Source organism: Phalacrocorax carbo, chromosome 9 (assembly GCF_963921805.1).
Source record: "Phalacrocorax carbo chromosome 9, bPhaCar2.1, whole genome shotgun sequence".
Taxonomy (NCBI): Eukaryota; Metazoa; Chordata; class Aves; order Suliformes; family Phalacrocoracidae; genus Phalacrocorax; species Phalacrocorax carbo.
The window spans coordinates 29,674,798-29,809,431 of record NC_087521.1 but is presented as its reverse complement, the minus strand read 5'-3'; the positions used below and the strand labels follow the sequence as shown (position 1 = coordinate 29,809,431).

Below are 134,634 nucleotides of genomic sequence, written 5' to 3'. Positions count from 1 at the left end.
GTTGCACCCAGCCCTGGAGCAGGAGGGAGGGGGATGAGGAGCTTTTCTTCATCTGCTGTTTGATCTGCAGTGCCTGGACAGCACCACCACCAACAGCCTTTCATTGCTGCTTTTTCTGCAACTGCTGGAAGTAGCCCAGCTGTGGTGTTGGGCAAGAAACCAGCTGAGCTGCCCTGGAGAGGCTGAGGGCTTGTGGACTTCTGATGTTTACAGCTTGACCGAGCAAAGGAGTCAGGTCTGCTCTTGTACGAGGTGTAGTTAAGGGAAAGGATGTTGACACAAACCTAATTACAGGCATTGGGAAGTTTTAGGTCTTTCTGTATTGGAAACACTAGAGCTTTTACAGCTCAGCTCTTTTGTAGTTGCAGACTGGGGCTTCTGGGTCACTTAGTGTGTCCTCTCACTCATAAGGACAATTTCAGTTGCACAATAGCTGTTGCAACAGCAGTTTTTTGTTTCATGTATCCCCTTGGATTTTACTTCCTAGATCCTAGCAGATTTTTAATTCCTCATATAGCTGTTCTCCCCTATGCATATGTACATATATATACGTGTGTATATCTATGTGCACAAAGGGTAGCTATAAAAGGGAAGAAAGGCAAGGAGTCCACAAGATCTAAGAAGTTCTATAAAAGGGCTGCCATAACGCCAGTCATGGGTACAGGCTGGGACGTGTCTGCCAGGCCAGCAGCCTTGCCAAAAATGACAGAGGATGCTACATCAGACTTGAGCCAACCATATGCTCTCATCTCTGATAAGTAACCGCAGACCACGCTAAGTTAGCTGGAATGTGGCCACCAGGTCAGAAGTTTCCTTCCTCCTGTACTTGGCATGAGTATGGCCACACCTGGAATATTATGCCGTTTTTTGTCTCCCTGTTCTAAAGGGGTGGAGGGAAGCTGGAGAGAGTGCTGCAGAGATGGTAATGGGCCTTGAGTCCACATGAGGAGACACTGAGGCAGCTGAGTTTGCTTTTTCTGGCCAAGAGGAGGCTATGGACTACGCTGATAGCAGCCTACTGCAAAGACAGTAAGAGTGATGAAGGAAACAAGCTGCTCTCAAGCACAGGGCAATGGCCTTGACTGTGGGTTGGGGTGTTCAGGATGGACAGATGGAGAAAATGTTTCACCAGAAGGGTGCTGCAGCACTGGATTAGCCTGCTCCAACATCCATCCTTGGAGTTTTTCACAGCTTAGCTAGATGAAACTGTGGCTGGTTTCGCCCAGTGGTGGCCACAGTCCTCCTCCAGGTGGGACTAGACACCTCCAGACGTCCCTTCTAGCCAACACGACTGTGAATACACACAGAGTACCACCACAGCCATATTACACTGATTGTGCTTTCCCTGGCTTGCCACCAGCAGCTGGGAGGAAATATTTTCCTCCATTTCCCCTTGTCCAGCTATAATCCTGTCCATGTGGGAGAGGAGAACTCTGGGACATGGGTCATCTTTAGATCTGTTTCTACCGTGAGCCATAGCACAGTGGGGAGCCACGTGCAACTGAAAACAGATAAATCCTGCAAAGGAGCATGTCTGTAGTTACTTTCCAGTGCATGAGTAATGCAACAGAAAACAGAAGTGTGACCTTACCTCCGGCAAGATCTGCTATAACCACTCATCAGCTGTGTTTTCAGGTGTGGTTTCCCTGCGGCGGGGCACCTGCAGCTATTTCCCCATCAGTGAAAGTCTTTTCCAGCCAATCAATCTTCTATTTATCCACCAAATAATGGATCCATGTTGACTCTTTAGCAGAGCCTGAGCCTTAAATACGTTTGAAATTATAGGCTAACTAACGTGGGCAGGTGGGTATGTGTGTGCATCTTTGTCTTGATGTGTGCGTGGTAGAAGGGATAGGTCTGACCAGAAGCAAACAAAAATAGAATCCTAATCTCTTCTCTTTGTAGAGCAAATTGAAGCAGATAGTTTCCAAATGAAATCTGAGATGATGCCAGCTGCTTGCAAACTGTACCTACTTTAAAAATAAAATCTCACTGCCTGCAAGTCATCCTTGTCTATGCTGTCTCAAGTACAATCTTCTTTCACCCAGAACTGGAAACAGAAACAAGCAAGCATCCCTTCACTGTTCCTTTAGATGTGGGTATTAAAAATCACCATTTTGAACTGAACACAACTAATGCTAACCACTGACAGGGACAGGGCTGTAGACCCTTTGGGTCGCATTGCCTTCCAGAAAAATACCCTCCCTCTTTCCCAGGAAGACTGCTCTCTTGCAAAGAGAAATTAAACAAGTATCAAATAAGGACCAACTTTTATGCATCTTAGAAAAGCCCATATGTGCCACCAAAAGATCCCAAGCAGCAGAACAACTTGGGTGAGTCATGAACAATAGAAATGTTAAAGCAACTTTATAGGAACAGTAGAAGAAATGAACAGCTCATGAAGCACAATCATATTGAACAAATACTTTGCACACTGTTGTAATGGGATTCAGCTGACCGAGACATTTATATGGGGAAGGAATCATGGCCTCATTGTAGTCAATAGACATGTTGCCACCAACTCTAATGGAGCTCTGGTTTTGTGATGTTTATATTGCAACATAAGCCAAGATGCCTGTGAGCTGTCAAAACCCTTTAGAGCTATTTGTCCCAACAACCCCACAGTATCATCCCCTAATACTCCATTATGCAAAGAGACCCCTTTTATTTTTATTACAGCTAATTCACCAGATGGCTTCTCCCCCTTCCTCTCTGCTTTGATGTAGAAAATGCAAGCAAGTGATTTTGCTGACTACAGATCAAGGCACAGATCAGTGCTATTTGCCATGCACAAAACATGAAAAGCAGAGCTGGGACCTTCAGGCAAATCTAACATGTTTGTAAACAGTGACAAAACCTTTACAGACATATGGGAGACAAAACAGCCTGTTCCCCTGATGTGCAGGTGGGGTGCAGGTACCACTCCTACCAGCTCTGCAGGGAGTCAAGTAGGGAAGGGGGTGAATTTCTACACATTGATGAGAGATTAGACCTGCTGGTGACAGTGAAAGCAAATTAGTATGACAGCAGAGAGGCACTTCAAAAAAGAAGTAGAAACAATGCGAATGGGGGATTCTGTTCTAGGAAAATGCTGATGGTCATGGACAGAGGGACATGGTCTACAGTGACCCAGGCCTCAAGTTATCGTGCCAGCTTCATGGCTTTCTTTTCACATAGTGAGGCTGTTAATTGCAAATTTCAACAGAAACAACAACAAAAAGCAAGTAATAGAGCCAGGAAGCTCCACAGCCAGAAAGCATGTCATTAAGAAATTAGAATTCAAACTCCCTGCCACCTGTGAACACAGCCTTACTTCTCGTGAACAGCAATTTTCACAGAAACCATGTCCTTCACTGCAAAACCATGTTAAAGTCAGAAAAGCAAAAATAACAGTCCTGCAACCCCATGCAGGTTGTAAACACACACAAAAAAACCAACCCACAACCCCAAAGCAAGCAGATGAAATGCAAACATAAAACACAACTTTCTCCAAGCTTGTCATCCAGTGCACAGAGGCAAGAACCAGCCCTGGGAATGGGGTGCTCTCCGTTATTTATGGTGCAGCCCTGTTTGTAGGAAACTTCTCAGCCCCATATGAAGGGCTGCATTGGCTGGAGGTGAAACCCAGATGCCTATGAAAAGTGTGCAAACAGCCATCAAGGAGTGGCACCTCCCCAGAGTTATTTTCCCTGCCTGCAGCAAAGGGTGGTTCAAGGACTTCTTGAGTCAACCATGGGACCTGCGTGTTAACACCGTCTAGTGTCTGCAGTAATGAATGGTGCACAATGCCAGTGGGATCATAGCACCTATACCCAAGGTGTACATCACCTTGTGTCACACACATGACATAATAAATGCCCTCACTAATGGATGGGCATATTTTTTTATGGCATGTTACAATGATTGACGTGATTTTAAAAATATACATATTTTTAATACATGAGCTTAATTTTATGCAATGCTGAAAGCAGCTGGGCTGGACTGTACAACAAGCGGTTGCAGGAGCAGAACGCAACAGCATCCTGCTTACTTATGCAAGTCTGCCTCCTGTGTGGACTCTCTGTTGTCTAATAAGCTGCAAGCCATGAGTGAAGGTTTTCCAAATGTTGGGATGTGTTCGTTGCTACAGATTCCCCCATGTCTAATTAAGCTCATGGCTCAGCCTCCCCTATGGCGATAGTGCTAACAGGTCCTCCTGTCCTGCAGTGGCTGCTTGTTTTCATGAGAAATGGAGTATAAAATCACTGGGACCTCTGCTGCTCTAGGAAATCTGATTAAAATGAGTCAATGCATTTCAGGACTTATTGGGAAGAGGGAACTGGCTGGCAGACATGTCAGTAAGCCATTGACTTTGCTCAAAGTCATGTTGCTCTTGTTGGAAACCAGGCTGAAGGGACCCTGGTGGAGTCCAGGCTTGGGAGAGGAGCCAGAGATGATAAGCACAGGTACAACACAACCTGCTTCCCAAAAATATCAACTGCATTCACTCCATTAAGATATATGCAACCACCTCAGTGAACAGAAGAAAGTCCTTGGCTTTAAACGGGGTCAGATCATCCCCAAACTTATCTGCCTTGTTTACTGCCTTGCTCTGGGACTGCCTGCAACACATTTAACTCTTTTTTTTTTTTTTTTCAGTAAATTCCCCACAATTTGGTTTACTTATCTAATAGTTTCTAGTTTCCTTGTAAACTGAAGCAGGTGAATAACATTTTCCAGCTTCCCATGAGATGGGATTCTTCCTGGCAAGGGGGACGTGGAAGAGCCTAGGGCAAAGAGGCCTGGTAGATGGAGTGTGGAGATCAGATGTTGCTCAGAGCATTTGGCTTGATTTTTTGGGACAGCCTTTGCATTGGTAAAGAGGGTAAGGGGATTTTTGTGCCTGGGAACCTGCGTAAGGTCTGTGGGAAGACAAAAGCCTTGCTCTTCATAGGCAATTTTGCATTGCTCTGTAAAGCAGCAGAGGAGTAGGGAGATTAGTAGGGAGATGTGGGGGCAGTAGGGCCTCCCCACATCTGCTCACATCTGGGCAGCTCATGGAGGAGCCTACTGAAGCCCATAAGCACTTTCCTGGAGAAGCAGAGACCTCCACACAGAAAGACTAGGGAACCTCATTTAATCAGTAAAAATTTCACCCCTTATAGAGGAGATGGTGTAAAACCCTTCTACATTTCTCTGGGACTTGTCCCATCAAAACACCCCGAGTTCTTTCTCCCAGTAACACTGACATATTTGAAAGGGAGTTGTTAGTTTTTCTCTCACAGACAGATTTTTTTTCTGGCAACACCTCTCCAGAGCAGCACGTTTGCACAAACAAAGTTAAACTGCTTGGTTTCCATTAGTAACATGAGCAGTAAAAATAGAGGACAGGTGTTTCTTAGGAGGTGTGAAAGATTAACAGGATTTTCTTGGATTGCGGATGATACTGTCACTGTAGGGTATCTACTTCTTTGGTTTTTTCCTCCACAAAGAATATAGGAAAATTTTCAATAACATTCACTGGTGCTTAGTGAAATTCAGGCAGGTTTGTGCCTGCTGTGCCTGCAGTCCCTGCAGGCAAAGAGGAATTGCAGCAAATAACCCCTTCCTTTGCCCCTGTGGATCCAGGTTCTCCTTTCAGAGACATCCTTGCAAACTCTCAGGAGCAATTATCCCAGGCCCTCTGCGGAGGTAATTGCATGGGGGATGGAGGACCCCAACAGGAGCATTTGAGTGCTGATGAGACAAATAAACAGAAAAGACCCAAACCGTGTGTGAGGTCAGTTCAGCCCTTCAGCTGGGATCCTGAAAAGGGATTTTAGTCATGCTTAAGAAAAAGCGATGTTCTGTGTGACAAAACACGTCAGTAAGAGCAAACAAGTCCAGGATCCATTTCCTCACATCCCAGCCTCCAGCCTTCCTGCACTGGGAGCCTGGAAGGCTCTTCCATGTGCCTTTGTGCATCTTCTCACAGTATCTTGCAGTAAGAGTTTGCCACAGTGGCTAACAAGTGGAAAGGGCAAGAAGACAGGGTGGCTTCACCCCTTGTAAGTTTGCCTTTCTTTCTCCCTTGCCAGTCACCCCTGTGCCAGGAGGGCTGTGTCTGTGCTCACAGCAGGCTTTGCAACGGGCTTTGCAGAAGTGTATTTTCCATAACGTGAGCCAGCATCAGCAAGTGCCATTAAATACACTCCTAGTAGCAAATGTACAAACAATCTGAATGAAGCTACTGGGCCCCATAGTTGTGTACAAATCTTAAATATCTTGCTAAAGTAGCTGAAAGCATGCAAAAGCCAGCCAGGCTTCGCATCCCGTCCCATCCCCCCCTTTCTTTACCTCCTGCTTATGTCTAATGGTGCATTAGGGCTGTAGTGTAATATACGGCATTTGAACTTTTCTTTAGTAGTGAACAATCTCAACAGACTGCTTTTCCTGATGAAAAGATCCTGAGCCCATAAATATCACCCTGGCATGCTGTACATAGCTCCCATTGTATAAATCTCCCCACAGCGCTCACCTCTGCTCCTGTATCATAGCGAGATAAATGCGGTGCTTAAGGCCTGATTTATTTCAGTCAAAGGACAAATAGTTTGATATCAAAAGGAGCTTCGTAACAATTAACATGACAGGCAAGGAGGATTAGCTGTTGTGATTTTCGGTGTGGCATAAGCAGGCAGGTGCTGTTATCTGGGCTGCATCCCTCCCCGCACCCCTTCCCATTAAAGAGATAGTTATTGTACCACTGTGAAAAGAGCAGCTGCTGTGCCTGAATTTCCCTGTCAGACACTGTTTCTAGTGTTGGTATGAATTGGGGACACATTGTTGGGCTTTAATTAGCTCTGAGTCCCACCACCATAGGACTGCCCTGCTCTGACATGCACCCCAGGATGCCTGAGTTGAATGTACATTAATCTCCTTGCACCTGATGGCTGGGAGACAACCTCTCAAAAAAAAAAAAAAAAAAAAGAAAAGAAGAAGATACCTTTACAGTATTTGCAAAATGCTTGACCTTATGCTAAGCAGTCAAATTAAATATAACCTTCATTCTTGACTCTAATGGCCAAGCTGTTCTCCCAGTCCCATTACAATTTTTTTAGACCTTTGCTGTTGTTGCTGACTCTTAAGGTTTAAACAGATGAAAACCTACTTTCAAACAGATGAAAACCAGTTGCCAAACCTGAGCCTAAACTTTGAGGGGAGCAACATTTTACAGGTATTATTTGGCACATAGGACTGACTTCTCCTTCCAGGGATTTGTGTGAAGTTGTCTTGTGAGGCAGAGCGGGCACAAAAGGTAAGGCAGGTTGCCAGCAAAACTAAGCATGACTGATCCCACATAATTACTGTGGTCTCACTGCTATCACCAAAGGTTAGTTTAAAACAAAGAAAATCCCAGAAACTGTGGACTAGCCAGGGGATCAAAACAGTAGGCACTTCTTTTGGCAAGATGGGAAAATTTCTCAGCACCTTCCTTGAATCACACTCCTCTTTCCCTCTTTGTACCTCTCTGCTTTGAGAAGAGCAGACTCCCTTTCACCATCTGGGATGTAGCTAGCTGCCTTTTGCTGTGATCCTGGTACCTCTCCTAAACTGTGCAAATTTGGGCCAGGACAGGATAGGGATAGGGCATTTCTGTAACACAGCAGAGTGTGTGAAGCCTTCTTGGTGGCCTGCTTCTTAGCATGGCCAAAAATCAGATCCTCCATAAGGCTGTAAGGGCTGAAATCAGTTGCTCCAGTAAAGCCATACTGAAATGTGTTAGCAAAGCAATTATGCTGGCTGCCTATGTTCAGGTCAAGATTTTATGGTGTTTTCTGTAGCCTAACTGTATAAACACTCTTGAACCTCTGAAATACATTGAACCTACTTAAAACACCCAAATGATGCAATTTTTTCAGCCTTTACTTCAGACTGCCCCTGAAAGCACAAAACACCTGAGGAAAAACCCTGAAGGGTTAATCTCTACACAACTTGTCTGCCAGCTGATAGGAAGGTCTTTGTAGCACAGCGATGCCTTCACCTGCTGTTTGTGTAGCCTGTAGCAAAGATGTGAACTGGAGTATTTTTGTGGGAGTTCTGCCACCCTGGACCCTCCCATAGAGAATGCTCTCTAGCTGACAGAGGGTGTGCATGTGTATGTGGGGAGACCACAAGAAAAAACTTTGCTAGAAACATTGCAGGATTTCTCAGTTTAAGAAGTGCAGAGACACTCCAAGTGGCCTTGACCTTCAACCGAAATCCTGATGCTTGTGCTTCTGTTTCTTTTGATCGCATTTGTTTTCATTCCACGTTGATGCTAATGGGGAAGTTCAAATTCATTATCCCCAGAGCTAGGTGTATTCAGATCTAAAACGGTGCTGATATGGATTCAATAACACCTGGTACATGGGAGATTTATTTGGCCCAGAGCTGGTAAAAAGTCACTTACTGATATTCTGTTAGTCTTCATCTTGAAGATGCATGGGTGTCTTTTTACTGCTTTAGAGGACTTCAATTCTAACTCTGGGTTTTCCTTTCTACCCAGACCATACCTGTAAAAATAATAACAGCAGAACTAGTGTCTTCCCAGTGACTTGAACACAGCCTCTACAACCCCATAACAGTAGCTGGCACCAAAACACAACACTTGATTTAAACTCCACTCCTTGCTCAATAGACCAAAAATAAAAATAATGCTGAGATATGAATCAAACCTGTTTTTTTTTTCCTTTCTCTGAACATAAAGAGCAAAATGTGCTTTTTAGTCTAGATGACTTGTCTTCCAAAGAGACGAAAACAAAAAGAAACTAGTACCAGGTCTCCCAGGAACAGATGAGAACAGTGACTCACTTTGAAACATTTGTCATGTACACTGAAACATCCACTGAGGGGTCTTGCTGAGCAGGAGATAATTTCCACACCCTGTAAATATTTTTTTTATATTAAAAAAAGTCTAGACCTAAAGAGGGTAAAACATCAAAAGAAAAACACATTTGAGAAATGAAAATCTGAAAAAGTCAGTACAAGTCTCAAATATTTCCCTTTGATTCAAATCATCCCTAGTTTTGAAATAATTTTACTCTCACTAGAGTAATTAATTTTCTAGGAAACTAGCATTTTTTGTTTTGAATATGCTGCAGCTAATGCACTGTTTCAAAACCCCTTTCTGTAAAGAGAAAAAAGGGAGGGGAGAATAAAGAAGTTGAAAAATGCATCAAAACTGACCATTTCCCACCAAGCCAGTTTTCATTTCTGCATATCAGCATTTTCAAACAAAACAAGGCACTACACAACTTTCCTGAGCAGCTCTATTCAAGCAGGATCGGAGGCCAGCAGGGACACTGCTTTAATGTAACGATGTAGTGGCAGAGAACAAAATGATTCTCTTTCCCCCAGCCTGCGTATGTATAGCAGAGAAATCATGAAAGGGGGAAATTACTATGGCAATGACCACATAGCTGCTGCATGTTTGTGCAGATTGATGACCAGTCAGCCAAATCCCAGGGTCTTTGCTTCAGTGAAGTTTTGTCCACCCATGAACCTCTTGAAAATTGCAATATAAAGAATCAGCCCAAGAAATTGGGGGAGAGGTAGTTTTTAAGTGGATTTGAAAATATAAACCCCATTCTTCTTACACAAGTCAAAATTGCTTTCCCTAACTATGGGGCGAGCAAGGGGAAATTACCCCACATCCCCTGGAAGTGGCCATAGCTTAGCCTCGGATTAAATACCCATTCAAGCATTACAGTGCATGAGGATTTGCAGGGTTAAACTGACAGGGAAGAAAATGGGATCCTTCTTGCATGTTCCTGTTCCCAGTAGCGTCTAGCCAAGCTGACAGGAAAGATAAAGTTCACTCTTCCCTCCACTTAACTGGTGCTGGGAAAGAGATTTGCACCCTGGAGAAAAGGAGACATGGCATCAGTCATGACTTCTTGGCATAAATGAAAGGAAATTTTGACAGGCATAAGAATGTTATTTTCTCATGAAAAGCTGCTGCTTCGCTATGTGAATGGGGATGCTTCTTAGGAAAGAAAAGGAAAGGGGAAAAAAAAAGAGCAGTCTCAGTCTGGTGCCAGTTTATAATAATTCACAGTATTGCCCATTTCTCACTGCATAATGATCTCCAGCAAAGGAAATTATGAACTCTTATTTCTGGAACCACATTTTAAGTATCAAAATAATTGGGCCAAGGAAAGGTCATCTCTCACGACTGCTGTTAGCCACCCTGCTTCCCAGGCAGCCCTGGGTTCTTGTGAAAGCTTTTAGCACCTCATAAGGACTCACAACGCTGGTAAAACAAGAGTAATCTCGGGAAGGGGGCTGGGAGTCTGCTGGCATCTGCTGGAAGCTTTGGAAAATGTGGTCTGCCATGTGCTGCTGCAGGTTTGATCTCGGAGCTGTGAACTGGATTAATCCACTTTTTAGCCATGCCCCCACCTGCAGTTGTCTGCTACCACTCTGCCTGCTCCAGCTGCCCCGAACCACACATTTTGTGCAAGACCACCCTTGCAGCCGGCTCAGGAGCCATGGCTGAGTGATGGGAGTAATGCATGCAGCCACTTCTTGGGACGCTGCACTCCAGTGGATTAAAATAACGGTGTTTCCTGGTCCCCAGGCAACTGGCAACAACCGGGACAGTAGGATCTCAGCTGAATCTGTTCTTGAATTGCCACTAAATTCAGGATTATGATCTGCCATTGATGGGAAGGCAGATGCTTAGGGCAACTACCTCCTTCATGCACCCAACTGTGAGCCACCAGTCATGTAGGTGGTGCTGGGCTACGAGGTAACCAGCAAGGCCCAATTATTTGCATCAAAAACTAGTCCAGGGCTCTCACTCAGCCACACTTCAACCTTAGCTCAGGCAAACATGTAATCTTCATCTTTGTCCTTCTCTGGAGACCATACAAGCCAAAATAATATTCACGGCCTGAAGAGCAATATGCATGCAGCTGCCCCGATGCCATCCTGGGTAGCTCTGCAGTCCTTATCAGTAGCTCCAAGCACAGAGGCTGCGGGGCTTTTGACACCCTCACTCTGCTTAATTCCCCTCTGCATGTCCCAACACTGACCCAGTTCCACTCTGCAGAACTCCACATACCCCAGCATGGTTTCTTACCCCATCAAGTCCTTCCTTCTAGCTCTGTCCTGAGATAAACCTATTGGCCTCAATCCTAAACCTTGTTAGTGAGGCTCTAAGTGTGACCCAAGCATGTAACATGTTAAGTCCTACTCTAACACTAGTCTAGGGGTCACTAAAGACTCACCCCAACCTTAAATAATTCAGATGCTTTCCCATATCCCTCCCTGCCTTCAAAGGAACTCACTTTTAGTGGTTTTCTCCAAGCCCTGTACTTTTCCTCCAAGCCCTACAAGCATAGGTCCTAACTTGGGGCTTAGCAGACCATCTATAAATCAGCTATAGGAAGAATCGACACTGCAATGCCTGAACTTCTTTGTGCATTTGCAGGGCATGTGTGTGCATATTTGTTTAGTATGCACACACAGAGAGCATGCACAGGCGTCCTTATCATTCTCTGGAAGTCTGTGCTCTGGGTAGTAGATAGCAAATCTGCATTGCCCAGGAGGGTTGGGGTGAGATTAACTATAGGACCTGTAATTTGTTGCTACCTGAATGGTGTGCATGTTGTCAGTTTGGTGTGTCTTTATTTCTAAGTGAGTGAGTCATATTATACAAATCAATTGCTAATTCAATTAATCATGAAAAACATGCAAAAGGACATCTCCAGGAGCTGATTTAGAGCATGTTATGTATGGGTGATTGAGCAAAGAAAGTTAATCTGGGTCAGAAGACTTTGATTTTTAATTCTTAATGTCACAGATTTCCATTCTTTTGAACTCAAATCTGACTGACTTACAATTTATTTTTCTGAGGGTGCAGCTTTATAGCTCCATTGACATTGGCATGTGTGGTCATGCATACTGAGTCTGTCCTCTTATGCCTGACGAATAAGAGCTTTTATGGATGCACAGATCAATACAAGCTTAAGATCTATAAAGGGCTGCCTGGCAGTATTCATATGCAGGAGACATCTCATTGCATTTATCTACAAAGTTGTTTACAGGAGGTGAAATTATGATTTTATTGCATTCTTTTTTCTGTTTCTCCATTCCGTGAGAAACAACAGATTTTGATCTTCTGTGTTCCTCTGCAGTTTATGGACTAAATCTTATAAAAAAAAAACCCTTAGGATGAAGAATGTAGGAGTTTGTGGTGCAAAACAATGTCCCCATCATGATTTGTTTGGAAGGCAACCCAGGAACTCAATAGAAAAGAATTGTCTACACCTCTTGCAAAGGAGATGTAATAGGGGTATGAAGTGAACCCAGACCACTGTGCGGGCAAACTCACAGGGTAGATACCTCCTGGAGACCAGATTAGACCTTTTCAGGATGTAGGAAACTCAGCCATGAAAAATTGGGTGCCAAAGATTTCAGTCTTAGATGACAATATACGCGTAAGTCCAAAATAGAATGCTGAGTTCCCTCTTGACAGCATGAAAATCTGACATTTCTGTTTTGTGGATAGCCCTAGGAAAGAAACAGTGCTATAAATAGCATGTGTGTGAATGCACAGTTAGGAAAAAAAGGTGCAAGAGGCTTCCATTTGTCACTGAAACTATGGGTAATTCTAGCCCCTGCTTGTCCTTGAACATGAACTGCCTGGCCCATGGGAGAGCCCTGGGGGAAGTGGAACCATGACTGTGCCCCTCCTGCATCAGTCACCAATTCTTGATTCCCTGCTGTAGTCTTGGGCAAGTCACTTTGACCAGTCATTAGGTGTTGCGCCTCTAGTCATCACCCACATGCATGGAATGCATCTGTGCCTTGACACATTGCTCCATCTTAGAGAGATTCCTTGGATTTGTTGGGAGGGAGGTGGTACACAGCTTGCGTTGTGCAATACCATAGGGCAGATCAGGAAAGTGACATGGCACTGGGGTCTAGCTGGATTTATTAATTCTGCTTCCCCAGCAGGCTTCTTCACTTGGCAGCCCAGGTCAGGCTGATTTCCAGGCTGGAGCTGATAGCCATCCCAGCAAATATGAGCTAACTCACAGCTGAGTGCTTGTAAGGACCTAAGGGATCTGCAGAGAGTACCATAACATGGCATATGGGACGCAGCTGCAAAACTCTCTCCCATATACAACCATACACTATCTAGCTTTTCCCAAATAAAGCACAGGATCACGGAATTCGAGAAAAATTCAGGTTGGAAGGGACCTCAGGAAGTCCCTGGTCCAATCTCCTGCTCAAAGCAGGGTCAGCTGTGAGATAAAAAATCTTTCACCTTTGTCTAGATAACTAGACAGAGGGTGCTCTAAACCTAGGACAGGGCTCTAAACCTGGATAGACTGGAGTTTTTAGGAAATACCTGATGAGTTGCACAGAGATGTGACTACCCTGGGAAGAAAGTTATTAATTCCGGAAGAGGAGAAATCCCTAAAGGGCACAGGCTGTCTTTGTGACTTTGAAGGAAGTCAGCAGTAGAGGAGCTGCGCACAGGGAGTTTCCGGTTTCAGAATGATATATTCTTCCAACATAACTGAATATGAACTTAATGCAGGGAGTGAGAAATAAATGTGTTAGGGAGGTGAGTACAGCATTATCAACACTTCATAGAGCAGAAATACTCAGGGAACATAAGCAGGTGATGCAGGTAATGGTGATGGATTCCCTTGTTACTCATCCAGGAAGAAATGGCTTGGCTGGTACTCTGCTGAAAGGCATGGAAGCACTTAGATAATCAGCACACAAAGATGGCCCCACAGGAAGAGCATGAGCTGCTAACAAGCCTTGCCACTCTTTGCAGCCATGCACCTCACTGCTGCTTCCTCAGAAGAAAGGTTGTAAGCAAATCCCTTTCCCAGTACTTGACATCTTGCAACCCAAGTAAGGAGAGGTGATTTGGATCAAAATACCTTTTCAGCTGGTTAAACAGCATTGCTCTGTTTACACCTTGGATCAGGCCGTGCTTCCTCTGTAGTGCATCTTCCAAAAGCAGCAAGTACCCTATGCTCTGATCCTCGGAACCCATGGGTATTGTTGAAAATTTGAGGCAAAGACCATATGGCGGACTCATTGGTCAGAGTTCATTCGCCTTTGAAGACAGAGCTAGAAGTGCCTTTAAGAAGTCACTGTGTCCATCTCCCTGTTCCAATTTCATTGGTAAAACATGATTTAAAGCAAAATCAAGCTTCTTGAGTCCATCAAAACAGATTTGTAAAAAAATTCACCTAGCTGCGCCTGGTGGGCCTATAAGCCAAGATGGTGCAGAGGAGCCAAGCCTTAAGGAAGGCAAGCCTAAAGCTCTACAAGCATTTTAATCTTTTGCCTTTACACTGCTGAAATGTGTGCTGAATGGGTCACCATGGTCAAGGTTTTTCCCATCTCAGTGGAAAAGTTTTAGTGACTGCTTCTCTGAAGTATGCTATCCGAAGAAGGTTTGAAGACGGGTGCGTGCTTCCCTATCAATCACCCTCTGCATACATGAGCAGAGTTAGTGCCTTCCTCCCCCCAAGAAGCAGTTCATTTAAGGAGATTTATTCCCCAGGTATCTTTCCTATTCATTGGCCAGCTAGTCAACATGAAAAAGATAGTATTGCTTATTCATTTCTAGATGCCCTAAGAAGATGAAACAACTTCATAACCTGAAGAATTGTCTATAATAACTCATTGGTGAGAGTTGGTGATCTCACCCAATGGCTTGTTATATCAATAGCAAATTTGGCCTTTGGGTATAATTTACTGCTGCCTCCCCAGCTGGCAACTCTGATGATTCCCTGCAGCATCCTTTCCCAACGCTGATAGAAGATGTGGTGCACTTACACACTTTCCACTTACAAAGCTTCAGTTCTTTCATTTAGAAAGGCCCTGTGATCAGACTGGGGCCTCCCAGGTCCCACCTGCCTTGCTTTAGTGAATGGGATTAGGAGAGGAGACCTTTTTTACAAACTAACATCTAGCTTTATATACCTGGAGCTTGTAGTACTGCAGCAGGGTCACGAAGTCCTCAGCTCTGGACTTCTTTTCTCCCATCCTTCCCCAACTGCTCTGCCACAAGCACAGCTCTCCACCTTCAGGGCACATCTCCCACTGACCTGACAGCTCTGGCTCTGGCCTGCCAAGGGAGGCTATCAAATGAGTGATTGCTATTTGGGTTTCATTGCATTTTATTAGCTTTATGTTAATATGCACTGTGCATTTAATTAAAGACAGCTGAATGCTGAAATCGGAATCTGAAATAGGTTTGGTCTTGGAGGCAGATTCCTCTTGGGCTGCAGTGTGACCATGTTTTGCTCTTGTGGTTCTGCTGAGCAATAATCACGCCTGTTTCTTTTTCCCAGCCTCTTTCCCACATCTCAGCACTCCCCACAGTGGCAAATGTCTCCTCAATTTCCTGGGGAGGGGGTTAATTCTCTGACAATAGGCATTGATCTCTCATTAGACTCCATCCTGTTAGTTAAAAGCTGTTTTTACTCACACAATCCAGAATTCATTTCCAACCTTAAAAGGTTACACTGTTGGATACTCATTGAGGGTATAATTTTTAACCACTCTGTTTACTGAACCTACAAAAGCAGTTATTGGAAGTGTTTGTATACAGTAATTTCTCCCTAGGCTCCTGAGAGCAAGAGAAGATGACCCAGCATTGCTAACTGTGGTCAAGGTTTTCCCTATTCAAAGGAGACAGTATTATCCCATTTCACAGAAAGTCTGTTCAGGCCATGGTGGCCTGAGGTGACTTGCTTTAAGTTGCACAGGGCAGACCAGGGCCAGTGTTCCAACCAGAGGCTGTCCCACACTTCCCTGGACCTCCTCTGTGTCAGCCAGATGCAATGCCACTGGCTGAGCCCTTGTGCTATACCCATTGGATGAGCTGCTGCTCTCAGGGAAATAAAGCAGTAATTCCTAGAGATACGGTAAAAAAATTCCACATCATGAGGACATCTAAATACAAAGAATAATCAATGACGTACAGATCAGTTTAACTCAAGTCAGCATGTGTTTTTTACAGCTGTACTCTAGTATAATCATAGATTATTGAGTCTTTAGAATGAGTTACTGGTGACACTGCTAGGGACCATGCAGGTGCAAGAAATTGAGCTAGACCCTCCTGTCTGGGAGTAGGATGGCTTAAACTAGCACAGTCTGTCCTGGCTCTTCACCCTCCTGGCCTGTGCCAGCTTCACTCTGTGCCACTACATCTGGGCCCGGGGCCAGGAGATGCTGTGGCTTCAAATTAATTCAGCAAAAGGCAGAAAAGTTGTCTTTCGTAGACTTGGTCAGGGCTCTGTGTGTGTGTGAGTGTGAGCACTGGGGCCCTGTACTGTAGCCTCACCAAAGATTCACTTGTTAAACTGGGCCCTGAACCTGGGGCAGGATAGACTTTTATGGCTGGAAATTTTATGCATAGGCCCAGTGTCAATATCCAAGTTTGACTCATCAATCTGAGTTAATGTTGTAGTTTAGCCCGCAACTCAGCCCCACACAGCTGCTTGCTCCCTTCCCCACCAGTGGGACGGGGGAGAGAATCAGAAGGGTAAAGCTTGTGGGTTGAGATAATAGCAGTTTAATAATTAAAATAAAACAACAACAACAAAAATGCAATGGAAAGGAAAACAATGAGAGGTGCAAAACGTGGGGCAGGCAGGTGGGGAAGGGGAATGAACCACCAAAACAAACAGCACACGATGCAGCCGCTCATCGCCCGCTGACCCGATGCCGCCAGTCCCCGAGCCGCAACTGCTCCCCCGCGTGCCAACCGCTCCCTTTAATATACTGGGCATGGTGTAAATGGTACGGAAGGAACATCCCCGTGGACAGTCGGGGTCAGCTGCCCTGGCTGTGGCCCCGCCCCTCCCGTGGCCCCGCCCCTCCCGGCCTCCTGCCCACGCGTCAGAGCGTGGGAAGCTGGAAAGGTCCCCGACCACCACAGGCACCACAGTGAAGAGAATTAACCCCTTCTCAGCCAAAACCAGCACAGTAAAGAAGCTGGCTTTTTATTTTTTTCTCTTAATGAAGTGACTAATAACTTTTTGATGACAATTCTTTTCTTAACACTTTTTAACCCACGCTGCTATTTCATTGTGTTTTTAACAATGCCATCTGCTTTACTTCAAGAATCGGTCTTCTGAAAGTGAAATGCTTCTTATCCTGAAGCATCTCTGGATGCTGTCCATTATTGATTTGGAGCTGATGGTCGTTGCAGTAGCTGTCTCTGACTCCCTGCATCACTTACAGCATTTCTCCCTCAAGATAATAATAAGCAGCAAAAGCCAAGCAAGAACTCAAGGACTAGCTCTATAGTATGACTGCCCATGCCAGGCATACTTAATATAATGCATATCAGGGCAGCTTCATTCCCTTCCATTTTCCTGGGGTACTCTGGGGTATTATTTGATACACATTTTATCCCTTAGGAAGTCTCAGGACACATTCACCAGATACAGAGTGTGAATTTTCAAAAGGGGCAATTTTGACTGATGTAACACTGGCTCACCAGGAAAGGAACACTCTGAGCAGAGAGATGACCTGCACACAGAGTTCCCAAAATATAGATGGTACTGGGACCTCCAGGACCTTCCCTTTCCTTTTTATATCCTCAAGCACCAGGGACAGCCCTGGCCAGTTGGCCAAGTGTCTCCAGGCTAAAAATATTCCTCTTAACCAGAGGTGTCACTGTAGATGCTGCGAGAAAGTGACAGCTGAAATTGTTGATTCTCCACGGGAGATCTCCTTGGCAGGGTTTTGCTAATGGCCAAGGATGCCATACAATGTTCATCTCCTGGGATGACATGGAGGGACAGAATGTGGGCAGAGAGAGCTGTCTACAGCTGGGTTACAAATTCTTCCAGTTTGACCTCTCATTCCAGCAGCTGAGGCATGGAGGTGGAAAATGAAGAAGAGGACATGCTCCTTGGCCTATTTAAAACTGCAAATGCAGAATTAATAAATATCCATGAGATCATCTGCAATTCTGCCATCTCTACAAATTGTTTTGTTGCTGACTGGCCAAGGAGAGCTTTGAGCTAGAGACAATGCTCCTGGGCAGGCAGACAAGAGCTTCAAGGAGAATCAAAGTATTACCTGAATAGCAGGGAGCTTCCTTCTCCCAGGCTTGACAAAGACTCAGTGCCATTTTACTGACATTCACCAAGAGATAGGAATCCCTGTAACTGCTTGTCCACCTCCTGCCCTGGTGAAGAGGAGAAAACTGTGAGAGATCTTTGATGCATTTGTTGTTGGAAGGTAACATGGTGCTGGTGCTTGGAGAAACAGAAAGTAGAGTTTGGAGGACATTGGCAATATAGGTCAGTGAGCATCAAGCAGTGAGCAGTGGCACTACTGGTTTCTGAATCACAATCCCCACTTACTCATGCAAGCACAGAGTTATATTGGAAATCCCTGTGTCAATGTTATTTTCTTCTAAGAAAATTGACACAAATGGGGGTCATTATCTTCATTTTTTAAAAATTATCTCTAGAAATTAGTATTTTTTTTTTTAATTTCACGTCAGAGTTTCAAAAAAAGACATTATATTTTACTAGGTTTAAAAAGACTTTTTAGCTTAAGACTTGGGTTCAGAGCTTGGGTAGAAACGAATCCAGATCTCTGGGGCTCCCATTCCATTGCAATGACTGCAATTTTCCATCTTTTTAAGCTGATCTAAATCTACATTGGTAGAGAAAGGGTGGGTCCATGTTGCCACCTTGCACAGCTTATCTTGCTTTATGCCAGTACTACCACGAAATGGGGCAGACAAGTAGACCAAGGAGCTGCTTTGGCAGAAAATGAATAATTTGCAACTAATCAGACCAAAACATATCTTTCAAAACTAATCCATCCAAATGCAGCACTCTCAAAATGTACGAAGGATGGACCACCTGAGTGCTAAAGGTGAGAATGTTGAGCTACTGTGACTTGGACACCTAAAGTTAGTCATAACTGTCTAAAGACTCTGCACTTAGAGGAGTGGTTACAGTGCATGCAAACCCCTCTGTACAAGTTTTTGGTCAGGAACCTAGCAACAAAGAAAGAACAGCCTGGACTGCCATGTGAAGTAGCTGCTGAAGTCCCTGTGGTCCTGGAGGTACTCAGGAGGTTATTAATGAACTGCATTCCTTCTTTGGCATAACTAGAGAAAGGCCAGTGGGAGTATTTCTACCCCTGCTCTAATCACTGCTCCTGACTGCAGTGCAGTGCAGATACATCCTGAGTCATGTGCCTTGCTTTCTCTCTTATTTATCTGCTTAGATCTCGTTAGTGTGCATTTAGAATCAGCAGCAGGAAATCTTTGTCCTTATTTCTGTTCGGGTTTTTTTTTTTTAGCTCATGCCCTTTCTGTGACAAGTCCTAATGGAGATTTTAATAAAACCAAAGAATCTTATGGTAAACAAGAAATCTGTCTAATTAAGTCCGAGGTTGTCTGTACGTGCCTGGGTTGTGCTTCAGGAGGGGTGTGATGAGAATGCCACAGGGCTGTGCAGCACAGGCAAGGCCAGGTCCACAGCAGGGGCAATCTCACAAGGCATCATGGACTTGCAGAGGGCTTGTGCTAGTTTCTGTTTGTTGGGCATTCGGCTCAAAGCTGGTAGCAGATTTCCCCAAAGGAACCAGCGTGCTCTCTATTAAAAAGAAAAAAACTGATATTAAATGTCACAGTAATTGATGTTGCCTCTTTCTAATTAACTTACTAATTTTTCCAACTCTTTCTCCTATTTCCTCTTCCCTGACACCTTCTCCTGCTGTTTACTGAGACTACCTGCATGGGAGAGAAAAATAAACCTGCCAAAGCCACAAGAGTCCCCTTGGGAGTTCCCACTTTGTCAAAAGCTGCCAAGTTGCAGGTGGGAGAGGCATGCTGGCAATGACATCACGGCCACCATGCTCATCTCCACTGATGGATTTGAAAGCAGTGTTTCCACATGAAAAAAAAGACAAATGCAAACCACATGACTGGGGAAGCAGAGGATGTCAGATGGGGAAACAGAGCTGCCTCCAAAAGCAGTCTGCAGGACTCTGCTTCTCTCCTCTCCTGCTTCTCCCCCAGACACACCGTGGCCAGGGTCCGGATGTGGCTGGTGTCTGGATGCCACCTGCTGCATTCCCTCTACCCATGTGTTTGTGGAGGGCACTTCCTCCAGCTGTCACCCCATCCTCACCAAAGACTTCTCCCAGCAGAAAGGGGAAATGTGAAGGGTTTGTCTAACTCTGAACATATGCTGCAGCAGGGTAGCTTGCTCTGCTTGTTCTGAGCAGGTATGTGTCCCCACCACCATGCGAAGATCTCTGGGTGTCAGCACCAGGGGGTCTGGTTGACCTGAGTGAACAGGTTGAAGATGCCGCTTGGAGAGACCCTGGACAGGGACCCCAGAGCAAACAAACTTAGAGAACAGCTGCAGAGTAAAAGGACATCATACTGACTTCTTGTTTTCAAGACACCAGTGAAACTAGAAGGAAGAGGGGACAGAAGTCCAGACAGCCTCTTGGGGTCTGTGTGTGTCACTGAAGTCACTGCAGAGTCCTGATTACCAGCAATGAGCTTCCTTTAGAAAGCATCCTGGATCAAAACCTCTGGTTAAGAACAGCTGAGACATTCAGTGTCTGCTTATCCAGGATCCTGCTCTTGGGTTTAGCCAGGTTTTAGCATCTTTCATATCTCCTTGTTTGGTCAACAGTGCCTTTGCTGGAAAAGCTGGGCAGGGGCTAGAAGATCTCGTATCAAACAACATTTCTTCTTGGTAGTACAGTAAAAGTTAAATTGGTACTTCAGCAATGGGCTCAAAGCTCACTGCCAAGAGCCCTAACTACGATGTGAAGAGAATTTATTTGGTCACTGAATTATTCTTATTGCTGCTGGATAGCTGAAGAGCCACAATCATAAAACCCAGCAGCAAGTGCTGCAGACAGATTTAAGATAAATCCATTCCTGACCACAGCATTGTTTCTACAAAAGGGGCCATGCTTTCTTTTTCTTTTCTAAAGGAATATAGTGGACTGAGGTGATGGATGTTCCCTCTCCTGATACAGCTGATTTGGTGTCCCCAAACCACAGGTCATTGTGGTTTCATTTAGATTTGCAATCTCTTTTCTCCAGGGCTTTGTCCTAGGAGTTGTTACTTCAGTACAAACAGTTTGCATGAAGTGTCTGGGCAGAACAGAGACTCCAGGCTGTCACTGGCATCCATGGCCATAATAACCTTGCATGAGTAACATAGTAAAGTCAATAGCTAAGCTATGTTAACCTTAAATAGCTGCAGGGTTCCAATAACCCTCATTATACCACATTCCCCTTCCAGAGAGTAGAGGGAAAAAAAAAAAGTCATTTATATTATGTCCAGACTGGCACAGGAACACAGATACTGTACAGTACACTATTAATTGTGGTTTGCTTTTTTTTTTCACCATACAATATTGATTTTCCTCCAGATAACCAGATATCATTAATTTGATTAATGCTACCACAGCTACCTACAAACATTGCTTGGAATAACTGGCTGGAAAGTTCAAACTGGGGCATTTGTCAGCAGAAAAAGATAAAGCACAGCTCAGAGTTCTCTATTCATACCTGGGAATATGCTGACCATAGGATTTCAGTGGTGTTAAGCTAGACAACTAAGAAAAGGCATAGGAGAGGAGAGCTGGAACTGCACTACGCAGCCTGCCTGATAATGTCAGGCCAGTTCGGCTATGCTCAGGTCTGAGTTTATTTCGGTACCAAAACCCTAGTTTTTCTTCCTAACAAAGGCTGTGACATTTGCAGGGAGAGCTGAGTCACACAGGCTGCCTCAGCCAGAGCTGTGCTCCTGTGCTGCTGGATGCAGAGGAGGTGGGGTTGTGGACATTCATCCATTTTGATTATTTCAGAGGGAAGACAGAAGCTCCCAGTGGCTGGTTTATGAGTAAGCTGGTGCTCAGGGAACAAGTGTGTTGCTTAAAGGCTGAGCATGTACTCTGCCATGCCAAGGGAATCAGCTTTACCCTGCTTGGGGACATCAGCTTTCTCAGAAGTAGAAAACTATGAGCTGCATCAAGAACCCCACTAAGAGCCTACTGACTCCATAACAAAGAGGCATCTTGGGATGAATTGAGGTGAAAAGGTGACTCTCACCTGCAAAGAGGGCCAGGGACAGCTCACTCTTACTGGTCCTCTGAGTGAGGAGTCTCTACGACCTCTTCAAGTTTCATACAAACTAGATAAATAACTGTTTCCCCATCACTGCAATTGAAAGCTTGTAAACTTTCTTTCTTATGGGACTTACAAGTCCTGTATTCTCCTTGTTCTGAAGAAACCTCCTTGTTAATGCAGGCATTAGCCATATAGGACAAGTGGTCCCTAAATACCTGCAGAATATTGTGTCATTGACTTTTTTCAGTTCTCCAGCGGATGAGCCAGGACTGAGGTGATAAACTGAGCTAAGTAACTAGTTTGCAGTAACTGACAAATTGAAGAAAGGCTTATTTGTTGTTCTTGCCTCAAAAATGTCTTTGAATGTTTTATCTGTGAACGAAGAGCAAGCATTCAGCATTTGTTAAGGTGTGATGGGTCAGCGAGTCATGAGGGTATTTTCCAGTTCCTGTCTGTAGCAAGGGACAAGCATTTCTGTAAAAGCACAAGAGCACTCCTGATGCGCATGTCAGTACTGCAACATATATGTGAACTCTGAATTCACCACCTGTTTTATTTTCCTTTGCAATTTAGACAGCCACTGTTGCAAGCCTTTTAGCTACCTAACCGTTCAAATATCCTCCAAAACCAAGAACAAAACACTTGTGACTCTTGTTGAAACAAAGTCGTTTCACAAATCCAAATGTACCCAACATTTGCTTTATATTATTCCCACTCTCCTCACACTTTCCTCTTTAAAGGTCCAATTCTAGCAGCTCTGACCTGGGGAACTTTTTCTCAGCCACAGGTGTCAGTGAGCAACCTCTAGTCTGTCTTTAAAAAGCAATAAGATCTAGCCTGTGTTTCTCGGCAAGCATCATAAAGTGCATTGATGCTTTGTGTTATTCTGTCTACTAGGCAACCGCACATCGTCTGCTCTTATTGGTATGAAGAGGGAGGGGTGACATGACGAACACTTTCTGCAGGCTGGATGGGAAGTGCAGCTGAGGATTTTGCACACGCACCAGAAATGCAGAACCGTCTGTCTCTCTTTTGGAGTCAAAAGTGAAGATCAAAATTTTTGTTGTTGTTGTTTTCCTTGGCAAGAAAAGTAAATCTTCTTAACTCTCTGCCAGTCCTCCAAACCAGGAAATTTTGAGAGACTCCAAAATGAAGTAAAGGCAAGTTTAGAGCTATTTAACAGTTACTGTTAGGAATTGTAAGCTGCCAAATATTGATATTCCTTCTACCAGACAGGTTGGATATAATGAAAACACAGGGTAATAAGATAGGAAACTGTTATCTAGTCAGTACAAACTGTTAGCTACATCAATAAATTACAGGCTTGAGAACTTCTGTAGGCTGAATTATTGCTGAATTTCTTCTCTGGAGAACCACCTCCAATTTTAAAGTTCATTTACTTTTACAAGATATTGGGAAGGAGTCTGCAAGGAGAATGGAGCTACTTCATATATAACAGAATGAAGTTAAAAGACAGAAAAGAAAAATCAGTGGTGGCGGAAGTGCTGAGCAGCATCTACCTTTCTTATGCTGTGCAGTTCCCAGTGTGACTGCAAAAGTCATGACTTATGGAAGTGATTTGTGATTTTGGGGAGCTCATTAGAATTACCCTACAGAATCTCATTTTCAGAAAGTACAGAATCAAACTTCTGAAAAATTAAGTTCCCATAACAAGTGTCACAATGAACATCCAGTGTCACTAGTCATGTCTGTGACCTCAGCCTTATTGTTGCCAGTAAGTACAAGATCACTTCAAATTCGCCACCCACTTTCCAGCTGGAGGACTATACAGTGAAAAGAGCTGAAGTGAATAGATAGTTCTTTGCTGCCAACTTCATTTTAATTATACAACATGTCCTAACCTTTAGCAAATATATTTAGATTTAAAAATAATAGTGTGGGGTGAGCGTAGCAGGGGAAAATGTATGCTTGAGCTTACTAAGGGACAAAATACATTTTCTCCAAGTGATGAACAGATACAAAAATGGCAGTGAAACACACAGGCTTTTGGAACAAAGGGATCATCCAGATGAAGAATGTTCTGTTGCTAAAGTAGCTTAATCCTGTAATCCTTGTGTGAAGCTTTGATTACAGATTAATATGATACCAATGAGGCCTTCTTCACTTGTGGTACTGATGTAAGATTAAGTGACCTGCTCAGTGTCAGGGTAAATCTCTGGCAAGACTGGAGCTGACCCTGTATTTCCTGACTCTGTTGTTTCACAAACTTCCAGGAAACACCTTGTGCTGGTTTTGGCTAGGATAGAGTTAATTCGCTTCACTGTAGCTGGTAAAGTGACGGTGGCACATTGGTGCTTTCGCTGCTAAGTGGCAGCTCAGTGCCCCAAGCAGCGCTCGCAGTAGTGGGGTCCTTCCCGGCTTCCCGTGCTCTGCCACTGGGCAAGAGGCCGGGAGGGGCGGGGCCACAGCCGAGACTGCTGACCCCAACTGGCCAATGGGATACTCCCTACCATGTGAAGCCATGACCAGTATATTAACCGGGGGAGTTGGCGCGTGGGGCGGTTGTGGGGCGGGGACTGGCCGCGAGGGGCTGCGTCATGTGGTTTTTGTTTCGGTTGTCCACTCCCCCCCGCCCTGGGTTTCACCTGTCGTTATTTTCCTTTTCATTGCGTTGCTATTATTATTGTTTTATTTTAATTATCAAACTGTTCTCAACTCACGAGCTTTACCCTTCTGATTCTCTCCCACATCCCGCCGGTGGGGGAGTGAGTGAGCGGCTGCGTGGTGTTTAGTTGCCGGCTGGGGCTAAACCGCAACACAGCTTTTGGCTTTGTCTCAGCCAAAGGGCTGTGAAAGGAAGGTGAGAGTGGAAGGACCCCCAGGAGAAGGAAATGCACCCAGCTGGAGCAGGGTGGGGGGATGCAGACAGGAAATGTGCATCCTCTTGCTCTCTAGGTGTCAAAATCAAATCTCGTGTGGAGTGGAGGTCTGATCTGGGACTGGGGCAGTAGCTGTTGATTTAAGACAAAAGTTTTCTGAATGGTGCTTGGAAATGCATACAGTATCTGAACTTTGTTTTACCTTTGGATGAGCAACTTTCTGTGTTTTCCCTTCCACTGCAAGAAATGAGTGTATATCTGACTGAATTATTTAGCCTCAAATACTAGATGCTGAGGAATTACGGCAACCTGCTTGCAACATCCATATCCTCTTCCCTTCTTTTCTGTCTGCTCTAGGCCAGGCTGGAGGGGGCATACAGAGACTTGTGGGTGTCTGATCTGACCTGGCAAAGCCATTCCTCAGTCCTGTGCTGAGGCAGCTCTTGTAAACCTTACAAACTTGTCATTCTGGTTGTGTGAAAACAGATGTGTGAACTGGGGTTGGAGGACAAGTCCAACAAACATGAACACTGTTTGAAGCTGGATCTGACCTCTTCAGCCAGCTGCCTCCAGATGTTGGGAGTGACTGGCTTTGTTTTATGTGGCAGATATAAGGCAACTACAAGCTGGTGCAATTATGAATTTCCATATGGCAAAGCTCCTGGTTTGAAAAGGGCATCAAGCGGAAAAGAAAAAAAAATCAGAAGGATCAGAAGGAAGGAAAAGGAAATAGCTATTTGGAGCAGATCTGGCTTCAGGGGAGCAGCTGGGCTGAGCCCCAGTCTTGCAGTGGTTGAGGATTTTCTCCCAAATCCCTTCACCTTGCAGCCAGCTGCTTACCACCCCAGTGCTCTACAAGGGGCAATACTTGTTTGCTATCATCCCCATACCTTTTTGCAAGTGTTGTTGCAGTTGTTTTGCTCTTTTTCAGCATTGCATGGTAGTTTTCTGCTCTGGGCTGAGGAGCATCTTGATGCAAATGTGAAGCCAGAAGTTTTGACACATCATGGATGCTGACTGAAAGAAAGCTGAATCAATAAGAAGAAAGAAATGTGAGACAGAAGAGCTTCACCATATTAGAAAATTCACTTTCCATCACCCTCTAATAGCTGAGATTTTCCTCTGGCCTCTTCCAGAAGTCTGTGGCATTAAGCACATCAGAACAGACACTAAAGGTCCAGCTAACCCAGCAATATTTTTCTCAAAAAGTGGCTGAGGGCGGGTGCTAGAGAAGCAATAAGAGGGAGGTGGATATGCAGTGATAAACTCCCAACCTCCAGAGATCTAAAGCTCTATGAGGTACAGTCCCCTGCCTACCTATGACCAGCCACATGCCTTCAAGAGATGCCCAGTCCCTTCTTTTGGGAAGAAGCAGAGAAAAAGTCCCCACAGAGCCCAAGGCTGGTATCCTTATCCTCATTACTACTAGTTCTCTGTCAAGGGAGTTCCATTGGTTGGCTGAATATTATTGTAGAATCATTTAGGTTGGAAAAGACCTTTAAGGTCATTGAGTCCAACCGTAAACCTAAGATTGCCAAGTCCACCACTAAGCCATGTCCCTAAGTGCCACATCTAAACATCTTTTAAATACCTCCAGAGATGGTGGCTCAACCATTTCCCCGAGCAGCCTGTCCCATAGTCCTCATAACCACTATTAGGGGTCTTACTATTGCTGCAAGCTCTCTGGGGGCAGTATTCATCTGCTGACTTCCATCACTGAAGTGGAAACTCTACTGGGTAGGGGCAACTTTTTCAGGGTGTTTTTAAAGGGCATAGCACATGATAACACACAAATGCAAGGAATTGTGCCTTCTGGTTTCAAGCCCTGGACCTGAAGGAGCCTAAACCACCCCTATTGGGTTACACTACTGATTTCCCTGGGATAGGCTTTGGATAGCTGGGCATTTGCTTCATATGACCTGACTATAGTAGGACTTCAGGATGCTTTTTGGAGGTGTCTTCTTATTCTAGACAGACCTTCATCTGCATCCACAAAAAGCCTCACCAGTGGAAGGGATCCAAGGCCGTAACACAGGCTGGTGCCCCAGGGAGTGCTGTGCAAACCTCCCAGGGAGCACTGAAGTGCAGTGGTGGCACTGGCAGGCTTTGGGGAAACAAGTGCACAGTTGTATCCACCAGAGAGGAAGGTCACTCTGACAGTGGACCTCTACCTCCTCCTGTTTTGGGAACCCTGCCCACTGGCAGGTAGCTCTGCCTTGGCTCCTTTGCAGAGCTACAACACCTCAGCCAGGGGAAATCTGTAGAGAGTCTGAAGGGAGGTGGGGAGCTCTGTAAATCCTCCAGCCCAGACTGTTTCTGTTGATTGGTGGCAGCATGCATTTTAAGTCCTCGTATCAACGTGATGAATGTTGTGCTGACTTCTGCATTGCGTGTGCTTGTGTACTGAATATTGTCTGCTGCAAAGTAAATAACAGCAGATGAGGAAATGGGGCTGTGGTGACATTTCAGTGTCCATAATGTTTCCATCCACAAAATGCAGTAGTTATGCATCATTTTAATGGTGGGAACAGATAAGCAGTCAGCTATCCATATCTGGAAAATCAAAAACGAAAGCAACATTAGAGGAAATAGGCAGTGGGTGTTCAAGGGCAGTGAGTCATCCTTGCTACAAACAAGGCTCAGAATAAGGAATACCAATAATTAGGCAACATATTTCAAAAGTTCAGCTCTTCCCTCCTATCCCAAATCATCTTTTATGCCCAGGGATATTTCGGAATCACAGTGCCTGCACTGGGAGGTAGGCATGAAGAAAATCCACTGTGGGAAGAAATGACCAGCTAGTAGAGAACAATAAATTTGATCTGTAAAGCTTCATTTTCCTGAAACTCAGGTGGCTCCTGCAGAGGAGACTGACATGATGCTGGTCAACCAACAGAATAAACACACCTGAGGGAAGGCCAAAGCCTGCGGCCACTGACCTTGGCACTTGCAAGAAACATCAGTATCACCCACTTTCTCCCTTTCCCCATGATACTTATTCCCCTGAGCTTGCTCTGTTCTGGTGCCATTCAGTGAATGAAATGAGTCCCTCTCTCCCCCTGGGCAGTGGGTGAACCCAGGAGAAAGGCATGTGCCTCCCATTTTGGTATGCTCTTTCCCAGAAGTGGGACCACTCAAAGCTCATGCCTTCTGCTTTGCTGGAACTGCCTTGGGTTGGAAGCAATGAGGGTTTTGACCCTGAATCAGGCTAGGCCCTACTCTAGCCAAAATTCTGGACTGTCTGGAGCTGAAATTTCCAAGAAGCAGATCTGGATAAGGGATACAGATTCCACTTCGAATCCCGGTGCTCTGGCTTCCCAGAGGTTGAAAGCAGACATAAACGACAGGCTCTGTCTTCACTTCTGAGGTTTTCTAGGAAGGAAGACTTTGGACCTTCAACATCTCTGAGCATGACATAGTTAACACACTGTCCTAAAAGCTCTGAATCACAGAGATGTTTGGGCCTGTGCTGGATAGAGACTAATCCCTTTCTGAACTAGAATAAGCCTTAAACCAGCAAACATGAGTTCTTGTGAAACTGCAGGACTGCAGTGTCACCCCCATTCGTTTCCCTCCTTCCCTTGGCTGCAGAGCTCTGATTGGAGCAGCCTAACTTCAAACACTGACAAATGTCATCACTGACACTGCTATGGTGGGTGCACACCATCATTACGGTCTGTATGCATTTAGCCATCCCAGCATGATAAGAGAATGATTAGAAGAAGAGAGAGTAAATTAAAAACTCCCAGCAGTTTCCTGTGTGAAGCTACTAACTTACAGGCATATTTTTTTCACAGCATTACTGAAAAATGCCATTAGTTATACCTGTGAATACATGTTAGATTTAAACCCCTGGTGAGAATTTGTATTAACATATAAACATGTTAGGGCTCTTATGCTGCTTAAAATGTAATTAACCATCTTCTGAAGATTAAGGGTGCATAATCATAAAAGAACTGTACTCTTGTGCATTTAATTTTTCTAATCAGCTTTATGTTGATGTTAGGGTGGAAGAGTAATTGCTAGCTTGCCTTAATAGTTTGGGTTTGTGCTGTAGGAAGAAATTGTTATTGGATGTATTTCTAAACTTCAGACTTGGTGGGTTTGCATTGATGGAGGATGATGCAGTGCACTGAGAGATTAGAAAAAACTTGCTTCTTTCATTCTTCTGCTGCTGTTGCAAATGCCCTGCTGTGGTAAAGCTGTGTTTCGGAAAGCTTTGTTCAGCAGACAAATAGGAGGAAGGCATTTGCTGATAGTCACGACTGCATGACTTCGCATTGACGTTGTGCAATAAGTCTGCAGCCTGTTCCCAGGGGAGTCAGTGGGGCAAGAAGTCCTATGGAAAACATGGGCTGAAGAGCCCATGCCACTCTTGCCTTTGCGTGGGGACAGAGGATATGGAGACTGGCTGGTGTTCCATGAAGACCACCAAAGCACGTAGTTTTGTCCTCACTTGAAGCGAGCAGGGGCTCTGCAAGGTCCTGGAAGAAAAGCAGTTTCCAACAGCAATTTTAGCAACTGGAAAACAATTGTAAAATAATTCCCTATCTGTTTTTTTAAGAGTCATCTATTTCAGTGGGGCCCCTTAGCACTTATTTCTCTGTGGGGCCAATGATGCTTTGCAGCTGATTGTTATGGTCAAATGGAGCCTGTTCTAGGAGAGGCTGGTGACGGTGTGACCATAGGGAGCAGTGACACACAGCCTGAGAAGGGCTCCTTGGCTGCTTTGTGCTTGTTTTCATTATTTCCAAATGAACACCAGGCTTTATTGGAAGCAATTTGTTTTCATTACAGCTTCCTTTTGGCAGGTGTGACAGAGAGCACGGCAGGTTACTCTGGGCCCTTCGCCACGCTGAGCTCTTGAGGCAAAGCTGCTTTCTGAAATTTCCTGTAAAGGAGGCAGCCACCGTGCTCCTCGTGGCCACCTGTGCTCAGGGACCAGCATGCACAATGTCAGGGAATCCCTTTCCATGGAGAGCACACATAGCTTCTCTTCCTCAGCACAGACAGGGAGCCACAGCAGCTACTTGGGGGAGCGATGGCCACTCCTGCTTCCCAAGTCAAAACTCAGGAAGGCAGTGCAGAAGTTTCCCTGGGTTTTCCATCAGGCCCTCAGAACGGGATGTTCCACAAAGAACAGATTGTATTTCTGGTCTTTGGCTCACTGTCCTTTACAAACATGAAGGGAAATAACAAAGGTTATTAAAGCATGAATAGTGTTTCAGCTGATGTTTTGCCCCAAGCTGATATTCCCCACTGCCCGCTTTTCAGTAGCACTGGGTGGGGACTGCTAGGTGCAAGCAGCACAGGCACAGGGCTGAAGGGCGCTGTCAGACCAGAGGTAGCTTCAGCCAGTTGCTCATGATGGTTTGAATCTAGCCTTTTCAGAGAGGCATTAAATAGGCTAAATCTTAAAATCCTACTGAAATTGCACAAGCGTTGAGTGTTCAGTTCCCTTAGGATTTTTGAGCAGGTGGAATATATATATCCAAGCCAATTGAAAGGACATCAGACTCCCCTCTCCAGCTCTATTTAAGGACTGCTGCTGTCAATAACCTTGGATAAAGTGAAGTTGAGAACCTGATAAATTCTGCTTGCCATTCAAGCATGCACTAAATAAGACATGAAACTCCAGATAGAAAGCCAGCCATTTTTCTGTTGTAACAGTTTGCTGTCAATGCAGGACAATAAAATATGAATATTTTAGATTCATAATGCAGACAAATATGAAATAGGAGCTGTATTGTTCATCACATGCATGCCTAGCTCAGTAATACTAATGTGATTATCTCATTGGACTTTGGTGACATCACTTAAGGGTAGCTTTGTCTTGCTTAGCTGGGATATGCATACTTGTTTCTTCTACTCAGAGGTCTGTAGTCCTTTTTAAGCTTGTAGAAATAAGGAAGCCTGATTTCTCTTATCTGTCATGAGGTACCATCCTTCCATAGCATTGCTTGGCAGTAGCACAGCTTGAACGACATTTCTACAGGTTTCCACCAAAATATTTAAACATCTACAGGCTGCTTTCCAGCTAAAACAATGAGAAAATCACACGATCATTTAAAGTATTGTGTCTGTAATGGAGAGATGAGTAAGATAATAAAAATAATAAATGCTCAAATAAAGTCCCCTCCTCGAGTAAAAATTGTTATGGAGGTAGGACTACTTTGGTCAGGGTTTAGTTTTGATGGGCAGTCATTCAGATATTTGCCCATGGAATCCATTCACCTCTGCCACCTAGCAGAACAGGGCATTTATGCTGCAACACAGTAATAGCATGCTGTCGTGGTTCAGCCTCAGTCGGCAACTAAACACCACGCAGCCACTCACTCATTCCCCCACCCCTGTGGGATGGGGAAGAGAATCGGAAGACCAAAAAAACTTGTGGGTTGAGATAAGCACAGTTTAATAATTACAATAAAATAATAATTATAATAATTATTATAATAATGACAATAATGATAATATAATAAAATGGAAAAGGAAAAAAAAAACCAAACCAGAAACACAAATGATACAACCGCTCACCACCGACCGACTGACGCTGCCCGTCCCCGAGCTGCGATTGCTGCCTCCCTCCCCCGGCCAGCCCTCCCAGTTAACATACTGGGCATGATGTTACATGGTATGGAATATCCCTTTGGCCAGTTTGAATCCACTCTCTCAGCTGTGCCCCCTCCCCTCCCGGCTTCTTGTGCACCTGGCAGAGCATGGGAAGCTAGAAAAGTCCTTGACTAGTACAAGCACTGCCCAGCAACAACAAAAACATCATTTTGGTTCCATTATTTTCATGCTAATTTCAAAGCACAGCACTATGCCAGCTAGAGTGAAGAAAATTAACTCTATCCCAGCTAAAACCATGGCACATGCACCTGATGCAGGGTTGCAAAAAGCAAACTGGGCAGAGCTGGACAGCGAGGGGGGCTTTACAAGCCTGAACAAGGAAATCTGGGATGCATCGGGAATAGCGGCTGAGAAGCAAGAGGAATCTGCTCTGAAAGACTTCCAAGGAGAAGCTGGGACAGGATTAGTGGTTTAATAGTGACACTGTCTCCTCTGCAGTCCCCTCAGGGAGGGCATGATGTGAATAATTAATTTCTTACTGCATGTAAGTCCTGGAGGTGATGGCCTCCAGCTCACATGGGGAAATTGTGCTGGGCACCTAATCCTGGCTCTACTCTCCTGGTTTATGGCATTTGATCTTCTGGAACGTGATCACGTCACACCATCTGTTTCATTATCTGTTTTGTCAAGCTCCCCTAAAAAAGAATTAGGTTCTTACTCCGTCTCCCTCCGCTCGTTTCCCCAGCAGCGACACCTGCTGATCTTCACTTGTACTTGCTTGATGAGAAATCCCACTGTCGGAAATACACGGTGGTCTCTTCCTGGATGCCAGCAACGGCGGTGACGGCGGGATCCGCAGCGCAGCGGAGGATCGCGGTGTACAAAGGCGTTGCCTGAACAGTAGGAACCTGAAGGGAGCGGAGGGACCCGCCAGGAGCCCGCAGCCCGCGCAGCAGCGGCTGAGGAGACCGGGGCGGGGCCAGGAACAACGGCGGGAGATTTAACGGTGGTGTAACCGACACAAGCCCTCAGTCGCTGAGGCGAGCAGCTGCCGTGCCGGTGGGATCCGCAGCGCAGCGGAGGATCGCGGTGTACAAGGAGGTTTCTTGAACCGGGGTAACCTGAAGGAAGCGGAGGGACCCCCCCCAGGAGCCCGCAGCCCGCGCAACAGCGGCTGAGGAGGCCGGGGCGCGGCCAGGAGCAGCCGCGGCCAACCCCCTCACCAACAAACCGCTAGGGAGCACCCCTGTACAACAGGTACGAAGCGAGCTAAGTGGGCCCCTGTGACATTGGCAAGTACGACATTAAGGTGCCACAGAAAAGCAGGGTGAAAGTCATGTTTCAGGCACTCCAGCCATCACAGCCTGCAATGCTGAGCAGACTGTCCTGAGGATGACATTGTCACTGTTGATTTTTCCCTTTACATTATGACTCCAAAAGCAGGCTCGAGGCTCGTTGGTCACATCGCGCTCAGTCTTTCACGGTCTCTCCCTCTCTATCAGCCACCTCGCATTGGTCCTAACTCTGACCTCTGCCTACTCCATGCTCACAAATGTGTCCGAGTTGCCTTGCTGCACCGCCAGGATCAGCTCCACAAAGAGGGGTCTCATGAAGATGTCACTAAGCCTGAGCCTGCAAAAGCATGTGGAAGGAAATAGCTTTTAGCTTGCACATGGACGCATAAGGTGCAGCAATGCAGCAGCTTTCATCAGCCCCTGCAGCCAGACGGCGGTTTTCTGCACGTTGAGGTACGAGCCGGTGCAGAGGGTCTGCAGGAGGCTGGCTTCCTGACTGCTCATCAGCTCATCCTCAGGGTGATGGAGGAAGCAGAGCATGTCCCCCAGCTGCCGCTCCCTGGTGCACATGCACTCCAGTTCCACATGCAGGCAGGAGTTCCTGAGCGGCATGTCCCCTTCGGTGCCCAGCTCGAGGTGGAAGGAGCGCCCAGCGGGTGGCTTCAGGGGCACAAGCAGGTGACAGAGAAGGTCTTCACGACCATTCCAGCCTTTCAGGAAGCCACCCACCCCGACAGCCGGCTGCAGCTGTGGCGTGAAGCCATTGCCGGACAGGATTCGGCAGACCCGGAGAAGGTTGTTCACCAGCTCTTCCACCATCATGAGCACTCGTTGCCTCTTCCGCAGTGGCCACGATGTGCACTCATGCAGAAACCTGTGCATGTGCAATGGGTCGTCCCCCTCTTCTTCCTCCTCCTCCTCCTCCTCCTCAAGGCTTGTGGAGCTGCCATGCTTGCTGCTGCTTCCTGGCTCACGGCTCCTCTTCCAGGGCCGCCAGCAGAGCCAAAAGAGCAGGAGCAGGCCTCCAGCAAAGGCCCAGAACTGCCACTGCTGCAAGGAAGCAAGGAGCAGGGCTCCCCTGGTCACCCAGCTCGACTCCTGGGGTTTCAGCTGCATCTCTTCAAGCAGCCGAGCCATGTCCTGGAGCAGCAGCTCCAGATGCTCTTACTTGCGCTGGCACCTGGCCACGTCCGGACCATGCCCGACCTGCAGTGGCACGTGCATGATGCCCATCACAATCAAGGTGAACCATGTCACCAGAGCCATGGCCTGCAGGAGAGGGGAGAGAAGGGAGCTGAGTGGGGCTGGGCAGGGGGAGCAGGAGCCACAGGGTCATGGGGGCAGGCAGGAGAGGGAGCGAGGCAGCTGGGAGGCAGCAAGGCATGCGCCCTGCCCCGAAGCTGGCAGCACCGTGCCGTACCCACAGCTCTCCCGCGAGTGCCAGAGCCTCGCCACAGGGTCAGAGCCCCCTCCCCGGGGGACCGCGGTCTGGTTCCGGCCCTCGTCCAGCCCAGCCCAACCTCCCCGCCGCGTTACAAGCCTCCTTGCAGCGAGCGGATATTTGGCCACCTCGCACTCTCTCTTTGGCACTCTCTCTCTCTCTCCTCGGCCACCTCGCACTACTGCTAGCGCTGACCTCTGCCTACTCCATGCTCACAAATGTGTCCGAGTTGCCTTGCTGCACCGCCAGGATCAGCTCCACAAAGAGGGATCTCTTGAAGACATCTCTCAGCTGCAGCTTGCAGAAGCGCGTGGAGGGCAGCACTTTTAGCTTGCACTTGGTGGCTGGAGGCGCAAGAATGGAGGCTGCTTTCGCCAGCCCCTGCAGCCAGAAGGCGGTTTTCTGCACGTCGAGGTACGAGCCGGTGCAGAGGGTCTGCAGGAGGCTGGCTTCCTGACTGCTCATCAGCTCATCCTCAGGGTGATGGAGGAAGCAGAGCATGTCCCCCAGCTGCCGCTCCCTGGTGCACATGCACTCCAGTTCCACACGCAGGCAGGAGTTCCTGAGCGGCATGTCCCCTTCGGTGCCCAGCTCGAGGTGGAAGGAGTGCCCAGCGGGTGGCTTCAGGGGCACAAGCAGGCGATAGACAAGGTCTTCTTCACGACCATTCCAGCCTTTCAGGAAGCCACCCACCCCGACAGCTGGCTGCAGTCGTGGCGTGAAGCCATTGCCGGACAGGATTCGGCAGACCCGGAGAAGGTTGTTCACTAGCTCTTCCACCATCATGAGCGCTCGTTGCCTCTTCCGCAGTGGCCACGATGTACACTCATGCAGAAACCTGTCCATGTGCAATGGGTCGTCCCCCTCTTCTTCCTCCTCCTCCTCCTCCTCAAGGCTTGTGGAGCTGCCATGCTTGCTGCTGCTTCCTGGCTCACGGCTCCTCTTCCAGGGCCGCCAGCAGAGCCAAAAGAGCAGGAGCAGGCCTCCAGCAAAGGCCCAGAACTGCCACTGCTGCAAGGAAGCAAGGAGCAGGGCTCCCCTGGTCACCCAGCTCGACTCCTGGGGTTTCAGCTGCATCTCTTCAAGCAGCCGAGCCATGTCCTGGAGCAGCAGCTCCAGACGCTCTTGCTCGCGCTGGCACCTGGCCACGTCCGGACCATGCCCGACCTGCAGTGGCACGTGCATGATGCCCATCACAATCAAGGTGAACCATGTCACCAGAGCCATGGCCTGCAGGAGAGGGGAGAGAAGGGAGCTGAGTGGGGCTGGGCAGGGGGAGCAGGAGCCACAGGGACATGGGGGCAGGCAGGAGAGGGAGCGAGGCAGCTGGGAGGCAGCAAGGCATGCGCCCTGCCCCGAAGCTGGCAGCACCGTGCCGTACCCACAGCTCTCCCGCGAGTGCCAGAGCCTCGCCACAGGGTCAGAGCCCCCTCCCCGGGGGACCGCGGTCTGGCTCCGGCCCTCGTCCAGCCCAGCCCAACCTCCCCGCCGCGTTACAAGCCTCCTTGCAGCGAGCGGATATTTGGCCACCTCGCACTCTCTCTTTGGCACTCTCTCTCTCTCTCCTCGGCCACCTCGCACTACTGCTAGCGCTGACCTCTGCCTACTCCATGCTCACAAATGTGTCCGAGTTGCCTTGCTGCACCGCCAGGATCAGCTCCACAAAGAGGGGCCTCTTGAAGACATCTCTCAGCTGCAGCTTGCAGAAGCGCGTGGAGGGCAGCACTTTTAGCTTGCACTTGGTGGCTGGAGGCGCAAGAATGGAGGCTGCTTTCGCCAGCCCCTGCAGCCAGACGGCGGTTTTCTGCACGTCGAGGTACGAGCCGGTGCAGAGGGTCTGCAGGAGGCTGGCTTCCTGACTGCTCATCAGGTCATCCTCAGGGTGATGGAGGAAGCAGAGCATGTCCCCCAGCTGCTGCTCCCTGGTGCACATGCACTCCAGTTCCACACGCAGGCAGGAGTTCCTGAGCAGCATGTCCCCTTCGGTGCCCAGCTCGAGGTGGAAGGAGTGCCCAGCAGGTGGCTTCAGGGGCACAAGAAGGTGACAGAGAATCTTCACGAGCATTCCAGCCTTTCAGGAAGCCACCCACCCCGACAGCTGGCTGCAGTCGTGGCGTGAAGCCATTGCCGGACAGGATTCGGCAGACCCGGAGAAGGTCGGTCACGCGCTCTTCCACCATCGTGAGCACTCGTTGCCTCTTCCGCAGTGGCCACGATGTGCACTCATGCAGAAACCTGTGCATGTGCAATGGGTCGTCCCCCTCTTCTTCCTCCTCCTCCTCCTCCTCCTCAAGGCTTGTGGAGCTGCCATGCTTGCTGCTGCTTCCTGGCTCACGGCTCCTCTTCCAGGGCCGCCAGCAGAGCCAAAAGAGCAGGAGCAGGCCTCCAGCAAAGGCCCAGAACTGCCACTGCTGCAAGGAAGCAAGGAGCAGGGCTCCCCTGGTCACCCAGCTCGACTCCTGCATCTCTTCAAGCAGCCGAGCCATATCCTGGAGCAGCAGCTCCAGACGCTCTTGCTCGCGCTGGCACCTGGCCACGTCCGGACCATGCCCGACCTGCAGTGGCACGTGCATGATGCCCATCACAATCAAGGTGAACCATGTCACCAGAGCCATGGCCTGCAGGAGAGGGGAGAGAAGGGAGCTGAGTGGGGCTGGGCAGGGGTGCAGTAGCCACAGGGACATGGGGGCAGGCAGGAGAGGGGGCGAGGCAGCTGGGAGGCAGCAAGGCATGCGCCCTGCCCCGAAGCTGGCAGCACCGTGCCGTACCCACAGCTCTCCCGCGAGTGCCAGAGCCTCGCCACAGGGTCAGAGCCCCCTCCCCGGGGGACTGCGGTCTGGCTCCGGCCCTCGTCCAGCCCAGCCCAACCTCCCCGCCGCGTTACAAGCCTCCTTGCAGCGAGAGGCCTCTTTGGCCACCTCGCACTCTCTCTTTGGCACTCTCTCTCTCTCTCCTCGGCCACCTCGCACTGCTGCTAGCGCTGACCTCTGCCTACTCCATGCTCACAAATGTGTCCGAGTTGCCTTGCTGCACTGACAGGATCAGCTCCACAAAGAGGGATCTCTTGAAGACATCTCTCAGCTGCAGCTTGCAGAAGCGTGTGGAGGGCAGCACTTTTAGCTTGCACTTGGTGGCTAGAGGCGCAAGAATGGAGGCTGCTTTCGCCAGCCCCTGCAGCCAGACGGCGGTTTTCTGCACGTTGAGGTACGAGCCGGTGCAGAGGGTCTGCAGGAGGCTGGCTTCCTGACTGCTCATCAGCTCATCCTCAGGGTGATGGAGGAAGCAGAGCATGTCCCCCAGCTGCCGCTCCCTGGTGCACATGCACTCCAGTTCCACACGCAGGCAGGAGTTCCTGAGCGGCATGTCCCCTTCGGTGCCCAGCTCGAGGTGGAAGGAGTGCCCAGCGGGTGGCTTCAGGGGCACAAGCAGGCGATAGACAAGGTCTTCTTCACGACCATTCCAGCCTTTCAGGAAGCCACCCACCCCGACAGCCGGCTGCAGTCGTGGCGTGAAGCCATTGCCGGACAGGATTCGGCAGACCCGGAGAAGGTTGTTCACCAGCTCTTCCACCATCGTGCACTCTCATTGCCTCTTCCGCAGTGGCCACGATGTGCACTCATGCAGAAACCTGTCCATGTGCAATGGGTCGTCCCCCTCTTCTTCCTCCTCCTCTGACGGAAAACCAGCGGGAGACAGGCACCATCCAATGATGATCATCAAGTCTCGTTTATTGGCAATCAGCAAACATCTTTTATACCATTCGTTAATTAGCACATACATATTGTAAAAGCACAGCTCATCATTGGCTGGGAGGTAAATGCCAACTCCTCCCATGCTTATCTCTTGTGTTCAGCCTTGCAATTAGCAGTTACTTGTTTCTCACATTCTTTTACGGATCAGCAACAGCTGGGCTCACACTCCTTTGTAAAACACCAGCTGGCCTCACATTCTTCTGTTGACCAACAGCTGGGCCCAAGGTCGCTTCCGACCTGGAGCCTGTTTTCCTACTTCAATGCCCTCTTTCTGCTAGCCATTCCTGGGCTAGAGTCTCCCACATTTCCCCCTTTTTCTTTTGTTCCTTGAGAAAGGAACACGGCACTCATACTTCTTTCCATCATTTGTTGCATACATTGCGATATACAAGGGACACACATTAATATAATAATAAACAGTATAAATATTATTAATCCCATCTGCAAAATACTCCTGATCCCATTGCCAATGCCCCATCCATTAAACAAGCTGTTAAACCAATGCCATGGATCATCCTGTCTTACAGAGTCTACATCTAGTAATAAGTCAGATAATGCCTTTGATGTGGCATTTGTTTGCTTAGCTAGCCAACACCCTAGCTTGTTTAATGTCGTGAGGCTTTGAGCAACACCAACTCCAGGAGCCAAGAAGGAAACAGCTATGATCTTTGTAGGATTCCAAAATTCAGCTGTAGAGTCACAGTTATCCTCAAACTTATGAGTGCTCCTTTTGCTTCTCATCTTTCTATGATGTTGATAAATCATTGAAGTGTTAGGGGTAAGAAACGTTAGGCGACCTATAGAGCAAGGCCCTCCCTTTATATGTGACGGGATGCCAGGCCAAGCCCGATCTCCACAAATTAAAAACAAACCTGCAGGTAGCGCAATAGGCATATTGTTAGAGCGTGATATATTTACAGAGGTATAGTTACACCGAGCAGTAGCATTAAGAGAGCCCGCAAGGGCAAGCTCTTGTGGTTCTGGGCCTACGGGGAGTACATCATCCCAGATATCATACTCAACAAACACCGAAGGGGCGTCACGCCACTTAAAGGGAAGCTTCCGAGTTATATTATGCTGCTGTTGCAGCTCCGCTACGGACTGAGTAAAAGTCATAAAGGTTGCATTACTTAAAGGCACCCCAATAAGACATGTGATAAATGGGGAGTCGGGCGTTGCTAGGCTGGCACAAAAGCTAGTTGTATTCAATGATCTAGCTAGCGTGACCCAGATATTTTCTCGTGGGTCAAAAACGTTAGGTACAAAGGCAGTGCTACATACACTTAAAAGGGCTAATACCCATAATTTCTGTTCAGCAGAGTTCATTATCAGTCCGCCTTGAATTCTCAGTAGGAAACAGACCAGACCTCGGGCGCTATGCACCCTCTGGGACCTTTGTTCCTCCTGGACCGTGGTTATTCACTGGTGAGTGCTGCACAGCGCTCCTCTGGGGTTCCTTCCGCTGATCCCAACCGTTCAGGTGCCGCTTCGCCTGGTGCCCCGGTGGGCAACTGTTCTGCGTTGCGCTGTGTGGGGGAGGTGGCGGGTCTGGCACATCTAGCTGGAATCCATTGCGGCCCTGTAGGGGTAGAAACACAGAGATACCCCCTCCCCCAATATAAAACCTCCACAGGCCCTGACCATACACCCGTACGCGGGTCTTTGTATTTGACCCAAACTCGGGGTAGCTCCCGTTCGTCTTTTTTCTGTCTATAGTGAACGATGACAGCAGGCACTCCCTCAGAGCCAAATACACACAAATAGTTTAGCACAAACAGTGCTTTTACCAGCCGCTCTTGCGGGTCTTTTATATCTGCATACTTTTGAACATAGGTTTTCAGCAACCCATTAGCTCGTTCCACTATTGCTTGACCCGTTGGGTTGTGAGGGATACCTGCAATGTGTTGTACTGACGCACCCACGCAGGAGGGTTATCGTGTTCTGCAAATATACATAAGTGATTTAATACAAACAAAACTTTTGCACAAACAAAACTTTTGCCATTCCAACACCCTTATCTTCCCCCCCTTTTTCTTTTTGCACTGAGTAAGTGCACCCAAAATGTGAGTAGAACCATGGAGTATGGTGAGATCGATGGGGAGATCGGGGTCCAGGCGGTCTACTGCTCTCTGGACGATCTCAGAGCTAAGACGTTGTATCATAGTGTGTTGTTCAGCAGTCGGTCGGACCAGCGCGGCAGGGTCAGTGCCCTTTAACATTGGGCGAAGAATTGAGAGTCACTGATGCACCACCCAAGGTATTTCCATACCGGTGAACGTTGAACCTTCTCTGCTGCTATTACTAGGTCGTGTAGCTGGAGCTGTTGCTGTAAATATAATTCTTGCTGTGCTGAGAAAGGTTGTACTTGCGCAAACAAGATGTCATCCATGTAATGGTAAATTATAGTGTCCGGCCATTGCTGCCTCACTTCTTTCAATGCAGCATCTACGAAGAGTTGACACAGAGTAGGGCTATTCTTCATGCCTTGTGGCAATACTGTCCATTCGAAGCGTAAGTCAGGACACTCTCTGTTGATTGCCGGTAATGTAAATGCAAACCGCTGGGTATCCTGAGGATGCAGCTTTGTAGTAAAAAAGCAGTCCTTTAAGTCGATAATTAGTAAATGCCAGCCAGTTGGTAGCATGGCTGGATTTGGAAGGCCAGGCTGTAAAGCCCCCATCGCTTGCATTTGCTGATTTACTGCCCGTAGATCATGTAACAGCTTGAGATGTCCTTGATCTAATTGTTGTTTTATTAATATACAGGCTTGTTGTAGACTTTCCCGTTTGAGCGGTCACTGCCCGACCCATACTGGCTCTTCTGTGAGCCATGTCAGTGGGATTGGGAAAGTCCATGTGGCAGTGACCCTCTTTGGTTACTGTTGAGAGTTTTTGGCTGGACCCAATGGGGTGAGAGCGGCACAAACTTGTTGCTGAACGTGTACCATTCCCTGCCCAACTTCCCTCAATGCTTCAACTAACATAGCTCGGGGGCCGGGAGGTACCCGACTCATGCGTTCAAGCATCACCTCAATGCCTGCGTCTAGGGGAAGTGTAATTAAAATGCTTTTAGCAGCATGGTTGGAGTTTTCCATAACACATTGACGCAGCAATGGGCCCTTCATAAAAATTTTCCAATCAAGAGGATTATGGTGTGCTAATAAATTTTGATTGTTAGCAGGGTCCGGTTGATAGATGACAGGGAAAGCCTGAGCTAACAAATCGGCGGTCTCTAGGTCCCCGTTCTGTAATGCCTCTAACCTGATTTTTCGCCAGTCAACCTGGCTACACACAGCAGGCACAGAACGGTGACTAGACGTGCTCGGCTTATTTTCCTTCACCGGAGAGACTACATCACATAAATTTTCAATATCTTCACCTCCCTTTCCCAAGCTTATTCCTCCTCCGCTAGTTTCTACAGATGTAGATTTATCAGGGGCGGGGGGGGGGGGAATAAGGGGTTTTCGAGGTACGACAACTGGGATCCCCGAGAAGGGAGGAGAGAGATTGTCTAAGCCAATTCCAATCTTTCCAGCATTGGGGTCACAGTTGTCTAGCCGATCAGAGGCGGCTGTTGCTAATCTTTTTTCAGTTTTATATTTTTTCATACAGTTAATCACTTCCCACCAAGGTTTCATTAACTTTTCCACTGTCTTATCGTCATCTATCACCCAATCCCACAAACAATCATCATAGGCTCTCCCTTGTTTTATTCCCATATAAAAGGGGATCCCTCCTGTATCCTTAACCTTAGTCATAGCTGCTCGAGCAACTCTCATCGCTTCTCTACACTTCTCTGGTCCCAATAAAACCTGTGCCTCCGTTCTAAAGAACGCTCCCAGTCCTAACAGTTCATCCATGGTAACACCTTGAAGGGGATCTCCCGGTGCCCTCTGGGTTGCAGCTGACACCTGTGCCTCAGCTTGCCAGTGAGCCTCCCACAGCAATCTTTGGTGTGGCGAAAAAATCAACTCAGCGAGCCCTTTAATATCGGCAGGCAACAAGACATGTGCAGTGAACAGATAGTCCAGCATTTGTCTTACAGGCTCACTCGATACTCCGAACTGACTAACAGTGAACCATAATTGGGACAATAATTTCCAGTCTAACGCAGTAATCTCCGCCTGCAGTCCTCCCCCGGGATTCGGTCTATAAATTACCAGAAAAGCGAGAGTACCACCGGCGTCAACTAATTCAGGATCACCCTTTTCTGCCCCCTCCCGCGCTAATGCTGCCCATGCCTCTCGCCGCTCCCGTACAACAGCTTCCGCGAAGTCAGATTCCGCTCCAAGAATCGGCTCCTGGTCTAGGCCGGGAGCCGGTACCGTTGCGGGCTGGTTATTCGCAGTAGCGGGAGTTGCGGGTGATGAGGGCAAGTTTGAGGGGTCTGCCGGCCCAGGGGGCAGGTAGACAGTTGAAACCGCAGGCGGGCCCGGGGTGCTAAGTCCCCAGTCTAAGCCGTAGCTCCGATTTCGCTCTTGAGCTGAGACAGCTTGCTGCACAGCTCGCTTTTCTGCTTGTATCTGCAATAACTCGTTATGTACTACCTTCCATAGCTTACTCATTTTCTTTGCAGTTTTATCATCCTCTAACACCGCCTCCCACAAACTGTCCCTCACCTTTCTCCACTCTGCCAGTTCATGCACCGTATGTGGGTTTACAAAGTGTCCATTCTCGCATCCCCAGCTTATCAACAACGGTAGTTCTTTACGTAAATCTATACCCTTAATGTTACGCCTCTCTAAAAGAGATGTAAAGAAATCATATGCTGCTTGCCTCTCCATTGTGCTCATCGGCGCCGTTGCAGCTCCCAAGGTCTCGGCAGCACGTATCGGCTGAGCCCACCTATGTGGTCGCCCAGGGCACGCAGACTGAGCCCACCTATGTGGTCGCCCAGGGTACGCAGACCAGCTGCGCTGTCTGTTTTGCCGTCCCTCTGCTTGCAGGACCCAAACCCTACGCTGGACCGTCCGTGGTATCACGTCGGGGTCACCATTTGACGGAAAACCAGCGGGAGACAGGCACCATCCAATGATGATCATCAAGTCTCGTTTATTGGCAATCAGCAAACATCTTTTATACCATTCGTTAATTAGCACATACATATTGTAAAAGCACAGCTCATCATTGGCTGGGAGGTAAATGCCAACTCCTCCCATGCTTATCTCTTGTGTTCAGCCTTGCAATTAGCAGTTACTTGTTTCTCACATTCTTTAACGGATCAGCAACAGCTGGGCTCACACTCCTTTGTAAAACACCAGCTGGCCTCACATTCTTCTGTTGACCAACAGCTGGGCCCAAGGTCGCTTCCGACCTGGAGCCTGTTTTCCTACTTCAATGCCCTCTTTCTGCAAGCCATTCCCGGGCTAGAGTCTCCCACACTCCTCCTCCTCCTCCTCAAGGCTTGTGGAGCTGCCATGCTTGCTGCTGCTTCCTGGCTCACGGCTCCTCTTCCAGGGCCGCCAGCAGAGCCAAAAGAGCAGGAGCAGGCCTCCAGCAAAGGCCCAGAACTGCCACTGCTGCAAGGAAGCAAGGAGCAGGGCTCCCCTGGTCACCCAGCTCGACTCCTGCATCTCTTCAAGCAGCCGAGCCATATCCTGGAGCAGCAGCTCCAGACGCTCTTGCTCGCGCTGGCACCTGGCCACGTCCGGACCATGCCCGACCTGCAGTGGCACGTGCATGATGCCCATCACAATCAAGGTGAACCATGTCACCAGAGCCATGGCCTGCAGGAGAGGGGAGAGAAGGGAGCTGAGTGGGGCTGGGCAGGGGGAGCAGGAGCCACAGGGACATGGGGGCAGGCAGGAGAGGGGGCGAGGCAGCTGGGAGGCAGCAAGGCCTGTGCCCAGCCCCGGCGCTGGCAGCACCGTGCCCTGCCCACAGCTCTCCCGCGAGTGCCAGAGCCTCGCCACAGGGTCAGACCCCCCTCCCCGGGGACCTGCGTTACCGCTCCGGCCCTCGTCCAGCCCACACCAACCTCCCCGCCGCGTGTGCACTCACCGCTGCCCCAAGCCGTACTGGGGCAGCGCTGCCTGCCGGTGCCCCTTATAACCACTGCCACTGTGACGCGTCCCCTGTGCTGTCACAGGCGCCAGAGCGCATCACCGGCACACCCCGACCACGCCCCGCCCCACCACGCCTCTCCCCCCCTTTCTGCTCCATTTACTTTCCTTCTCCCATCTCTGGTTCCTTTTTGCCTCACCTCCTTTCTTCTCCCTTTTCTCCTGCCTCTTCTTTATCCTCTTCCAGTCCATCTCCCTTTGGCCTTCCTTTGCTTCCCTTTTTCCTCTCTACTCTGCCCCACTCCCGCCTTTCTTCTTTCTCTCCTGATCTTCTCCTCTGAAGAGCCCACAGCGGACCAGGGTCCTGACATGAGCCAAGGCAGGAGCAGGGGCAGGTCTTCTTGTGGCAAGAGCTGTGGCCCACGGGGGAGCCGCGCTGGAGCAGCTCTAGACGAACTGCGGCTCTTGGGAAGGGCCCATGGGAAGGACGACGGTTAGGAACTGGCTGCAACCCCTATTCCTCATGCCCTGTGCCCCTCGCAGGTGAGGAGGTAAAGGAGGTGGGAGTGAAGGAGTGAGGTTGTGCCTGGGAAGAAGGCGTGGCGGGTTGGGGGCAGGTGCTTTTCCTTGTGACTTTGCTGCTCACCATCCTACTCCATTTCAGAATGGCAATAAACGAAATTCCTTTTCCCCAGGTCGAGTCTGTTTTGCCTCTGGTGCTAATAGGTATGGCAATCTCCCTGCCCTTATGTCGACCCGCGAGCTTTTTCGTCTCCTTTTCTCCCCCTCTCCTGCTGAGGAGGGGGAATGGGAGAGCGGCTTGCTGGGCACCTGGCAGCCAGCCGAGGTTAACCCACCACATCAGCAGAGGTTGGGCACCTGCCGCCTCCCGGCTCTCTGCAGCCTGGTGTAAGCCAGGCACCTTCTTGCCACCCTGCTATGCTCACGTCCCCAGGCAGTTAATGGCTGCCGCATCCAGCCCCCGTTCTTCCTTCTCTCAGCGTATTTACAGGCAGCTTTTCAAAACCAGAAAGATTTATTGGCATCTTTGCCCGGGGTAAGTGTCCCGGAGGGAACGGTCTCTGGTGAAGAGGGTGGGCGGCCGTTGCCCAGGTGGTAACGCAGCCTCTGTCACAAGCCTCCTTGCAGCGAGAGGCCTCTTTGGCCACCTCGCGCTCTCTCTTTGGCGCGCTCTCTCTCTCTCTCCTCGGCCACCTCGCACTGCTGCTAGCGCTGACCTCTGCCTACTCCATGCTCACAAATGTGTCCGAGTTGCCTTGCTGCACCGCCAGGATCAGCTCCACAAAGAGGGGCCTCTTGAAGACATCTCTCAGCTGCAGCTTGCAGAAGCGCGTGGAGGGCAGCACTTTTAGCTTGCACTTGGTGGCTGGAGGCGCAAGAATGGAGGCTGCTTTCATCAGCCCCTGCAGCCAGAAGGCGGTTTTCTGCACGTCGAGGTACGAGCCGCTGCAGAGGGTCTGCAGGAGGCTGGCTTCCTGACTGCTCATCAGCTCATCCTCAGGGTGATGGAGGAAGCAGAGCATGTCCCCCAGCTGCCGCTCCCTGGTGCACATGCACTCCAGTTCCACACGCAGGCAGGAGTTCCTGAGCAGCATGTCCCCTTCGGTGCCCAGCTCGAGGTGGAAGGAGTGCCCAGCGGGTGGCTTCAGGGGCACAAGCAGGCGATAGACAAGGTCTTCTTCACGACCATTCCAGCCTTTCAGGAAGCCACCCACCCCGACAGCTGGCTGCAGTCGTGGCGTGAAGCCATTGCCGCACAGGATTCGGCAGACCCGGAGAAGGTTGTTCACCAGCTCTTCCACCATCGTGCACTCTCGTTGCCTCTTCCGCAGTGGCCACGATGTGCACTCATGCAGAAACCTGTCCATGTGCAATGGGTCGTCCCCCTCTTCTTCCTCCTCCTCCTCCTCCTCCTCAAGGCTTGTGGAGCTGCCATGCTTGCTGCTGCTTCCTGGCTCACGGCTCCTCTTCCAGGGCCGCCAGCAGAGCCAAAAGAGCAGGAGCAGGCCTCCAGCAAAGGCCCAGAACTGCCACTGCTGCAAGGAAGCAAGGAGCAGGGCTCCCCTGGTCACCCAGCTCGACTCCTGCATCTCTTCAAGCAGCCGAGCCATATCCTGGAGCAGCAGCTCCAGACGCTCTTGCTCGCGCTGGCACCTGGCCACGTCCGGACCATGCCCGACCTGCAGTGGCACGTGCATGATGCCCATCACAATCAAGGTGAACCATGTCACCAGAGCCATGGCCTGCAGGAGAGGGGAGAGAAGGGAGCTGAGTGGGGCTGGGCAGGGGGAGCAGGAGCCACAGGGACATGGGGGCAGGCAGGAGAGGGGGCGAGGCAGCTGGGAGGCAGCAAGGCCTGTGCCCAGCCCCGGCGCTGGCAGCACCGTGCCCTGCCCACAGCTCTCCCGCGAGTGCCAGAGCCTCGCCACAGGGTCAGAGCCCCCTCCCCGGGGGCCCGCGTTACCGCTCCGGCCCTCGTCCAGCCCACACCAACCTCCCCGCCGCGTGTGCACTCACCGCTGCCCCAAGCCGTACTGGGGCAGCGCTGCCTGCCGGTGCCCCTTATAACCACTGCCACTGTGACGCGTCCCCTGTGCTGTCACAGGCGCCAGAGCGCATCACCGGCACACCCCGACCACGCCCCGCCCCACCACGCCTCTCCCCCCCTTTCTGCTCCATTTACTTTCCTTCTCCCGTCTCTGGTTCCTTTTTGCCTCACCTCCTTTCTTCTCCCTTTTCTCCTGCCTCTTCTTTATCCTCTTCCAGTCCATCTCCCTTTGGCCTTCCTTTGCTTCCTTTTTTCCTCTCTACTCTGCCCCACTCCTGCCTTTCTTCTTTCTCTCCTGATCTTCTCCTCTGAAGAGCCCACAGCGGACCAAGGTCCTGACATGAGCCAAGGCAGGAGCAGGGGCAGGTCTTCTTGTGGCAAGAGCTGTGGCCCACGGGGGAGCCGCGCTGGAGCAGCTCTAGACGAACTGCGGCTCTTGGGAAGGGCCCATGGGAAGGACGACGGTTAGGAACTGGCCGCAACCCCTATTCCCCATGCCCTGTGCCCCTCGCGGGTGAGGAGGTAAAGGAGGTGGGAGTGAAGGAGTGAGGTTGTGCCTGGGAAGAAGGCGTGGCGGGTTGGGGGCAGGTGCTTTTCCTTGTGACTTTGCTGCTCACCATCCTACTCCATTTCAGAATGGCAATAAATGAAATTCCTTTTCCCCAGGTCGAGTCTGTTTTGCCTCTGGTGCTAATAGGTATGGCAATCTCCCTGCCCTTATGTCGACCCGCGAGCTTTTTCGTCTCCTTTTCTCCCCCTCTCCTGCTGAGGAGGGGGAATGGGAGAGCGGCTTGCTGGGCACCTGGCAGCCAGCCGAGGTTAACCCACCACATCAGCAGAGGTTGGGCACCTGCCGCCTCCCGGCTCTCTGCAGCCTGGTGTAAGCCAGGCACCTTCTTGCCACCCTGCTATGCTCACGTCCCCAGGCAGTTAATGGCTGCCGCATCCAGCCCCCGTTCTTCCTTCTCTCAGCGTATTTACAGGCAGCTTTTCAAAACCAGAAAGATTTATTGGCATCTTTGCCCGGGGTAAGTGTCCCGGAGGGAACGGTCTCTGGTGAAGAGGGTGGGCGGCCGTTGCCCAGGTGGTAACGCAGCCTCTGTCACAAGCCTCCTTGCAGCGAGAGGCCTCTTTGGCCACCTCGCGCTCTCTCTTTGGCGCGCTCTCTCTCTCTCTCCTCGGCCACCTCGCACTGCTGCTAGCGCTGACCTCTGCCTACTCCATGCTCACAAATGTGTCCGAGTTGCCTTGCTGCACCGCCAGGATCAGCTCCACAAAGAGGGGCCTCTTGAAGACATCTCTCAGCTGCAGCTTGCAGAAGCGCGTGGAGGGCAGCACTTTTAGCTTGCACTTGGTGGCTGGAGGCGCAAGAATGGAGGCTGCTTTCATCAGCCCCTGCAGCCAGAAGGCGGTTTTCTGCACGTCGAGGTACGAGCCGCTGCAGAGGGTCTGCAGGAGGCTGGCTTCCTGACTGCTCATCAGCTCATCCTCAGGGTGATGGAGGAAGCAGAGCATGTCCCCCAGCTGCCGCTCCCTGGTGCACATGCACTCCAGTTCCACACGCAGGCAGGAGTTCCTGAGCAGCATGTCCCCTTCGGTGCCCAGCTCGAGGTGGAAGGAGTGCCCAGCGGGTGGCTTCAGGGGCACAAGCAGGCGATAGACAAGGTCTTCTTCACGACCATTCCAGCCTTTCAGGAAGCCACCCACCCCGACAGCTGGCTGCAGTCGTGGCGTGAAGCCATTGCCGGACAGGATTCGGCAGACCCGGAGAAGGTTGTTCACCAGCTCTTCCACCATCGTGCACTCTCGTTGCCTCTTCCGCAGTGGCCACGATGTGCACTCATGCAGAAACCTGTCCATGTGCAATGGGTCGTCCCCCTCTTCTTCCTCCTCCTCCTCCTCCTCCTCAAGGCTTGTGGAGCTGCCATGCTTGCTGCTGCTTCCTGGCTCACGGCTCCTCTTCCAGGGCCGCCAGCAGAGCCAAAAGAGCAGGAGCAGGCCTCCAGCAAAGGCCCAGAACTGCCACTGCTGCAAGGAAGCAAGGAGCAGGGCTCCCCTGGTCACCCAGCTCGACTCCTGCATCTCTTCAAGCAGCCGAGCCATATCCTGGAGCAGCAGCTCCAGACGCTCTTGCTCGCGCTGGCACCTGGCCACGTCCGGACCATGCCCGACCTGCAGTGGCACGTGCATGATGCCCATCACAATCAAGGTGAACCATGTCACCAGAGCCATGGCCTGCAGGAGAGGGGAGAGAAGGGAGCTGAGTGGGGCTGGGCAGGGGGAGCAGGAGCCACAGGGACATGGGGGCAGGCAGGAGAGGGGGCGAGGCAGCTGGGAGGCAGCAAGGCCTGTGCCCAGCCCCGGCGCTGGCAGCACCGTGCCCTGCCCACAGCTCTCCCGCGAGTGCCAGAGCCTCGCCACAGGGTCAGAGCCCCCTCCCCGGGGGCCCGCGTTACCGCTCCGGCCCTCGTCCAGCCCACACCAACCTCCCCGCCGCGTGTGCACTCACCGCTGCCCCAAGCCGTACTGGGGCAGCGCTGCCTGCCGGTGCCCCTTATAACCACTGCCACTGTGACGCGTCCCCTGTGCTGTCACAGGCGCCAGAGCGCATCACCGGCACACCCCGACCACGCCCCGCCCCACCACGCCTCTCCCCCCCTTTCTGCTCCATTTACTTTCCTTCTCCCGTCTCTGGTTCCTTTTTGCCTCACCTCCTTTCTTCTCCCTTTTCTCCTGCCTCTTCTTTATCCTCTTCCAGTCCATCTCCCTTTGGCCTTCCTTTGCTTCCTTTTTTCCTCTCTACTCTGCCCCACTCCTGCCTTTCTTCTTTCTCTCCTGATCTTCTCCTCTGAAGAGCCCACAGCGGACCAAGGTCCTGACATGAGCCAAGGCAGGAGCAGGGGCAGGTCTTCTTGTGGCAAGAGCTGTGGCCCACGGGGGAGCCGCGCTGGAGCAGCTCTAGACGAACTGCGGCTCTTGGGAAGGGCCCATGGGAAGGACGACGGTTAGGAACTGGCCGCAACCCCTATTCCCCATGCCCTGTGCCCCTCGCGGGTGAGGAGGTAAAGGAGGTGGGAGTGAAGGAGTGAGGTTGTGCCTGGGAAGAAGGCGTGGCGGGTTGGGGGCAGGTGCTTTTCCTTGTGACTTTGCTGCTCACCATCCTACTCCATTTCAGAATGGCAATAAATGAAATTCCTTTTCCCCAGGTCGAGTCTGTTTTGCCTCTGGTGCTAATAGGTATGGCAATCTCCCTGCCCTTATGTCGACCCGCGAGCTTTTTCGTCTCCTTTTCTCCCCCTCTCCTGCTGAGGAGGGGGAATGGGAGAGCGGCTTGCTGGGCACCTGGCAGCCAGCCGAGGTTAACCCACCACATCAGCAGAGGTTGGGCACCTGCCGCCTCCCGGCTCTCTGCAGCCTGGTGTAAGCCAGGCACCTTCTTGCCACCCTGCTATGCTCACGTCCCCAGGCAGTTAATGGCTGCCGCATCCAGCCCCCGTTCTTCCTTCTCTCAGCGTATTTACAGGCAGCTTTTCAAAACCAGAAAGATTTATTGGCATCTTTGCCCGGGGTAAGTGTCCCGGAGGGAACGGTCTCTGGTGAAGAGGGTGGGCGGCCGTTGCCCAGGTGGTAACGCAGCCTCTGTCACAAGCCTCCTTGCAGCGAGAGGCCTCTTTGGCCACCTCGCGCTCTCTCTTTGGCGCGCTCTCTCTCTCTCTCCTCGGCCACCTCGCACTGCTGCTAGCGCTGACCTCTGCCTACTCCATGCTCACAAATGTGTCCGAGTTGCCTTGCTGCACCGCCAGGATCAGCTCCACAAAGAGGGGCCTCTTGAAGACATCTCTCAGCTGCAGCTTGCAGAAGCGCGTGGAGGGCAGCACTTTTAGCTTGCACTTGGTGGCTGGAGGCGCAAGAATGGAGGCTGCTTTCATCAGCCCCTGCAGCCAGAAGGCGGTTTTCTGCACGTCGAGGTACGAGCCGCTGCAGAGGGTCTGCAGGAGGCTGGCTTCCTGACTGCTCATCAGCTCATCCTCAGGGTGATGGAGGAAGCAGAGCATGTCCCCCAGCTGCCGCTCCCTGGTGCACATGCACTCCAGTTCCACACGCAGGCAGGAGTTCCTGAGCAGCATGTCCCCTTCGGTGCCCAGCTCGAGGTGGAAGGAGTGCCCAGCGGGTGGCTTCAGGGGCACAAGCAGGCGATAGACAAGGTCTTCTTCACGACCATTCCAGCCTTTCAGGAAGCCACCCACCCCGACAGCTGGCTGCAGTCGTGGCGTGAAGCCATTGCCGGACAGGATTCGGCAGACCCGGAGAAGGTTGTTCACCAGCTCTTCCACCATCGTGCACTCTCGTTGCCTCTTCCGCAGTGGCCACGATGTGCACTCATGCAGAAACCTGTCCATGTGCAATGGGTCGTCCCCCTCTTCTTCCTCCTCCTCCTCCTCCTCCTCAAGGCTTGTGGAGCTGCCATGCTTGCTGCTGCTTCCTGGCTCACGGCTCCTCTTCCAGGGCCGCCAGCAGAGCCAAAAGAGCAGGAGCAGGCCTCCAGCAAAGGCCCAGAACTGCCACTGCTGCAAGGAAGCAAGGAGCAGGGCTCCCCTGGTCACCCAGCTCGACTCCTGCATCTCTTCAAGCAGCCGAGCCATATCCTGGAGCAGCAGCTCCAGACGCTCTTGCTCGCGCTGGCACCTGGCCACGTCCGGACCATGCCCGACCTGCAGTGGCACGTGCATGATGCCCATCACAATCAAGGTGAACCATGTCACCAGAGCCATGGCCTGCAGGAGAGGGGAGAGAAGGGAGCTGAGTGGGGCTGGGCAGGGGGAGCAGGAGCCACAGGGACATGGGGGCAGGCAGGAGAGGGGGCGAGGCAGCTGGGAGGCAGCAAGGCCTGTGCCCAGCCCCGGCGCTGGCAGCACCGTGCCCTGCCCACAGCTCTCCCGCGAGTGCCAGAGCCTCGCCACAGGGTCAGAGCCCCCTCCCCGGGGGCCCGCGTTACCGCTCCGGCCCTCGTCCAGCCCACACCAACCTCCCCGCCGCGTGTGCACTCACCGCTGCCCCAAGCCGTACTGGGGCAGCGCTGCCTGCCGGTGCCCCTTATAACCACTGCCACTGTGACGCGTCCCCTGTGCTGTCACAGGCGCCAGAGCGCATCACCGGCACACCCCGACCGCGCCCTGCCCCACCACGCCTCTCCCCCCCTTTCTGCTCCATTTACTTTCCTTCTCCCGTCTCTGGTTCCTTTTTGCCTCACCTCCTTTCTTCTCCCTTTTCTCCTGCCTCTTCTTTATCCTCTTCCAGTCCATCTCCCTTTGGCCTTCCTTTGCTTCCTTTTTTCCTCTCTACTCTGCCCCACTCCTGCCTTTCTTCTTTCTCTCCTGATCTTCTCCTCTGAAGAGCCCACAGCGGACCAAGGTCCTGACATGAGCCAAGGCAGGAGCAGGGGCAGGTCTTCTTGTGGCAAGAGCTGTGGCCCACGGGGGAGCCGCGCTGGAGCAGCTCTAGACGAACTGCGGCTCTTGGGAAGGGCCCATGGGAAGGACGACGGTTAGGAACTGGCCGCAACCCCTATTCCCCATGCCCTGTGCCCCTCGCGGGTGAGGAGGTAAAGGAGGTGGGAGTGAAGGAGTGAGGTTGTGCCTGGGAAGAAGGCGTGGCGGGTTGGGGGCAGGTGCTTTTCCTTGTGACTTTGCTGCTCACCATCCTACTCCATTTCAGAATGGCAATAAACGAAATTCCTTTTCCCCAGGTCGAGTCTGTTTTGCCTCTGGTGCTAATAGGTATGGCAATCTCCCTGCCCTTATGTCGACCCGCGAGCTTTTTCGTCTCCTTTTCTCCCCCTCTCCTGCTGAGGAGGGGGAATGGGAGAGCGGCTTGCTGGGCACCTGGCAGCCAGCCGAGGTTAACCCACCACATCAGCAGAGGTTGGGCACCTGCCGCCTCCCGGCTCTCTGCAGCCTGGTGTAAGCCAGGCACCTTCTTGCCACCCTGCTATGCTCACGTCCCCAGGCAGTTAATGGCTGCCGCATCCAGCCCCCGTTCTTCCTTCTCTCAGCGTATTTACAGGCAGCTTTTCAAAACCAGAAAGATTTATTGGCATCTTTGCCCGGGGTAAGTGTCCCGGAGGGAACGGTCTCTGGTGAAGAGGGTGGGCGGCCGTTGCCCAGGTGGTAACGCAGCCTCTGTCACAAGCCTCCTTGCAGCGAGAGGCCTCTTTGGCCACCTCGCGCTCTCTCTTTGGCGCGCTCTCTCTCTCTCTCCTCGGCCACCTCGCACTGCTGCTAGCGCTGACCTCTGCCTACTCCATGCTCACAAATGTGTCCGAGTTGCCTTGCTGCACCGCCAGGATCAGCTCCACAAAGAGGGGCCTCTTGAAGACATCTCTCAGCTGCAGCTTGCAGAAGCGCGTGGAGGGCAGCACTTTTAGCTTGCACTTGGTGGCTGGAGGCGCAAGAATGGAGGCTGCTTTCATCAGCCCCTGCAGCCAGAAGGCGGTTTTCTGCACGTCGAGGTACGAGCCGCTGCAGAGGGTCTGCAGGAGGCTGGCTTCCTGACTGCTCATCAGCTCATCCTCAGGGTGATGGAGGAAGCAGAGCATGTCCCCCAGCTGCCGCTCCCTGGTGCACATGCACTCCAGTTCCACACGCAGGCAGGAGTTCCTGAGCAGCATGTCCCCTTCGGTGCCCAGCTCGAGGTGGAAGGAGTGCCCAGCGGGTGGCTTCAGGGGCACAAGCAGGCGATAGACAAGGTCTTCTTCACGACCATTCCAGCCTTTCAGGAAGCCACCCACCCCGACAGCTGGCTGCAGTCGTGGCGTGAAGCCATTGCCGGACAGGATTCGGCAGACCCGGAGAAGGTTGTTCACCAGCTCTTCCACCATCGTGCACTCTCGTTGCCTCTTCCGCAGTGGCCATGATGTGCACTCATGCAGAAACCTGTCCATGTGCAATGGGTCGTCCCCCTCTTCTTCCTCCTCCTCCTCCTCCTCCTCAAGGCTTGTGGAGCTGCCATGCTTGCTGCTGCTTCCTGGCTCACGGCTCCTCTTCCAGGGCCGCCAGCAGAGCCAAAAGAGCAGGAGCAGGCCTCCAGCAAAGGCCCAGAACTGCCACTGCTGCAAGGAAGCAAGGAGCAGGGCTCCCCTGGTCACCCAGCTCGACTCCTGCATCTCTTCAAGCAGCCGAGCCATATCCTGGAGCAGCAGCTCCAGACGCTCTTGCTCGCGCTGGCACCTGGCCACGTCCGGACCATGCCCGACCTGCAGTGGCACGTGCATGATGCCCATCACAATCAAGGTGAACCATGTCACCAGAGCCATGGCCTGCAGGAGAGGGGAGAGAAGGGAGCTGAGTGGGGCTGGGCAGGGGGAGCAGGAGCCACAGGGACATGGGGGCAGGCAGGAGAGGGGGCGAGGCAGCTGGGAGGCAGCAAGGCCTGTGCCCAGCCCCGGCGCTGGCAGCACCGTGCCCTGCCCACAGCTCTCCCGCGAGTGCCAGAGCCTCGCCACAGGGTCAGAGCCCCCTCCCCGGGGGCCCGCGTTACCGCTCCGGCCCTCGTCCAGCCCACACCAACCTCCCCGCCGCGTGTGCACTCACCGCTGCCCCAAGCCGTACTGGGGCAGCGCTGCCTGCCGGTGCCCCTTATAACCACTGCCACTGTGACGCGTCCCCTGTGCTGTCACAGGCGCCAGAGCGCATCACCGGCACACCCCGACCGCGCCCCGCCCCACCACGCCTCTCCCCCCCTTTCTGCTCCATTTACTTTCCTTCTCCCGTCTCTGGTTCCTTTTTGCCTCACCTCCTTTCTTCTCCCTTTTCTCCTGCCTCTTCTTTATCCTCTTCCAGTCCATCTCCCTTTGGCCTTCCTTTGCTTCCTTTTTTCCTCTCTACTCTGCCCCACTCCTGCCTTTCTTCTTTCTCTCCTGATCTTCTCCTCTGAAGAGCCCACAGCGGACCAAGGTCCTGACATGAGCCAAGGCAGGAGCAGGGGCAGGTCTTCTTGTGGCAAGAGCTGTGGCCCACGGGGGAGCCGCGCTGGAGCAGCTCTAGACGAACTGCGGCTCTTGGGAAGGGCCCATGGGAAGGACGACGGTTAGGAACTGGCCGCAACCCCTATTCCCCATGCCCTGTGCCCCTCGCGGGTGAGGAGGTAAAGGAGGTGGGAGTGAAGGAGTGAGGTTGTGCCTGGGAAGAAGGCGTGGCGGGTTGGGGGCAGGTGCTTTTCCTTGTGACTTTGCTGCTCACCATCCTACTCCATTTCAGAATGGCAATAAACGAAATTCCTTTTCCCCAGGTCGAGTCTGTTTTGCCTCTGGTGGCAATAGGTATGGCAATCTCCCTGCCCTTATGTCGACCCGCGAGCTTTTTCGTCTCCTTTTCTCCCCCTCTCCTGCTGAGGAGGGGGAATGGGAGAGCGGCTTGCTGGGCACCTGGCAGCCAGCCGAGGTTAACCCACCACATCAGCAGAGGTTGGGCACCTGCCGCCTCCCGGCTCTCTGCAGCCTGGTGTAAGCCAGGCACCTTCTTGCCACCCTGCTATGCTCACGTCCCCAGGCAGTTAATGGCTGCCGCATCCAGCCCCCGTTCTTCCTTCTCTCAGCGTATTTACAGGCAGCTTTTCAAAACCAGAAAGATTTATTGGCATCTTTGCCCGGGGTAAGTGTCCCGGAGGGAACGGTCTCTGGTGAAGAGGGTGGGCGGCCGTTGCCCAGGTGGTAACGCAGCCTCTGTCACAAGCCTCCTTGCAGCGAGAGGCCTCTTTGGCCACCTCGCGCTCTCTCTTTGGCGCGCTCTCTCTCTCTCTCCTCGGCCACCTCGCACTGCTGCTAGCGCTGACCTCTGCCTACTCCATGCTCACAAATGTGTCCGAGTTGCCTTGCTGCACCGCCAGGATCAGCTCCACAAAGAGGGGCCTCTTGAAGACATCTCTCAGCTGCAGCTTGCAGAAGCGCGTGGAGGGCAGCACTTTTAGCTTGCACTTGGTGGCTGGAGGCGCAAGAATGGAGGCTGCTTTCATCAGCCCCTGCAGCCAGAAGGCGGTTTTCTGCACGTCGAGGTACGAGCCGCTGCAGAGGGTCTGCAGGAGGCTGGCTTCCTGACTGCTCATCAGCTCATCCTCAGGGTGATGGAGGAAGCAGAGCATGTCCCCCAGCTGCCGCTCCCTGGTGCACATGCACTCCAGTTCCACACGCAGGCAGGAGTTCCTGAGCAGCATGTCCCCTTCGGTGCCCAGCTCGAGGTGGAAGGAGTGCCCAGCGGGTGGCTTCAGGGGCACAAGCAGGCGATAGACAAGGTCTTCTTCACGACCATTCCAGCCTTTCAGGAAGCCACCCACCCCGACAGCTGGCTGCAGTCGTGGCGTGAAGCCATTGCCGGACAGGATTCGGCAGACCCGGAGAAGGTTGTTCACCAGCTCTTCCACCATCGTGCACTCTCGTTGCCTCTTCCGCAGTGGCCACGATGTGCACTCATGCAGAAACCTGTCCATGTGCAATGGGTCGTCCCCCTCTTCTTCCTCCTCCTCCTCCTCCTCCTCAAGGCTTGTGGAGCTGCCATGCTTGCTGCTGCTTCCTGGCTCACGGCTCCTCTTCCAGGGCCGCCAGCAGAGCCAAAAGAGCAGGAGCAGGCCTCCAGCAAAGGCCCAGAACTGCCACTGCTGCAAGGAAGCAAGGAGCAGGGCTCCCCTGGTCACCCAGCTCGACTCCTGCATCTCTTCAAGCAGCCGAGCCATATCCTGGAGCAGCAGCTCCAGACGCTCTTGCTCGCGCTGGCACCTGGCCACGTCCGGACCATGCCCGACCTGCAGTGGCACGTGCATGATGCCCATCACAATCAAGGTGAACCATGTCACCAGAGCCATGGCCTGCAGGAGAGGGGAGAGAAGGGAGCTGAGTGGGGCTGGGCAGGGGGAGCAGGAGCCACAGGGACATGGGGGCAGGCAGGAGAGGGGGCGAGGCAGCTGGGAGGCAGCAAGGCCTGTGCCCAGCCCCGGCGCTGGCAGCACCGTGCCCTGCCCACAGCTCTCCCGCGAGTGCCAGAGCCTCGCCACAGGGTCAGAGCCCCCTCCCCGGGGGCCCGCGTTACCGCTCCGGCCCTCGTCCAGCCCACACCAACCTCCCCGCCGCGTGTGCACTCACCGCTGCCCCAAGCCGTACTGGGGCAGCGCTGCCTGCCGGTGCCCCTTATAACCACTGCCACTGTGACGCGTCCCCTGTGCTGTCACAGGCGCCAGAGCGCATCACCGGCACACCCCGACCGCGCCCCGCCCCACCACGCCTCTCCCCCCCTTTCTGCTCCATTTACTTTCCTTCTCCCGTCTCTGGTTCCTTTTTGCCTCACCTCCTTTCTTCTCCCTTTTCTCCTGCCTCTTCTTTATCCTCTTCCAGTCCATCTCCCTTTGGCCTTCCTTTGCTTCCTTTTTTCCTCTCTACTCTGCCCCACTCCTGCCTTTCTTCTTTCTCTCCTGATCTTCTCCTCTGAAGAGCCCACAGCGGACCAAGGTCCTGACATGAGCCAAGGCAGGAGCAGGGGCAGGTCTTCTTGTGGCAAGAGCTGTGGCCCACGGGGGAGCCGCGCTGGAGCAGCTCTAGACGAACTGCGGCTCTTGGGAAGGGCCCATGGGAAGGACGACGGTTAGGAACTGGCCGCAACCCCTATTCCCCATGCCCTGTGCCCCTCGCGGGTGAGGAGGTAAAGGAGGTGGGAGTGAAGGAGTGAGGTTGTGCCTGGGAAGAAGGCGTGGCGGGTTGGGGGCAGGTGCTTTTCCTTGTGACTTTGCTGCTCACCATCCTACTCCATTTCAGAATGGCAATAAACGAAATTCCTTTTCCCCAGGTCGAGTCTGTTTTGCCTCTGGTGGCAATAGGTATGGCAATCTCCCTGCCCTTATGTCGACCCGCGAGCTTTTTCGTCTCCTTTTCTCCCCCTCTCCTGCTGAGGAGGGGGAATGGGAGAGCGGCTTGCTGGGCACCTGGCAGCCAGCCGAGGTTAACCCACCACATCAGCAGAGGTTGGGCACCTGCCGCCTCCCGGCTCTCTGCAGCCTGGTGTAAGCCAGGCACCTTCTTGCCACCCTGCTATGCTCACGTCCCCAGGCAGTTAATGGCTGCCGCATCCAGCCCCCGTTCTTCCTTCTCTCAGCGTATTTACAGGCAGCTTTTCAAAACCAGAAAGATTTATTGGCATCTTTGCCCGGGGTAAGTGTCCCGGAGGGAACGGTCTCTGGTGAAGAGGGTGGGCGGCCGTTGCCCAGGTGGTAACGCAGCCTCTGTCACAAGCCTCCTTGCAGCGAGAGGCCTCTTTGGCCACCTCGCGCTCTCTCTTTGGCGCGCTCTCTCTCTCTCTCCTCGGCCACCTCGCACTGCTGCTAGCGCTGACCTCTGCCTACTCCATGCTCACAAATGTGTCCGAGTTGCCTTGCTGCACCGCCAGGATCAGCTCCACAAAGAGGGGCCTCTTGAAGACATCTCTCAGCTGCAGCTTGCAGAAGCGCGTGGAGGGCAGCACTTTTAGCTTGCACTTGGTGGCTGGAGGCGCAAGAATGGAGGCTGCTTTCATCAGCCCCTGCAGCCAGAAGGCGGTTTTCTGCACGTCGAGGTACGAGCCGCTGCAGAGGGTCTGCAGGAGGCTGGCTTCCTGACTGCTCATCAGCTCATCCTCAGGGTGATGGAGGAAGCAGAGCATGTCCCCCAGCTGCCGCTCCCTGGTGCACATGCACTCCAGTTCCACACGCAGGCAGGAGTTCCTGAGCAGCATGTCCCCTTCGGTGCCCAGCTCGAGGTGGAAGGAGTGCCCAGCGGGTGGCTTCAGGGGCACAAGCAGGCGATAGACAAGGTCTTCTTCACGACCATTCCAGCCTTTCAGGAAGCCACCCACCCCGACAGCTGGCTGCAGTCGTGGCGTGAAGCCATTGCCGGACAGGATTCGGCAGACCCGGAGAAGGTTGTTCACCAGCTCTTCCACCATCGTGCACTCTCGTTGCCTCTTCCGCAGTGGCCACGATGTGCACTCATGCAGAAACCTGTCCATGTGCAATGGGTCGTCCCCCTCTTCTTCCTCCTCCTCCTCCTCCTCCTCAAGGCTTGTGGAGCTGCCATGCTTGCTGCTGCTTCCTGGCTCACGGCTCCTCTTCCAGGGCCGCCAGCAGAGCCAAAAGAGCAGGAGCAGGCCTCCAGCAAAGGCCCAGAACTGCCACTGCTGCAAGGAAGCAAGGAGCAGGGCTCCCCTGGTCACCCAGCTCGACTCCTGCATCTCTTCAAGCAGCCGAGCCATATCCTGGAGCAGCAGCTCCAGACGCTCTTGCTCGCGCTGGCACCTGGCCACGTCCGGACCATGCCCGACCTGCAGTGGCACGTGCATGATGCCCATCACAATCAAGGTGAACCATGTCACCAGAGCCATGGCCTGCAGGAGAGGGGAGAGAAGGGAGCTGAGTGGGGCTGGGCAGGGGGAGCAGGAGCCACAGGGTCATGGGGGCAGGCAGGAGAGGGGGCGAGGCAGCTGGGAGGCAGCAAGGCCTGTGCCCAGCCCCGGCGCTGGCAGCACCGTGCCCTGCCCACAGCTCTCCCGCGAGTGCCAGAGCCTCGCCACAGGGTCAGAGCCCCCTCCCCGGGGGCCCGCGTTACCGCTCCGGCCCTCGTCCAGCCCACACCAACCTCCCCGCCGCGTGTGCACTCACCGCTGCCCCAAGCCGTACTGGGGCAGCGCTGCCTGCCGGTGCCCCTTATAACCACTGCCACTGTGACGCGTCCCCTGTGCTGTCACAGGCGCCAGAGCGCATCACCGGCACACCCCGACCGCGCCCCGCCCCACCACGCCTCTCCCCCCCTTTCTGCTCCATTTACTTTCCTTCTCCCGTCTCTGGTTCCTTTTTGCCTCACCTCCTTTCTTCTCCCTTTTCTCCTGCCTCTTCTTTATCCTCTTCCAGTCCATCTCCCTTTGGCCTTCCTTTGCTTCCTTTTTTCCTCTCTACTCTGCCCCACTCCTGCCTTTCTTCTTTCTCTCCTGATCTTCTCCTCTGAAGAGCCCACAGCGGACCAAGGTCCTGACATGAGCCAAGGCAGGAGCAGGGGCAGGTCTTCTTGTGGCAAGAGCTGTGGCCCACGGGGGAGCCGCGCTGGAGCAGCTCTAGACGAACTGCGGCTCTTGGGAAGGGCCCATGGGAAGGACGACGGTTAGGAACTGGCCGCAACCCCTATTCCCCATGCCCTGTGCCCCTCGCGGGTGAGGAGGTAAAGGAGGTGGGAGTGAAGGAGTGAGGTTGTGCCTGGGAAGAAGGCGTGGCGGGTTGGGGGCAGGTGCTTTTCCTTGTGACTTTGCTGCTCACCATCCTACTCCATTTCAGAATGGCAATAAACGAAATTCCTTTTCCCCAGGTCGAGTCTGTTTTGCCTCTGGTGCTAATAGGTATGGCAATCTCCCTGCCCTTATGTCGACCCGCGAGCTTTTTCGTCTCCTTTTCTCCCCCTCTCCTGCTGAGGAGGGGGAATGGGAGAGCGGCTTGCTGGGCACCTGGCAGCCAGCCGAGGTTAACCCACCACATCAGCAGAGGTTGGGCACCTGCCACCTCCCGGCTCTCTGCAGCCTGGTGTAAGCCAGGCACCTTCTTGCCACCCTGCTATGCTCACGTCCCCAGGCAGTTAATGGCTGCCGCATCCAGCCCCCGTTCTTCCTTCTCTCAGCGTATTTACAGGCAGCTTTTCAAAACCAGAAAGATTTATTGGCATCTTTGCCCGGGGTAAGTGTCCCGGAGGGAACGGTCTCTGGTGAAGAGGGTGGGCGGCCGTTGCCCAGGTGGTAACGCAGCTTCTGTCACAAGCCTCCTTGCAGCGAGAGGCCTCTTTGGCCACCTCGCGCTCTCTCTTTGGCGCGCTCTCTCTCTCTCTCCTCGGCCACCTCGCACTGCTGCTAGCGCTGACCTCTGCCTACTCCATGCTCACAAATGTGTCCGAGTTGCCTTGCTGCACCGCCAGGATCAGCTCCACAAAGAGGGGCCTCTTGAAGACATCTCTCAGCTGCAGCTTGCAGAAGCGCGTGGAGGGCAGCACTTTTAGCTTGCACTTGGTGGCTGGAGGCGCAAGAATGGAGGCTGCTTTCATCAGCCCCTGCAGCCAGAAGGCGGTTTTCTGCACGTCGAGGTACGAGCCGCTGCAGAGGGTCTGCAGGAGGCTGGCTTCCTGACTGCTCATCAGCTCATCCTCAGGGTGATGGAGGAAGCAGAGCATGTCCCCCAGCTGCCGCTCCCTGGTGCACATGCACTCCAGTTCCACACGCAGGCAGGAGTTCCTGAGCAGCATGTCCCCTTCGGTGCCCAGCTCGAGGTGGAAGGAGTGCCCAGCGGGTGGCTTCAGGGGCACAAGCAGGCGATAGACAAGGTCTTCTTCACGACCATTCCAGCCTTTCAGGAAGCCACCCACCCCGACAGCTGGCTGCAGTCGTGGCGTGAAGCCATTGCCGGACAGGATTCGGCAGACCCGGAGAAGGTTGTTCACCAGCTCTTCCACCATCGTGCACTCTCGTTGCCTCTTCCGCAGTGGCCACGATGTGCACTCATGCAGAAACCTGTCCATGTGCAATGGGTCGTCCCCCTCTTCTTCCTCCTCCTCCTCCTCCTCCTCAAGGCTTGTGGAGCTGCCATGCTTGCTGCTGCTTCCTGGCTCACGGCTCCTCTTCCAGGGCCGCCAGCAGAGCCAAAAGAGCAGGAGCAGGCCTCCAGCAAAGGCCCAGAACTGCCACTGCTGCAAGGAAGCAAGGAGCAGGGCTCCCCTGGTCACCCAGCTCGACTCCTGCATCTCTTCAAGCAGCCGAGCCATATCCTGGAGCAGCAGCTCCAGACGCTCTTGCTCGCGCTGGCACCTGGCCACGTCCGGACCATGCCCGACCTGCAGTGGCACGTGCATGATGCCCATCACAATCAAGGTGAACCATGTCACCAGAGCCATGGCCTGCAGGAGAGGGGAGAGAAGGGAGCTGAGTGGGGCTGGGCAGGGGGAGCAGGAGCCACAGGGACATGGGGGCAGGCAGGAGAGGGGGCGAGGCAGCTGGGAGGCAGCAAGGCCTGTGCCCAGCCCCGGCGCTGGCAGCACCGTGCCCTGCCCACAGCTCTCCCGCGAGTGCCAGAGCCTCGCCACAGGGTCAGAGCCCCCTCCCCGGGGACCTGCGTTACCGCTCCGGCCCTCGTCCAGCCCACACCAACCTCCCCGCCGCGTGTGCACTCACCGCTGCCCCAAGCCGTACTGGGGCAGCGCTGCCTGCCGGTGCCCCTTATAACCACTGCCACTGTGACACGTCCCCTGTGCTGTCACAGGCGCCAGAGCGCATCACAGGCACACCCCGACCGCGCCCCGCCCCACCACGCCTCTCCCCCCCTTTCTGCTCCATTTACTTTCCTTCTCCCGTCTCTGGTTCCTTTTTGCCTCACCTCCTTTCTTCTCCCTTTTCTCCTGCCTCTTCTTTATCCTCTTCCAGTCCATCTCCCTTTGGCCTTCCTTTGCTTCCCTTTTTCCTCTCTACTCTGCCCCACTCCCGCCTTTCTTCTTTCTCTCCTGATCTTCTCCTCTGAAGAGCCCACAGCGGACCAAGGTCCTGACATGAGCCAAGGCAGGAGCAGGGGCAGGTCTTCTTGTGGCAAGAGCTGTGGCCCACGGGGGAGCCGCGCTGGAGCAGCTCTAGACGAACTGCGGCTCTTGGGAAGGGCCCATGGGAAGGACGACGGTTAGGAACTGGCCGCAACCCCTATTCCCCATGCCCTGTGCCCCTCGCGGGTGAGGAGGTAAAGGAGGTGGGAGTGAAGGAGTGAGGTTGTGCCTGGGAAGAAGGCGTGGCGGGTTGGGGGCAGGTGCTTTTCCTTGTGACTTTGCTGCTCACCATCCTACTCCATTTCAGAATGGCAATAAACGAAATTCCTTTTCCCCAGGTCGAGTCTGTTTTGCCTCTGGTGCTAATAGGTATGGCAATCTCCCTGCCCTTATGTCGACCCGCGAGCTTTTTCGTCTCCTTTTCTCCCCCTCTCCTGCTGAGGAGGGGGAATGGGAGAGCGGCTTGCTGGGCACCTGGCAGCCAGCCGAGGTTAACCCACCACATCAGCAGAGGTTGGGCACCTGCCACCTCCCGGCTCTCTGCAGCCTGGTGTAAGCCAGGCACCTTCTTGCCACCCTGCTATGCTCACGTCCCCAGGCAGTTAATGGCTGCCGCATCCAGCCCCCGTTCTTCCTTCTCTCAGCGTATTTACAGGCAGCTTTTCAAAACCAGAAAGATTTATTGGCATCTTTGCCCGGGGTAAGTGTCCCGGAGGGAACGGTCTCTGGTGAAGAGGGTGGGCGGCCGTTGCCCAGGTGGTAACGCAGCCTCTGTCACAAGCCTCCTTGCAGCGAGCGGATATTTGGCCACCTCGCACTCTCTCTTTGGCACTCTCTCTCTCTCTCCTCGGCCACCTCGCACTGCTGCTAGCGCTGACCTCTGCCTACTCCATGCTCACAAATGTGTCCGAGTTGCCTTGCTGCACCGCCAGGATCAGCTCCACAAAGAGGGGCCTCTTGAAGACATCTCTCAGCTGCAGCTTGCAGAAGCGCGTGGAGGGCAGCACTTTTAGCTTGCACTTGGTGGCTGGAGGCGCAAGAATGGAGGCTGCTTTCATCAGCCCCTGCAGCCAGAAGGCGGTTTTCTGCATGTCGAGGTACGAGCCGCTGCAGAGGGTCTGCAGGAGGCTGGCTTCCTGACTGCTCATCAGCTCATCCTCAGGGTGATGGAGGAAGCAGAGCATGTCCCCCAGCTGCCGCTCCCTGGTGCACATGCACTCCAGTTCCACACGCAGGCAGGAGTTCCTGAGCAGCATGTCCCCTTCGGTGCCCAGCTCGAGGTGGAAGGAGTGCCCAGCGGGTGGCTTCAGGGGCACAAGCAGGCGATAGACAAGGTCTTCTTCACGACCATTCCAGCCTTTCAGGAAGCCACCCACCCCGACAGCTGGCTGCAGTCGTGGCGTGAAGCCATTGCCGGACAGGATTCGGCAGACCCGGAGAAGGTTGTTCACCAGCTCTTCCACCATCGTGCACTCTCGTTGCCTCTTCCGCAGTGGCCACGATGTGCACTCATGCAGAAACCTGTCCATGTGCAATGGGTCGTCCCCCTCTTCTTCCTCCTCCTCCTCCTCCTCCTCAAGGCTTGTGGAGCTGCCATGCTTGCTGCTGCTTCCTGGCTCACGGCTCCTCTTCCAGGGCCGCCAGCAGAGCCAAAAGAGCAGGAGCAGGCCTCCAGCAAAGGCCCAGAACTGCCACTGCTGCAAGGAAGCAAGGAGCAGGGCTCCCCTGGTCACCCAGCTCGACTCCTGCATCTCTTCAAGCAGCCGAGCCATATCCTGGAGCAGCAGCTCCAGACGCTCTTGCTCGCGCTGGCACCTGGCCACGTCCGGACCATGCCCGACCTGCAGTGGCACGTGCATGATGCCCATCACAATCAAGGTGAACCATGTCACCAGAGCCATGGCCTGCAGGAGAGGGGAGAGAAGGGAGCTGAGTGGGGCTGGGCAGGGGGAGCAGGAGCCACAGGGACATGGGGGCAGGCAGGAGAGGGGGCGAGGCAGCTGGGAGGCAGCAAGGCCTGTGCCCAGCCCCGGCGCTGGCAGCACCGTGCCCTGCCCACAGCTCTCCCGCGAGTGCCAGAGCCTCGCCACAGGGTCAGAGCCCCCTCCCCGGGGACCTGCGTTACCGCTCCGGCCCTCGTCCAGCCCACACCAACCTCCCCGCCGCGTGTGCACTCACCGCTGCCCCAAGCCGTACTGGGGCAGCGCTGCCTGCCGGTGCCCCTTATAACCACTGCCACTGTGACACGTCCCCTGTGCTGTCACAGGCGCCAGAGCGCATCACAGGCACACCCCGACCGCGCCCCGCCCCACCACGCCTCTCCCCCCCTTTCTGCTCCATTTACTTTCCTTCTCCCGTCTCTGGTTCCTTTTTGCCTCACCTCCTTTCTTCTCCCTTTTCTCCTGCCTCTTCTTTATCCTCTTCCAGTCCATCTCCCTTTGGCCTTCCTTTGCTTCCCTTTTTCCTCTCTACTCTGCCCCACTCCCGCCTTTCTTCTTTCTCTCCTGATCTTCTCCTCTGAAGAGCCCACAGCGGACCAGGGTCCTGACATGAGCCAAGGCAGGAGCAGGGGCAGGTCTTCTTGTGGCAAGAGCTGTGGCCCACGGGGGAGCCGCGCTGGAGCAGCTCTAGACGAACTGCGGCTCTTGGGAAGGGCCCATGGGAAGGACGACGGTTAGGAACTGGCCGCAACCCCTATTCCCCATGCCCTGTGCCCCTCGCGGGTGAGGAGGTAAAGGAGGTGGGAGTGAAGGAGTGAGGTTGTGCCTGGGAAGAAGGCGTGGCGGGTTGGGGGCAGGTGCTTTTCCTTGTGACTTTGCTGCTCACCATCCTACTCCATTTCAGAATGGCAATAAATGAAATTCCTTTTCCCCAGGTCGAGTCTGTTTTGCCTCTGGTGCTAATAGGTATGGCAATCTCCCTGCCCTTATGTCGACCCGCGAGCTTTTTCGTCTCCTTTTCTCCCCCTCTCCTGCTGAGGAGGGGGAATGGGAGAGCGGCTTGCTGGGCACCTGGCAGCCAGCCGAGGTTAACCCACCACATCAGCAGAGGTTGGGCACCTGCCGCCTCCCGGCTCTCTGCAGCCTGGTGTAAGCCAGGCACCTTCTTGCCACCCTGCTATGCTCACGTCCCCAGGCAGTTAATGGCTGCCGCATCCAGCCCCCGTTCTTCCTTCTCTCAGCGTATTTACAGGCAGCTTTTCAAAACCAGAAAGATTTATTGGCATCTTTGCCCGGGGTAAGTGTCCCGGAGGGAATGGTCTCTGGTGAAGAGGGTGGGCGGCCGTTGCCCAGGTGGTAACGCAGCCTCTGTCACAAGCCTCCTTGCAGCGAGAGGCCTCTTTGCTCTCTCTTTGGCGCGCTCTCTCTCTCTCTCCTCGGCCACCTCGCACTGCTGCTAGCGCTGACCTCTGCCTACTCCATGCTCACAAATGTGTCCGAGTTGCCTTGCTGCACCGCCAGGATCAGCTCCACAAAGAGGGGCCTCTTGAAGACATCTCTCAGCTGCAGCTTGCAGAAGCGCGTGGAGGGCAGCACTTTTAGCTTGCACTTGGTGGCTGGAGGCGCAAGAATGGAGGCTGCTTTCATCAGCCCCTGCAGCCAGAAGGCGGTTTTCTGCACGTCGAGGTACGAGCCGCTGCAGAGGGTCTGCAGGAGGCTGGCTTCCTGACTGCTCATCAGCTCATCCTCAGGGTGATGGAGGAAGCAGAGCATGTCCCCCAGCTGCCGCTCCCTGGTGCACATGCACTCCAGTTCCACACGCAGGCAGGAGTTCCTGAGCAGCATGTCCCCTTCGGTGCCCAGCTCGAGGTGGAAGGAGTGCCCAGCGGGTGGCTTCAGGGGCACAAGCAGGCGATAGACAAGGTCTTCTTCACGACCATTCCAGCCTTTCAGGAAGCCACCCACCCCGACAGCTGGCTGCAGTCGTGGCGTGAAGCCATTGCCGCACAGGATTCGGCAGACCCGGAGAAGGTTGTTCACCAGCTCTTCCACCATCGTGCACTCTCGTTGCCTCTTCCGCAGTGGCCACGATGTGCACTCATGCAGAAACCTGTCCATGTGCAATGGGTCGTCCCCCTCTTCTTCCTCCTCCTCCTCCTCCTCCTCAAGGCTTGTGGAGCTGCCATGCTTGCTGCTGCTTCCTGGCTCACGGCTCCTCTTCCAGGGCCGCCAGCAGAGCCAAAAGAGCAGGAGCAGGCCTCCAGCAAAGGCCCAGAACTGCCACTGCTGCAAGGAAGCAAGGAGCAGGGCTCCCCTGGTCACCCAGCTCGACTCCTGCATCTCTTCAAGCAGCCGAGCCATATCCTGGAGCAGCAGCTCCAGACGCTCTTGCTCGCGCTGGCACCTGGCCACGTCCGGACCATGCCCGACCTGCAGTGGCACGTGCATGATGCCCATCACAATCAAGGTGAACCATGTCACCAGAGCCATGGCCTGCAGGAGAGGGGAGAGAAGGGAGCTGAGTGGGGCTGGGCAGGGGGAGCAGGAGCCACAGGGACATGGGGGCAGGCAGGAGAGGGGGCGAGGCAGCTGGGAGGCAGCAAGGCCTGTGCCCAGCCCCGGCGCTGGCAGCACCGTGCCCTGCCCACAGCTCTCCCGCGAGTGCCAGAGCCTCGCCACAGGGTCAGAGCCCCCTCCCCGGGGACCTGCGTTACCGCTCTGGCCCTCGTCCAGCCCACACCAACCTCCCCGCCGCGTGTGCACTCACCGCTGCCCCAAGCCGTACTGGGGCAGCGCTGCCTGCCGGTGCCCCTTATAACCACTGCCACTGTGACACGTCCCCTGTGCTGTCACAGGCGCCAGAGCGCATCACAGGCACACCCCGACCGCGCCCCGCCCCACCACGCCTCTCCCCCCCTTTCTGCTCCATTTACTTTCCTTCTCCCGTCTCTGGTTCCTTTTTGCCTCACCTCCTTTCTTCTCCCTTTTCTCCTGCCTCTTCTTTATCCTCTTCCAGTCCATCTCCCTTTGGCCTTCCTTTGCTTCCCTTTTTCCTCTCTACTCTGCCCCACTCCCGCCTTTCTTCTTTCTCTCCTGATCTTCTCCTCTGAAGAGCCCACAGCGGACCAGGGTCCTGACATGAGCCAAGGCAGGAGCAGGGGCAGGTCTTCTTGTGGCAAGAGCTGTGGCCCACGGGGGAGCCGCGCTGGAGCAGCTCTAGACGAACTGCGGCTCTTGGGAAGGGCCCATGGGAAGGACGACGGTTAGGAACTGGCCGCAACCCCTATTCCCCATGCCCTGTGCCCCTCGCGGGTGAGGAGGTAAAGGAGGTGGGAGTGAAGGAGTGAGGTTGTGCCTGGGAAGAAGGCGTGGCGGGTTGGGGGCAGGTGCTTTTCCTTGTGACTTTGCTGCTCACCATCCTACTCCATTTCAGAATGGCAATAAATGAAATTCCTTTTCCCCAGGTCGAGTCTGTTTTGCCTCTGGTGCTAATAGGTATGGCAATCTCCCTGCCCTTATGTCGACCCGCGAGCTTTTTCGTCTCCTTTTCTCCCCCTCTCCTGCTGAGGAGGGGGAATGGGAGAGCGGCTTGCTGGGCACCTGGCAGCCAGCCGAGGTTAACCCACCACATCAGCAGAGGTTGGGCACCTGCCGCCTCCCGGCTCTCTGCAGCCTGGTGTAAGCCAGGCACCTTCTTGCCACCCTGCTATGCTCACGTCCCCAGGCAGTTAATGGCTGCCACATCCAGCCCCCGTTCTTCCTTCTCTCAGCGTATTTACAGGCAGCTTTTCAAAACCAGAAAGATTTATTGGCATCTTTGCCCGGGGTAAGTGTCCCGGAGGGAACGGTCTCTGGTGAAGAGGGTGGGCGGCCGTTGCCCAGGTGGTAACGCAGCCTCTGTCACAAGCCTCCTTGCAGCGAGAGGCCTCTTTGGCCACCTCGCGCTCTCTCTTTGGCGCGCTCTCTCTCTCTCTCCTCGGCCACCTCGCACTGCTGCTAGCGCTGACCTCTGCCTACTCCATGCTCACAAATGTGTCCGAGTTGCCTTGCTGCACCGCCAGGATCAGCTCCACAAAGAGGGGCCTCTTGAAGACATCTCTCAGCTGCAGCTTGCAGAAGCGCGTGGAGGGCAGCACTTTTAGCTTGCACTTGGTGGCTGGAGGCGCAAGAATGGAGGCTGCTTTCATCAGCCCCTGCAGCCAGAAGGCGGTTTTCTGCACGTCGAGGTACGAGCCGCTGCAGAGGGTCTGCAGGAGGCTGGCTTCCTGACTGCTCATCAGCTCATCCTCAGGGTGATGGAGGAAGCAGAGCATGTCCCCCAGCTGCCGCTCCCTGGTGCACATGCACTCCAGTTCCACACGCAGGCAGGAGTTCCTGAGCAGCATGTCCCCTTCGGTGCCCAGCTCGAGGTGGAAGGAGTGCCCAGCGGGTGGCTTCAGGGGCACAAGCAGGCGATAGACAAGGTCTTCTTCACGACCATTCCAGCCTTTCAGGAAGCCACCCACCCCGACAGCTGGCTGCAGTCGTGGCGTGAAGCCATTGCCGGACAGGATTCGGCAGACCCGGAGAAGGTTGTTCACCAGCTCTTCCACCATCGTGCACTCTCGTTGCCTCTTCCGCAGTGGCCACGATGTGCACTCATGCAGAAACCTGTCCATGTGCAATGGGTCGTCCCCCTCTTCTTCCTCCTCCTCCTCCTCCTCCTCCTCAAGGCTTGTGGAGCTGCCATGCTTGCTGCTGCTTCCTGGCTCACGGCTCCTCTTCCAGGGCCGCCAGCAGAGCCAAAAGAGCAGGAGCAGGCCTCCAGCAAAGGCCCAGAACTGCCACTGCTGCAAGGAAGCAAGGAGCAGGGCTCCCCTGGTCACCCAGCTCGACTCCTGCATCTCTTCAAGCAGCCGAGCCATATCCTGGAGCAGCAGCTCCAGACGCTCTTGCTCGCGCTGGCACCTGGCCACGTCCGGACCATGCCCGACCTGCAGTGGCACGTGCATGATGCCCATCACAATCAAGGTGAACCATGTCACCAGAGCCATGGCCTGCAGGAGAGGGGAGAGAAGGGAGCTGAGTGGGGCTGGGCAGGGGGAGCAGGAGCCACAGGGACATGGGGGCAGGCAGGAGAGGGGGCGAGGCAGCTGGGAGGCAGCAAGGCCTGTGCCCAGCCCCGGCGCTGGCAGCACCGTGCCCTGCCCACAGCTCTCCCGCGAGTGCCAGAGCCTCGCCACAGGGTCAGAGCCCCCTCCCCGGGGGCCCGCGTTACCGCTCCGGCCCTCGTCCAGCCCACACCAACCTCCCCGCCGCGTGTGCACTCACCGCTGCCCCAAGCCGTACTGGGGCAGCGCTGCCTGCCGGTGCCCCTTATAACCACTGCCACTGTGACACGTCCCCTGTGCTGTCACAGGCGCCAGAGCGCATCACAGGCACACCCCGACCGCGCCCCGCCCCACCACGCCTCTCCCCCCCTTTCTGCTCCATTTACTTTCCTTCTCCCGTCTCTGGTTCCTTTTTGCCTCACCTCCTTTCTTCTCCCTTTTCTCCTGCCTCTTCTTTATCCTCTTCCAGTCCATCTCCCTTTGGCCTTCCTTTGCTTCCCGTTTTCCTCTCTACTCTGCCCCACTCCCGCCTTTCTTCTTTCTCTCCTGATCTTCTCCTCTGAAGAGCCCACAGCGGACCAGGGTCCTGACATGAGCCAAGGCAGGAGCAGGGGCAGGTCTTCTTGTGGCAAGAGCTGTGGCCCACGGGGGAGCCGCGCTGGAGCAGCTCTAGACGAACTGCGGCTCTTGGGAAGGGCCCATGGGAAGGACGACGGTTAGGAACTGGCCGCAACCCCTATTCCCCATGCCCTGTGCCCCTCGCAGGTGAGGAGGTAAAGGAGGTGGGAGTGAAGGAGTGAGGTTGTGCCTGGGAAGAAGGCGTGGCGGGTTGGGGGCAGGTGCTTTTCCTTGTGACTTTGCTGCTCACCATCCTACTCCATTTCAGAATGGCAATAAATGAAATTCCTTTTCCCCAGGTCGAGTCTGTTTTGCCTCTGGTGCTAATAGGTATGGCAATCTCCCTGCCCTTATGTCGACCCGCGAGCTTTTTCGTCTCCTTTTCTCCCCCTCTCCTGCTGAGGAGGGGGAATGGGAGAGCGGCTTGCTGGGCACCTGGCAGCCAGCCGAGGTTAACCCACCACATCAGCAGAGGTTGGGCACCTGCCGCCTCCCGGCTCTCTGCAGCCTGGTGTAAGCCAGGCACCTTCTTGCCACCCTGCTATGCTCACGTCCCCAGGCAGTTAATGGCTGCCGCATCCAGCCCCCGTTCTTCCTTCTCTCAGCGTATTTACAGGCAGCTTTTCAAAACCAGAAAGATTTATTGGCATCTTTGCCCGGGGTAAGTGTCCCGGAGGGAACGGTCTCTGGTGAAGAGGGTGGGCGGCCGTTGCCCAGGTGGTAACGCAGCCTCTGTCACAAGCCTCCTTGCAGCGAGAGGCCTCTTTGGCCACCTCGCGCTCTCTCTTTGGCGCGCTCTCTCTCTCTCTCCTCGGCCACCTCGCACTGCTGCTAGCGCTGACCTCTGCCTACTCCATGCTCACAAATGTGTCCGAGTTGCCTTGCTGCACCGCCAGGATCAGCTCCACAAAGAGGGGCCTCTTGAAGACATCTCTCAGCTGCAGCTTGCAGAAGCGCGTGGAGGGCAGCACTTTTAGCTTGCACTTGGTGGCTGGAGGCGCAAGAATGGAGGCTGCTTTCATCAGCCCCTGCAGCCAGAAGGCGGTTTTCTGCACGTCGAGGTACGAGCCGCTGCAGAGGGTCTGCAGGAGGCTGGCTTCCTGACTGCTCATCAGCTCATCCTCAGGGTGATGGAGGAAGCAGAGCATGTCCCCCAGCTGCCGCTCCCTGGTGCACATGCACTCCAGTTCCACACGCAGGCAGGAGTTCCTGAGCAGCATGTCCCCTTCGGTGCCCAGCTCGAGGTGGAAGGAGTGCCCAGCGGGTGGCTTCAGGGGCACAAGCAGGCGATAGACAAGGTCTTCTTCACGACCATTCCAGCCTTTCAGGAAGCCACCCACCCCGACAGCTGGCTGCAGTCGTGGCGTGAAGCCATTGCCGGACAGGATTCGGCAGACCCGGAGAAGGTTGTTCACCAGCTCTTCCACCATCGTGCACTCTCGTTGCCTCTTCCGCAGTGGCCACGATGTGCACTCATGCAGAAACCTGTCAATGTGCAATGGGTCCTCCCCCTCTTCTTCCTCCTCCTCCTCCTCCTCCTCAAGGCTTGTGGAGCTGCCATGCTTGCTGCTGCTTCCTGGCTCACGGCTCCTCTTCCAGGGCCGCCAGCAGAGCCAAAAGAGCAGGAGCAGGCCTCCAGCAAAGGCCCAGAACTGCCACTGCTGCAAGGAAGCAAGGAGCAGGGCTCCCCTGGTCACCCAGCTCGACTCCTGCATCTCTTCAAGCAGCCGAGCCATATCCTGGAGCAGCAGCTCCAGACGCTCTTGCTCGCGCTGGCACCTGGCCACGTCCGGACCATGCCCGACCTGCAGTGGCACGTGCATGATGCCCATCACAATCAAGGTGAACCATGTCACCAGAGCCATGGCCTGCAGGAGAGGGGAGAGAAGGGAGCTGAGTGGGGCTGGGCAGGGGGAGCAGGAGCCACAGGGACATGGGGGCAGGCAGGAGAGGGGGCGAGGCAGCTGGGAGGCAGCAAGGCCTGTGCCCAGCCCCGGCGCTGGCAGCACCGTGCCCTGCCCACAGCTCTCCCGCGAGTGCCAGAGCCTCGCCACAGGGTCAGAGCCCCCTCCCCGGGGGCCCGCGTTACCGCTCCGGCCCTCGTCCAGCCCACACCAACCTCCCCGCCGCGTGTGCACTCACCGCTGCCCCAAGCCGTACTGGGGCAGCGCTGCCTGCCGGTGCCCCTTATAACCACTGCCACTGTGACACGTCCCCTGTGCTGTCACAGGCGCCAGAGCGCATCACAGGCACACCCCGACCGCGCCCCGCCCCACCACGCCTCTCCCCCCCTTTCTGCTCCATTTACTTTCCTTCTCCCGTCTCTGGTTCCTTTTTGCCTCACCTCCTTTCTTCTCCCTTTTCTCCTGCCTCTTCTTTATCCTCTTCCAGTCCATCTCCCTTTGGCCTTCCTTTGCTTCCCGTTTTCCTCTCTACTCTGCCCCACTCCCGCCTTTCTTCTTTCTCTCCTGATCTTCTCCTCTGAAGAGCCCACAGCGGACCAGGGTCCTGACATGAGCCAAGGCAGGAGCAGGGGCAGGTCTTCTTGTGGCAAGAGCTGTGGCCCACGGGGGAGCCGCGCTGGAGCAGCTCTAGACGAACTGCGGCTCTTGGGAAGGGCCCATGGGAAGGACGACGGTTAGGAACTGGCTGCAACCCCTATTCCTCATGCCCTGTGCCCCTCGCAGGTGAGGAGGTAAAGGAGGTGGGAGTGAAGGAGTGAGGTTGTGCCTGGGAAGAAGGCGTGGCGGGTTGGGGGCAGGTGCTTTTCCTTGTGACTTTGCTGCTCACCATCCTACTCCATTTCAGAATGGCAATAAATGAAATTCCTTTTCCCCAGGTCGAGTCTGTTTTGCCTCTGGTGCTAATAGGTATGGCAATCTCCCTGCCCTTATGTCGACCCGCGAGCTTTTTCGTCTCCTTTTCTCCCCCTCTCCTGCTGAGGAGGGGGAATGGGAGAGCGGCTTGCTGGGCACCTGGCAGCCAGCCGAGGTTAACCCACCACATCAGCAGAGGTGGGGCACCTGCCGCCTCCCGGCTCTCTGCAGCCTGGTGTAAGCCAGGCACCTTCTTGCCACCCTGCTATGCTCACGTCCCCAGGCAGTTAATGGCTGCCGCATCCAGCCCCCGTTCTTCCTTCTCTCAGCGTATTTACAGGCAGCTTTTCAAAACCAGAAAGATTTATTGGCATCTTTGCCCGGGGTAAGTGTCCCGGAGGGAACGGTCTCTGGTGAAGAGGGTGGGCGGCCGTTGCCCAGGTGGTAACGCAGCCTCTGTCACAAGCCTCCTTGCAGCGAGAGGCCTCTTTGGCCACCTCGCGCTCTCTCTTTGGCGCGCTCTCTCTCTCTCTCCTCGGCCACCTCGCACTGCTGCTAGCGCTGACCTCTGCCTACTCCATGCTCACAAATGTGTCCGAGTTGCCTTGCTGCACCGCCAGGATCAGCTCCACAAAGAGGGGCCTCTTGAAGACATCTCTCAGCTGCAGCTTGCAGAAGCGCGTGGAGGGCAGCACTTTTAGCTTGCACTTGGTGGCTGGAGGCGCAAGAATGGAGGCTGCTTTCATCAGCCCCTGCAGCCAGAAGGCGGTTTTCTGCACGTCGAGGTACGAGCCGCTGCAGAGGGTCTGCAGGAGGCTGGCTTCCTGACTGCTCATCAGCTCATCCTCAGGGTGATGGAGGAAGCAGAGCATGTCCCCCAGCTGCCGCTCCCTGGTGCACATGCACTCCAGTTCCACACGCAGGCAGGAGTTCCTGAGCAGCATGTCCCCTTCGGTGCCCAGCTCGAGGTGGAAGGAGTGCCCAGCGGGTGGCTTCAGGGGCACAAGCAGGCGATAGACAAGGTCTTCTTCACGACCATTCCAGCCTTTCAGGAAGCCACCCACCCCGACAGCTGGCTGCAGTCGTGGCGTGAAGCCATTGCCGGACAGGATTCGGCAGACCCGGAGAAGGTTGTTCACCAGCTCTTCCACCATCGTGCACTCTCGTTGCCTCTTCCGCAGTGGCCACGATGTGCACTCATGCAGAAACCTGTCCATGTGCAATGGGTCGTCCCCCTCTTCTTCCTCCTCCTCCTCCTCCTCCTCCTCAAGGCTTGTGGAGCTGCCATGCTTGCTGCTGCTTCCTGGCTCACGGCTCCTCTTCCAGGGCCGCCAGCAGAGCCAAAAGAGCAGGAGCAGGCCTCCAGCAAAGGCCCAGAACTGCCACTGCTGCAAGGAAGCAAGGAGCAGGGCTCCCCTGGTCACCCAGCTCGACTCCTGCATCTCTTCAAGCAGCCGAGCCATATCCTGGAGCAGCAGCTCCAGACGCTCTTGCTCGCGCTGGCACCTGGCCACGTCCGGACCATGCCCGACCTGCAGTGGCACGTGCATGATGCCCATCACAATCAAGGTGAACCATGTCACCAGAGCCATGGCCTGCAGGAGAGGGGAGAGAAGGGAGCTGAGTGGGGCTGGGCAGGGGGAGCAGGAGCCACAGGGACATGGGGGCAGGCAGGAGAGGGGGCGAGGCAGCTGGGAGGCAGCAAGGCCTGTGCCCAGCCCCGGCGCTGGCAGCACCGTGCCCTGCCCACAGCTCTCCCGCGAGTGCCAGAGCCTCGCCACAGGGTCAGAGCCCCCTCCCCGGGGGCCCGCGTTACCGCTCCGGCCCTCGTCCAGCCCACACCAACCTCCCCGCCGCGTGTGCACTCACCGCTGCCCCAAGCCGTACTGGGGCAGCGCTGCCTGCCGGTGCCCCTTATAACCACTGCCACTGTGACACGTCCCCTGTGCTGTCACAGGCGCCAGAGCGCATCACAGGCACACCCCGACCGCGCCCCGCCCCACCACGCCTCTCCCCCCCTTTCTGCTCCATTTACTTTCCTTCTCCCGTCTCTGGTTCCTTTTTGCCTCACCTCCTTTCTTCTCCCTTTTCTCCTGCCTCTTCTTTATCCTCTTCCAGTCCATCTCCCTTTGGCCTTCCTTTGCTTCCCGTTTTCCTCTCTACTCTGCCCCACTCCCGCCTTTCTTCTTTCTCTCCTGATCTTCTCCTCTGAAGAGCCCACAGCGGACCAGGGTCCTGACATGAGCCAAGGCAGGAGCAGGGGCAGGTCTTCTTGTGGCAAGAGCTGTGGCCCACGGGGGAGCCGCGCTGGAGCAGCTCTAGACGAACTGCGGCTCTTGGGAAGGGCCCATGGGAAGGACGACGGTTAGGAACTGGCCGCAACCCCTATTCCCCATGCCCTGTGCCCCTCGCGGGTGAGGAGGTAAAGGAGGTGGGAGTGAAGGAGTGAGGTTGTGCCTGGGAAGAAGGCGTGGCGGGTTGGGGGCAGGTGCTTTTCCTTGTGACTTTGCTGCTCACCATCCTACTCCATTTCAGAATGGCAATAAATGAAATTCCTTTTCCCCAGGTCGAGTCTGTTTTGCCTCTGGTGCTAATAGGTATGGCAATCTCCCTGCCCTTATGTCGACCCGCGAGCTTTTTCGTCTCCTTTTCTCCCCCTCTCCTGCTGAGGAGGGGGAATGGGAGAGCGGCTTGCTGGGCACCTGGCAGCCAGCCGAGGTTAACCCACCACATCAGCAGAGGTTGGGCACCTGCCGCCTCCCGGCTCTCTGCAGCCTGGTGTAAGCCAGGCACCTTCTTGCCACCCTGCTATGCTCACGTCCCCAGGCAGTTAATGGCTGCCGCATCCAGCCCCCGTTCTTCCTTCTCTCAGCGTATTTACAGGCAGCTTTTCAAAACCAGAAAGATTTATTGGCATCTTTGCCCGGGGTAAGTGTCCCGGAGGGAACGGTCTCTGGTGAAGAGGGTGGGCGGCCGTTGCCCAGGTGGTAACGCAGCCTCTGTCACAAGCCTCCTTGCAGCGAGAGGCCTCTTTGGCCACCTCGCGCTCTCTCTTTGGCGCGCTCTCTCTCTCTCTCCTCGGCCACCTCGCACTGCTGCTAGCGCTGACCTCTGCCTACTCCATGCTCACAAATGTGTCCGAGTTGCCTTGCTGCACCGCCAGGATCAGCTCCACAAAGAGGGGCCTCTTGAAGACATCTCTCAGCTGCAGCTTGCAGAAGCGCGTGGAGGGCAGCACTTTTAGCTTGCACTTGGTGGCTGGAGGCGCAAGAATGGAGGCTGCTTTCATCAGCCCCTGCAGCCAGAAGGCGGTTTTCTGCACGTCGAGGTACGAGCCGCTGCAGAGGGTCTGCAGGAGGCTGGCTTCCTGACTGCTCATCAGCTCATCCTCAGGGTGATGGAGGAAGCAGAGCATGTCCCCCAGCTGCCGCTCCCTGGTGCACATGCACTCCAGTTCCACACGCAGGCAGGAGTTCCTGAGCAGCATGTCCCCTTCGGTGCCCAGCTCGAGGTGGAAGGAGTGCCCAGCGGGTGGCTTCAGGGGCACAAGCAGGCGATAGACAAGGTCTTCTTCACGACCATTCCAGCCTTTCAGGAAGCCACCCACCCCGACAGCTGGCTGCAGTCGTGGCGTGAAGCCATTGCCGGACAGGATTCGGCAGACCCGGAGAAGGTTGTTCACCAGCTCTTCCACCATCGTGCACTCTCGTTGCCTCTTCCGCAGTGGCCACGATGTGCACTCATGCAGAAACCTGTCCATGTGCAATGGGTCGTCCCCCTCTTCTTCCTCCTCCTCCTCCTCCTCCTCAAGGCTTGTGGAGCTGCCATGCTTGCTGCTGCTTCCTGGCTCACGGCTCCTCTTCCAGGGCCGCCAGCAGAGCCAAAAGAGCAGGAGCAGGCCTCCAGCAAAGGCCCAGAACTGCCACTGCTGCAAGGAAGCAAGGAGCAGGGCTCCCCTGGTCACCCAGCTCGACTCCTGCATCTCTTCAAGCAGCCGAGCCATATCCTGGAGCAGCAGCTCCAGACGCTCTTGCTCGCGCTGGCACCTGGCCACGTCCGGACCATGCCCGACCTGCAGTGGCACGTGCATGATGCCCATCACAATCAAGGTGAACCATGTCACCAGAGCCATGGCCTGCAGGAGAGGGGAGAGAAGGGAGCTGAGTGGGGCTGGGCAGGGGGAGCAGGAGCCACAGGGACATGGGGGCAGGCAGGAGAGGGGGCGAGGCAGCTGGGAGGCAGCAAGGCCTGTGCCCAGCCCCGGCGCTGGCAGCACCGTGCCCTGCCCACAGCTCTCCCGCGAGTGCCAGAGCCTCGCCACAGGGTCAGAGCCCCCTCCCCGGGGGCCCGCGTTACCGCTCCGGCCCTCGTCCAGCCCACACCAACCTCCCCGCCGCGTGTGCACTCACCGCTGCCCCAAGCCGTACTGGGGCAGCGCTGCCTGCCGGTGCCCCTTATAACCACTGCCACTGTGACGCGTCCCCTGTGCTGTCACAGGCGCCAGAGCGCATCACAGGCACACCCTGACCGCGCCCCGCCCCACCACGCCTCTCCCCCCCTTTCTGCTCCATTTACTTTCCTTCTCCCGTCTCTGGTTCCTTTTTGCCTCACCTCCTTTCTTCTCCCTTTTCTCCTGCCTCTTCTTTATCCTCTTCCAGTCCATCTCCCTTTGGCCTTCCTTTGCTTCCCGTTTTCCTCTCTACTCTGCCCCACTCCCGCCTTTCTTCTTTCTCTCCTGATCTTCTCCTCTGAAGAGCCCACAGCGGACCAGGGTCCTGACATGAGCCAAGGCAGGAGCAGGGGCAGGTCTTCTTGTGGCAAGAGCTGTGGCCCACGGGGGAGCCGCGCTGGAGCAGCTCTAGACGAACTGCGGCTCTTGGGAAGGGCCCATGGGAAGGACGACGGTTAGGAACTGGCCGCAACCCCTATTCCTCATGCCCTGTGCCCCTCGCAGGTGAGGAGGTAAAGGAGGTGGGAGTGAAGGAGTGAGGTTGTGCCTGGGAAGAAGGCGTGGCGGGTTGGGGGCAGGTGCTTTTCCTTGTGACTTTGCTGCTCACCATCCTACTCCATTTCAGAATGGCAATAAATGAAATTCCTTTTCCCCAGGTCGAGTCTGTTTTGCCTCTGGTGCTAATAGGTATGGCAATCTCCCTGCCCTTATGTCGACCCGCGAGCTTTTTCGTCTCCTTTTCTCCCCCTCTCCTGCTGAGGAGGGGGAATGGGAGAGCGGCTTGCTGGGCACCTGGCAGCCAGCCGAGGTTAACCCACCACATCAGCAGAGGTGGGGCACCTGCCGCCTCCCGGCTCTCTGCAGCCTGGTGTAAGCCAGGCACCTTCTTGCCACCCTGCTATGCTCACGTCCCCAGGCAGTTAATGGCTGCCGCATCCAGCCCCCGTTCTTCCTTCTCTCAGCGTATTTACAGGCAGCTTTTCAAAACCAGAAAGATTTATTGGCATCTTTGCCCGGGGTAAGTGTCCCGGAGGGAACGGTCTCTGGTGAAGAGGGTGGGCGGCCGTTGCCCAGGTGGTAACGCAGCCTCTGTCACAAGCCTCCTTGCAGCGAGAGGCCTCTTTGGCCACCTCGCGCTCTCTCTTTGGCGCGCTCTCTCTCTCTCTCCTCGGCCACCTCGCACTGCTGCTAGCGCTGACCTCTGCCTACTCCATGCTCACAAATGTGTCCGAGTTGCCTTGCTGCACCGCCAGGATCAGCTCCACAAAGAGGGGCCTCTTGAAGACGTCTCTCAGCTGCAGCTTGCAGAAGCGCGTGGAGGGCAGCACTTTTAGCTTGCACTTGGTGGCTGGAGGCGCAAGAATGGAGGCTGCTTTCATCAGCCCCTGCAGCCAGAAGGCGGTTTTCTGCACGTCGAGGTACGAGCCGCTGCAGAGGGTCTGCAGGAGGCTGGCTTCCTGACTGCTCATCAGCTCATCCTCAGGGTGATGGAGGAAGCAGAGCATGTCCCCCAGCTGCCGCTCCCTGGTGCACATGCACTCCAGTTCCACACGCAGGCAGGAGTTCCTGAGCAGCATGTCCCCTTCGGTGCCCAGCTCGAGGTGGAAGGAGTGCCCAGCGGGTGGCTTCAGGGGCACAAGCAGGCGATAGACAAGGTCTTCTTCACGACCATTCCAGCCTTTCAGGAAGCCACCCACCCCGACAGCTGGCTGCAGTCGTGGCGTGAAGCCATTGCCGCACAGGATTCGGCAGACCCGGAGAAGGTTGTTCACCAGCTCTTCCACCATCGTGCACTCTCGTTGCCTCTTCCGCAGTGGCCACGATGTGCACTCATGCAGAAACCTGTCCATGTGCAATGGGTCGTCCCCCTCTTCTTCCTCCTCCTCCTCCTCCTCCTCAAGGCTTGTGGAGCTGCCATGCTTGCTGCTGCTTCCTGGCTCACGGCTCCTCTTCCAGGGCCGCCAGCAGAGCCAAAAGAGCAGGAGCAGGCCTCCAGCAAAGGCCCAGAACTGCCACTGCTGCAAGGAAGCAAGGAGCAGGGCTCCCCTGGTCACCCAGCTCGACTCCTGCATCTCTTCAAGCAGCCGAGCCATATCCTGGAGCAGCAGCTCCAGACGCTCTTGCTCGCGCTGGCACCTGGCCACGTCCGGACCATGCCCGACCTGCAGTGGCACGTGCATGATGCCCATCACAATCAAGGTGAACCATGTCACCAGAGCCATGGCCTGCAGGAGAGGGGAGAGAAGGGAGCTGAGTGGGGCTGGGCAGGGGGAGCAGGAGCCACAGGGACATGGGGGCAGGCAGGAGAGGGGGCGAGGCAGCTGGGAGGCAGCAAGGCCTGTGCCCAGCCCCGGCGCTGGCAGCACCGTGCCCTGCCCACAGCTCTCCCGCGAGTGCCAGAGCCTCGCCACAGGGTCAGAGCCCCCTCCCCGGGGACCTGCGTTACCGCTCCGGCCCTCGTCCAGCCCACACCAACCTCCCCGCCGCGTGTGCACTCACCGCTGCCCCAAGCCGTACTGGGGCAGCGCTGCCTGCCGGTGCCCCTTATAACCACTGCCACTGTGACACGTCCCCTGTGCTGTCACAGGCGCCAGAGCGCATCACAGGCACACCCCGACCGCGCCCCGCCCCACCACGCCTCTCCCCCCCTTTCTGCTCCATTTACTTTCCTTCTCCCGTCTCTGGTTCCTTTTTGCCTCACCTCCTTTCTTCTCCCTTTTCTCCTGCCTCTTCTTTATCCTCTTCCAGTCCATCTCCCTTTGGCCTTCCTTTGCTTCCCGTTTTCCTCTCTACTCTGCCCCACTCCCGCCTTTCTTCTTTCTCTCCTGATCTTCTCCTCTGAAGAGCCCACAGCGGACCAGGGTCCTGACATGAGCCAAGGCAGGAGCAGGGGCAGGTCTTCTTGTGGCAAGAGCTGTGGCCCACGGGGGAGCCGCGCTGGAGCAGCTCTAGACGAACTGCGGCTCTTGGGAAGGGCCCATGGGAAGGACGACGGTTAGGAACTGGCCGCAACCCCTATTCCCCATGCCCTGTGCCCCTCGCGGGTGAGGAGGTAAAGGAGGTGGGAGTGAAGGAGTGAGGTTGTGCCTGGGAAGAAGGCGTGGCGGGTTGGGGGCAGGTGCTTTTCCTTGTGACTTTGCTGCTCACCATCCTACTCCATTTCAGAATGGCAATAAATGAAATTCCTTTTCCCCAGGTCGAGTCTGTTTTGCCTCTGGTGCTAATAGGTATGGCAATCTCCCTGCCCTTATGTCGACCCGCGAGCTTTTTCGTCTCCTTTTCTCCCCCTCTCCTGCTGAGGAGGGGGAATGGGAGAGCGGCTTGCTGGGCACCTGGCAGCCAGCCGAGGTTAACCCACCACATCAGCAGAGGTTGGGCACCTGCCGCCTCCCGGCTCTCTGCAGCCTTGTGTAAGCCAGGCACCTTCTTGCCACCCTGCTATGCTCACATCCCCAGGCAGTTAATGGCTGCCGCATCCAGCCCCCGTTCTTCCTTCTCTCAGCGTATTTACAGGCAGCTTTTCAAAACCAGAAAGATTTATTGGCATCTTTGCCCGGGGTAAGTGTCCCGGAGGGAACGGTCTCTGGTGAAGAGGGTGGGCGGCCGTTGCCCAGGTGGTAACGCAGCCTCTGTCACAAGCCTCCTTGCAGCGAGAGGCCTCTTTGGCCACCTCGCGCTCTCTCTTTGGCGCGCTCTCTCTCTCTCTCCTCGGCCACCTCGCACTGCTGCTAGCGCTGACCTCTGCCTACTCCATGCTCACAAATGTGTCCGAGTTGCCTTGCTGCACCGCCAGGATCAGCTCCACAAAGAGGGGCCTCTTGAAGACATCTCTCAGCTGCAGCTTGCAGAAGCGCGTGGAGGGCAGCACTTTTAGCTTGCACTTGGTGGCTGGAGGCGCAAGAATGGAGGCTGCTTTCATCAGCCCCTGCAGCCAGAAGGCGGTTTTCTGCACGTCGAGGTACGAGCCGCTGCAGAGGGTCTGCAGGAGGCTGGCTTCCTGACTGCTCATCAGCTCATCCTCAGGGTGATGGAGGAAGCAGAGCATGTCCCCCAGCTGCCGCTCCCTGGTGCACATGCACTCCAGTTCCACACGCAGGCAGGAGTTCCTGAGCAGCATGTCCCCTTCGGTGCCCAGCTCGAGGTGGAAGGAGTGCCCAGCGGGTGGCTTCAGGGGCACAAGCAGGCGATAGACAAGGTCTTCTTCACGACCATTCCAGCCTTTCAGGAAGCCACCCACCCCGACAGCTGGCTGCAGTCGTGGCGTGAAGCCATTGCCGCACAGGATTCGGCAGACCCGGAGAAGGTTGTTCACCAGCTCTTCCACCATCGTGCACTCTCGTTGCCTCTTCCGCAGTGGCCACGATGTGCACTCATGCAGAAACCTGTCCATGTGCAATGGGTCGTCCCCCTCTTCTTCCTCCTCCTCCTCCTCCTCCTCAAGGCTTGTGGAGCTGCCATGCTTGCTGCTGCTTCCTGGCTCACGGCTCCTCTTCCAGGGCCGCCAGCAGAGCCAAAAGAGCAGGAGCAGGCCTCCAGCAAAGGCCCAGAACTGCCACTGCTGCAAGGAAGCAAGGAGCAGGGCTCCCCTGGTCACCCAGCTCGACTCCTGCATCTCTTCAAGCAGCCGAGCCATATCCTGGAGCAGCAGCTCCAGACGCTCTTGCTCGCGCTGGCACCTGGCCACGTCCGGACCATGCCCGACCTGCAGTGGCACGTGCATGATGCCCATCACAATCAAGGTGAACCATGTCACCAGAGCCATGGCCTGCAGGAGAGGGGAGAGAAGGGAGCTGAGTGGGGCTGGGCAGGGGGAGCAGGAGCCACAGGGACATGGGGGCAGGCAGGAGAGGGGGCGAGGCAGCTGGGAGGCAGCAAGGCCTGTGCCCAGCCCCGGCGCTGGCAGCACCGTGCCCTGCCCACAGCTCTCCCGCGAGTGCCAGAGCCTCGCCACAGGGTCAGAGCCCCCTCCCCGGGGGCCCGCGTTACCGCTCCGGCCCTCGTCCAGCCCACACCAACCTCCCCGCCGCGTGTGCACTCACCGCTGCCCCAAGCCGTACTGGGGCAGCGCTGCCTGCCGGTGCCCCTTATAACCACTGCCACTGTGACACGTCCCCTGTGCTGTCACAGGCGCCAGAGCGCATCACAGGCACACCCTGACCGCGCCCCGCCCCACCACGCCTCTCCCCCCCTTTCTGCTCCATTTACTTTCCTTCTCCCGTCTCTGGTTCCTTTTTGCCTCACCTCCTTTCTTCTCCCTTTTCTCCTGCCTCTTCTTTATCCTCTTCCAGTCCATCTCCCTTTGGCCTTCCTTTGCTTCCCGTTTTCCTCTCTACTCTGCCCCACTCCCGCCTTTCTTCTTTCTCTCCTGATCTTCTCCTCTGAAGAGCCCACAGCGGACCAGGGTCCTGACATGAGCCAAGGCAGGAGCAGGGGCAGGTCTTCTTGTGGCAAGAGCTGTGGCCCACGGGGGAGCCGCGCTGGAGCAGCTCTAGACGAACTGCGGCTCTTGGGAAGGGCCCATGGGAAGGACGACGGTTAGGAACTGGCTGCAACCCCTATTCCTCATGCCCTGTGCCCCTCGCAGGTGAGGAGGTAAAGGAGGTGGGAGTGAAGGAGTGAGGTTGTGCCTGGGAAGAAGGCGTGGCGGGTTGGGGGCAGGTGCTTTTCCTTGTGACTTTGCTGCTCACCATCCTACTCCATTTCAGAATGGCAATAAATGAAATTCCTTTTCCCCAGGTCGAGTCTGTTTTGCCTCTGGTGCTAATAGGTATGGCAATCTCCCTGCCCTTATGTCGACCCGCGAGCTTTTTCGTCTCCTTTTCTCCCCCTCTCCTGCTGAGGAGGGGGAATGGGAGAGCAGCTTGCTGGGCACCTGGCAGCCAGCCGAGGTTAACCCACCACATCAGCAGAGGTTGGGCACCTGCCGCCTCCCGGCTCTCTGCAGCCTGGTGTAAGCCAGGCACCTTCTTGCCACCCTGCTATGCTCACGTCCCCAGGCAGTTAATGGCTGCCGCATCCAGCCCCCGTTCTTCCTTCTCTCAGCGTATTTACAGGCAGCTTTTCAAAACCAGAAAGATTTATTGGCATCTTTGCCCGGGGTAAGTGTCCCGGAGGGAACGGTCTCTGGTGAAGAGGGTGGGCGGCCGTTGCCCAGGTGGTAACGCAGCCTCTGTCACAAGCCTCCTTGCAGCGAGAGGCCTCTTTGGCCACCTCGCGCTCTCTCTTTGGCGCGCTCTCTCTCTCTCTCCTCGGCCACCTCGCACTGCTGCTAGCGCTGACCTCTGCCTACTCCATGCTCACAAATGTGTCCGAGTTGCCTTGCTGCACCGCCAGGATCAGCTCCACAAAGAGGGGCCTCTTGAAGACGTCTCTCAGCTGCAGCTTGCAGAAGCGCGTGGAGGGCAGCACTTTTAGCTTGCACTTGGTGGCTGGAGGCGCAAGAATGGAGGCTGCTTTCATCAGCCCCTGCAGCCAGAAGGCGGTTTTCTGCACGTCGAGGTACGAGCCGCTGCAGAGGGTCTGCAGGAGGCTGGCTTCCTGACTGCTCATCAGCTCATCCTCAGGGTGATGGAGGAAGCAGAGCATGTCCCCCAGCTGCCGCTCCCTGGTGCACATGCACTCCAGTTCCACACGCAGGCAGGAGTTCCTGAGCAGCATGTCCCCTTCGGTGCCCAGCTCGAGGTGGAAGGAGTGCCCAGCGGGTGGCTTCAGGGGCACAAGCAGGCGATAGACAAGGTCTTCTTCACGACCATTCCAGCCTTTCAGGAAGCCACCCACCCCGACAGCTGGCTGCAGTCGTGGCGTGAAGCCATTGCCGCACAGGATTCGGCAGACCCGGAGAAGGTTGTTCACCAGCTCTTCCACCATCGTGCACTCTCGTTGCCTCTTCCGTAGTGGCCACGATGTGCACTCATGCAGAAACCTGTCCATGTGCAATGGGTCGTCCCCCTCTTCTTCCTCCTCCTCCTCCTCCTCCTCAAGGCTTGTGGAGCTGCCATGCTTGCTGCTGCTTCCTGGCTCACGGCTCCTCTTCCAGGGCCGCCAGCAGAGCCAAAAGAGCAGGAGCAGGCCTCCAGCAAAGGCCCAGAACTGCCACTGCTGCAAGGAAGCAAGGAGCAGGGCTCCCCTGGTCACCCAGCTCGACTCCTGCATCTCTTCAAGCAGCCGAGCCATATCCTGGAGCAGCAGCTCCAGACGCTCTTGCTCGCGCTGGCACCTGGCCACGTCCGGACCATGCCCGACCTGCAGTGGCACGTGCATGATGCCCATCACAATCAAGGTGAACCATGTCACCAGAGCCATGGCCTGCAGGAGAGGGGAGAGAAGGGAGCTGAGTGGGGCTGGGCAGGGGGAGCAGGAGCCACAGGGACATGGGGGCAGGCAGGAGAGGGGGCGAGGCAGCTGGGAGGCAGCAAGGCCTGTGCCCAGCCCCGGCGCTGGCAGCACCGTGCCGTACCCACAGCTCTCCCGCGAGTGCCAGAGCCTCGCCACAGGGTCAGAGCCCCCTCCCCGGGGACCTGCGTTACCGCTCCGGCCCTCGTCCAGCCCACACCAACCTCCCCGCCGCGTGTGCACTCACCGCTGCCCCAAGCCGTACTGGGGCAGCGCTGCCTGCCGGTGCCCCTTATAACCACTGCCACTGTGACGCGTCCCCTGTGCTGTCACAGGCGCCAGAGCGCATCACAGGCACACCCTGACCGCGCCCCGCCCCACCACGCCTTTCCCCCCCTTTCTGCTCCATTTACTTTCCTTCTCCCGTCTCTGGTTCCTTTTTGCCTCACCTCCTTTCTTCTCCCTTTTCTCCTGCCTCTTCTTTATCCTCTTCCAGTCCATCTCCCTTTGGCCTTCCTTTGCTTCCCTTTTTCCTCTCTACTCTGCCCCACTCCCGCCTTTCTTCTTTCTCTCCTGATCTTCTCCTCTGAAGAGCCCACAGCGGACCAGGGTCCTGACATGAGCCAAGGCAGGAGCAGGGGCAGGTCTTCTTGTGGCAAGAGCTGTGGCCCACGGGGGAGCCGCGCTGGAGCAGCTCTAGACGAACTGCGGCTCTTGGGAAGGGCCCATGGGAAGGACGACGGTTAGGAACTGGCTGCAACCCCTATTCCTCATGCCCTGTGCCCCTCGCAGGTGAGGAGGTAAAGGAGGTGGGAGTGAAGGAGTGAGGTTGTGCCTGGGAAGAAGGCGTGGCGGGTTGGGGGCAGGTGCTTTTCCTTGTGACTTTGCTGCTCACCATCCTACTCCATTTCAGAATGGCAATAAATGAAATTCCTTTTCCCCAGGTCGAGTCTGTTTTGCCTCTGGTGCTAATAGGTATGGCAATCTCCCTGCCCTTATGTCGACCCGCGAGCTTTTTCGTCTCCTTTTCTCCCCCTCTCCTGCTGAGGAGGGGGAATGGGAGAGCAGCTTGCTGGGCACCTGGCAGCCAGCCGAGGTTAACCCACCACATCAGCAGAGGTTGGGCACCTGCCGCCTCCCGGCTCTCTGCAGCCTGGTGTAAGCCAGGCACCTTCTTGCCACCCTGCTATGCTCACGTCCCCAGGCAGTTAATGGCTGCCGCATCCAGCCCCCGTTCTTCCTTCTCTCAGCGTATTTACAGGCAGCTTTTCAAAACCAGAAAGATTTATTGGCATCTTTGCCCGGGGTAAGTGTCCCGGAGGGAACGGTCTCTGGTGAAGAGGGTGGGCGGCCGTTGCCCAGGTGGTAACGCAGCCTCTGTCACAAGCCTCCTTGCAGCGAGAGGCCTCTTTGGCCACCTCGCGCTCTCTCTTTGGCGCGCTCTCTCTCTCTCTCCTCGGCCACCTCGCACTGCTGCTAGCGCTGACCTCTGCCTACTCCATGCTCACAAATGTGTCCGAGTTGCCTTGCTGCACCGCCAGGATCAGCTCCACAAAGAGGGGCCTCTTGAAGACGTCTCTCAGCTGCAGCTTGCAGAAGCGCGTGGAGGGCAGCACTTTTAGCTTGCACTTGGTGGCTGGAGGCGCAAGAATGGAGGCTGCTTTCATCAGCCCCTGCAGCCAGAAGGCGGTTTTCTGCACGTCGAGGTACGAGCCGCTGCAGAGGGTCTGCAGGAGGCTGGCTTCCTGACTGCTCATCAGCTCATCCTCAGGGTGATGGAGGAAGCAGAGCATGTCCCCCAGCTGCCGCTCCCTGGTGCACATGCACTCCAGTTCCACACGCAGGCAGGAGTTCCTGAGCAGCATGTCCCCTTCGGTGCCCAGCTCGAGGTGGAAGGAGTGCCCAGCGGGTGGCTTCAGGGGCACAAGCAGGCGATAGACAAGGTCTTCTTCACGACCATTCCAGCCTTTCAGGAAGCCACCCACCCCGACAGCTGGCTGCAGTCGTGGCGTGAAGCCATTGCCGCACAGGATTCGGCAGACCCGGAGAAGGTTGTTCACCAGCTCTTCCACCATCGTGCACTCTCGTTGCCTCTTCCGCAGTGGCCACGATGTGCACTCATGCAGAAACCTGTCCATGTGCAATGGGTCGTCCCCCTCTTCTTCCTCCTCCTCCTCCTCCTCCTCAAGGCTTGTGGAGCTGCCATGCTTGCTGCTGCTTCCTGGCTCACGGCTCCTCTTCCAGGGCCGCCAGCAGAGCCAAAAGAGCAGGAGCAGGCCTCCAGCAAAGGCCCAGAACTGCCACTGCTGCAAGGAAGCAAGGAGCAGGGCTCCCCTGGTCACCCAGCTCGACTCCTGCATCTCTTCAAGCAGCCGAGCCATATCCTGGAGCAGCAGCTCCAGACGCTCTTGCTCGCGCTGGCACCTGGCCACGTCCGGACCATGCCCGACCTGCAGTGGCACGTGCATGATGCCCATCACAATCAAGGTGAACCATGTCACCAGAGCCATGGCCTGCAGGAGAGGGGAGAGAAGGGAGCTGAGTGGGGCTGGGCAGGGGGAGCAGGAGCCACAGGGACATGGGGGCAGGCAGGAGAGGGGGCGAGGCAGCTGGGAGGCAGCAAGGCCTGTGCCCAGCCCCGGCGCTGGCAGCACCGTGCCCTGCCCACAGCTCTCCCGCGAGTGCCAGAGCCTCGCCACAGGGTCAGAGCCCCCTCCCCGGGGGCCCGCGTTACCGCTCCGGCCCTCGTCCAGCCCACACCAACCTCCCCGCCGCGTGTGCACTCACCGCTGCCCCAAGCCGTACTGGGGCAGCGCTGCCTGCCGGTGCCCCTTATAACCACTGCCACTGTGACGCGTCCCCTGTGCTGTCACAGGCGCCAGAGCGCATCACAGGCACACCCCGACCGCGCCCCGCCCCACCACGCCTCTCCCCCCCTTTCTGCTCCATTTACTTTCCTTCTCCCGTCTCTGGTTCCTTTTTGCCTCACCTCCTTTCTTCTCCCTTTTCTCCTGCCTCTTCTTTATCCTCTTCCAGTCCATCTCCCTTTGGCCTTCCTTTGCTTCCCTTTTTCCTCTCTACTCTGCCCCACTCCCGCCTTTCTTCTTTCTCTCCTGATCTTCTCCTCTGAAGAGCCCACAGCGGACCAGGGTCCTGACATGAGCCAAGGCAGGAGCAGGGGCAGGTCTTCTTGTGGCAAGAGCTGTGGCCCACGGGGGAGCCGCGCTGGAGCAGCTCTAGACGAACTGCGGCTCTTGGGAAGGGCCCATGGGAAGGACGACGGTTAGGAACTGGCCGCAACCCCTATTCCCCATGCCCTGTGCCCCTCGCGGGTGAGGAGGTAAAGGAGGTGGGAGTGAAGGAGTGAGGTTGTGCCTGGGAAGAAGGCGTGGCGGGTTGGGGGCAGGTGCTTTTCCTTGTGACTTTGCTGCTCACCATCCTACTCCATTTCAGAATGGCAATAAATGAAATTCCTTTTCCCCAGGTCGAGTCTGTTTTGCCTCTGGTGCTAATAGGTATGGCAATCTCCCTGCCCTTATGTCGACCCGTGAGCTTTTTCGTCTCCTTTTCTCCCCCTCTCCTGCTGAGGAGGGGGAATGGGAGAGCGGCTTGCTGGGCACCTGGCAGCCAGCCGAGGTTAACCCACCACATCAGCAGAGGTTGGGCACCTGCCGCCTCCCGGCTCTCTGCAGCCTGGTGTAAGCCAGGCACCTTCTTGCCACCCTGCTATGCTCACGTCCCCAGGCAGTTAATGGCTGCCGCATCCAGCCCCCGTTCTTCCTTCTCTCAGCGTATTTACAGGCAGCTTTTCAAAACCAGAAAGATTTATTGGCATCTTTGCCCGGGGTAAGTGTCCCGGAGGGAACGGTCTCTGGTGAAGAGGGTGGGCGGCCGTTGCCCAGGTGGTAACGCAGCCTCTGTCACAAGCCTCCTTGCAGCGAGAGGCCTCTTTGGCCACCTCGCGCTCTCTCTTTGGCGCGCTCTCTCTCTCTCTCCTCGGACACCTCGCACTGCTGCTAGCGCTGACCTCTGCCTACTCCATGCTCACAAATGTGTCCGAGTTGCCTTGCTGCACCGCCAGGATCAGCTCCACAAAGAGGGGCCTCTTGAAGACATCTCTCAGCTGCAGCTTGCAGAAGCGCGTGGAGGGCAGCACTTTTAGCTTGCACTTGGTGGCTGGAGGCGCAAGAATGGAGGCTGCTTTCATCAGCCCCTGCAGCCAGACGGCGGTTTTCTGCACGTCGAGGTACGAGCCGCTGCAGAGGGTCTGCAGGAGGCTGGCTTCCTGACTGCTCATCAGCTCATCCTCAGGGTGATGGAGGAAGCAGAGCATGTCCCCCAGCTGCCGCTCCCTGGTGCACATGCACTCCAGTTCCACACGCAGGCAGGAGTTCCTGAGCAGCATGTCCCCTTCGGTGCCCAGCTCGAGGTGGAAGGAGTGCCCAGCGGGTGGCTTCAGGGGCACAAGCAGGCGATAGACAAGGTCTTCTTCACGACCATTCCAGCCTTTCAGGAAGCCACCCACCCCGACAGCTGGCTGCAGTCGTGGCGTGAAGCCATTGCCGCACAGGATTCGGCAGACCCGGAGAAGGTTGTTCACCAGCTCTTCCACCATCGTGCACTCTCGTTGCCTCTTCCGCAGTGGCCACGATGTGCACTCATGCAGAAACCTGTCCATGTGCAATGGGTCGTCCCCCTCTTCTTCCTCCTCCTCCTCCTCCTCCTCAAGGCTTGTGGAGCTGCCATGCTTGCTGCTGCTTCCTGGCTCACGGCTCCTCTTCCAGGGCCGCCAGCAGAGCCAAAAGAGCAGGAGCAGGCCTCCAGCAAAGGCCCAGAACTGCCACTGCTGCAAGGAAGCAAGGAGCAGGGCTCCCCTGGTCACCCAGCTCGACTCCTGCATCTCTTCAAGCAGCCGAGCCATATCCTGGAGCAGCAGCTCCAGACGCTCTTGCTCGCGCTGGCACCTGGCCACGTCCGGACCATGCCCGACCTGCAGTGGCACGTGCATGATGCCCATCACAATCAAGGTGAACCATGTCACCAGAGCCATGGCCTGCAGGAGAGGGGAGAGAAGGGAGCTGAGTGGGGCTGGGCAGGGGGAGCAGGAGCCACAGGGACATGGGGGCAGGCAGGAGAGGGGGCGAGGCAGCTGGGAGGCAGCAAGGCCTGTGCCCAGCCCCGGCGCTGGCAGCACCGTGCCCTGCCCACAGCTCTCCCGCGAGTGCCAGAGCCTCGCCACAGGGTCAGAGCCCCCTCCCCGGGGGCCCGCGTTACCGCTCCGGCCCTCGTCCAGCCCACACCGACCTCCCCGCCGCGTGTGCACTCACCGCTGCCCCAAGCCGTACTGGGGCAGCGCTGCCTGCCGGTGCCCCTTATAACCACTGCCACTGTGACGCGTCCCCTGTGCTGTCACAGGCGCCAGAGCGCATCACAGGCACACCCTGACCGCGCCCCGCCCCACCACGCCTCTCCCCCCCTTTCTGCTCCATTTACTTTCCTTCTCCCGTCTCTGGTTCCTTTTTGCCTCACCTCCTTTCTTCTCCCTTTTCTCCTGCCTCTTCTTTATCCTCTTCCAGTCCATCTCCCTTTGGCCTTCCTTTGCTTCCCGTTTTCCTCTCTACTCTGCCCCACTCCCGCCTTTCTTCTTTCTCTCCTGATCTTCTCCTCTGAAGAGCCCACAGCGGACCAGGGTCCTGACATGAGCCAAGGCAGGAGCAGGGGCAGGTCTTCTTGTGGCAAGAGCTGTGGCCCACGGGGGAGCCGCGCTGGAGCAGCTCTAGACGAACTGCGGCTCTTGGGAAGGGCCCATGGGAAGGACGACGGTTAGGAACTGGCTGCAACCCCTATTCCTCATGCCCTGTGCCCCTCGCAGGTGAGGAGGTAAAGGAGGTGGGAGTGAAGGAGTGAGGTTGTGCCTGGGAAGAAGGCGTGGCGGGTTGGGGGCAGGTGCTTTTCCTTGTGACTTTGCTGCTCACCATCCTACTCCATTTCAGAATGGCAATAAATGAAATTCCTTTTCCCCAGGTCGAGTCTGTTTTGCCTCTGGTGCTAATAGGTATGGCAATCTCCCTGCCCTTATGTCGACCCGCGAGCTTTTTCGTCTCCTTTTCTCCCCCTCTCCTGCTGAGGAGGGGGAATGGGAGAGCGGCTTGCTGGGCACCTGGCAGCCAGCCGAGGTTAACCCACCACATCAGCAGAGGTTGGGCACCTGCCGCCTCCCGGCTCTCTGCAGCCTGGTGTAAGCCAGGCACCTTCTTGCCACCCTGCTATGCTCACGTCCCCAGGCAGTTAATGGCTGCCGCATCCAGCCCCCGTTCTTCCTTCTCTCAGCGTATTTACAGGCAGCTTTTCAAAACCAGAAAGATTTATTGGCATCTTTGCCCGGGGTAAGTGTCCCGGAGGGAACGGTCTCTGGTGAAGAGGGTGGGCGGCCGTTGCCCAGGTGGTAACGCAGCCTCTGTCACAAGCCTCCTTGCAGCGAGAGGCCTCTTTGGCCACCTCGCGCTCTCTCTTTGGCGCGCTCTCTCTCTCTCTCCTCGGCCACCTCGCACTGCTGCTAGCGCTGACCTCTGCCTACTCCATGCTCACAAATGTGTCCGAGTTGCCTTGCTGCACCGCCAGGATCAGCTCCACAAAGAGGGGCCTCTTGAAGACGTCTCTCAGCTGCAGCTTGCAGAAGCGCGTGGAGGGCAGCACTTTTAGCTTGCACTTGGTGGCTGGAGGCGCAAGAATGGAGGCTGCTTTCATCAGCCCCTGCAGCCAGAAGGCGGTTTTCTGCACGTCGAGGTACGAGCCGCTGCAGAGGGTCTGCAGGAGGCTGGCTTCCTGACTGCTCATCAGCTCATCCTCAGGGTGATGGAGGAAGCAGAGCATGTCCCCCAGCTGCCGCTCCCTGGTGCACATGCACTCCAGTTCCACACGCAGGCAGGAGTTCCTGAGCAGCATGTCCCCTTCGGTGCCCAGCTCGAGGTGGAAGGAGTGCCCAGCGGGTGGCTTCAGGGGCACAAGCAGGCGATAGACAAGGTCTTCTTCACGACCATTCCAGCCTTTCAGGAAGCCACCCACCCCGACAGCTGGCTGCAGTCGTGGCGTGAAGCCATTGCCGCACAGGATTCGGCAGACCCGGAGAAGGTTGTTCACCAGCTCTTCCACCATCGTGCACTCTCGTTGCCTCTTCCGCAGTGGCCACGATGTGCACTCATGCAGAAACCTGTCCATGTGCAATGGGTCGTCCCCCTCTTCTTCCTCCTCCTCCTCCTCCTCCTCAAGGCTTGTGGAGCTGCCATGCTTGCTGCTGCTTCCTGGCTCACGGCTCCTCTTCCAGGGCCGCCAGCAGAGCCAAAAGAGCAGGAGCAGGCCTCCAGCAAAGGCCCAGAACTGCCACTGCTGCAAGGAAGCAAGGAGCAGGGCTCCCCTGGTCACCCAGCTCGACTCCTGCATCTCTTCAAGCAGCCGAGCCATATCCTGGAGCAGCAGCTCCAGACGCTCTTGCTCGCGCTGGCACCTGGCCACGTCCGGACCATGCCCGACCTGCAGTGGCACGTGCATGATGCCCATCACAATCAAGGTGAACCATGTCACCAGAGCCATGGCCTGCAGGAGAGGGGAGAGAAGGGAGCTGAGTGGGGCTGGGCAGGGGGAGCAGGAGCCACAGGGACATGGGGGCAGGCAGGAGAGGGGGCGAGGCAGCTGGGAGGCAGCAAGGCCTGTGCCCAGCCCCGGCGCTGGCAGCACCGTGCCCTGCCCACAGCTCTCCCGCGAGTGCCAGAGCCTCGCCACAGGGTCAGAGCCCCCTCCCCGGGGGCCCGCGTTACCGCTCCGGCCCTCGTCCAGCCCACACCAACCTCCCCGCCGCGTGTGCACTCACCGCTGCCCCAAGCCGTACTGGGGCAGCGCTGCCTGCCGGTGCCCCTTATAACCACTGCCACTGTGACGCGTCCCCTGTGCTGTCACAGGCGCCAGAGCGCATCACCGGCGCACCCCGACCACGCCCCGCCCCACCACGCCTCTCCCCCCCTTTCTGCTCCATTTACTTTCCTTCTCCCGTCTCTGGTTCCTTTTTGCCTCACCTCCTTTCTTCTCCCTTTTCTCCTGCCTCTTCTTTATCCTCTTCCAGTCCATCTCCCTTTGGCCTTCCTTTGCTTCCCGTTTTCCTCTCTACTCTGCCCCACTCCCGCCTTTCTTCTTTCTCTCCTGATCTTCTCCTCTGAAGAGCCCACAGCGGACCAGGGTCCTGACATGAGCCAAGGCAGGAGCAGGGGCAGGTCTTCTTGTGGCAAGAGCTGTGGCCCACGGGGGAGCCGCGCTGGAGCAGCTCTAGACGAACTGCGGCTCTTGGGAAGGGCCCATGGGAAGGACGACGGTTAGGAACTGGCCGCAACCCCTATTCCCCATGCCCTGTGCCCCTCGCGGGTGAGGAGGTAAAGGAGGTGGGAGTGAAGGAGTGAGGTTGTGCCTGGGAAGAAGGCGTGGCGGGTTGGGGGCAGGTGCTTTTCCTTGTGACTTTGCTGCTCACCATCCTACTCCATTTCAGAATGGCAATAAATGAAATTCCTTTTCCCCAGGTCGAGTCTGTTTTGCCTCTGGTGCTAATAGGTATGGCAATCTCCCTGCCCTTATGTCGACCCGCGAGCTTTTTCGTCTCCTTTTCTCCCCCTCTCCTGCTGAGGAGGGGGAATGGGAGAGCGGCTTGCTGGGCACCTGGCAGCCAGCCGAGGTTAACCCACCACATCAGCAGAGGTTGGGCACCTGCCGCCTCCCGGCTCTCTGCAGCCTGGTGTAAGCCAGGCACCTTCTTGCCACCCTGCTATGCTCACGTCCCCAGGCAGTTAATGGCTGCCACATCCAGCCCCCGTTCTTCCTTCTCTCAGCGTATTTACAGGCAGCTTTTCAAAACCAGAAAGATTTATTGGCATCTTTGCCCGGGGTAAGTGTCCCGGAGGGAACGGTCTCTGGTGAAGAGGGTGGGCGGCCGTTGCCCAGGTGGTAACGCAGCCTCTGTCACAAGCCTCCTTGCAGCGAGAGGCCTCTTTGGCCACCTCGCGCTCTCTCTTTGGCGCGCTCTCTCTCTCTCTCCTCGGACACCTCGCACTGCTGCTAGCGCTGACCTCTGCCTACTCCATGCTCACAAATGTGTCCGAGTTGCCTTGCTGCACCGCCAGGATCAGCTCCACAAAGAGGGGCCTCTTGAAGACATCTCTCAGCTGCAGCTTGCAGAAGCGCGTGGAGGGCAGCACTTTTAGCTTGCACTTGGTGGCTGGAGGCGCAAGAATGGAGGCTGCTTTCATCAGCCCCTGCAGCCAGACGGCGGTTTTCTGCACGTCGAGGTACGAGCCGCTGCAGAGGGTCTGCAGGAGGCTGGCTTCCTGACTGCTCATCAGCTCATCCTCAGGGTGATGGAGGAAGCAGAGCATGTCCCCCAGCTGCCGCTCCCTGGTGCACATGCACTCCAGTTCCACACGCAGGCAGGAGTTCCTGAGCAGCATGTCCCCTTCGGTGCCCAGCTCGAGGTGGAAGGAGTGCCCAGCGGGTGGCTTCAGGGGCACAAGCAGGCGATAGACAAGGTCTTCTTCACGACCATTCCAGCCTTTCAGGAAGCCACCCACCCCGACAGCTGGCTGCAGTCGTGGCGTGAAGCCATTGCCGCACAGGATTCGGCAGACCCGGAGAAGGTTGTTCACCAGCTCTTCCACCATCGTGCACTCTCGTTGCCTCTTCCGCAGTGGCCACGATGTGCACTCATGCAGAAACCTGTCCATGTGCAATGGGTCGTCCCCCTCTTCTTCCTCCTCCTCCTCCTCCTCCTCAAGGCTTGTGGAGCTGCCATGCTTGCTGCTGCTTCCTGGCTCACGGCTCCTCTTCCAGGGCCGCCAGCAGAGCCAAAAGAGCAGGAGCAGGCCTCCAGCAAAGGCCCAGAACTGCCACTGCTGCAAGGAAGCAAGGAGCAGGGCTCCCCTGGTCACCCAGCTCGACTCCTGCATCTCTTCAAGCAGCCGAGCCATATCCTGGAGCAGCAGCTCCAGACGCTCTTGCTCGCGCTGGCACCTGGCCACGTCCGGACCATGCCCGACCTGCAGTGGCACGTGCATGATGCCCATCACAATCAAGGTGAACCATGTCACCAGAGCCATGGCCTGCAGGAGAGGGGAGAGAAGGGAGCTGAGTGGGGCTGGGCAGGGGGAGCAGGAGCCACAGGGACATGGGGGCAGGCAGGAGAGGGGGCGAGGCAGCTGGGAGGCAGCAAGGCCTGTGCCCAGCCCCGGCGCTGGCAGCACCGTGCCGTACCCACAGCTCTCCCGCGAGTGCCAGAGCCTCGCCACAGGGTCAGAGCCCCCTCCCCGGGGACCTGCGTTACCGCTCCGGCCCTCGTCCAGCCCACACCAACCTCCCCGCCGTGTGTGCACTCACCGCTGCCCCAAGCCGTACTGGGGCAGCGCTGCCTGCCGGTGCCCCTTATAACCACTGCCACTGTGACGCGTCCCCTGTGCTGTCACAGGCGCCAGAGCGCATCACAGGCACACCCCGACCGCGCCCCGCCCCACCACGCCTCTCCCCCCCTTTCTGCTCCATTTACTTTCCTTCTCCCGTCTCTGGTTCCTTTTTGCCTCACCTCCTTTCTTCTCCCTTTTCTCCTGCCTCTTCTTTATCCTCTTCCAGTCCATCTCCCTTTGGCCTTCCTTTGCTTCCCTTTTTCCTCTCTACTCTGCCCCACTCCCGCCTTTCTTCTTTCTCTCCTGATCTTCTCCTCTGAAGAGCCCACAGCGGACCAGGGTCCTGACATGAGCCAAGGCAGGAGCAGGGGCAGGTCTTCTTGTGGCAAGAGCTGTGGCCCACGGGGGAGCCGCGCTGGAGCAGCTCTAGACGAACTGCGGCTCTTGGGAAGGGCCCATGGGAAGGACGACGGTTAGGAACTGGCCGCAACCCCTATTCCCCATGCCCTGTGCCCCTCGCGGGTGAGGAGGTAAAGGAGGTGGGAGTGAAGGAGTGAGGTTGTGCCTGGGAAGAAGGCGTGGCGGGTTGGGGGCAGGTGCTTTTCCTTGTGACTTTGCTGCTCACCATCCTACTCCATTTCAGAATGGCAATAAATGAAATTCCTTTTCCCCAGGTCGAGTCTGTTTTGCCTCTGGTGCTAATAGGTATGGCAATCTCCCTGCCCTTATGTCGACCCGCGAGCTTTTTCGTCTCCTTTTCTCCCCCTCTCCTGCTGAGGAGGGGGAATGGGAGAGCGGCTTGCTGGGCACCTGGCAGCCAGCCGAGGTTAACCCACCACATCAGCAGAGGTTGGGCACCTGCCGCCTCCCGGCTCTCTGCAGCCTGGTGTAAGCCAGGCACCTTCTTGCCACCCTGCTATGCTCACGTCCCCAGGCAGTTAATGGCTGCCACATCCAGCCCCCGTTCTTCCTTCTCTCAGCGTATTTACAGGCAGCTTTTCAAAACCAGAAAGATTTATTGGCATCTTTGCCCGGGGTAAGTGTCCCGGAGGGAACGGTCTCTGGTGAAGAGGGTGGGCGGCCGTTGCCCAGGTGGTAACGCAGCCTCTGTCACAAGCCTCCTTGCAGCGAGAGGCCTCTTTGGCCACCTCGCGCTCTCTCTTTGGCGCGCTCTCTCTCTCTCTCCTCGGCCACCTCGCACTGCTGCTAGCGCTGACCTCTGCCTACTCCATGCTCACAAATGTGTCCGAGTTGCCTTGCTGCACCGCCAGGATCAGCTCCACAAAGAGGGGCCTCTTGAAGACATCTCTCAGCTGCAGCTTGCAGAAGCGCGTGGAGGGCAGCACTTTTAGCTTGCACTTGGTGGCTGGAGGCGCAAGAATGGAGGCTGCTTTCATCAGCCCCTGCAGCCAGAAGGCGGTTTTCTGCACGTCGAGGTACGAGCCGCTGCAGAGGGTCTGCAGGAGGCTGGCTTCCTGACTGCTCATCAGCTCATCCTCAGGGTGATGGAGGAAGCAGAGCATGTCCCCCAGCTGCCGCTCCCTGGTGCACATGCACTCCAGTTCCACACGCAGGCAGGAGTTCCTGAGCAGCATGTCCCCTTCGGTGCCCAGCTCGAGGTGGAAGGAGTGCCCAGCGGGTGGCTTCAGGGGCACAAGCAGGCGATAGACAAGGTCTTCTTCACGACCATTCCAGCCTTTCAGGAAGCCACCCACCCCGACAGCTGGCTGCAGTCGTGGCGTGAAGCCATTGCCGCACAGGATTCGGCAGACCCGGAGAAGGTTGTTCACCAGCTCTTCCACCATCGTGCACTCTCGTTGCCTCTTCCGCAGTGGCCACGATGTGCACTCATGCAGAAACCTGTCCATGTGCAATGGGTCGTCCCCCTCTTCTTCCTCCTCCTCCTCCTCCTCCTCAAGGCTTGTGGAGCTGCCATGCTTGCTGCTGCTTCCTGGCTCACGGCTCCTCTTCCAGGGCCGCCAGCAGAGCCAAAAGAGCAGGAGCAGGCCTCCAGCAAAGGCCCAGAACTGCCACTGCTGCAAGGAAGCAAGGAGCAGGGCTCCCCTGGTCACCCAGCTCGACTCCTGCATCTCTTCAAGCAGCCGAGCCATATCCTGGAGCAGCAGCTCCAGACGCTCTTGCTCGCGCTGGCACCTGGCCACGTCCGGACCATGCCCGACCTGCAGTGGCACGTGCATGATGCCCATCACAATCAAGGTGAACCATGTCACCAGAGCCATGGCCTGCAGGAGAGGGGAGAGAAGGGAGCTGAGTGGGGCTGGGCAGGGGGAGCAGGAGCCACAGGGACATGGGGGCAGGCAGGAGAGGGGGCGAGGCAGCTGGGAGGCAGCAAGGCCTGTGCCCAGCCCCGGCGCTGGCAGCACCGTGCCGTACCCACAGCTCTCCCGCGAGTGCCAGAGCCTCGCCACAGGGTCAGAGCCCCCTCCCCGGGGACCTGCGTTACCGCTCCGGCCCTCGTCCAGCCCACACCAACCTCCCCGCCGCGTGTGCACTCACCGCTGCCCCAAGCCGTACTGGGGCAGCGCTGCCTGCCAGTGCCCCTTATAACCACTGCCACTGTGACGCGTCCCCTGTGCTGTCACAGGCGCCAGAGCGCATCACAGGCACACCCCGACCGCGCCCCGCCCCACCACGCCTCTCCCCCCCTTTCTGCTCCATTTACTTTCCTTCTCCCGTCTCTGGTTCCTTTTTGCCTCACCTCCTTTCTTCTCCCTTTTCTCCTGCCTCTTCTTTATCCTCTTCCAGTCCATCTCCCTTTGGCCTTCCTTTGCTTCCCTTTTTCCTCTCTACTCTGCCCCACTCCCGCCTTTCTTCTTTCTCTCCTGATCTTCTCCTCTGAAGAGCCCACAGCGGACCAGGGTCCTGACATGAGCCAAGGCAGGAGCAGGGGCAGGTCTTCTTGTGGCAAGAGCTGTGGCCCACGGGGGAGCCGCGCTGGAGCAGCTCTAGACGAACTGCGGCTCTTGGGAAGGGCCCATGGGAAGGACGACGGTTAGGAACTGGCCGCAACCCCTATTCCCCATGCCCTGTGCCCCTCGCAGGTGAGGAGGTAAAGGAGGTGGGAGTGAAGGAGTGAGGTTGTGCCTGGGAAGAAGGCGTGGCGGGTTGGGGGCAGGTGCTTTTCCTTGTGACTTTGCTGCTCACCATCCTACTCCATTTCAGAATGGCAATAAATGAAATTCCTTTTCCCCAGGTCGAGTCTGTTTTGCCTCTGGTGCTAATAGGTATGGCAATCTCCCTGCCCTTATGTCGACCCGCGAGCTTTTTCGTCTCCTTTTCTCCCCCTCTCCTGCTGAGGAGGGGGAATGGGAGAGCGGCTTGCTGGGCACTTGGCATCCAGCTGAGGTTAACCCACACAGATCCAGCTGAATTGCACATCAAATGTATAGCAGGTCCAAATTTTCCTAGGAAAATCATGGTCATTGTTCATGGGTGAAATGTGCTGTAGGCAGTTAAACCATCTGTGAGCTACCACTCCAGCCACCCATGAGATGCATGGAGATGTTATTCAAACATTGAAAAACGAATAAGTTCGCCTAGATTGAAGAGTGGGCACTTCCAGCAAGAGCTGCTTGGCCCAAATTGGAGCCACAAATTTCTAGATATGTCTATGAGAATTTTCGTGTATCTGAGTGAAGAAATGTCTTATGAGAGTGTTGATACTCTAAAGGCAGACTCTCTCTGCAAATATATTGTTATATGGTGAATAAGAAGTTAAGAGATGTCCTCCCAGTGCCCCCACTTTTAAACTGGAATAGTGTCAGAGGAAACCCAGTAGGTTTGCATTTGTTGGCAGAAGTGGCATTCCTGCATACTTTTGAGGTTCCAGGCTAATATATATATATATATATCTGTTTTCTCCTGTGTCCTGACTACTTGACGTCAAGCAAGGTATTAAGAACTACACTGGCAAGAAGGATACAGGCATCTCTGTATTCTTTCTCTGTCACATATGGTTCTTGTCAAGTCACAGAATCATTTAGTTTAGAAAAGAACTCTAGGATCATCAAGTCCAGCTGTCAACCCAGTATCACCATGCCTCCTAAACCATGTACCAAAGTGCCACGTCTACATGGTGACTCCGCCACCTCTCTGGGCAGCCTGTTCCAGTGCCTGACCACTCTTTCAGTGAAGAAATTTTTCCTACTATCCAATCTAAACCTCCCCGATGCACCTTGAGGCCATTTTGTCTTTTCCTATCACTAGTAGCTTGGGAGAAGAGACCAACACCCCCTCACTGCGACCTCCTCTCAGGTAGTTGTAGAGAGCGATAAGGTGTGTCCCCTGTCTCCCCTCAGCCTCCTCTTCGCTAGACTAAACAACTCCAGTTTCCTCAACCTCTCCTCATAAGACCTGCTCTCCAGACTCTTCACCAGCTTTGTTGCCCTTCTCTGGACATGCTCCAGCACCTCAGTTGTCCTTCTTGTAGTGAGGGGCCTAGAACTGAACACAGTATTCGAGGTGCAACCTCACCAGGCTGAGTACAGGGGCACGATCAGTTTCCTACTCCTACTGGCTGCACTATTCCTGATACAGCCTAAATGCTTTAGGCTGGTTGATTCTCTAAGCAGCTAGATCCAGAGGGTTGCTCACCCCATCACTTTCCAATAGAAAGGTACACTGTTGGATGATTTATATCTGAAATTATGCCAAACTATGCAAATGTGCAGCTTAGCTTGGATGTCAAAGGTCATGGGTGGTTACTGGCAGTACAGGTTGTCACAGAAACTTGGTGTCACCATACATTAAAGGATTATTGCCTTTATTTGACAGCCCAAGGAAACAAATGGTTAGGGACCAAATCGTGCTAATCCTGACTTGTTACAGCCCAGCTTTACTGTTACTAAGGATGTCATCTTTTCTTTTGCAGGCAACATGTTAAAATCACCTGCAGGCTAGTTCCTATGATATTGTAATACAGGAAATAATTAGGAGCAAGGAATTAAAGCAAACACATCCGATGAGGCAACAGCTGGATTAATAGCTACCTGTATTTGGGGTACTTTTGAATGACCAGGAGTTACCTGCTAGGGAGCAGTGGCCTCAGCAATGTGCTCATATTCATTACGACACACTGATGGCAGCTCATGGAGTGCTAGATTTACAACACTTGACTTATTCTTTGCTTTGCTACTATAAAATCAAACCATGTCCTAGACCCTGGGTGTAGCCACTTCTAAGGGTAAACATAGGGCAGTCTTTCCAGTGGTATCTTTTCCTAAAGTAAAACACCCCAAACAATCAGTCTTAAGCCTCAGTGGCTATAATTACCTTTCAGGGTTTGATAGGACCACTGTAACTCAAGGTATTTTCTCCAGCAATACCCATTTTGTAGCAACAAACCAGAAAGTACAAGACTAGGTAAACTAGCCATTTCTCAGTTTAAGTGCTGTATTTTACAATAGCCTAAAAAAAAATGCTTCGATCCTGACACAACATTTAACTGGCCTGAAACAGAAGCAGCTATTTCCCTCCTGTCTGAGTGCCTCAGCCTAGCAAACTGTCAGACTGAAGTGAAGGTCTGTGCTGAGATATCTATAATTACAGATTTTGTGCATGTTTAGCACTCTCTATTCCTCACTCTTCAATAGGCCTTTTCTATAGTGTTGTCCCGGTTTCTGCTGGGATAGAGTTAATTTCCTCCACAGTAGCTAGTATAGGGCTATGTTTTGGATTTGTGCTAAAAACAGTGTTGATAATGTGGAGAAGTTTTAGCTGTTGCTGAGCAGTGCTTACACTAGTCAAGGACTTTTCAGCTTCCCTTGCTCTGCCAGGTGCACAAAAAGCTGGGAGGGGACACAGCTGGGACAGCTGACCCAAACTGACCCAAGGGATATCCCACACCATATGATGTTATGCTCAACATATAAAGCTGGGGGAAGAAGAAGGAAGAGGGGGACATTCAGAATTCATATATATCTTCCCAAGTAACCATTATGCATAATGGAGCCCTGCTTTCATGGAGATGGCTGAACATCTCCCTGCCAGTGGGAAGTAGTGAATTAATTCCTTGTTTTCTTTGCTTGTGTGCATGGCTTTTGCTTTACCTATTAAACTGTCTTTACCTCAAACCACAACTTTTTTCAGTTTTACTCTTCTGATTCTCTGGGGTGGGGGAGGGAACAAGTGGCTGTGTGGGGCTTAGTTGCTGTCTGGGGCTAAACCATGAGCAGTGTAAAGTGGTATAGAAAATTACTGGCTTAAAAATACATCTGCTAAGGCAGAGCTTCAGATCTGCATAGCAGGCAAATGTGGTCCCCCTCTGCTCCTGAAAACAAAAGCAGTGGTAATTCTCCTCTGCAGAATAGGGGACCATAGAACTCTGTGAGCTACGTTGACATGATGCAGGAGGCAGAGTCAGGACAGGATCCAGATGTGCTATGGATGGGAACAGCTGCAATGTGGTCTGATGGCCTGTGTGTGCTGCTCTGGGTACCAGCCATGGAGCAAGGGGAGGCTACTGTTCCCTCACCTCTTCAAGCCAGCATCTGGGTATTCCCCAAGCTGAGAGATGCTTGTGGTCAGGTAGCAAATAGAAAATGATCTAGGTATTTGAGGTCTGTCTCAATGTGTCAGATTTTTCTAGTTGAGCTGAACAAAAGAAAATAGAAAAAAAGAAACAGACCCAGTGGACTGCAGGATTGTTTTTGTAGTACTTTCACTATGAGAGACAGTATCAAAAGCTTTGCTAAATCCCCCTAAAAACACATCTACTGGCTTCTGTTGGTCAGCTAGATGGGTGACCTTATCATAAAAGGAAATTATGTTAGGTAAGCAGAACTTTCACCTCATGAACCCGTGCTGGCTGTGACCAATGACTGCACTGTTTTTCAAGTGTTTTTCAATAACTCCCAGAATAACTTTCTCCATAATATTACCAGGCACTGAAGCGAGACTAACAGGCCTGTAATTACCAGAGCCTTCCTTCTTACCCTTCCTGAAAATTGGGACAACCTTTTTCAGCTACTAGTCAACTGGGACCTCTCCAGACTCCCAAGACCATCATCCCAGCTCTTTCAGTACCCTAGGATGAGTCTCATCAGGCCCCACAGTCTTATGTGCATCCAGTTTGAGCAACAAGTCTCAAACAAGTTCAGAGTCAGCTGGGAATTCCTCATGCCCCAAATCACAGTCTTCCAACACAGGGCTCTAGGGGTCCCAGGGCCAATCATCAGTGTTGAAGACAGAGGTGAAGAACACATTAAACATCTTTGCTTTGTCTATGTGCCTATATTTGAGGCAACTGACTCCATCAAATAAAAGAACTATGTTATCTCTGATCCTCCCTCTACTATTAACGTTTTTAAAAAAGCCCTTTTTGTTGTCCTTCACAGGGCTGGGCAGCTTGAACTCTAAACAAGATTTGGCCCCATTAATTTTTTCCCTACAGTTGCAAACAGCATCTCTGTAGCCCTTCCATGTCACCTATCCATGTCCATACACTTTCCTCTTCTACCTAAGTTTTAGAAGATCCCTGTTCAACAAAGCCATCCTTCTGCCCTGCTTGCTTGATTTCCGACATTTTGGAATTGCCTGCTCCTGCACTCTAAAGAGATGGCTCTTAAAGACTGACCAGTGTTCATGGACTCCAACACCTCAAAGGCAGATTCCCAGGGGGCATTAGTAACTAGTTCCTTCAGCAGCCTGAAGTGTGCTCTCCCCATGTCCAGGGTCAAAATTTTGCTGGCAGTTTTACTCCTGTCAGCAATGATTTGAAACTCAACTACTTCATAGTCACTGTGACCAAGACAGCTGCCAATCACCATCATTTGCTTTCCCCTTAGTCCCCTTAACCTAGCTCTCCCTAGGGGTTTCTTCTATTGGTATGGGGGCTTGTCAGCCACTCTCGTGTGAGCTGCAGGCTCCCAGTGAGTCTCTCTGCTCCTCTGAGATTTCCCTGGTTCAGGAAACCCACCGGTGCACCGTGATCCTCTGCTCCACTGTGGATCCTGCCAGCACTGCAGCTGCTCACCTCAGCAGAATTGTTTGGCACAAACCATTTGAGATTGGTATCCTAAAAACTTTTCTTCATACTGATTCCTAATAGCTCATGTACCACAGGCACTCCCTCCCTGTTGACATCAGTGTGCATCTGGCTGGCTTTCAGTTTCCCTGTGTTTTCCTCAGAGCAGCAAAGAGAAAAGACATTAAACAAGGACATATAGTCCACCCACCAGCATATGCAAACGGGAATTTGGAGAGAAGTCAGCTGGAATTCAGGCTGCCTCTGGGTGCTGAAGTAGAACAGCAAGGAAGTGAGTCATGAGCCACCATGATTTAGATGCTGTTTTTGTCACAGAAAGCATCACTATATATTAAAACACATTCACACACATACTTAGTGTATGTGATAACTCAATCTCTAGCTGCTCAGCATACTTACAGCAATTTCTCTTAGTGGAGGCAAAGCAGTTTGCAGAAAAGTTACTTTTGCCCTTTGCATCATTTGCATCAAGGAGACACTAAAGCAATTCGATTTTTTGCCATAAAATTTCTTGTGCACTCTTAATAGGATGATGCACTGATCATAGAATCATAGAATCATTAAAGTTGGAAAAGACCCTTAAGACCATCGAGTCCAACTGGTAACCTATCACTGCCAAGGCCACCACTAAACCATATCCTCAAGCACCACATCTACCCTTCTTTTAAATACCTCCAGGGATGGAGACTCAACCACCTCCCTGGGCAGCCTGTTCCAATGTTTGACAACCCTTTCAGTGAAGAAGTTTTTCCTAATATCGAACCCAAACTTCCCCTGGTGCAGCTTGATACCATTTCCTCTCATCCTATCACTTCTTACTAAGGAGAAGAGACCGACCCTCGCCTCGCTACAACCTCCTTTCAGGTAGTTGTAGAGAGCGATAAGGTCTCCCCTCAGCCTCCTCTTCTTCAGATTAAACAACCCCAGCTCCCTCAGCCGCTCCTCATAAGACTTGTTCTCTAGACCCTTCACCAACTTTGCTGCCCTTCTTTGGACATGCTCCAGCACCTCGATGTTCTTCTTGTAGTGAGGGGCCCAAAACTGAACACAGTACTTGAGGTGCGGCCTCACCAGAGCCGAGTACAGGGGCACAATCACCTCCTTACTCCCGCTGGCCATGCTATTCCTGCTACAAGCCAGGATGCCATTGGCCTTCTTGGCCGCCTGAGCACACTGCCGGCTCATGTTCAGCTGGCTGTCAACCAGCACCCCCAGGTCCTTTTCCTCCAGGCAGCTCTCCAGCCACTCCTCCCCAAGCCTGTAGCATTGCATGGGGTCGTTGTGACTCAAGTGCAGAACCCAGCACTTAGACTTATTGAATCTCATACCTTTGGCTCCAGCCCATTGATCCAGCCTGCCCAGGTCCCTCTGCAGGGCCTTCCTGCCCTCCAGCAGAATCAACACTTCTCCCCAGCTTGGTGTCATCTGCAAACTTACTGAGGGTGCACTCAGTCCCCTCATCCAGATCATCAGTGAAGCTATTGAACAGGACCGGCCCCAGCGCTGAGCCCTGGGGAACACCACTCGTGACCGGCCGCCAACCGGATTTGACTCCATTCACCACCACTCTCTGGGCTCGGCCGTCCAGCCAGTGCAGAGTGCACTTGTCCAAGCCGTGGGCAGCCAGCTTCTCCAGGAGAATGCTGTGGGAGACAGTGCCAAAGGCCTTACTAAAGTCCAGGTAGACAATGTCCACAGCCTTCCCCTCATCCACTAAGTGGGTCACCTTATCATAGGAGACCAGGTTAGTGAGGCATGACCTCCCTTTCATAAGCCCATGCTGGCTGAGCCCAATCCCCTGGTTGTCCCACATGCGCCACGTAATGACATTCAAGATGATATGCTCCATAACCTTTCCCGGCACTGAGGTCAGGCTGACAAGCCTGTAGTTCCCCGGATCCTCCTTCCAACCCTTCTTGTAGAGGGGTGTCACATTTGCTAGTTTCCAGTTATCTGGGACCTCCCCAGTTGACCATGATGGCTGAAGAATGATGGAGAGTGCCTTGGTGAGCTCCTCTGCCAGTTCCCTCAGTATCCTTGGATGGATCTCATCCAGCCCCATGGACTTGTGAACATCAAGGTGAAGGAGCAGGTCGGTGACTGCCACCTCTTCAAAAACTGGGACTTCATTCTGCATACTAGCTCTATTTCCCAGAACAGGGGCCTGACAACCCCAAGGACAACCAGTCTGACTACTAAAGACTGAGGCAAAGAAAGCATTAAGTACCTCAGCCTTCTCCTCATCTTTCATGGCAAGGTCACCTTCCGCATCCAACAAAGGAGGCAGGTTCTCCCTGGCCCTCCTTTTGTCACTGATGTATTTATAAAAATATTTTTTGTTATCTTTAATGGTGGCGGCCAGTTTAAGTTCCAGCTGGGCCTTCGCCTTCCTAATCTTTTCCCTGCATAACCTCACAACATCCTTGTAGTCCTCCTGAGTCACCTGCCCCTTCTTCCAAAGGTGGTAAGCTCTCCTTTTTTTCTTGAGTTCCAGCCAAAGCTCACTATTCAGCCAAGCAGGTCTTCTCCCCCACCTGCTCAGCTTACGGCACATGGGGACGGACTGCTCCTGCGCCTTTGAGACTTCCTTCTTTAATAACATCCAGCCTTCCTGGACTCCTTTGCCCTTCAGGACTGCCTGCCAAGGGACTCTGTTAACCAGACTCCTTAACAATCCAAAGTCTGCCCTTCTGAAGTTCAGGATAGCGGTTTTGCTGACCCTCTTCCTTACTTCTCCAAGAATCGAGAACTCTATCATGTCATGGTTGCTCAGCCCAAGACAGCCCCCAACCACCACATCACCCACCAGGCCTTCTCTTTTTGTAAACATCAGGTCCAGCAGGGCACCTCCCCTGGTTGGCTGGCTTACCAGCTGCATCAAGAAGTTATCTCCCACACACTCCAGGAACCTCCGAGAATGCTTTTTCTCTGCTGTGCTGTATTTCCAGCAGATACCTGGTAAGTTGAAGTCTCCCATGAGAACAAGGGCTAGAGATTGCGAGACTTCAGCCAACCACTTGTAGAGTACTTCATCTGTCTCCTCATCCTGGTTGGGTGGTCTATAACAGACTCCCACCAGGATATCTGCCTTATTGGCCTTCCCCCTGATCCTTACCCATAAGCACTCAACCTTACCATTACCGTCATTGAGTTCTAGACAGTCAAAACACACTCTAACATACAAGGCTACCCCTCTATCTCTCCTTCCTTGCCTGTCCCTTCTAAAGAGCTTGTAGCCATCCATTGCAGCGCTCCAGTTGTGCAAGTCATCCCACCATGTTTCCGTGATGGTGACCACATCATAGTTTCCCTGGCGCACAATGGCTTCCAGCTCCTCCTGTTTGTTGCCCATGCCGCATGCATTGGTATAAATGCACTTCAATTGATTTATTGATCTCTTCTCCAACACAAGCATGCCACCCCCAGGCTCATTCCTAGCAAGCCTGGTTTTATCCCCTTCCCCTTCGTATCTAGTTTAAAGCCCTCTCAATGAGGCCTGCTAACTCCTGAGCCAGAATCCTTTTCCCCCTTTGCAACAGGTGAACCCCATCTGTCTCCAGCAGGCCTGGGGCCATGTAAACTGCCCCATGATCAAAAAAACCAAAATTCTACCGCTGGCACCAGTCTCTGAGCCACATGTTAATGAGATGGGACTTCCTGTTCCTTTCCATATGTCTCCCGGCTACCGATGGGGTGGAGAAGAACACTACCTGTGCTCCTGATCCTTCAAGTAATCGCCCCAGTTCTCTAAAGTCCCTTTTGATTGTCTTTGTGCTTCTCAGTTACCTCATCGCTGCCGACCTGAACAACCACTAGTGGGTAATAATCAGATTCTTTTACTAGCCTAGGGTGTTTCCTGGTAATGTCTCTTATCCTTGCCCCAGGGAGGCAGCAGACTTCCCTATGGGATGGGTCCGGTCAGCATATCAGGCCCTCTGTTCCCCTCAGAAGGGAGTCGCCTACGACAATTACCCTTCTTTTTTTCTTACCAGTGGCTGTCGTAATGCATGGGGCTGACTGGTTCCCTCTAGTCAACCCCTTGGGTGGATCGCTGTCAGTATCTTTGTCCTCCTGGCCCTCGGGTTCCAGAGCCCCATACCTATTGTGTAAGGGTACCTGGGGGGACAAAGTCAGCCGGGAGAGGATTCGCTTACTGCGCCAAGCAGGGGTCTGCATCCATCTTCCGCCTCTTGGGTCCCCTCCCTCTGTCTGATGGCACGAGGGCAAGGGAGCCACTCCTTCTCTTGATGCTTCTATCTGGTGCGCTTGTCTCAGGGATGGTAGGGAGTGGCTCCTCCAGTCTCTCTCTCTCTCTCGCATTCCCTGATACTCCTCAGTCTTGCAACCTCTTCTTTCAGCTCTGCCACCATGCTGAGCAGATCCTCCACCTGCTCCCACCTCACGCGAGTCTTGTCTCGGGAGCAAGGCTCTGGCACTCCCTGCACCCAGAGACCTGGGTGGCTGCATGTTTTAGTGGGAGCTCTGTCTGCGTCACCACATCCCTTCTGGCGATGGCTCTTGTCCGAGCGGAGACCATGGCTAAGTCTCTTCAGGGAGAGCGCAGACCACAAGGAGAGCTCGCCAGCTGCCTGCTCGAAATGCCGTGCAAACCGCCGCGCCACGCCCTTTCTGAGGAGAGGTCCCTGGTCGCTCGCGCTCCCTAGGGGCCCGTTTAAATCTCCCGCCGTTACCACAGCAACGCCCAAGCCTCACCTGCCTCGCTCGCCGGAGCAGCCGGTTGGTTTTGGCGCGAGGGCACCACCGGCCTCTTTATAGGGTTCCCTGGCACAGAAAAACCCCTTTTCTAACCCAATCTATAGCCCATTCACAGGACTTAATGTTGCTGCCGCCGCGTGCGTCGCCGACGGAGTGCGGCTACGGGTATCTCCGCGTTTAAATCACCCGCCGTTACCACAGCAACGGCCAAGTCCCGTCTGCCTCGCTCGCGAGAGCAGCCGGTTGGTTTTGGTGCAGGGGCCCCACCGGGCTCTTTATCGGGTTCCCTGGCACAGAAAACCGCCTTTTCTACCCCAATCTAGCGCCCATTCGCAAGACTTGCCGTCGCAGCCTCCACGTGCCTCGACGACTCCGGCTAGAGCTGCACCAGCGCGGCTCCCCCGTGGGCCACAGCTCTTGCCACAAGAAGACCTGCCCCTGCTCCTGCCTTGGCTCATGTCAGGACCCTGGTCCGCTGTGGGCTCTTCAGAGGAGAAGATCAGGAGAGAAAGAAGAAAGGCGGGAGTGGGGCAGAGTAGAGAGGAAAAAGGGAAGCAAAGGAAGGCCAAAGGGAGATGGACTGGAAGAGGATAAAGAAGAGGCAGGAGAAAAGGGAGAAGAAAGGAGGTGAGGCAAAAAGGAACCAGAGACGGGAGAAGGAAAGTAAATGGAGCAGAAAGGGGGGGAGAGGCGTGGTGGGGCGGGGCGCGGTCGGGGTGTGCCTGTGATGCGCTCTGGCGCCTGTGACAGCACAGGGGACGCGTCACAGTGGCAGTGGTTATAAGGGGCACCGGCAGGCAGCGCTGCCCCAGTACGGCTTGGGGCAGCGGTGAGTGCACACGCGGCGGGGAGGTTGGTGTGGGCTGGACGAGGGCCGGAGCGGTAACGCAGGTCCCCGGGGAGGGGGCTCTGACCCTGTGGCGAGGCTCTGGCACTCGCGGGAGAGCTGTGGGCAGGGCACGGTGCTGCCAGTGCCGGGGCTGGGCACAGGCCTTGCTGCCTCCCAGCTGCCTCGCCCCCTCTGCTGCCTGCCCCCATGTCCCTGTGGCTCCTGCTCCCCCTGCCCAGCCCCACTCAGCTCCCTTCTCTCCCCTCTCCTGCAGGCCATGGCTCTGGTGACATGGTTCACCTTGATTGTGATGGGCATCATGCACGTGCCACTGCAGGTCGGGCATGGTCCGGACGTGGCCAGGTGCCAGCGCGAGCAAGAGCGTCTGGAGCTGCTGCTCCAGGATATGGCTCGGCTGCTTGAAGAGATGCAGGAGTCGAGCTGGGTGACCAGGGGAGCCCTGCTCCTTGCTTCCTTGCAGCAGTGGCAGTTCTGGGCCTTTGCTGGAGGCCTGCTCCTGCTCTTTTGGCTCTGCTGGCGGCCCTGGAAGAGGAGCCGTGAGCCAGGAAGCAGCAGCAAGCATGGCAGCTCCACAAGCCTTGAGGAGGAGGAGGAGGAGGAGGAAGAAGAGGGGGACGACCCATTGCACATGGACAGGTTTCTGCATGAGTGCACATCGTGGCCACTGCGGAAGAGGCAACGAGTGCTCACGATGGTGGAAGAGCTCGTGACCGACCTTCTCCGGGTCTGCCGAATCCTGTCCGGCAATGGCTTCACGCCACAACTGCAGCCAGCTGTCGGGGTGGGTGGCTTCCTGAAAGGCTGGAATGCTCGTGAAGAAGACCTTGTCTATCGCCTGCTTGTGCCCCTGAAGCCACCCGCTGGGCACTCCTTCCACCTCGAGCTGGGCACCGAAGGGGACATGCCGCTCAGGAACTCCTGCCTGCGTGTGGAACTGGAGTGCATGTGCACCAGGGAGCGGCAGCTGGGGGACATGCTCTGCTTCCTCCATCACCCTGAGGATGAGCTGATGAGCAGTCAGGAAGCCAGCCTCCTGCAAACCCTCTGCACCGGCTCGTACCTCGACGTGCAGAAAACCGCCTTCTGGCTGCAGGGGCTGATGACAGCAGCCTGCAATGCTATACCTCAGGCGTCCACATGCAAGCTAACAGTGCTGCCCTCCACACGCTTCTGCAAGCTGCAGCTGAGTGACATCTTCAAGAGATCCCTCTTTGTGGAGCTGATCCTGGCGGTGCAGCAAGGCAACTCGGACACATTTGTGAGCATGGAGTAGGCAGAGGTCAGCGCTAGCAGCAGTGCGAGGTGTCCGAGGAGAGAGAGAGAGAGCGCGCCAAAGAGAGAGCGCGAGGTGGCCAAAGAGGCCTCTCGCTGCAAGGAGGCTTGTGACAGAGGCTGCGTTACCACCTGGGCAACGGCCGCCCACCCTCTTCACCAGAGACCGTTCCCTCCGGGACACTTACCCCGGGCAAAGATGCCAATAAATCTTTCTGGTTTTGAAAAGCTGCCTGTAAATACGCTGAGAGAAGGAAGAACGGGGGCTGGATGCGGCAGCCATTAACTGCCTGGGGACGTGAGCATAGCAGGGTGGCAAGAAGGTGCCTGGTTTACACCAGGCTGCAGAGAGCCGGGAGGCGGCAGGTGCCCAACCTCTGCTGATGTGGTGGGTTAACCTCGGCTGGCTGCCAGGTGCCCAGCAAGCCGCTCTCCCATTCCCCCTCCTCAGCAGGAGAGGGGGAGAAAAGGAGACGAAAAAGCTCACGGGTCGACATAAGGGCAGGGAGATTGCCATACCTATTGCCACCAGAGGCAAAACAGACTCGACCCGGGGAAAAGGAATTTCATTTATTGCCATTCTGAAATGGAGTAGGATGGTGAGCGGCAAAGTCACAAGGAAAAGCACCTGCCCCCAACCCGCCACGCCTTCTTCCCAGGCACAACCTCACTCCTTCACTCCCACCTCCTTTACCTCCTCACCCGCGAGGGGCACGGGGCATGGGGAATAGGGGTTGCGGCCAGTTCCTAATAGTCGTCCTTCCCATGGGCCCTTCCCAAGAGCCGCAGTTTGTCTAGAGCTGCTCCAGCGCGGCTCCCCCGTGGGCCACAGCTCTTGCCACAAGAAGACCTGCCCCTGCTCCTGCCTTGGCTCATGTCAGGACCCTGGTCCGCTGTGGGCTCTTCAGAGGAGAAGATCAGGAGAGAAAGAAGAAAGGCGGGAGTGGGGCAGAGTAGAGAGGAAAACGGGAAGCAAAGGAAGGCCAAAGGGAGATGGACTGGAAGAGGATAAAGAAGAGGCAGGAGAAAAGGGAGAAGAAAGGAGGTGAGGCAAAAAGGAACCAGAGACGGGAGAAGGAAAGTAAATGGAGCAGAAAGGGGGGGAGAGGCGTGGTGGGGCGGGGCGCGGTCGGGGTGTGCCTGTGATGCGCTCTGGCGCCTGTGACAGCACAGGGGACGCGTCACAGTGGCAGTGGTTATAAGGGGCACCGGCAGGCAGCGCTGCCCCAGTACGGCTTGGGGCAGCGGTGAGTGCACACGCGGCGGGGAGGTCGGTGTGGGCTGGACGAGGGCCGGAGCGGTAACGCGGGCCCCCGGGGAGGGGGCTCTGACCCTGTGGCGAGGCTCTGGCACTCGCGGGAGAGCTGTGGGCAGGGCACGGTGCTGCCAGCGCCGGGGCTGGGCACAGGCCTTGCTGCCTCCCAGCTGCCTCGCCCCCTCTCCTGCCTGCCCCCATGTCCCTGTGGCTCCTGCTCCCCCTGCCCAGCCCCACTCAGCTCCCTTCTCTCCCCTCTCCTGCAGGCCATGGCTCTGGTGACATGGTTCACCTTGATTGTGATGGGCATCATGCACGTGCCACTGCAGGTCGGGCATGGTCCGGACGTGGCCAGGTGCCAGCGCGAGCAAGAGCGTCTGGAGCTGCTGCTCCAGGATATGGCTCGGCTGCTTGAAGAGATGCAGGAGTCGAGCTGGGTGACCAGGGGAGCCCTGCTCCTTGCTTCCTTGCAGCAGTGGCAGTTCTGGGCCTTTGCTGGAGGCCTGCTCCTGCTCTTTTGGCTCTGCTGGCGGCCCTGGAAGAGGAGCCGTGAGCCAGGAAGCAGCAGCAAGCATGGCAGCTCCACAAGCCTTGAGGAGGAGGAGGAGGAGGAGGAAGAAGAGGGGGACGACCCATTGCACATGGACAGGTTTCTGCATGAGTGCACATCGTGGCCACTGCGGAAGAGGCAACGAGTGCTCACGATGGTGGAAGAGCTCGTGACCGACCTTCTCCGGGTCTGCCGAATCCTGTCCGGCAATGGCTTCACGCCACAACTGCAGCCAGCTGTCGGGGTGGGTGGCTTCCTGAAAGGCTGGAATGCTCGTGAAGAAGACCTTGTCTATCGCCTGCTTGTGCCCCTGAAGCCACCCGCTGGGCACTCCTTCCACCTCGAGCTGGGCACCGAAGGGGACATGCCGCTCAGGAACTCCTGCCTGCGTGTGGAACTGGAGTGCATGTGCACCAGGGAGCGGCAGCTGGGGGACATGCTCTGCTTCCTCCATCACCCTGAGGATGAGCTGATGAGCAGTCAGGAAGCCAGCCTCCTGCAAACCCTCTGCACCGGCTCGTACCTCGACGTGCAGAAAACCGCCTTCTGGCTGCAGGGGCTGATGACAGCAGCCTGCAATGCTATACCTCAGGCGTCCACATGCAAGCTAACAGTGCTGCCCTCCACACGCTTCTGCAAGCTGCAGCTGAGTGACATCTTCAAGAGATCCCTCTTTGTGGAGCTGATCCTGGCGGTGCAGCAAGGCAACTCGGACACATTTGTGAGCATGGAGTAGGCAGAGGTCAGCGCTAGCAGCAGTGCGAGGTGTCCGAGGAGAGAGAGAGAGAGCGCGCCAAAGAGAGAGCGCGAGGTGGCCAAAGAGGCCTCTCGCTGCAAGGAGGCTTGTGACAGAGGCTGCGTTACCACCTGGGCAACGGCCGCCCACCCTCTTCACCAGAGACCGTTCCCTCCGGGACACTTACCCCGGGCAAAGATGCCAATAAATCTTTCTGGTTTTGAAAAGCTGCCTGTAAATACGCTGAGAGAAGGAAGAACGGGGGCTGGATGCGGCAGCCATTAACTGCCTGGGGACGTGAGCATAGCAGGGTGGCAAGAAGGTGCCTGGTTTACACCAGGCTGCAGAGAGCCGGGAGGCGGCAGGTGCCCAACCTCTGCTGATGTGGTGGGTTAACCTCGGCTGGCTGCCAGGTGCCCAGCAAGCCGCTCTCCCATTCCCCCTCCTCAGCAGGAGAGGGGGAGAAAAGGAGACGAAAAAGCTCGCGGGTCGACATAAGGGCAGGGAGGTTGCCATACCTATTGCCACCAGAGGCAAAACAGACTCGACCCGGGGAAAAGGAATTTCATTTATTGCCATTCTGAAATGGAGTAGGATGGTGAGCGGCAAAGTCACAAGGAAAAGCACCTGCCCCCAACCCGCCACGCCTTCTTCCCAGGCACAACCTCACTCCTTCACTCCCACCTCCTTTACCTCCTCACCCGCGAGGGGCACGGGGCATGGGGAATAGGGGTTGCGGCCAGTTCCTAATAGTCGTCCTTCCCATGGGCCCTTCCCAAGAGCTGCAGTTTGTCTAGAGCTGCTCCAGCGCGGCTCCCCCGTGGGCCACAGCTCTTGCCACAAGAAGACCTGCCCCTGCTCCTGCCTTGGCTCATGTCAGGACCCTGGTCCGCTGTGGGCTCTTCAGAGGAGAAGATCAGGAGAGAAAGAAGAAGGGCGGGAGTGGGGCAGAGTAGAGAGGAAAAAGGGAAGCAAAGGAAGGCCAAAGGGAGATGGACTGGAAGAGGATAAAGAAGAGGCAGGAGAAAAGGGAGAAGAAAGGAGGTGAGGCAAAAAGGAACCAGAGACGGGAGAAGGAAAGTAAATGGAGCAGAAAGGGGGGGAGAGGCGTGGTGGGGCGGGGCGTGGTCGGGGTGTGCCTGTGATGCGCTCTGGCGCCTGTGACAGCACAGGGGACGCGTCACAGTGGCAGTGGTTATAAGGGGCACCGGCAGGCAGCGCTGCCCCAGTACGGCTTGGGCCAGCTTTGTGTGCACACCCTAGATGTTCTCAGCATGGGCCTGTTTAAGTCTCCTTCCTATTCCCCAGTAATACCCAAGCCCCATCTGCCTCGCTCTTGGGAGCAGCCAGTTGGTTTTGGCGCAGGGGCCCCACCGGGCTCTTTATTGTTTTCCCTGGCACAGGAAACTCCCTTTTCAATTTTGCGCCCATTCGCAAGACTTAACCTTGCTCCTGCCTCGTGCCTCACTGACTGAGATGCTATGTTTCACTTCCAGGGCCCTCTGTTCCCAGTTGTTAGCATGATTACACAGACCATTTTTTCCTGCTGAAGAACTGCAGAGCGCTCTCAAGCTATATTCCTGCTTGAAACATGCAAGTTATCATCACATGATGTAACAGACTGATTCCGTATGTCTTCTGATACATGCCACATTTACAGGTGTTTTTGCTTTAGATCCACATGCCTTCTGTGAGATACTAATAGAAGAGGAAGCTCAGCCTGATGTTCACCCTGCAAACTTGTGAACTGTAGTTGTTCAATACTGAAGATAACTAAAATATTGTGCTTTGAAATCCCTCACCAGATCTTGCTGCTTGTGACACAAAGGAAATATGCAGTTTCTTTATTAAAATAAATGAATAATAACTGAATAATTAATATCAATTATTAAAATCCCTAGTATCAGAGCATCATCTAATGGACTGGCTGAAAGGTATTCAGGGGACCTACAAAGAGTCTATCCATTCTTTTGCAAAATAAGTTATTGTGATAAACAGGACCCTGTGGCATATTAAACTGTAAATTATGGGCACAGGAGGCATTTTCTCTGAAAATTAAAAAGGTTGCAAAATGGCTACAGCTTCTGGGAGGCAATTCTTAGAAGCAAAATGTAGCTCAGTGTTAGTGACTCCTTTATCTACTGCCTTCAGTATTCCCTTGGCACAGATTAGCATGGAGAGGGGAGTCACCATATTTCTTAGTCATACTATCATTATGCCAATGACTCTGGAATGCCATAATCCTACAAAGCAGCATGGGCCCAAGGGAAAACCCAAGGGAATCACTGAGAGACAATATCAATTAATTTGAACTTCATTTTCTATTGTACTTTTAAGCCTATAGCAGCTGATATATGGCTTCCAGAGAAGTGGCTTGGCCTGCACGATGTCAATCTAGGGGAAGCCCAGCCTCAGGACTGCCTGTACTACACGCTGTTGACACATGTACGTAAGCCTGCTCAAACATTGTTACGCTGCTACCATGATGACCATAAGGCTGGTTACCTACGTTTCATGTCTCATAACCAAAAACTTGTGGATTAGGGTGCACAAAGCACAGTTACTAGCAGCAGGATACTGAGAGGAGTGGTGTCATGAGGTTTACACCCTGATGCAGAGCTTCTGGAGAGAAGTGGAGGGGCCCTTTTAGTTGCAGTGGGTGATGGAGTAGCTACTGGTTTCTAAACATCTGCAAAGGTATTTTAGATCCCAGTAGTTTTTGTGATACTAGGTCACTAGGAAGGGTGATAGAGCAGTGGAACAGGCTGCCCAGAGAGACTGTGAAGTCTCTTTCCCCAGAGACATTCAGAACCCACCTGGATGCATTCCTGTGCACCCTGCTCTAGGTGTGCCTGCTCAGTCAGGGGGGTTGGACAAGATAATCTCCAGAGGTAGCTTCCATCCCCTACCACCCTGTGACTCTGTGATTCTGTGAAGTTCTAGTGCTTCTTCCTCTGAGCTGCTCTTTACTTCTCCAGCCGTGTCAACTGAAAAATTACATCTTCCCAGGTGACTCAGAACTCTGAGCCCCCATCACATGCAGTAGTGCTAATTAGGCACCTTGCTCCTGAAAACAGGAATAATTAGGCAGCAGATGAACTTTATAGGTGTTTTCATCCTGAGAGCCCACTTTCGTTCTCATCTGAAGGTTTCCCAGCCTTTCACTTGGCTTGTTTAGGGAAAAGCTTAAGCAGGGAGATACCTAACATTTCCCTGTGAGACTGAGTGCCCAGACACAAATAAGATATTTTTGCACCAAATCCATAAATCAACACTTTGCATCTTACAGGATTTCTGAGTTGAGTATTTGATTGTAGTATTTACTATGCACTGTTACCTTAGGGCCTGGTATGGACTTTGGTGAGAGAAAATCTGCTGGTACAAGCCACACGAAACGTGGCCAGGGACCCAACTCCACCAGAGCAGGAACATTTGCCCTCCTTAAATTAAGAGACCCTCAAATAAATCCTTTCCTAGGTCAAGATCGTTTCAGGGGAGGGATCACTTCAGAAGGAGCAAATGTTTTGTGTGATTTTGTACCCTGACCATTGCTACCTACTTTCTCTGGAGTTGGAAGGACATGGTGCAAGCATTTACCTTCTGGAGGCACAACTCTTTCAGCAGTCACAAAAGCTCCCTCATGCTGACCAAGCCCAGATTCTCATTTGAATGGCATCAGCCTCTTTTCTGTTCCTGTACAAAACATTCACAAGGAAACAAGGACATGTTTCTGCTCGGGTTAATGCCTTTGCCCAGAGACTGACTTTTCTGGTATAGACTGGTTCATGCCGGAGGGGCAGCGAGGCCTGAGAGTGCAGTTCCAGGGGTGGGACACCACACGGGCTGTATGGTCACAGGGACAGGGTGTGGGGGTCCACGAGGCCATGCCCAGATGCACCACCACTGGTGACTGAGCTTTACGTCACCTCCTCCAGAGCCACCACAAAACCGGATCAGAAAAGGCAGGTGGACAACATCATTCCTGTTACTGAGCAGCACCTTCTAACTGCCACATGTGGAACAACAGCCCCCCATAATTGGAAGGCCATTAGGAAGCAAAAGGCTGAAGCAATCAGGATTTCTACATAGTTTGAGTCCCAAGCTTAGGCCTGGACTACTGCACCCTGGTGCATGCGCTGCTCTGGAGTGCTCATGAGAAAACAGGGGCATCTAGTGGCTGTATCAGAAATTTCAATAAACATCACCATTCCCTCAAAAAGATGTGAGAATTTGCCTTTTTAATCTCTCACCTCTAAAAATAAAAAATATTTTATTCCATAACGTTACTGGAGAGGGACAAATCCTCACTAGGTTTCATGCTTTCAGAGCAGTGTTTCCAACCCAGCTGTGACACTCTGCAGCAGTGTAACCATATTAACTGAAGCTGCTTGCTGATCTCTGCTGCAGCTGCTGCTCTGGAGAGCCAGACCTGCTGCCCTGGCACCCAAATCCTGTGCTGATTCATTGCAGGGGAAATGTCATATCTCTCTGTGCTGACTGAGGTGTCTCAGGTAGCATCGGAAGGCAGGAACTGTTTGCAAAGGTTTCCAGCTTTTGGCCCCTGTGCAGCAACTGTGCACTGCAAGCACCATCGCTGTGTGCGATGTCTGCGCTGGCCTGGGCTCTCCAGCCGCTGGTGCTAACAAAGTATTGCACTCGCTGTTGATCAGCCCCCTGCAGTGCTGAGCTGTAGCTTGGTTGCTGCCAGGCCACTGGAGCTGCACACCACACCACAGCAAGTTAAGGACAGGGAGGAAAAGCAAGGACTGATGTGTGTTTTGCTCCTGTGGCTCCTGCTGCCCAGCTTTACCCACTCAGCTGGGGGCCCTGGGACATCAGAGCAGAGCAAGCCATTGCAGCAGCTCACTCTTCCCTACTCTGGGGAGGGAGCCCGTGCTTTTCTTCTGGACAGGCACCTTCCAGACGCACACGGGGTTTTTTGCCTGCAGGGAGTAAGAGGGAGATGATTGGAAATGCAGGTGAGGAAACATGGTTTACTTTAAGAGTAGGGATATGTTGCAACTCCAGGTATAGTTCACTTATACAATGCTCTGAGCCAACACATGCCTGCAAAGCAGTCCTTGTACATAGCACTTTTCACCTATTCACATCCTAGGGCTTGCAAATGTGACTATCTGGTAGCTAATTGCCGCCTGGCAGTGTCAGCTTTCAGTCTCTCTTGCTCCATTAGGTTCCCATCAGCATCACTGGCTTAGTGTGATCTGAATTTGCCTGCTTCCTAATGTATGGACAGAGCTGGCATACTGCTAAGGAACTATCACACAGGCGAGTCCCATGTTTTCTGATTTAATGGCTAGAGGACAGCCCAGCCTCCTGGGCTGTCAGGCATCTAACAAATGCAAAATTAATTCTTTTATTAAGCAAAAGGAATAAGGGAGAAAGCACAAAGCAAAAAACTGAGTGCTGAATGCTAATAGGACTGTTGCTGTTATGCAATTCTCCACAGAAAATCAAAGACAAATGATAATACTAGAAAAACACATTATTATTTTATAGGCTTAGTCCCAAAGTGAGAGGAGCAGAAAGAAAAACATGCACAGCTGTTCTTCCCCTCTCTGGCCACTTTGTTTGCCTTACAGGATACATAATTTTGCAGGGTCTGTACGTGCTCATGACTTGACTCACAGGTGAACTCCAAAGCCTGCATTAACAAGCCTGTTTTTCTCATAAATGTGCATATTATGTATAAATACTGTTTATTTTGGTAAATTTAACAGGCTGGCACTCAGCTAAGAAAGGAGAGGTCTGCAAGGCTGTTACTGCTGTGACTGCCATTCAGGTGAACACAGCCAAGCTCAGCTCAGATGAGTGCACCCAAACCCAGCTGGCAGTGGGTCTGTGCAGGAAGGAGCACAGTGATGAGCTGCCCAGAAAGGTGGGGAAACAAGTCAGCAATGAGCTCATGCTCAGCCATTGGCGGTTGCAGCAGAGGGTTGGATTTAGCTCAGGTGTGTCACAAGGAGTCAGAGATCCCCTCCTGTTCCTGCTCTGCAAGAAATATATGTACAGAGTTGATAAGGATTTGAAAAGTTTGATTATCAGCTGTCTTGTGGGTGTTTTTATGCACATATTCACATGCACACAGAAAAATGTTCACAGCTACAATGTGCCAGGTGAGGTAACTGACAGCAGTTTTGATAGCAAAGCTTTGAGCTAAATGGCTTTTAAATGGAAGGAGTTCATCCTTGAGATCAGTTACAGCACAGTTAGATGTGAACAAGGACATTTTTATTGGCACCCCTGTTACAATGTGGAAAATAACTCCCTCAAGCCTGTGCAGTCTGCCAGGTATGGCCTTCCCTCGGTGCATGGCTGAGGCTGCCGTGTGGGCACAGACCACCCCACAGAGAAGCAGCTCTCCAGCCTGCTTTCCTTTCCTAATGGCTCCAGCCAGCTGCATGGATCCAGTCATCTTTTAATCCTTCAATTCAAAAAAATAAGAAAACAACACATGAATTTGAAGGAGAAGCTGGCTTGCTTTGCTTGCTCCTTGTAAGAGAAGGAGCTGGATAAAGTCTGTGCAAGCCCAGCAAGGGTTCGTCTCGCTGGAATTGGTGGTGTGGTCAGTGCTTCCTTTCCAGACAGCCATGACGTCCACTGAGGTGACACCAGGGACTTGCCACTGAGCGTGCAGGTGCATCTTGGGTGGAGAAAGCACTTGGCAATTGTGTTTGTGTCCGTCAGTTTTTCTGAGCTCACCTTCACCTCTGCAGTTGCTCACCTGACATAACTTTCAGTTTCCGTATGAGGGGAATAAGTTAAAGAGCATTTTGATGGCAAAGGGTAGGTCACAGTAGGCAGGGATTGCTTCTTGCTCTCTCTTTTTCCTATGCTGCAGTAGCATGTTGTGGCCCTATTCAATATAGAAGCACCCTCTGCATTGCCTCAACACTGAAAAGGAATTTTAATATTAATAATCCAGGAAAGGCTGTAATTACTGTAGTGAGCTTTAAAAATCCTCAAATGCATTAGGAGATTACCCTGGCAAACAGCTCCACCTCTCCAAGACCAAGCTGCTGATGGAGGCGGGTAATCGGCAATGCCCTGTGCCATCGCATCCAGTCACATCATGCTGCTGTGTGGCCAGGATAGATCGGCCAAGAGCTTGACACTGGGGAACAGCACCAATCTACCACAGATCACTCACAATAATTAATTTTGGGACCATGCCTTTCTCTTGGTAATCATCCACCAACACACTCAGTCACCACAATTCATGTGACAACTCTGTCATGTGTTAAGCTGCAGGAACCCACTTGTGTGTCTGAGCTGCAGCAATATGCTAATATTTTAAACATTTTGATGTATTACTTATCCTCCAGCTAAACAAAAAGGTCTTTTTTACATACTTTTAATTTCTTTTCCATGCTGTTGAGAGCAGTCGGCATCTGCTGCGGTGATGAACAACCTTGCACGAGTCCATGTAAAAGCCAGGGGTTCTTGTCAATCTAATTCACTGGTGCCCGCTCTGCTTTCTGCAGCAGGAGCTGCAGGCGCTCTGTGTTGGTTCCTCATTGATCATTCTGGATACTGGAAAAAAACACCTCTTCCCACTGGATTCAGTCAGGAGCTGCCGTGTACTTCATCAGGTGGGAAACTGAGCTCAAAGCAGGGAAGCTTGTACTTTGCTATGAATCACCTCCATTTGTTTCACTTCTCCAGCTTCTTGATAACACACCCAAGGCTGCAATCTATCAAGGTCATTGCCCACTTTCCTCCTGGGAAGCTGATCCTGATCTGTCAGTGTGATGGGACAGGCAAAGGCTGCGTATGAAACAGTAGCCTGCAGAGACTAAAGATCTTGTCATGCTTAGAAAAAAGATGTATCTTATCCCCACGTAACAGGGGCACAAGGAGGGGGGTTAATGGAAAGCTCACAAATCTGTGTGTTCCAGCAGCCACTTTCAGAGCTGCTCGTTTGATTTCTAAACTCTAATGAAACTGCGAGAAAGGGAAGGCTTCTGGCTTCCAGCAAGGAAAGGATTTTCACACCACAAATGATCTACACACACTTAGTTCTGTCGGTTGCGGAGATGAAGCAAGGTCCTGGGGTTCAGATATGTGCCTGAGGTGCTGGAGCTTTGCAGATTTTAAATGCTTGAAGTGATCTTCCTAATCACCCCATTTAACTTCCCATGTGGCAGAGACCAAAGAAGCTCCCTCTGTCCCTCTTCAGCAAGGCTGTAGCTTTGGTTATTTTTCAGGAAGATATCTTCCCTGAAATGATTGGAACGTAGAGCTGTGTTTGGTCCCTAGCATTAGCACAGGCTGCAGGTAGCTCATTGATGCCCTCCAGTCAGTCCCAAACTGTGGGATATAGGAGTACTGAGGATGGAGCAGTGTGATATAACATCAGTGTCTCACTTTTCCCTATATTAAGTGGGGGTAACAGCCAGCTGTTTCCACAGCTCTTCCCTCCCTGTGCGCTCAGACTCCAGACGTTTCCATGCATGGGTCTGCTCTGGCATCTTCACATATATGGAGGCTCTTTGTTCCTCCAACGGTGCTGCTGCTGCTCCTCCCCTGTTGCTGAACAGCAAAGTCTTACCAGGGCTGCAGCACTGCAGATCTTAGGCCGTGGTGCGGGGGAGCTGCACTCACCTGCAGACGAAGATGATGCCTTGCTGAGGTGATAGGGATGGACCTCACGACTCAGAGCCTTCAAACAGGCTTCTTTCCAGGACTCCCATCCCGCCTCCTTTCTCACACAGTAAATGTGCCTCAGGCGTGCATTGCTAGCCTGGTCCCCTATTTCCTACACAATGACTATTAAAGCTTTGCATGCAACAATGAATCATTACCCACTTATTAGAAGGTCCAAAATTGTTTGCACGTGTTGCATAACAGAAACAGGGCCTGTGGGCCAAGGGAGAAGATGGGTAAGAGTGGGTAAGAGCCCTTTTCACCACTGTCCTCCAGATCTAGCTACACCAGAGGAATGGTTCGCAACATGGGCTCAGAAATCTTCTTCAGTGTTAAAGTGTTGTGCTAGAGCACTGTGTAAGTTATTGCAAGTTTCTGCGCAGACAGGACTTTGATTAGAATATTGCTCATATTATTACAAACTCCCATCCTTCACATTCTTCCAGTTCCCTTCCCTGGCTGCAGAGAGTTCATCCAGGGCCACCTTTGCTGCATTTAATCAGTCTAGGCATATTAACTACAAATTCCTGCAACAATTTAAACACTTAGGTCTCATATACGTGTCCATAACTGATGATTACTGATTTTTAACTTGGATATTTATCAAGAAGATTGAATGATTATTCAGCGCCTCACTCAGGATGGCACTGGAATGAATTATATTCTTTTCCAAAGTTTTGATAGTGATCTGAAACATCCCCATCAGTGTTGCAGAAGGATGTCTTACAAACAATAACATTAACTGTAAATGTCGGTGTGAGGTACAACAGTATGATAGCTTCATTTTAATGAAGAAAAACTGAACCCTGATATTTTCAGTCCCAGGCCAACAATCCAGCTTGCTCTCTTCACTGTGCTTTCTGCAGACTTCCCTACAGCCATGAAGCTGAGGGGCTGCAGTGTTAATTTCTGGATGACTGTCCCTTTTACACATAGGTAGTATCTTTTTCACCACTGGCTGGGCATATGTTTAAAAAAATAAATGTTTCAATGGAGATGCAAGGGGTATGCTCCCCCCAAATGTGACCGTGTTCATGTTGGGCATTAACTCATTTGACCTCAAAAATGCATACACAACTACATTAAGGGAGGGCAGAGGGGAGGGGATCACAATGGACTAAACTTGCAAAGTTGTTAGTCATGTAAGGTGTCTCAGTTTCAGAAGGTCCCTCTTGAAATACCTCCAAGGCTTCACTTAGAGAGGACAAGTGCTTAGACCTCTCTGACAGACATACTGCCTTAGCTTGTTTCAGATTGGGTGACTGGCTATGGAAAGTGCAGCCCTGCACAAGACTTGCTTGTAGCAGGGAGCAGCTTTACCAATAGCTAAACCGAAGTTTGGCCAATGGCTCCTAGCATAACAAAGCCTGAATTTTCCCAATGTATTTACATACCAATGGCAGGAAAAAAAAAAGTCTTAGCAAAGGGGCTGGATCTATCTTCAACCCCTGGAATAGTTTTGCCCAGAGCTAATTTTGTAGCAGAGTGATATAGGATTGTGTACAGAGCTTATCTGGGGGAAAATAAAATCAGTCTTATTACACTACTAATAAAAATGTTTGTTTCTATCTGCACAGATCTTAGAAATTCTTCTAGTGCGAAATTAGCTCTGTTTTTGTGTCACCTCTTACAGCACACAGCTCTGACAGTTGGCAAATAACTGACTTGTATCTGCACAGCCTGCTCCCATAATTGTATTTAAGAGACTAATATGGTGGCTTTAGAGGCAGAATTTTTGAGAATATGTTAAGAATCATACTGGATAATCCAGGCATCCTTTGCTATAATCCCATAAACAGTGTGGGCTAACATGCCAAAAAGAGTCCCTAGTTTCCATACTAGCCCTGCTGCAACAGGCGAGGTACTAAATATTCCTCTCTGTCTCTTCACTCAGGCTCATTTCCCTCTGACAGTGTTTTTAAAATATAGTCCTGCAAATATGTTGAACTCTGAGTTTTGTCAGGACAGCTGTTAATCATAAGGCAATGATGCCTTTTCTGATGGATGTTTCTGTTATTACAACTGAAGTTTTGTCTCGTGAAATTAAGAAAGAGTAATTAAAGTATTTAGCGCCATGGGCTGATAGAATTGTTTTGACACTAGTTCTTAAAAAAATGGAAACACTCCATCTTCCTTCCCAGCACTGTCTTGTACAGGGACTTCAGAAAAATAATTGTTAATTGTAAGTCATATGGGGCTATGGCTTGATTGCATTTGAGATTACTTTTAAGGGTGAAGAAACATCTGGCACCTTTTAAAAAGTAATGTTTGTGAAGAAAATAGAGAAGAAAGAGAATATTGACAAGACGTGGTAAACAAAAAAAAATCATAGAGGCAGAAAAAGTACCATGGAAAATTTTTGTTTGTTGATATTATGAAACATTCAATATCCCTAGGAAAAGCTGTAAGAACTGGACTAACAGGTAACTATAACAGGGCAGATGATGGGAAACAATCCTTCAGTCTCCAGTCTGTTGTGGATACCCTTCATGATCATTACAAATGACATAACTCTGCCCTACTTTTTCCTTTGTAAAGGAGACTAGCACTGAGATGCTGCAGGGCTTAACTCCTTCCGATGTGTATAGTCCTACACAAATAGGTGTGCATGTATGTAGGCACAGTAGGCACAGGGTGGCTCAGAAGTGGATGAACCAGAATAAAATTTGGCTAGGGGGCCAGGGCTGCCTGATGTACATGATGCAGGCTATGATATCAAGTGTATGACTGTGAAGAATAAGGAAATGCCTCTTCTCTGGATCCATTTTGTTTTCTCGCCTCTAAAAACAGCATAAATGGAGCTGCTGAACTGTATCAGACCTTCCTGGAGTCACTGCTGAATGAAGACTCCTGGACAGAATGGACATTCCTTATTGATCTGCGCTGAGCTATCATCTCCCCTGGAGAAGGGAATAGACCCAGGGTAGAGGAAGCAACAAGAAGCAGAGCAATGCAGGAACATCCATTGCTTAGTACATGAAGGGTCTCAACTCCAAGGTGCAAGAGACTAAGATGCCTTAATTTGCCCTGGAGAAACATTTAGGAAGTGGAACATCTAAGTGTCCCATTCCTTCAAAAAGACTGGGCTATTAAAGAACAGCCTTGATGAAGGGGATCTTGATCCAGAAAATCATCTTCTTTCAGGATACTATATATTGGCTAGTCTTAAGTGTACATCTAAGTGCTCTTCTTGAAGCTGGTACTCCCAGATTAGAAACAGCAAGAGAGAAAAGAGCAAATAGTTTTGAGCATGCAGCAGAATCAAAGAAGTAATCAGCATGGCCCTGTGCTAGAAATAGTGTTAGGGATGGTGGGGTGGCAAAATGATAGCCGTGAAAGTATCAGGCTCTGGGTCTTGTGAGCCTGAGAGGAGGTGACAGAGAAGTATAAAGATACAACTGGGGTGTTAGATACATGGCACATGGAGGATCTGTCATTTCAGGAGAAGTTGACAGGCTGAAACCTTTGTATGGGGCTTTTATTTTTTAGTTCATACTTTGTGGTATAATTACGACAATTTTCATAAAAGTCAAGTCCCTTGCACAATTTAATGGGGTTTGGCAGGAGGGTTTGGGAGTGCTCAGCATGTCAGAGTAGCAGAGGAGAGCTGGAGCATGAGCTGCTGCTTGTGGGATACGTGAAAGCCAAAGCTGCCCAGAGCAGGGGAGCTCAGCTAGCAATGGCACTCCCCCAGCCCTAGAGCTCCATTTCTGAAGCAACACATGGGCTTACCAATGAAAGACGTCTAATTCTCAGTATTTCCAAGCACCCACCTTCAGAGCCAGATCTCACTAAATGCTGGCAGCTCTAGAAGCCCCACCAGCTCCTCAAGGAGCACAAGAGCACTTCTGCAAACCCCACCACCACTGGGATTTTAAGAACCCATTGGGCTGAGTGCTGAACTCAGTCCTGTCAGAAGTCAATGTGAGCCATAGCCGGCTACCAAAAGTGGGTCTTATTCATCTGTGAGTTTCTTCTCTCTGCCCCATGTTTTGACAACCAGAAGAGGTGAGTGGAGGTGGTCTCAGCAGGCTTCCTCTCTGCCACACTGCTGGATGGTGCTCAGCACTTCTCAGGAATAGCTCCGTTATCAGGAGAAGGTGGTGACTGAGTCTAAACTGCCCTATCCCCTACGGGGAAAGAGCCAGACTTGAAATGTTAAGGGATTCAATGCGCTCATAAGATTGCTCTTCTTGCCTGGATTCAAGTAAACCAAATATATCTTCTAAGTTGTTGAGGGGTGGAAGATGATTTGTTTGTTTGTTCTTACTGGGCTGCAAGTTTTCTGTTTGCATTGGAAAGGAGCAGTCAGAAAGAACGAACTTTGGTCAAGTTTGAGGTGAACAGTTACAATACAAGCTCCTATTATCCTATGCCATTCAGAGCTGTAGGTGGACCGAACCATGCAAGTGAACGCTGTGGTTTTAATATGACCATAATTGAAGCAGTGGGCAGTTGCGCACACTGGGAATTCATTTGGAGCGCTTCTACATAAGTACCTCGATACAAAATTAAGGCGTAAGTCTGGGCCCCCAAGAGAGAAAATTCTGGCTTGCACTCTGCCTACGTACACTCAGATTAATGCATAATGCAGCAAGTTTCTTCCTCTCTCTGCCTGCCCCTTTCTCTTTCTCACACACATACATGCATGCACGCAGCTGAACTCCCACACAGGTTCTGCGGGAAAATTACAGCCTCCTCATGTCACTCCCTTCTTTGTCACCGAAATAGCACCATAGGTCTGGAAAGTGCTTTCTCTGTGCGGTACTAAACTTTTTCCAGCTCAGGAAGATATTACTTTGATAATACATAAATTAGTTTTCTATGTAAATCAACAATTTTTTTTTTCTTCCAAAAACTGGATTGCAGTGACACTTGTCATAAATTGTAGCTTTCATGTTGGCAAATCTCTTAGAACTAGGCATGAAGAACCAAACTTTCTGTTGTCAGGTCACATTAACTCCAGGATTTCTCACAGGCAAATTGTGTCTTGAATGCTCTGCATGATTCACAAAAAGAGGCCTTTCTCCATGTGAAGCATCAGCTCCCATTAAGTGGAAGAAATAAACCGCTGCATGCAAAAGATGTGAGCACGTGGCTTATGAATAATCAGACAACTTTAGGAAAATCACCTCAGAGCATGGCAAACAGCAATAACACGCTCAGATTAGTGTCTCTGATCCTCCAAGACCAATGCAAGTGGCCTCCTCTCAGTGTTGAAAAGGGGCACAGCTCATGGCTTGTTACCAGCGGCAGTGAGAGGGGTGTTTAAAGCCGTGAATCTGCAGGGAATCCCAGTGGTGGAGCTGAGCAAGGGGCAATAGTCATTGTGTAGGAAATACTTGCATTCACCTCGATGCTCAGCAGGAGCCAGTGCAAGTGGCTGCCAAGGAACAGCGGTGGAAAGGTTGGAGATAGGTAGCAGTGTAGAAAGTATGCAGAGATGGGCTTGAAGAAAATTTTATCATTGTAAACCAGGGACAAAGAAAACACCTGACCACCATTTTTCTTTACATGAAAATGCAGCATAGTTCTCCCAACTCCTCCTCCAGAGCTTTTGAGAAGGCACCACCAGAACTTCACCAGAAAGCAAAACTGTAACTGCAGTGCTGTCTGGTCCCCATGGAAGGTATTTCCTTAGCCTTGCAGATGGGAAAATGACAGCATTCAAACATTTATGTGCAGATGAAAAATGAGAATCAGTTAGTACATTTCAGACTCACTGCAGCCAAATTAAGTAGAAAATGAAATATTTTAAGCAGCATCCTATGGTAAGTGAATTTGAGTTAACTGCAAACATGGATGATTTTCTTCCAATGGCCAGACTACACAGAATAGCTGCTTGGATTTAATTCCCGCTTTATATCACATGTGTCTTTCCCTTATTTCCTGGCATAGATAGATGTGTGATTAAACTATCACTTTTGATATCCCAAAAAGCTGAGGAAAGAAGATTACACTATAAATCATAAAAATCCTCCTTTCCACTTATTTGTGAGTTTTAGACAGCTTTAAAATTTTTCTCTTGTGATTACAGCAAATTGTAATAGAGATAAAACGCAAAGTGTTATAGGTATTATTTTAGAGTCTTGGATTTATGAGATCTGTTTATAGGGATAATTTTGGTAACAAATGCACAGTCATTTAAGGTTTTTTACTTGCTATGAAGCTGTTAGATTAAAATACCACTTAAATTTGTTACTACCTTGTGAAAAGAGAAAAGATGGCATCCCACCAAGCTGGTCACTGTCATTTTTCATTTTGCTTTTTTTGGGGCAGGATATCCCCAGATTCAACCTCCATTGGTACATCTGCTGCAGCTACCCCCAGAATTATATCCTGTGTGTCAAACTCCAAGACCACTGGCAGCACTGGGAGCCCTTGGGTGCCGATGGCTGTTGAATTACAGCTCTGGAGATCCAGGGGTGCCCTTCATGGGACAGAGACCTGTGTACACACTGGTGGTGCCTGCAGCTCCATGACACTTCTCACTCTGCACATGTCTCGCATCCACTGGCTGCACAGGGGCCACAATTTCAGCAAGTGATCCTGTCACGTGGAGAGAGACACTGCCGTCTGATTCTCTGCAGCTCATGGGGAGTTCATGGAGGATGAGCCTGAACATCTGTGCTCTCGGGCCCCAGTCCAAAAGGAAGGACTCACCCTGAGTTGGATAGGATTTGAATCGAGTCCTGGACTGGCTTAGGATGGATCAGCAAATAGACACAAGGTAAATACAAACCAGGCGAATGGGACCTGACACGTATATGAGTCACTTCATCTGCTGCTGAATCAGAGGCACAGAAAGAAACTCCAATAGCTCTGCTGTGCCTGATTAATCTTACAGGGTGAAATCATACACCCTTCTTGACTTCCAGGACTAGCGCAGAGTAGTGGTCAAGTGTGTTTGCTCCCAGGTTTCTCGCAGTCTGCATCCAAGCTGCGAGGCAGGTGGGTACGCAGTCTCCAGTGCAGCCCTGGTGGACCCAGATGAAGTCAGGGCACCCTCACCAGCCAGGAAAAGCTCTCAGTCAGCCAGTTCATATGTAATTGTGGACTAGACATCTTGTGTCCCATGTACAGCCTAATTGTGGTGCCACACTGAGGAGGAGAAATACAGCAGCAGATGGATGATAATCCAAGAGGAGGAAATACTTTGTCCAATATTATGTGTCAACCAACAGAAGCCAGTAATAAGCTACTAGGTGCTGCTACCAGTTTCCTCCTCCACTCCCCAGCAGCTGGTGGGGACTCTGTATATACTCCATGTCCATACACTTCTAACTATTTCACTAAAACTGGGAGTACGGGGTATTGCTGAGGAGGAGCACTGTTCTGACCTGATGATCAGGCATTAGGAACTCTGATGAACATGGTACAGAGACCAGGAGAGATATCTATGTGCATATGCACATCCCTGCAGTGATGCAGGACATGGCCTTAACACTAGAGAAGGTAACTGGCACTTCAGCAGCTTGCAGTAAGGTATGAGAGCACATTCCCAATTAACCATCCAGACTGGATGAATAATTCAGAGTATCTTTTATATAATTCACTTTGCCTGTTTTACCTGTGAGTAAACGTTGAGTATTTTTTGAGGTGGACAGCAGCCTCAAAAACATTTATAAAGTCACTTCTCTTTTAACCTCTTTTAACCCTGAAATCAAGGAACTACTCACAGCTGTATGAAAGGTCTGCTAGCTCAGAGCCCTTAGTCCCAAAGTAATGACACAGTCTCTCAGTCACTGGTGCTCTGTTTGCAATGGTTATTCAGGTTTTGTTCAATTAGATTCACAGGACAAGTAATCTCAGGAGGCTGTGAGTTGGTAGCTTGGTTCAGAGCCATTAATAGATTGTAATAACTGTGATAATTGTGATAATTGTAATGCAGTTGCAGATAACAGTATTCTTCCTCTGGACAGCTCCAGGCCTTGGTGGAGATGCAGAATAAGCACTGGGGCAATGTGTGAAGGCATCCCAATGGAGGGATGCACATCCACCCACTGAGAGCTGAAAAGCACCCAGTATGAGGATACAGGGGTCCCAAATCTGGCACTTGACTATCAGCATCAGGACTGGACTGCTCTGGAATGGGGCTTCATGGGACAGAGAATGTACCTACCTATGTACACCAATTTGTACTGTGGAGCCACTTTGATTTGTAGTGAGTACTGAGAACTGTGTGTTGTTGCACTGGAGTTACGCTCTCATTATACAACATTTACACTTTCTGATACTTGTAGTTATCATTAAATCTATAATCAGCACATTCCCCATGTCTGAGAATGTCTCCCATGTTAATACAATATAATTAAAACAGCTCCTGTTTCAACAGTATCTGCATTAAAAAGGAACACCAAAGAGACCATAGTAGGTGAAGAGAGGTTAATAATAGGTCATGTGGTTAATCTTCCAGTTACAAGGGCAAACACTAATTACAGGACTGGGACGGGAAAGGGCAGCCTGATTGCAATGTGATTATGGTGACCTTGTTAAGGAGTGATCCAAGTCATGATGGGGACCTCAATAAATAAAGATAATACACCCCTTAGCACCTCCCAGTGAATGTCAGATGAAAGCTGAGAGCAGTATTAGCCCGCTCTGCAGACTGGGCTGTGAGGACGGAGGCTGAGCCGTATTATTCTCCGGCCCCGTGTCAGCACAGCAGGATTGCTGGCTTCTCATTCTGCTCACCGAGAAAAGCAAAAGCACTGGCTACTGATAACAAATATATTGTCTTGACTTCTAAAGGGCTTCACAGTACAGTGTGTTACAAATTACCATGAACTTCAACGTGTTTGAGCATAGGAGGTGTAGCAGAGCACCATGGTTCACCATGCTGTCAATGGCATGGGGGGAATTCTCAGGGAGCTGCAAAAGTACTGGTTACATCTAGACTGAAAAATGGTAAAAACTCAAGCTTTTTCTGCTGTTTCTTTTTTTAACCCTGAGTATAAACTCTGCTGCCCAAGAAAACATATCCTACAGATTATAACAGTTTCATTATCTCAGCAGAGAACTTGCTGTCTGTGCTGCAAACTGGTCCGTGGAGAAATTAACAGGCTCCCAAATTTAATTAGGGCAGGACTGAGACAGGGAACACAGTGAGGTTAACACAGATGTCTGTATGTCCCATCATTCTCACATCCTGTAATAAACAGGCATTTGGGGAACAGTATAAGTCAGTACTGGGAGCAAACAGTCCTGTATTACAGATGTGAGGCTGGTGCCTGCTAAACACTCATAAAACCGCTTGGGTCATTGGTATGGAAAGTCTTTTGTTACTCATTTTGCAAGTTAATTGAGGACAGGGTTAATGCGAAAAGCAGTGTCTCCAGACACATCAGGGCTCTGTAGAGCTCCTTGGTCTGGCAGCTTGCTGGCTGGATGTGATCAGGGTGAGAGCAATGACTGGAGCTGTTCAAACTCTCTTCATCTGTGGTTTTAAAAAGTCTGCAAAAATTTGGGATATCGATTTTATATCATATCTATTATATCTATTTTGGATATATATTTTTTTAAGCTACATTTGCTTGTACCTAAATGTATATTTTGTAAATGTTATATTTGTAAATGTCATGGTAACTGCCACAAACACAAGGAAATAATTCCTCTGGGTTTAGTTATGCCTATAAATAAACTTCTGGCTTACCCGTGCAAAGCCCTGCTCTTGGGTGTCCAGAAGGTAACAGGGCATTTCTTCAGCTGCCGGCAATGCTAGTTTGAGAGCTTGCTGTGCTGGGGGGTTTGGAAGACTGCAGGCCACCAGCTAAGGTTTCCACTAATGGGAAGACTGTGGGAAGAGCACTGGAACCCTGAAAGTGCAAAGGAAAACTGTGCCGGCTGTTTCGGTGTGTGTGTGTGTCTGTGCAAAAATGCAGAAAGCAATTACACTTTGATGTTTTTCTCTGAGATTCCCCTCATGAGGATTTCCTAATTAATATCAAAATAAACTCCTTTTGTTTCATTCTACCCACCTTACCTGTCGTATTGCAGGTGTTCATAGAAAGCAATTTCATAGTGAACACAACCAAAATATGTTTACAAGGCTGTTCCACTAGCTCCCATACTACCTTCCGCAGTACCAGTTACCCACCTTTGAAATATCTACCCTAATGTTAGAGAAAGCAAAACCAAATATATAAGGATAGTAATTATCTATTCATGCCATTTTTTTCTACTGTTAATTATGTCAGGTTAGAATATCTGGGGAGCGGAAATCAGTTTGCAGAAGAAAGGATCAGAGTCATAGTGATTTTCCATGCATGAATTTTCAGCCAGTACCCCATACTCAAAGGTGAGCTGCTTTGGGAGGAAGCTGTGGGTTTTGTCCCTAAACGCCCAAATATTTTCAAGATCTAGAACAAGACCATGATACAGCAACCAAAGAGTGGGTGGGACCCCAAAGCCCCTATCTCATTCAAGCATGTGCAGTCCCATTCATAAATGGCCCAAACTCTGGGTTTGCTCATCTCTGCAGCAGAGTAACTCCTGCAAGTGCCTGGGGAGCGGAGGAGGGAGGGGAAGAGCCCAGTGAATTCCCAGGAGACAGGTTGCTGCAGAGGACTGCTGCCACCTTGGGTGAATTTCACTCTTTCTTCAATGAGAGAGTCACATTTTACAAGTTTTGACAAAGCTCATTTTGCAAAGAAGGCTAAATTGAACCACAGGGCTGTAAGGAGGGCTCAAATACACCATTCTGGAACTTAGCAGCTTTGAATTACCTCTGATTTGAGGACTTATGTGATTGTATCTAATAAAACTTAACTGTTTATTTCTTGCTATAAATCAAGGATTTTGTCAGGGTTGCTAAGGGATACTATTCAGTCTCTTTTTTATCTGAAGGCTGAATAGTAAACAGTTCTCCTGGGAAGCAACTTATTCTGTGATTTTGCTTTGTAGACGATGGCATTCTTAACTCAGCTCTTGCTGCTGCTCAGTCCTTCTGTTGCTTCCCTAAGTTTGAACATGACAAAAGGAAAGACAAAGGCTATGAACTTTCTGTTAGAATAAAATGCTGTAAAACAAACCCCACATTTAAAACATGTTTTGAGAAAAAGAAAAACAAGAGGATTATTCAGTGTAGCAGGGGATACAGTTGATCACCACGCTTTCTGAGCATGCCTGCTATTTTTAGTTGTAACATCCCTAATGAAAGCCTCAGATAGTACCACTGGGTTTACCCAAGGATCTGGTGTATTAAAACAATCATCAGCCTCATCAAGGCTGTGAAAGCAATGATAAGTCTAGAGAAGCAAGCTGTGATGTTCTACCCAAAGAGCCACAAAATGAGAAAGATGATTTAGAACAGTTCTTTGGCAAGTGGAAGTATTTATTCTCTGCACTCTAGAGAGTAAATACTGTGATATATTAAATCTTCTAGCGGCTCACTCAAAGAATTTAGAAGTCTGGCCTTCGTCACCTTGCAAGTGGATGTTGTGCCATGATAAAATATTGGAGAATAGAGGAACATCACAGAACAATTTAGTACCTGCTAATATTTTTGCCTGGTGCCTGAAGCACATGCAGTTCAGAATAGTTGCTATGACTTCCCATGAGCCTACTAGCGGTTGTAAATGCATCCCTTTCCACTGTTAGCTTTCCACTTATGTCTGACAACTTGGTGGCATCTTGAAGCTTACCTCCATCCACTCTGTTGCAATCCCAAACTATGTGACTCCCCAGGAGGTCTGCGGACTTGTATTAGGATGCCCTGACTATCCACTTCTGCTAGACACGGAAAGGTCCATGTGAACTGGAGAGGACTCAGGGAGGCGAGACTGGGAGTGAAACAGAGGAGGCATACAGAAGACGTTGAGGATTAGGGCTGGAAGGGAAAAAGTGTCTGAGTTTTTTAAAATTGTAACCATCCTGAAAAAGAATAAAAGATCTAATTTATCCATCTTAAGCTAGAGAGAGAAATAGACTTTGGTCATTTGGAACATTTTATCCTATTCCATTTCAAAAGAAGCCAAAAATGTCTTTTCCAAAAAAAGGTGTTTTCTTTGGAAAGCCCATAGATAGGACATTTAACAAGTGTAGATCCTTTTCCTAAGCTGGGGTCATCATACACACATTCAGGCTCAGCTCCCTGTGCAGTTGACTACACGGTCTCCACGTTGGCACTGCTTTTCTTGGCCAGCTTTGGCTGTGCCTCCCATATGGCCTGAGGGTATGCTGGGATTTGCTTTTGTTCAGCAGGTGCCCTACGAGCTGAGTCAAGCCTGCAGGCTCCTGTAGCAAGGAGAAGAACACAATGAGGGTCACCTCGGGTGAGCTGATGAACTGGGTCTTGATGAAAGTTCCCTGTCATTGCTGAGCTTAAAACTGCCAAGGATTTGGTCTGTTCTCTCCGTGGCATCTAGACCATTCAACCTCAGTGAGATCTGTGATATGTGTTTGAAGGGCTCCTCCTGAGCACGTGAGTTGGTTTTCTTTCAGATGGGATCCTAGCCATGCTGGTGGGGGGAGCTGAGGGAGAAAGAGAGGGGAAGAGTCCCTCATGTTTGTTCTACACAATAGTGGTGTTACTCAATATTTGCACAAAGTGATTTTCACCGATTGAGTTTTCATTTATTAGGATGTATGTTCTTAGACAGACTGTGTACCTTAGAGGGACTTGAATAAATTAATCAACACACACTCTGTACCACTGATGAAATGCAGGATAGCAACAGATGGCCACATGCTAGCAATTTCCTGGCAGATGGGTCCTATCCACAACCTTTCATTTATCCAATTTCATGCTGAAAACCACAAGCAAACTAATTGAAAAATAGCATTACACACACAAAACCCCTCTTTTTCTTCTTTCATTCCCTTCGCACCAATTGAATAATAAGTAGTAACTGGTGTATTATCAGAGCCACACTGCTTGCATGGAGACTAATAAAAGCATAACTTTGATCTGTTTTGACAAATGCAAGTACAACTTTTGAGTATTTAATAATTACATTAGTCAAAGCCACTGATTGTGACATGCAGCAGTGTGTTATTTAGAGAAAGGGAAACAGGTATTCATGTCACCAGGGTGGCTTCTGACACAATCAGAGCATGAAGGCATTTTTACCCTCCTTTCTCCTACTTCTTCCATGGGAAAAGCAATCAAAGAAAGCCTGGGCCAAAGGGAGCAGTGTCCTGTGACCAGGTTCAATTCATTATTCCTTGTTAGAGCAATATTATGTACAGCCCATCATTTTTTCCCACAATATTTGAAGAAGTTTTGGGAAATTATTGCCCATTATTGCAACACAGAACAGATACCGCAAAAAGAAGAGATGAGTGCTCATAGTGGGCGGCTCTGTTAAAAGGCACTGAGGCGCCCGTCTGCTGACCTGACAGGGAGTCATGAGAGCTTTGCTCCCTTCCAGAGGTCCCTTCCAACCCCTACCATTCTGTGGTTCTGTGATTCTGTTATAAAAACATTATTCACCACCCTGCTTGACTGATGCAAGTCAACCAACCAGGTGAGCAACCCTAACCCATTTCAGAGCAAAGTGAAACAGGGTTACTTAAAGCGCCTTAGCAGGGGTTTCAGGTACTCTGCTTTCCTCTGTGCTGAAATGGTCTAGGCATGGTCGCGTGGTCACTTTGTGTGTTGCAGCTGGAGGGTGCTACCTTCTGAAGCAGTTACAGTTTTTCCTCTCGTGAACATCCACCAGCTTAGGTTATGGAATTCTTGCAATGGATCATTCCCTGGTACTGTGCAAAGACAGTTATCCCTGACTAAACAGTTTTTTGTCTAAGTATAAAATAAGAGA

At 53.2% G+C, this 134,634-nt stretch overlaps 24 protein-coding genes across 24 annotated transcripts; 2 read left to right on the top strand and 22 right to left on the bottom strand.

The window, feature by feature from the left end:
• Window positions 1-34,461: 34,461 nt before the first annotated feature.
• LOC135314912 (inositol 1,4,5-trisphosphate receptor-interacting protein-like 1) lies at window positions 34,462-35,487 on the bottom strand. The gene has a single exon (XM_064459965.1). It carries the CDS (start codon window positions 35,485-35,487, stop codon window positions 34,462-34,464), a length of 1,026 nt encoding a protein of 341 aa, XP_064316035.1.
• Window positions 35,488-45,257: 9,770 nt separating this feature from the next.
• LOC135314911 (inositol 1,4,5-trisphosphate receptor-interacting protein-like 1) lies at window positions 45,258-46,274 on the bottom strand. Its single transcript, XM_064459964.1, has one exon. The coding sequence runs from the start codon at window positions 46,272-46,274 to the stop codon at window positions 45,258-45,260; it is 1,017 nt and encodes a 338-aa protein (XP_064316034.1).
• A 1,523-nt stretch (window positions 46,275-47,797) lies between these two features.
• LOC135314910 (inositol 1,4,5-trisphosphate receptor-interacting protein-like 1) lies at window positions 47,798-48,814 on the bottom strand. The gene has a single exon (XM_064459963.1). The coding sequence runs from the start codon at window positions 48,812-48,814 to the stop codon at window positions 47,798-47,800; it is 1,017 nt and encodes a 338-aa protein (XP_064316033.1).
• Window positions 48,815-50,337: 1,523 nt separating this feature from the next.
• LOC135314909 (inositol 1,4,5-trisphosphate receptor-interacting protein-like 1) lies at window positions 50,338-51,354 on the bottom strand. The gene has a single exon (XM_064459962.1). It carries the CDS (start codon window positions 51,352-51,354, stop codon window positions 50,338-50,340), a length of 1,017 nt encoding a protein of 338 aa, XP_064316032.1.
• A 1,523-nt stretch (window positions 51,355-52,877) lies between these two features.
• Window positions 52,878-53,894, bottom strand: LOC135314908 (inositol 1,4,5-trisphosphate receptor-interacting protein-like 1). Its single transcript, XM_064459961.1, has one exon. It carries the CDS (start codon window positions 53,892-53,894, stop codon window positions 52,878-52,880), a length of 1,017 nt encoding a protein of 338 aa, XP_064316031.1.
• A 1,523-nt stretch (window positions 53,895-55,417) lies between these two features.
• Window positions 55,418-56,434, bottom strand: LOC135314907 (inositol 1,4,5-trisphosphate receptor-interacting protein-like 1). Its single transcript, XM_064459959.1, has one exon. It carries the CDS (start codon window positions 56,432-56,434, stop codon window positions 55,418-55,420), a length of 1,017 nt encoding a protein of 338 aa, XP_064316029.1.
• A 1,523-nt stretch (window positions 56,435-57,957) lies between these two features.
• On the bottom strand, window positions 57,958-58,974 carry LOC135314906 (inositol 1,4,5-trisphosphate receptor-interacting protein-like 1). Its single transcript, XM_064459958.1, has one exon. The coding sequence runs from the start codon at window positions 58,972-58,974 to the stop codon at window positions 57,958-57,960; it is 1,017 nt and encodes a 338-aa protein (XP_064316028.1).
• A 1,523-nt stretch (window positions 58,975-60,497) lies between these two features.
• LOC135314905 (inositol 1,4,5-trisphosphate receptor-interacting protein-like 1) lies at window positions 60,498-61,514 on the bottom strand. Its single transcript, XM_064459957.1, has one exon. It carries the CDS (start codon window positions 61,512-61,514, stop codon window positions 60,498-60,500), a length of 1,017 nt encoding a protein of 338 aa, XP_064316027.1.
• Window positions 61,515-63,034: 1,520 nt separating this feature from the next.
• On the bottom strand, window positions 63,035-64,051 carry LOC135314904 (inositol 1,4,5-trisphosphate receptor-interacting protein-like 1). Its single transcript, XM_064459956.1, has one exon. It carries the CDS (start codon window positions 64,049-64,051, stop codon window positions 63,035-63,037), a length of 1,017 nt encoding a protein of 338 aa, XP_064316026.1.
• Window positions 64,052-65,563: 1,512 nt separating this feature from the next.
• On the bottom strand, window positions 65,564-66,580 carry LOC135314903 (inositol 1,4,5-trisphosphate receptor-interacting protein-like 1). The gene has a single exon (XM_064459955.1). It carries the CDS (start codon window positions 66,578-66,580, stop codon window positions 65,564-65,566), a length of 1,017 nt encoding a protein of 338 aa, XP_064316025.1.
• A 1,523-nt stretch (window positions 66,581-68,103) lies between these two features.
• LOC135314902 (inositol 1,4,5-trisphosphate receptor-interacting protein-like 1) lies at window positions 68,104-69,123 on the bottom strand. Its single transcript, XM_064459954.1, has one exon. The coding sequence runs from the start codon at window positions 69,121-69,123 to the stop codon at window positions 68,104-68,106; it is 1,020 nt and encodes a 339-aa protein (XP_064316024.1).
• Window positions 69,124-70,646: 1,523 nt separating this feature from the next.
• LOC135314901 (inositol 1,4,5-trisphosphate receptor-interacting protein-like 1) lies at window positions 70,647-71,663 on the bottom strand. The gene has a single exon (XM_064459953.1). It carries the CDS (start codon window positions 71,661-71,663, stop codon window positions 70,647-70,649), a length of 1,017 nt encoding a protein of 338 aa, XP_064316023.1.
• A 1,523-nt stretch (window positions 71,664-73,186) lies between these two features.
• Window positions 73,187-74,206, bottom strand: LOC135314900 (inositol 1,4,5-trisphosphate receptor-interacting protein-like 1). Its single transcript, XM_064459951.1, has one exon. The coding sequence runs from the start codon at window positions 74,204-74,206 to the stop codon at window positions 73,187-73,189; it is 1,020 nt and encodes a 339-aa protein (XP_064316021.1).
• A 1,523-nt stretch (window positions 74,207-75,729) lies between these two features.
• Window positions 75,730-76,746, bottom strand: LOC135314899 (inositol 1,4,5-trisphosphate receptor-interacting protein-like 1). The gene has a single exon (XM_064459950.1). It carries the CDS (start codon window positions 76,744-76,746, stop codon window positions 75,730-75,732), a length of 1,017 nt encoding a protein of 338 aa, XP_064316020.1.
• A 1,523-nt stretch (window positions 76,747-78,269) lies between these two features.
• Window positions 78,270-79,286, bottom strand: LOC135314898 (inositol 1,4,5-trisphosphate receptor-interacting protein-like 1). Its single transcript, XM_064459949.1, has one exon. The coding sequence runs from the start codon at window positions 79,284-79,286 to the stop codon at window positions 78,270-78,272; it is 1,017 nt and encodes a 338-aa protein (XP_064316019.1).
• A 1,523-nt stretch (window positions 79,287-80,809) lies between these two features.
• LOC135314897 (inositol 1,4,5-trisphosphate receptor-interacting protein-like 1) lies at window positions 80,810-81,826 on the bottom strand. Its single transcript, XM_064459948.1, has one exon. The coding sequence runs from the start codon at window positions 81,824-81,826 to the stop codon at window positions 80,810-80,812; it is 1,017 nt and encodes a 338-aa protein (XP_064316018.1).
• A 1,523-nt stretch (window positions 81,827-83,349) lies between these two features.
• Window positions 83,350-84,366, bottom strand: LOC135314896 (inositol 1,4,5-trisphosphate receptor-interacting protein-like 1). The gene has a single exon (XM_064459947.1). The coding sequence runs from the start codon at window positions 84,364-84,366 to the stop codon at window positions 83,350-83,352; it is 1,017 nt and encodes a 338-aa protein (XP_064316017.1).
• A 1,523-nt stretch (window positions 84,367-85,889) lies between these two features.
• On the bottom strand, window positions 85,890-86,906 carry LOC135314895 (inositol 1,4,5-trisphosphate receptor-interacting protein-like 1). The gene has a single exon (XM_064459946.1). The coding sequence runs from the start codon at window positions 86,904-86,906 to the stop codon at window positions 85,890-85,892; it is 1,017 nt and encodes a 338-aa protein (XP_064316016.1).
• Window positions 86,907-88,429: 1,523 nt separating this feature from the next.
• LOC135314894 (inositol 1,4,5-trisphosphate receptor-interacting protein-like 1) lies at window positions 88,430-89,446 on the bottom strand. Its single transcript, XM_064459945.1, has one exon. It carries the CDS (start codon window positions 89,444-89,446, stop codon window positions 88,430-88,432), a length of 1,017 nt encoding a protein of 338 aa, XP_064316015.1.
• Window positions 89,447-90,969: 1,523 nt separating this feature from the next.
• On the bottom strand, window positions 90,970-91,986 carry LOC135314893 (inositol 1,4,5-trisphosphate receptor-interacting protein-like 1). The gene has a single exon (XM_064459943.1). It carries the CDS (start codon window positions 91,984-91,986, stop codon window positions 90,970-90,972), a length of 1,017 nt encoding a protein of 338 aa, XP_064316013.1.
• Window positions 91,987-93,509: 1,523 nt separating this feature from the next.
• Window positions 93,510-94,526, bottom strand: LOC135314892 (inositol 1,4,5-trisphosphate receptor-interacting protein-like 1). Its single transcript, XM_064459942.1, has one exon. The coding sequence runs from the start codon at window positions 94,524-94,526 to the stop codon at window positions 93,510-93,512; it is 1,017 nt and encodes a 338-aa protein (XP_064316012.1).
• Window positions 94,527-96,049: 1,523 nt separating this feature from the next.
• LOC135314891 (inositol 1,4,5-trisphosphate receptor-interacting protein-like 1) lies at window positions 96,050-104,968 on the bottom strand. The gene is made up of 3 exons (XM_064459941.1): window positions 104,643-104,968; window positions 103,903-104,026; window positions 96,050-97,069 (listed from the first exon to the last, which is right to left on the bottom strand). Exons 1-3 carry the CDS (start codon window positions 104,966-104,968, stop codon window positions 96,050-96,052), a joined length of 1,470 nt encoding a protein of 489 aa, XP_064316011.1.
• A 3,685-nt stretch (window positions 104,969-108,653) lies between these two features.
• Window positions 108,654-109,670, top strand: LOC135314890 (inositol 1,4,5-trisphosphate receptor-interacting protein-like 1). The gene has a single exon (XM_064459940.1). It carries the CDS (start codon window positions 108,654-108,656, stop codon window positions 109,668-109,670), a length of 1,017 nt encoding a protein of 338 aa, XP_064316010.1.
• Window positions 109,671-111,193: 1,523 nt separating this feature from the next.
• LOC135314889 (inositol 1,4,5-trisphosphate receptor-interacting protein-like 1) lies at window positions 111,194-112,210 on the top strand. Its single transcript, XM_064459939.1, has one exon. It carries the CDS (start codon window positions 111,194-111,196, stop codon window positions 112,208-112,210), a length of 1,017 nt encoding a protein of 338 aa, XP_064316009.1.
• The last annotated feature ends 22,424 nt before the right edge of the window (window positions 112,211-134,634 follow it).

What these genes read in the sequence shown, in the direction of transcription:
- LOC135314889 (XM_064459939.1), top strand. Translation starts at nt 111,194, where the DNA reads ATGGCTCTGGTGACATGGTTCACCTTGATTGTGATGGGCATCATGCAC.
- LOC135314911 (XM_064459964.1), bottom strand. Translation starts at nt 46,274, where the DNA reads ATGGCTCTGGTGACATGGTTCACCTTGATTGTGATGGGCATCATGCAC.
- LOC135314906 (XM_064459958.1), bottom strand. Translation starts at nt 58,974, where the DNA reads ATGGCTCTGGTGACATGGTTCACCTTGATTGTGATGGGCATCATGCAC.
- LOC135314891 (XM_064459941.1), bottom strand. Translation starts at nt 104,968, where the DNA reads ATGCAGAATGAAGTCCCAGTTTTTGAAGAGGTGGCAGTCACCGACCTG. An exon ending in AATGTCATTACGTGGCGCAT is followed by an intron (nt 104,027 to 104,642) that starts GTGGGACAACCA and finishes GCTGGTTGACAG; the next exon opens with CCAGCTGAACATGAGCCGGC. An exon ending in TGCCCCTGTACTCGGCTCTG is followed by an intron (nt 97,070 to 103,902) that starts GTGAGGCCGCAC and finishes CCTCTCCTGCAG; the next exon opens with GCCATGGCTCTGGTGACATG.
- LOC135314905 (XM_064459957.1), bottom strand. Translation starts at nt 61,514, where the DNA reads ATGGCTCTGGTGACATGGTTCACCTTGATTGTGATGGGCATCATGCAC.
- LOC135314896 (XM_064459947.1), bottom strand. Translation starts at nt 84,366, where the DNA reads ATGGCTCTGGTGACATGGTTCACCTTGATTGTGATGGGCATCATGCAC.
- LOC135314912 (XM_064459965.1), bottom strand. Translation starts at nt 35,487, where the DNA reads ATGGCTCTGGTGACATGGTTCACCTTGATTGTGATGGGCATCATGCAC.
- LOC135314902 (XM_064459954.1), bottom strand. Translation starts at nt 69,123, where the DNA reads ATGGCTCTGGTGACATGGTTCACCTTGATTGTGATGGGCATCATGCAC.
- LOC135314890 (XM_064459940.1), top strand. Translation starts at nt 108,654, where the DNA reads ATGGCTCTGGTGACATGGTTCACCTTGATTGTGATGGGCATCATGCAC.
- LOC135314898 (XM_064459949.1), bottom strand. Translation starts at nt 79,286, where the DNA reads ATGGCTCTGGTGACATGGTTCACCTTGATTGTGATGGGCATCATGCAC.
- LOC135314895 (XM_064459946.1), bottom strand. Translation starts at nt 86,906, where the DNA reads ATGGCTCTGGTGACATGGTTCACCTTGATTGTGATGGGCATCATGCAC.
- LOC135314892 (XM_064459942.1), bottom strand. Translation starts at nt 94,526, where the DNA reads ATGGCTCTGGTGACATGGTTCACCTTGATTGTGATGGGCATCATGCAC.
- LOC135314908 (XM_064459961.1), bottom strand. Translation starts at nt 53,894, where the DNA reads ATGGCTCTGGTGACATGGTTCACCTTGATTGTGATGGGCATCATGCAC.
- LOC135314893 (XM_064459943.1), bottom strand. Translation starts at nt 91,986, where the DNA reads ATGGCTCTGGTGACATGGTTCACCTTGATTGTGATGGGCATCATGCAC.
- LOC135314899 (XM_064459950.1), bottom strand. Translation starts at nt 76,746, where the DNA reads ATGGCTCTGGTGACATGGTTCACCTTGATTGTGATGGGCATCATGCAC.
- LOC135314903 (XM_064459955.1), bottom strand. Translation starts at nt 66,580, where the DNA reads ATGGCTCTGGTGACATGGTTCACCTTGATTGTGATGGGCATCATGCAC.
- LOC135314901 (XM_064459953.1), bottom strand. Translation starts at nt 71,663, where the DNA reads ATGGCTCTGGTGACATGGTTCACCTTGATTGTGATGGGCATCATGCAC.
- LOC135314897 (XM_064459948.1), bottom strand. Translation starts at nt 81,826, where the DNA reads ATGGCTCTGGTGACATGGTTCACCTTGATTGTGATGGGCATCATGCAC.
- LOC135314904 (XM_064459956.1), bottom strand. Translation starts at nt 64,051, where the DNA reads ATGGCTCTGGTGACATGGTTCACCTTGATTGTGATGGGCATCATGCAC.
- LOC135314909 (XM_064459962.1), bottom strand. Translation starts at nt 51,354, where the DNA reads ATGGCTCTGGTGACATGGTTCACCTTGATTGTGATGGGCATCATGCAC.
- LOC135314900 (XM_064459951.1), bottom strand. Translation starts at nt 74,206, where the DNA reads ATGGCTCTGGTGACATGGTTCACCTTGATTGTGATGGGCATCATGCAC.
- LOC135314907 (XM_064459959.1), bottom strand. Translation starts at nt 56,434, where the DNA reads ATGGCTCTGGTGACATGGTTCACCTTGATTGTGATGGGCATCATGCAC.
- LOC135314910 (XM_064459963.1), bottom strand. Translation starts at nt 48,814, where the DNA reads ATGGCTCTGGTGACATGGTTCACCTTGATTGTGATGGGCATCATGCAC.
- LOC135314894 (XM_064459945.1), bottom strand. Translation starts at nt 89,446, where the DNA reads ATGGCTCTGGTGACATGGTTCACCTTGATTGTGATGGGCATCATGCAC.